This window comes from Tachyglossus aculeatus, chromosome 1 (genome assembly GCF_015852505.1).
Source record: "Tachyglossus aculeatus isolate mTacAcu1 chromosome 1, mTacAcu1.pri, whole genome shotgun sequence".
NCBI classification, from domain to species: Eukaryota; Metazoa; Chordata; class Mammalia; order Monotremata; family Tachyglossidae; genus Tachyglossus; species Tachyglossus aculeatus.
Genome location: NC_052066.1, coordinates 113,251,250 through 113,395,428, shown reverse-complemented (window position 1 = coordinate 113,395,428; position 144,179 = coordinate 113,251,250). Strand labels below are relative to the sequence as shown.

General features: G+C 42.4%; 1 protein-coding gene and 1 non-coding gene across 3 annotated transcripts; one reads left to right on the top strand and one right to left on the bottom strand.

The window, feature by feature from the left end:
* Positions 1-40,865: 40,865 nt before the first annotated feature.
* Positions 40,866-118,039, bottom strand: CYRIA (CYFIP related Rac1 interactor A). Of its 2 annotated transcripts, none has more exons than XM_038746288.1 (12): positions 117,979-118,039; positions 114,010-114,143; positions 76,056-76,135; positions 57,142-57,263; positions 55,761-55,866; positions 52,630-52,766; positions 52,430-52,507; positions 52,178-52,294; positions 52,005-52,084; positions 50,212-50,338; positions 46,456-46,526; positions 40,866-41,717 (listed from the first exon to the last, which is right to left on the bottom strand). In XM_038746288.1, the coding sequence occupies exons 3-12, from the start codon at positions 76,126-76,128 to the stop codon at positions 41,654-41,656; spliced, it is 975 nt and encodes a 324-aa protein (XP_038602216.1). In that variant the 5' UTR covers positions 76,129-76,135; positions 114,010-114,143; positions 117,979-118,039; the 3' UTR covers positions 40,866-41,653. The 2 variants fall into 2 exon arrangements, with proteins under 2 accessions (XP_038602216.1, XP_038602225.1); XM_038746297.1 differs by lacking the exon at positions 76,056-76,135 and adding an exon at positions 76,306-76,385 and having other exon boundaries at positions 41,568-41,717.
* An 11,460-nt stretch (positions 118,040-129,499) lies between these two features.
* On the top strand, positions 129,500-129,638 carry LOC119934186. Its single transcript, XR_005452875.1, has one exon. It is a non-coding gene; the product is annotated as a small nucleolar RNA SNORA7 (small nucleolar RNA).
* Positions 129,639-144,179: the final 14,541 nt, after the last annotated feature.

Genomic DNA, 144,179 nt, shown 5'->3' with positions numbered 1-144,179 from the left:
TTCAGGCTTCAAAGAGGTTATTACAAACAAGGGAAAGTGAAAAATAATATTTAAACCCATTAAAATGTAGTTGGGACCGTCCTTTTATCGGCTCCAGTGTCTAGTGCAATGACAATGAGTTATTATGTTGTTTCTTTAGAGATCACAGAAGTAAATGGCCACCACGGTAGGACCTGCTTCAGAGCTATCTTTCATTTTTATGTGTTGTATCCAGAGAAGGCAATAAAAACGATGCCAAAGAAATACATCCAGCTTATAAGGATGGTGGCACAGTCACAGGAGAAAACCACGGGAGAATTCAGGGAATGGACTCATTTATTAGATTCTCTTTTCTACTCACATTAGAGAAAAAAAATATAGTGTAACTTCACATTGAGACTAGGGATATTTTTGCTTGATTTATACAGGAAGAATTGATTCCATTGGAAATGTGTCTATTCCGTTGACAGAAAGAGCCCTTCAATTGAATTTTAAGTTGGTCATCACATAGCTCATCTTGCATTTCAGAGGGAGTTGTTACATCATAAGCATATAACACGATCCGATCTGAGGTCTCATGCTTCTAATGTCACCCTCCTTCTGAATTCCTCTTTAGTACCTTTGAACGCCTCTCTCCATCAAGACCTCCTTCAGTCATTTTTATAAATGAATTTACTTTCTTTACAATGGATGCCAGACTTTTTAATCCTATAATCTTAGCTTGTAGTGGTTGAGACACCATAACTTCATGCATTTGGCATTTTATATTGATGCATTGAAGTGTCGAGGTGTCAGACAATAACTAATGTGTCCCTGGGTTGTTTGTATCATAGGATGTCTATAAACGGGGGTGTCAAAGCACAAAAGTTATATCTGCAGTTTGCATGTACTATGGAGTAATTGTAACCTGAGATATACCTTTAACAACAACAACGACAACACCTCCTCTGATGATAACATTAATGTCGACGCAGCATGGTCTAGTGGATAGAGCACGGGCTCGGGAGTCAGAAGGACATGGGTTCTAATCCCAGCTCTGCCAATCATCTGTTGTATGACCTTGGGCAAGTCACTTAACTTCTCTGTACCTCAGTTGCCTCATCTGTAAAATGGGGATTAAGAATTGGAAGCCCCATGCGGGACAACCTGATGACCTTGTATTTACCCCGGTGCTTAGAACAGTGCTTGGCACATAGTAAGTGCTTAACAAATACCGTCATTATTATTAGAGAAGCAGTGTGGCTTAGTGGCAATTGCCCATGCTTGGGAGTCAGAGGACATGGGTTCCAATCCCAGCTCCATCACCTACCTGCTGTGTGACCTTGGGCAAGCCACTTCACTACTTTGGGACTCAGTTACCTCATCTGTAAAATGGGGATTAAGACTGTGAGCCCCATGTGGGACAACCTGATTACCTTGTATCAACCCCAGCACTTAGAACAGTGGTTGGCACATAGTAACTGCTTAACAAATACTATTATTATTATTATTATTATTATTATTATTATTATCATCATACTGTCAGATTTTATATTTCAACTCTTTGCCTGTCATCACTGAAAAGTGTAATGCCCATTTTTGGAAAGGTAGAGGAATTTGTAGATACATTCCAGCCCAGAGTTAATTAAAACCTTCTGTTGTGTATGGTTTCCCTGGAGAGGACAGGTTAGACATGGGTTCTAATCCTGACTCTACTTCTTGCCTGCTACATAACCTGAGGCAAATCACTTAACTTCTCTGTGCCTCAGTTTTCTCATCTGTACATTGGGATTCAATACCTATTCTCCCTCCTACTTAGATCGTGAGCCCCATGTAGGACAGAGGACTGTATCCAACCTGATTAACTGATATTCATTCATTCATTCAATTATATTTATTGAGCGCTTACTGTGTGCAGAACACTGTTCTAAGCACTTGGGAAGTACAAATTGGCAGCATATAAAGACGGTCCCTACCCAGATCAACTCCTGAATATCATATTCCGGTACCTCTGTGGTGATTTTGCCCAAATACCTCTAGAATGTCCCTTATTCACCCTCCACATTGGCACAAGTAGTGGTAGTGGTTTTCTTTGGGGCTATCATGCCACTGGAGGTAAGCAAAGACTCCAAATTAGAACACCAGAATCCTGGGTTCTGTCTCTAGTTCAGTCACTTAATGGTTAGAGAAGCAGCAGTAGTAGATGGAGCATGGGCTTGGGAGCCAGAAGGACCTGGATTCTATTTCTGGTTCCACAATTTATCTGCTGTGTGACCTTGCGTAAGTCATTTCATTTCTCTGTGCCTCAGTTACCTCATCAGCAAAATCGGGATTAAGATTGTGAGCCCCATATGCATCCAACCCAATCTGTTTGCATCTTCCCCAGTGGTTAGTACAGTGCCCGGCACAGAGTAAGTACTTAACAAATATATTTATTGTTATTATCATTATTAAGATTTGAGAAATGTCACTTGGAATTTTATTTTTGAACCTCGGTGTTTAACTCTGAAAAACAGAGCAATTTTTGCTCTGTACCTTGCAGGTATTTTGAAACTGGACTCTCCAAGACAAAAAGCACCACATACATTCCAAGCATTATTGTCTTTTCATTTTTGTTCCAGTCAGAGCACTCAACAAAAAAAAAGATGAACAACTCATATTTTTAGTTTCCAGATTTGTCATTTAATGACATTTTTGCTTTAAAAAAATTTTTAACTGTACTTTCTTTACTTTCAGGTCATAAAAAACGCAGAGGATAGGAGACAATCACCAAGAGCAAGGAAGATCAGGCCTCTTTGAGGAGGGGATGGTTTCTTATTCCTTCGTTCGGTACATTCATTGGAGGATTGTAATATTCTTGACAGTTAATTATCCTCAGATTTCTCTGATATGAAATGTTGAAAACTGTAATAATGACTTCCACCAAGCTACCGTGAACGGTAGAATAAAGATGAATTATCCGATCTGATTTGCTAATTTTGACTGAGTCAATTATAATTATTTAATTACAGCTATAAAAGATATTGTCAAAATGGCTACTCTAATGTGACCATAAAAAAGCATTTGGCCACTAGACTCTTTTCTAGTTCATTTAGGATTATAATTCAACAAAATAAATATGATTCTGACATATTAATTTAAATGAATGCAGTATTTACCTCAAAAGTTTAAAATGCATTTGAATAAATTAAGAGTAAGAGTCAATGATGCAAATGTCCAATAAATAGCATTGAAATGAAATATACTAACTAGATGATCTGTCCCTAATGGAGCTACAAAGAAATCAGTAGGAGTTGACTTGAACATAAAGTATATACACATATACATTTTTTCTTTATACCACATCTACTTGCATAATTGCTCCACATCTGGGCATTATCTTTGCAACTCAGATGAGGAGAGGAGCTGGTACAAAGTAAATTAACTCAAGTAATTAGAGGAGCAGGAGACAAAGGAGGACAAAAAAGGAAGAAGAAAGGAGGGGAGCAAGAAGAGAATGGTAAGGAGACATTTCTACAGTACGCTCCCAAGTGCTGCATATGATAGGCATTCAGTGAATTCAATTAATTCCACATCCCTTCTTCTCTTCCATCCCCGCTGCACACGTTATGTCAAAAATGAAAGCATCACTTTTTTTGCCTGTATCCTAGGCATCAATCAATCAATCAATCGTATTTATTGAGTGCTTACTAAGTGCAGAGTGCTGTACCAAGAGCTTGGGAGACTACAATACACCAGAATTAGCAGACACATTCCCTGCCCATAATAAGCTTACAGACTAGAGGGGGAGACAGACATTAATATGAATAAATAACTCATAATATATAATTTAAAGATATTTGCATAAGTGCTGTGGGGTTGGTGGTGGTGGAGAATACCAAGTGTACAAAGGTCACAAATTGAGGTGCATAGATGATACAGAAGGGAGAGGGAGCAGGGGAAAAGAGGGCTTAATCAGGGAAGGCCTCTTGGAGGAGATGGGACCTTAGTAATGTTATGAAGATGGAGAGAGTGGAAGTCTGGTGTATATGGAGAGAGAGGGAGTTCCGGGAAAGGGAGATGATGTGGGAAAAATGTTGGCTGCAAGATAGACAACATCAGGACCCAGTGAGCAAGCTGGAGCTAGAGGAGCAAAGTGTGTGGGCTAGGTTGTAGGAGGAGATTAATGAGGTAAAATAGGGTCAGGCGAGTTGACTAGGTGCTTTAAAATCAATGATAAGGAGTTTCGGTTTGATGCGGAGGGGATGGGTAGCCATTGAAGGATCTTGAGGAGTAATGTAATAATGACATTTGTTAAGCGCTTACTATGTGCAAAGCACTGTTCTAAGCATTGGGGGGGATACAAGGTGATCAGGTTGTCCCACGTGGGGCTCACAGTCTTAATCCCCACTTTACAGATGAGGGAACCGAGGCTCAGAGACGTTAACTAACTTGCCCAAGGTCACACAGCAGACATCTGGCAGAGCCGGGATTCGAACCCATGACCTTTGACTCCCAAGCCCGGGCTCTTTCCACTGAGCCATGCTGCTTCTCTAAATGGGGAGTGGGGAGACGTGAACTGAATGTTTCTGTTGATAAATGATTCATACAGCAGAGTGAAGTATGGAATGGAGTAGGGAGAGACAGGAGGCCGGGAGGTCAGCGAGGAGGCTGATGTAGTAATCAAGGCAGGACAGGATAAATGCTTGCTTGGATCAGCAATTTGGATGAAGAGGAAAGGGAGGATTTTAGCAATCTTGTGAAGGTAGAAACAGCAGGATTTTATGACAGACTGAATATGTAGGTGGAATGAGAGAGATGAGTCGAGGACAATGCTGAGTTTATGGGCTTGTGAGATAAGGAGGATAGTGGTGTTGTCTATAGTGATGGCATCATGACCCTACCTCCTACCTCACTTTAAGCCACTATTATATATATATTTTTTATATATATAATACGTACATGTATACATATATGTATACAGTGATATATAGCCTCTTCATAAGTTTAGGTGGCAAGAATTATGCAGTGGAGTCAAACATGTGAGTAAAGCTATCTAGCAGAGCACTGTACTAAGTACTTGGAAGACTACAATGTAACAGAGTTGGTAGACACGTTCTCTGCTCTCAGTGAGCTCACAGACTAGAGAGGGACACAGACTTTAATATAAAGAAATTACAGATATGTACAGAAGCACTGTGGTGCTGAGGGAAGGGAGAATAATGAATACAAATCCAAGTGCAAAGGGGGAGCAGAAGGGAGTGGGAGAAGAGGAAACGAGGGCTTAGCCAGGGAAGACGACTTGGAGGAGATGTGTTTTTAATAAGGCGGTGAAGTTAGGGAGAGAGACTGTCTATCGGATATGAAAAGGCAAGGTGTTCCAGGAAAGAGGCAGGATATGGGCAAGAGTTCCACAGTCAGATAGATGACATTTAGGCACAGTGAGCAGGTTGGCAATAGAGGAGCAAAGTACTAGTAGCAAATACTGTACTAACAATAATAATAATAATAATAATGGTATTTGTTAAGCACTTACTATGTGACAAGCACAGTACTAAGTGCTGGAGTGTATACAAGCAACTCAGGTTGGACACAGTCCATGTCCCATGTGGGGCTCACAGTCTCAATCCCCATTTTACAGATGAGGTAATTGAGGCACAGAGAAGTGAAACGACTTGCCCAAGGTCACACAGCAGACATTAATGTCTGCCTCTCGCCCTCTAGACTGTAAGCTCGTTGTGGGCAGGGAATGTGTCTGTTTATTGGTATAGTGTACTCTCCCAAGTGCCTAGTACGGTGCTCTGCACACAGTAAATGCTCAATAAGTACTACTAATGGATATCTCTTCCCTGCTCAGCATTGTTTGGTTTTGTTCTCTGTCTCCCCCTTTCAGACTGTGAGCCCACTGTTGGGTAGGGACTGTCTCTATATGTTGCCAACTTGTACTTCCCAAGCGCTTAGTACAGTGCTCTGCACAAAGTAAATGCTCAATAAATACGACTGATTGATTGATTGATTGATTGATTTAGGCTCCTGTAAATATTTGGTTCATTAACAAAAAGAAGTTCTTTTTCAACTACAATTTAAAGCCAAATAAACATGGAAGACTTCCTAACATTATGACAAGGATGGTGAATAATAGGGGAATCAGTTAACCAAAAAAATCAGCGGTGAAAAGGGATCTTTTCCAAGATGATAAATATTGGTGCCCTTGAGGGGATGGTCTATAGCCTCAGCATCAGAATGCTGTGATTCTTTCATAGAGAAGATTGGAATGGAAAATCGGTGAGGCTAGTGGTTTCTGAAGTATTTGGTGTTGTGTTTCACTACAACTGAAAGCCATTTCATTCATTCTGCAACTGGAAAGCTTGTATCACTTACCAGCCCATTGACTCTCATGTGATACGCTTAATTACCGAGAGGGGCCCTGTGGAATTCCTCAGGCTGCATCCTAAAGTTGGGTGAATTGGGTACATATTTTTTTTTTTTGTCTAATGAAAACCTGCCATTCTGCTTTTCCACACTTAAGGAAAGCACTGATGTTCCTCATGACCTTATTCGGGTTTCTGGAATTTCTACTAACCATAGCCATCAAATCAATCACTTCCCATGTTTTCTGTGTATTCTGCTTTCCAGATGGAGACCTACAGCTTTAACAAAAGACAACCATGTGGGAGCAGAATGTAAAGTGGCAGAACCCTTAGCACAGTTTTTACAGGGCTGAGAGAGTTAAAATTCCAACTGTCACCATTTTCAGGAGTAAGGATACTTTGGGCAATTGAATCTTAGTGGATTTTAAGGTGGAATATGTTGTAGTTTCCTCCACTGTATTTGATAATACAATCAACAAAATATAATACAATATTATTTGTTTCCTTCACAGTAGTTGATAAAACAATCAATACAAAATAAATCTACAGCCCCAAATTAGATCTGAATATGGGAAAGTCAAATTAGCTACAGTAAGATTTTCCTGGCCTGATCCATTTGGGAATGAGATCATGGATAGGAAGTTAGATAGATGGATGATAGATGTCAAACAATCAATCAATCAATGGTATTTATTGAGCACTTACTATGTGCAGAGCCCTGTACTAAGTGCTTGGGAGAGTAAAACAGGATTAGCAGACATGAAATAAATAGATAGATGATATATAAACATCCATAATGTATTTATTTTTCTATTTGTGATTTATTTATTTATATTCACATCTATCTCCCCCTCTAGACAGTAAGCTTGTTGCGGGCAGGGAATGTGTCTACCAATTCTGCTACCTGTATTCTCCCAAGCATTTCCAACAATGCTCCACACACAGTAAGCTCTCAATAAATACAGTTGCTAGATAGATAGATAGATAACCTATCTATTAATCTATCTAGTAAGGAAATGGTCCTTCATCTCAAGAAGACACCACTGATCCTGAAATTTGTCTACAATAGAAATAGTATTTATTAAGAGCCTACTGTGTTCAGAGCACTGAACTAAGCATTAGGAGAAAACACACAGGTGGGAATTCAACATGATGTCCCTCTTGGAGCTCTGGAATGGTTAATGTGGGGTCCACAATCCCCGCATTGTGTGCACACATAAAGGCTGTTCACTGTTGTGCTGTTATGTTGTTATTTGCAGCACTGGCACTGTTTGTCTCTGTCTCCTAATCCTTAAAAAGACTTTCTTTGTAAGTAAGCAACCTCTCCTTTTTTGATAGCAGTAAGCTAGGCTGGTCTATCTGGCAATTGACTCCCAGTTTTTAGCAGAGAGGCAGCATTGTTTGAGGTTTTATTCATTCACTCAATCGTATTTATTGAGCGCTTACTGTGTGCAGAGCACTGTGCTAAGCACATGGAAAGTTATGTTATTGTGTTCTTAAATCATCTTCTGGGAAGCAGCGTGGCCTTATGGGAAGAGCATGAGCCTTGGAGTCAGAGAACTGGGATACTAATAATGGCTCTCCCATTTACCTTCTGTGTGACTTTGGACAAGTCATTTAACTTCTCTGTGCCTCAGTTTCCTCAACTGCAAAATGGAGATTCGATATCTGTTCTCTCTCAAGCAGCGTGGCTCAGTGGAAAGGACACGGGCTTTGGAGTCAGAGGTCATGGGTTCGAATCCCGGCTCCACCACGTCTGCTGTGTGACCTTGGTCAAGTCACTTCACTTCTCTGAGCCTCAGTTCCCTCATCTGTAAAATGGGGATTAAGACTGTGAGCCCCACGTGGGACAACCTGATCACCTTGTATTCCCCCCCAGCTCTTAGAACAGTGCTTTGCACATAGTAAGCACTTAATAAATGCCATTATTATTATTATTCTATTATTATTCTATTTAGACTAACCACATGTGGGACCCATATTGTATCACCCCCAACACTTGGTACAGTGCTTAGGATATAGTAATGTCTTAACAAATACCACAATTAATATTTTCTCTTCCCTTCTTGTTTTCAGCTCCTCATACAATAGCTATTAGAGAAATATGGTGCCTAGTGGATAGAGCATAGGCCTGGGATTCAGAAAGAAGTAGGTTCTAATTCTTTCTCTGTTGAGCTGTGTGTGACCTCGGGCAAATCACTTAACTTCTCTATTCCTCAATTACCACACCTGTAAAATGGGGATAAAACTAGGAAGCCCCAAATGGGACATGGACTGTTAGTGGGACTGCAGCGCTAGTCACCATTACTAAAAAAAATTCAACCAAAACAGACCACATTGTGGCTTCAGATGATAACACAGCATGATAGCCAGTAGTAGGACATAGTGGATAGAGCCTGGGCTTGGGAGTCAGAAGGTCATGGGTTCTAATCTCGTGGCTCAGTTGAAAGAGCCCGGGCTTTGGAGGCAGAGGTCATGGGTTTGAATCCCGACTCCACCACATGTCAGCTGTGTGATCTTGGGCAAGTCACTTAACTTCTCTGGGCCTCAGTTACCTCATCTGTAAAATGGGAATTAAGACTGTGAGCCCCACGTGGGACAACCTGATCACCTTGTATCCTCCCCAGCGCTTAGAACAGTGCTTTGCACATAGTAAGCGCTTAACAAATGCCAATTATTTATTTATTTATCTGCTGTGTGACCTTGGGCAAGTTACTTCACTTCTCTGGGCCTCAGTTTCCTCATCTTTAAAATGAGGATTAAGACTGTGAGCCCCACATGAGATGGTGACTGTGTCCAACCTGATTTACTTGTATCCACCCCAGGACTTAGTGCCTGGCATATAGGAAGTGCTTAACAAATGCCATATTATTATTATTATTATTGTTGATGCAAAAAGTGCAGGAAACAGCAACAAGACCTCTAGGCAATTTTCAAATACCACATGAAAGCATTCGAGACAATCAGTAGGGTCTGAGCCCTGGGGATTATGTCAGCAAATGTGGCTGACCTGAAATGTTCATCAAGGTTCTCTACCATTTCATGATGGCATAGCTGGCCGGGTCAGAACTAAGGATGCACTGTCTGATTCATTCCTAAATTTTCACTCCCAAAAGACCATTAAATAGGGGATCAGGCATTCTATGGAACCCCAAATTCTTAGCCTTGTTTTGACCATGAAAATGAATATGAAGGGCTCGCCACTTGGACAAGCACTCGCATTAACATGCTTTAAAGATCCTATGATTTTCCCAGCATTTTACAACTCTTCCCGTTAGCTCTTCAGAATGATCCAAGGAGAGAACATTATTGAATGAAGAAATGAAAAAGCTATGTTACACACCAACAGTCTGTTCTTGAATAGCCCATTGGGTTACTGAGAAATCCCAAGAGACTAGCGCCCGCATAGTCCAAACTAAGAGTCACCTTGGATAGCATTTGGACCCAAACTGCTTCTTACTTGACCTAAGAGCCACTCTAAGTTGCAGTAGTAGGATGAGGAGGAGAAGGAGGAAGAGAAGGAGGAGAAGGAAGAAAGAGGGGATGGAGGAAGGGGAGGAAGAGGAGGGAGAGAAGGTAGAAGAGAAGGAAGAGAAGGAAGGAAGGGAGAAGGAAGAGAAAGAGGAAGAGAAGGAGGGAAAGGAAGAGGGAGAGGGAGGGGCAGGAGAAGAGGAAGAAGGAGGAAAAGAAGGAAGAGGAGAAGGAGGAGGAGGAGGAAGGAGAGAAGGAGGAGTATTTATTGAGGGAAGCAGCGTGGCTCAGTGGAAAGAGCCTGCGCTTGGGAGTCAGAGGTCATGGGTACTAATCCTACCTCTGCAACTGGTCAGCTGTGTGACTTTGGGCATGTCACTTCACTTCTCTGGGCCTCAGTTACCTCATCTGTAAAATGGGGATTAAGACTGTGATCCCCACGTGGACAACCTGATCACCTTATACCCTCCCCAGTGCTTAGAACAGTGCTTTGCACATAGTAAGTGCTTAACAAATGCCATTATTATTATTATTGTTATTGAGACCCCGATTTGGTGCAACACACTGTTCTAAGTGCTTGGGAAATATAAAACAGTGACATATTCCCTGGCCACAGGGAGCTTATCAGAAGGCTGTGTGCAGAAGTGGAGGAGCCTTGCATCTCCACCATTGTCTCCCATGCAATCCTTAAGCAGTCATGTCTCAAGTTCCTCTCCTTCAATTCTCTCCCTGAGCCTCTCCAATCTGGTTTCTCTTCCCTTTGCTCCACAGAAACTGTCTTCTTAAAGGTCACAAATGATCTCTTCTTGAAACATCCAACAGTTTCTATGCCATCCTAATCCTCTTAGACTCCTAATCCTCCTAGACCTCTCAACTGCCTTCAATACTGTAGAATACCCCTTCCCCTGAACCTCATCTTCATTGATACTGTCCTCTCCTTTCATTCATTCATTTAATCGTATTTATTGAGTGCTTACTGTGTGCAGAGCACTGTACTAAGAGCTTGGGAAGTACAAGTTGGCAACATATAGAGGTGGTCCCTACCCAACAGCGGGCTCACAGACTAGAAGGGGGAGACAGACAACAAAACAAAACATGTTAACAAAATAAAATAAATAGAATAAATATGTACAAGTAAAATAAACAAATAAATAGAGTAATAAATATGTACAAACATATATACATATATACAGCTGCTATGGGGAGGGGAAGGAGGTAAGGCAGGGAGGATGGGGAGGGGGAGGAGGGGGAGAGGAAGGAGGGGGCTCAGTCTGGGAAGGCCTCCTGGAGGAGGTGAGCTCTCAGTAGGGCTTGGAAGAGAGCTAGCTTAGTGGATGTGCAGAGGGAGGGCATTCCAGGCCAGGGGGATGACGTGGGCTGGGGGTTGATGGCAGGACAGGTGAGAACGAGGCACAGTGAGGAAATTAGTGGCAGAGGGTGCGGGCTGGGCTGTAGAAGGAGAGAAGGGAGGTGAGGTAGGAGGGGGCAAGGTGATGGAGAGCCTTGAAGCCGAGGGTGAGGAGCCTTTGCCTGATGCCACTGGCAGAGGTCAAAGGTCAAAGGGGTTCTCCTTCTACCTCTCTGGCCGCTCCTTATCAGTTTCTTTCATGGGCTCCTCCTCTGTCTCCCACCCCCTAACTCTAGGCGTCCCTCAAGGTTCAGTTCTGGATCCCTTTTTCTTCCATATACCCCTACTCCCTTAGAGAAAACTCATTCACTCTTACAGTTTCAACGACCACCGCTATGAGGATGATCGTCATCCCTGACCACTCTCCCTCTCTGCAGTCTCACATTTCCTCCTGCCTTCAAGACATCTCTACTTGGATGCACAGCTGTCATATCATACTTAACACATCCAAAACAGAATTCCTTATAGTCCACCCAAACCCTGTTCTCCCTGTGACTTCCCTATCAACATAGACAGCACCACCATACTTCCTGTCTCATAAGCCTGAAACATTGGCATTATCCTTGACTCATCTCCCATTCAACCCACACATTCAATCTATCACTAAATCCTGTTGGTTCAACCTTCACAAAATCTGCACTCTCTGCTCCATACAAACTGCTACCACATTAATTCAATTTCAAGGACTTATCCTATCATGCTTCGATTGCTGTATTACCATCCTTGCTCACTTCCCCACCTCCTATCTCTCCCCATTCTAGTCCATAGTTTGCTTTGCTGCTCAGATCATTTTTCTACAAAAATGTTCAGTCCATGTTTCCCCACTCCTCAAGAAACTCCAGTGGTTGCCCATCAACCTCAACATCAAACAGAAATTCCTAACCATCGGCTTTAAAGCACTCAATCACCTTTCCTTCCCTTCCCCACAGCACCTGTATATATGTATATATGTTTGTACATATTTATTACTTTATTTATTTATTTATTTTACTTGTACATATCTATTCTATTTATTTTTTTTTGTTAATATGTTTGGTTTTGTTCTCTGTCTCCCCCTTCTAGACTGTGAGCCCACTGTTGGGTAGGGACTGTCTCTATATGTTGCCAACTTGTACTTCCCAAGCACTTAGTATAGTGCTCTGCACACAGTAAGCACTCAATAAATATGATTGATTGATCTTCCCCCTTCCTACCTCGATCTTGTTTATCCCATCACCGCCCTTTCACTCAGGGCCTGTATCTGGCCTGAAATGCTCTCTCTTTTCATATCCAACAACAATTACTCCCCCCAACCTTTAAGGCCTCACTGAAGGCACATCTTCTCCAAAAGGCCATCCCTGCCTAAGCCCTCATTTCTTCTTTTCCTGATCCCTTCAGCATAGCTCTGACTTCCTCTCTTTATTTCACTATCCACCCCCAGCCCCACAGCATTTATTTACATATCCCTAATTTATTTATTTATATTGATGTTTGCCTTCCCCTCTAGACTGTAAACTCCTTGAGGGCAGGGACTCTGTCTGTTATATTGTTGTGTTGTACTCTCCCAAGCCCTTAGTTCAGTACCCTGCACACAGTAAGCACTCATTAAATATGAATGATTGATTACTTGATCATTCCGGGATTTCCCATAATAAATATCAGAGCCAGTTCAACGCTGTATGCCCATACCCTTTGGGCCACAATAGCAAAATCCCAAATAAAACTTCAAGGATGATCTGGTACTCAGTCACGAAGCTCCAGTGTCTCTCAACACCATCAGCAATCTCACAGGGATTTCCATGTAAATTCTTTCAGAGGCAACTGATTCCTTGAGAATCAGGATCATTCAAACCATTTCATTGGATTCTACTACCCCAAATACTTGACTGGCTGATTAATTTGATACATTTTACTCAATATTTTAAAAGGAGAGGGCAAAGTAGTGGTTCATCATTCCCAATTTCTTTGCTGCAAACTTTTGTTCCCTCCATATTCCTCTGACAATGTGAGGTTTCAAGAAGCTGGATTCCTTAGATTTCATTATTTCCCAAAGTGGAGTGAACATGACCCACATTTTTCAATCAATCAGCATATTTATTGAGCTAGGGAAGGCTATCCTTTTAGACTGTGAGCCCACTGTTGGGTAGGGACTGTCTCTATATGTTGCCAACTTGTACTTCCCAAGTGCTTAGTACAGTGCTCTGCACACAGTAAGTGCTCAATAAATACGATTGATGATGATGATGATGAAGGCAGACATTAAAATAAATAAACTATGGATATGTACATAAGTGTTGTGGGGCTGAGGGAGAGGTGAATGAAGAGTGAAAACCCAAGTGCAAGGGTGCCGCAGAAGGGAGTGAGAGAAGACGAGATGAGGACTTAGTTGGGAAAGGCCTCTTGGAGGAGATGTGCCTTCAGTAAGGCTTTGAAGGTGGAGAAAGTGATAGAATACAAAGAGGGATGACATTGCAGGTCAGAAACAGGACATGGGCAAGAGGTAGGTGGTGTAATAGATGAGATTGAGGTACAAGAGAGTAGGGTGGCAGCAAAAGAGTGGACTGTGTTGTAGTATGACAGCAGTGAGGTGAGGTAGGAGGAGACAAGGTGACTGAGTGCTTTAAAACAAATGGTAAGGAGTTTCTGTTCGATGTGGAGGTGAATGGGAAACCAGTGGAGGTTCTTGAGGAGAGGGGAAACAAATTGAAAGTTTCTGTAGAAAAATGATCCAGGCAGCAGAGTGAAATATTGACTGGAGTGGAGAAAGACAAGAGGCAAGAAGGTAAGCAAAGAGGCTGATGCAATTGCTAACAATAATAATAATAGTAATGATGATAATGGTATTTGTTAAGCACTTCCTATGTGCAAGGCACTGTACTAAACCCTGGGGTGGATACAAGCAAATCAGGTTGGACACAGTCAGTACCCCACATGGGGCTCACAGTCTCAATCCCCATTTTACAGATGAGGTAACTGAGGCACAGATAAGTGAAGTGACTTGCCCAAGCTCACAAAGCAGACAAGTGATAGAGCCCGGATTAGAACCCATGACCTTCTGACTCCTAGACCTGTGCTCTATCCACTATACCACGCTGTTTCTCAAGCAGGATAGGATAAGTGCTTGGATTAACATTGTAGCAGTTTCAGTGGAGAGGAAAGGGCTGATTTTACCAATGTTGTGAAGGTTGAACAGATAGAATTGGGTGATAGATTGAGTACATGGGTTAAATGAGAGAGATGAATAAAGGACAATGCCCGGGTTACAAGCTTGAAAGACAGGAAGATGGGTGGTGGCTGTCTACAGTGACAGAAAAGTCAGATGGAGGACAGGGTTTGGGTGGGAAGATAAGTTCTGTTTTGGTCATATTAAGTTTGAGGTGTAGGTAGGACAGGCAGGAGGAAATGTGAGACTGCAGAGAAGGAGAGGCATCAGGGCAGGAGATGTAGATTTGAGAGTCATCAGCATAGAAATGGTATTTGAAACCCTGGGACAGAATGAGTTCTCCAATACAGTGGGTGAAGATGAAGAACAGAAGGGGACCCAGAAGTGAGCTTGCTTGTGGTTGGTGGGGGGCAGTGACAGGAAGGGTGTCTTGCATAATAAGATGTTTGTTCAATTTTCATTCTTTTTAATGTGAACTGGAAGCATAACTGTTTTTGGTCCTCTACTTTAGATGTTCTCCCTGTTCAGTACAGTACTTGCTTTGGAAATTTGGAATCGGCATTCTTATCTCATTCCCTTTCCAGGGAAGCATATGTTTGACAACCATTGTCTCAATGATGGTAATATTATCTTCATCATCATCATTATTATTATTTTCATCATTGTCTATAATGATGAGAATAATAATAATGATAGTACCTGTTAAGTACTTACTTTGTGTCAGACACTGTACTAAGCACTTGTGGTAGATACAAGGTAATTGGATTGGACACAGTCCCTGTCCAGTATAGGACTCACTCGAGGCACAGAAAAGTTAAGAGACTTGACCAAGTTCACACAGCAAACAGCAGGGCCTTCTGGCTCCCAGGCCTATGATCTAACCACTAGACCACATTGCTTCTCAACATGCTAGAATGCCTGTCTTCCTGGTTGATGACTGTTAAGGAAGTCATTGACATTCCCAATGTTAATTATATGAAAATATTCTTAATAAAGTCCCTCCCACACACTCCTCTGCCAAAGTTTACATGCACTCACAAAACAGTGAAACACTTAAAAATACAAAATCTACATCACACATACTTCTTGGGGAACCTTAACCATCGTACTTATTGAATGCTTACTCTGTACTCTCCAAAGCACAGATTAATCAGTGTGGCCTAATGGAAAGATCGCAGACCTGGGAACAAGAGGACCTAGTCTATAATCACAACTCTGACAATTGCCTGCTATGTGAACCTAGGCAAGCTACTTAACTTCTCTTTACCTTGGTTTTCTCATCTGTAAAATCGGAATGAAACACCTGTTCGCCCTCCCTCTTAGGCTTTGTTGGTCAGGGACTCTGTCCTATCTGCTTATATTGTTTCTCCCACAGTACTTAGTACACTGCGTGGTACATAAATATATAATATCACAGTCATTACTGAGCCCTTGGGAGAGTACAATAGAGTTTTACAAAGTGTTTACAATCTTGAGTGTCAAAAAGTTTACAGTCTAGTAAATTACACAATAGTAGGTAATAGTCTTTTGAAGATTCCTTTTCATCTACTCCAGTTCTGAGATATGAGAGGAAATATGGTTTCATTCCCAGGGGATTTTGGACACAAATTACCCAGCACTTCAGGAGGAATAGTAAAGAATTGGATCAAAATGACCAGCTTTTCTTTATATGTATTAATAGGGATTTTCAAATTCAATTTGATATCACAGCAATACACTGAAGTGGTTGTAGATATTTAAATTTTCTTTTTTCAGAAGAAAAGAATTAAACAGCATGTCATTTAAATCAGTGTGTCAGAAGGTGTGGATTCTAATCCCACTCTGCTGCTTGCCTGTTTTGTGTCCATAGCCAAGTGACTTTACTTCCCTGTGTCTCAGTTTCCTCATCTGTAAAATGGAGATTCAATACCTTATTTTTAATGGCATTTGTATAGTTCTTACTGTGTGCTAGGCACTGTTTTAGGCACTGGGGTATATACTAGCTAATCAGGTTGGACACAGTCCATGTCCCACATGAGGCTCACAGCCTTAATCCCAATTTTACACATGAGGTAAATGAGGCACAGAGAAGTTAAATGACTTGCCCAAGGTGACACAGCAGGCCAGTGGAAGAGGCAGTATTCGAACCCAGGTCCTTCTGACTCCTGAGCCCATGCTGTATCCACTGGCCATGCCATGCTGCTTCTCATTCCCTGTTCTTCCTCCTACTTAGATTATGAACTCCATGGAACTCCTCCCCCTTTTAGACTGTGAGCCCACTGTTGGGTAGGGACTGTCTCTATATGTTGCCAATTTGTACTTCCCAAGCGCTTAGTACAGTGCTCTGCACATAGTAAGCGCTCAATAAATACGATTGATGATGATGATGATGGGAAGACAGAGACTGTATTTGACCTAACTGTCTTGAAGTTACCCCAGCAATTGGAAAGGTGCTTGACTCAAGGTAAGTGCTAACAGATATCTTAAAATAAAACAAAGCAAACAAAACAAAAGCCCCACATCAGCTTGCTGAGGAGATTACACTGGCAACCACCTGCTGCTCTTTGGGGCTACGGCTCGGCACAACTGTGTCTTTTACATAAAACTTTTCCATGCATTACTTAATACCTGGCCCAGGGCCTCATAAAGGTACCTTTGCCAACTTGTACTTCCCAAGTGCTTAGTACAGTGCTCTGCACACAGTAAGCGCTCAATAAATACGATTGATTGATTGATTGATTTGGGCCCTGACCTAGACTCTGTATTGGAGCTTCCTTCACATGACCTCGGTGACATCTTGACAATGCCAACAGTCAAAGTGGCGGCAGAGATGCAGAGGAGAAGTAAGCCACCTCCACAGCTGAAGTGGGAGGCCTTCAGTCTGGAGCAGTCAGTCAGTCAGTCAATTGTATTTATTGAGCACTTACTGAGAAGCATTGCATTGAGCAATACAGAGAAGCAGCGTGGCTCAGTGTAAAGAGCACAGGCTTTGGAGTCAGAGGTCACGGGTTCAAGTCCCGGCTCCGTCAATTGTCAGCTGTGTGACCTTGGGCAAGTCACTTAACTTCTCTGTGCCTCAGTTACCTCATCTGTACAATGGGGATGAAGACTGTGAGCCCCACGTGGGACAACCTGATCACCTTGTAACCTCCCCAGCATTTAGAACAGTGCTTTGCACAGAGTAAGCACTTAATAAATGCCATCATTATTACTATTATTCCTTCCTCTCCCCCTCGACTCCCTCTCCATCCCCCATCTTACCTCCTTCCCTTCCCCACAGCACCTGTATATATGTATATATGTTTGTACATATTTATTACCCTATTTATTCATTTATTTTACTTGTACATATCTATTCTATTTATTTTATTTTGTTAGTATGTTTGGTTTTGTTCTCTGTCCCCCCCTTTTAGACTGTGAGCCCACTGTTGGGTAGGGACTGTCTCTATATGTTGCCAATTTGTACTTCCCAAGAGCTTAGTACAGTGCTCTGCACATAGTAAGCGCTCAATAAATACGATTGATGATGATGATTATTATTATTACTGTGTACAGACCACTGTACTAAGTGCTTGGGAGAGTTCATTATAGCAATAAACAGATATGTTCCTTCTGCATAACGAGCTTACAGTCTAGCGGGGGAGACAGACATTAATATTAATAAATGAATTATAGATATGTACGTAAGTGCTGTGGGGATGGGATGGGGGATGAATAAAGGGAGCAAGTCAGGACAATGCAGAAGGGAGAGGGAGAAGAGGAAAGTAGGGCTTAGGGAAGGCCTCTTGGAGGAGATGGGCCTTCAATACCCATCTCCAAGTGACTCATCCTACCAAGACATGGACCGACAAGCCAAATTTCGACTAAAACTAGCACCGGATTAATTTGGAGCAAAGGCACAGAAAAAGAAGAGAAAGAACCAGGTGCCCCTTCAGTAAAACTTTGGCACTTTAAGATCAGATCATGTTCTACTTGCAAACTCAGCTGGAACCCAGGGGATGGAGTCAGTGCTAGAGCCTTCTGTAGCTAAAAATACATGACCAAACTCAAACCAAACCAGTCAGACTGGATCAGATCCAGCCTTGCCCAAGTGTGGTTCTGGAAATTGGTGTCCAAGTTCGGTCTCGGTCCAAGTGGGAGAAGGACCAAATTTGGACACCACACCCCAGAACCACATTCGGGCAAGTGGAATCAGACTTGAGGCCTGGATGTTCCCCTTCCACAGTTTCAGTTGGTGGATCAAGTGTTTTCTTGGCCTTGTAGTGTCCCTAGACTTGTCCCTGAACCTGACGATTCTCAGGGAGGTTGTAGCAGGGAACCTGGAGGGTCGAATCAGATCAACTTCAGTCTGGGGAAGACCTAAGTCAGCGTTTGGCTGACTAAGATGCATGTTTCCCACACAACAGCCATTCCAGGGCACTGAGCCAGTGCAGACTGGGACTTTTAGACTCTAAGCCCACTGTTGGGTAGGGACCGTCTCTATATGTTGCCAACTTGTACTTCCCAAGCGCTTAGTACAGTGCTCTGCACACGGGAAGCGCTCAATAAATACGATTAATGAATGAATGAATGAATCGAATCAGGAGGAAGGTGACATCCAAAGTCACGAAGGGGGCTGCTATAGGAGTAATGTTGGGGAATCAAATCTATCTATTTATTCTATTTATTCATAATTAATGCCTCTTCACTTGTTTTGATGTGTATATATGTATAATTCTATTTATTTACATTGATGCCTGTTTACTTATTTTGATGTCTGTCTCCCCCACTTCTAGACTGTAAGCCTGTTGTGGACAGAGATTGCCTCTGTTGCTGAATTGTACTTTCCAAGCACTTAGTACAGTGCTCTACACACAGTAAGCACTCAATAAATAATAATAATAATTTTGGTATTTGTTAAGCTCTTACTATGTGCCAAGCACTGTTCAAAGCACTGGGGGAGATACAAGGTAATTAGGCTGTTCCACATGGGGCTCACAATATTAATCCCCATTTTCCAGATGAGGTAACTGAGGCAAAGAGAAGTTAAGTGACTTGCCCAAAGTCACACAGCTGCTTAGTGGTGGAGCCGGGATTAGAACCCATGACCTATGACTCCCAAGCCCGTGCTCTTGCCACTGAGCCATGCTACAACTGAATGAATGCTACAAATGAATGAATGAATGAAAAATTCCCTTATTTGAGAGAATGATTTGTGGAATCAAAATCAATCATTCATTCATTCATTACTATTTATTAGGCACTTACTGTGTGCACACTGTACTAAATGTTTAAAACTGTACTAAGTACTTAGCACTGTACTAAGTAATCAGTAGTATTTATTACATACTCATAAATGAGAAGCAGCTTGGTGTAATAGGGTATGGGCCTGGGAATCAGAAGGTCATGGGTTCTAATCCCAACTCCACCACTTGTCTGCTCTGTGACCTTGGGCAAGTCACTTAACTTCTCTGTGCCTCAGTTACCTCATCTGTTAAATGGGGTTTGACACTGTAAGTCCCATGCGAGACAGGGACTGTGTGCAACTCAATTTGCTTGTATTCACCCCAGCACTTAGTACAGTGCCTGCCACAAATAATAACCGCTTAACAAAGATCATAATTATCATTATTGCACATCTCTAGTATGCAGAGTTGTCTGTTCCCACCTCTAGACTGTAAGCTCGTTGTGGGCAGGGAACATTTCAACCCACTCTTTTATCTTGTACTCTCCCAAGTCCTTAGTACAGTGCTCTGCACACAGTAAGAACTTAATAAATATGATTGATTGATATGCAGAACACTATACCAAGTACTGGGGAGAGTACAACAGAGTTATAAGACATGAACCCTACCTTCAAGAAGTTTGGGATCTAGCAGGGGAAACAGACACCAAAAGTAATTTATAAATAAGAGAAGCAGCATGGCCTAGTGGGAAGAGCGCGGGCTTGGGAGAGGTCATTAGTTCGAATCCCGGCTCCGCCACTCGTCAGCTGTGTGACCTTGGGCAAGCCATTTAAGTTCTCTGTGCCTCAGATACCACATCTGCAAAATGGGGATTAAGACTGTGAGCCCCTCATGGGACAACCTGATCACCTTGTATATCCCCAGCACTTAGAACAGTGCTTTGCACATAGTAAGTGCTTAACAAAAGCATCAAAAAAAAAAAAAAAGAGGTTGGGCCTGAGAGTCAGAGGGCCTGTGTTCTAATCCCAGATCTCCCAGTTGCTTGCTGTGCTACCTTGGGCAAGTCACTTGACTTCTCTGTGCCTCGGTTCCCTCAACTTTAAAATGGGGATAAAATACCTTGTCTCCCTTCTACATAGACTTGAGCCCCGTGTGGAATATAGACTGTGTCCAACCCGATTAACGTATATCTAACCAAACCCTTAGAATAGTGCTTGATACAAAGTGCTTAACAAATGCCAAAACCCCCCCAAAAAACAGGATGAAGAAGGAAAAGCACATACCTAGAGTTAGTGTTCAAAAAATAAGGTATTTGAGCTATGCACTGAAGCGCTACAAGTGGTTATTAGCATACAAGTGAAAAGCAGACTGTGAGCCCACTGTTGGGTAGGGACTGTCTCTATATGTTGCCAATTTGTACTTCCCAAGCGCTTAGTACAGTGCTCTGCACATAGTAAGCACTCAATAAATACAATTGATGATGATGATGATGAAGCAGCAGGCCTAGTGGATAGAGCACAGACCTACATCTCTGCTGTCCTAACAATACCCTCCCTTGACCCCACGGATCCCTTCAGTTATCACCCCATCTCCCTCCCACTATTCCTCGCCAAACACCTTGAGTGAGCTGTCTACACCTGCTGTCTCAAGTTCCTCTCCTCCAATTCTCTCCTTGACCTCCTCCAATCTGGCTTCTGTCCCCTTCACTCCATAGAAATGACCCTCTCAAAGGTCACCAGTGATCTACTTCTTGTTAAATCCAAAGGCCTCTACTCCATCCTAAACCTCCTCTACCTCTCTCAGCTGCCTTTGACACAGTCGACCACCTCCTTTTCCTGGAAATATTATCCAACCTCGGCTTCACTGATACTGTCCTCTCCTGGTTCTCCTCCTATCTCTCCGGCAACTAATTTTCAGTCTCTTTTGTGGGCTTCTCCTCTGCCTCCCATTCCCTAACTGTGGGTGTCCCTCAAGGTTCAGTTCTGGGTCACCTTCTATTCTCCATCTATACCCACTCCCTTGGAGAACTTATTTTCTTACATGGCCTTAACTACCACCTGTGTGAGGCTGATACCCACATCTACATCCCCGGACCGCTCTTTCTCCCTCTTTGAGGGGTCATATTTCCTCCTGCTTTCAAGACATCTCTACTTTGATGTCCTCCTGTCACCTCAAACTTAATATGACTAAATCCGAACTTCTTATCTTCCCACCCAAACCCTGTCCTCCCGCTCACTTTCCCATCACTGTTAATGGCACCACCATCCTTCGTGTCTCCCAAGTCCAAAACCGTGGCATTATCCTTGAATCCTCTCTGTCATTCAACCCACTTACTGAAGCCATCACTAAATCCTGTCATTTCTACTTTCACAACATGGCTAAAATCTAACCCTCCCCCTCCATCCAAACTGCTACCACATTAACACAAGCCCTTACCCTATCCCACCTTGATTATTGTGTCAGCCTCCGTGCTGAACTCCCTGCCTCTCCCAACTCCAGTCCCTACTCCATTCTGCTCTGGAGATCATTTTCTTTCAAAATCATTTAGATCATGGGTTCCCCTCCAGCAGAAACTCCAGCATTAGCTTATCCAACTCTGCATCAAACAAAAGCTCCTCATTATTGGCTTTGAAGCATTCAATCACCTTGCCCCTTCCTTCCTCACCTCACTACTCTCCTAGTGCAACCCAGCCCACGGGCTTTGTTCCTCTAATGTTAACCTTCTCACTATACCTCGATCTCATCATCTCACCACCTTCCTTTTGCCTATATCCTGCCTTTGGCCTGGAATGCCCTCCCTTCTCATATCAGGCAGAAAATTGCCCTTCCCCACTTCAAAGCCTTATTGAAGGAACATCTCCTCCAAGAAGCCATCCCTGACTAATCCCTCTTTCCTCTCTTCTCCCACTCCCTTCTATTTTGCCCTGACTTGTTCCCTTCATTCATCCTCCCTCCCAGCCCCACAGCACAAATATAAGCATATAGCTGCCAATTTATTTATTTATTTATATTAATGTCTGTCCCCCGCTCCAGACTGTGAGTTCGTTGTGGGAAGGGAATATGCCTGTTTGCTTTTGTATTGTACACTCCCAAGCACTTAGTACAGTGCTTTGCACATAGTAAGCACTCAATAAATTCGATTGAATTAATGAATGAATGAACCTAGGATTGAGAAGGACCTGGGTTTCTAATCCCAGCTCTGCCACTTGTATGCTATGTGACCTTGGGCAAGTTATTTCATTTCTCTGTGATTTAGTGACCTCATCTGTAAAATGGGGATTGAGACTGTGAGCCCCCTGTGGGACAGGGACTGTGTCTGATCTGATGTACTTGTACTTCGCCCCCCAGCACTTAATACAGTGCGTGGTACATAGTAATTGCACGACAAATGTCTTGTTTCATGCTGTCTAGTCATTTCCAACCCATAACAACTCCATGAACACATCTCTCCCAGAACTCCCCACCTCCAGCTGCAACCATTCTGGTAGTGTATCCATAGTTTTCTTAGTAAAAATACAGAAGCGGCTTACGATTGCCTTCTTCCACACAGTAAACTTAAGTCTCCACCCTTGACTCTCTACCTGTGCCGCTGCCACTCAGCACAGGTGAGTTTTGAATTGTAGCAGATTGCCTTTCACTTGGTAGCCACAGCCCAAGATAGGAATGGAATGGGTATCCTCTGCTTCACTCTTCCTCCTGTAGCTGAGACTGGTAGTGTAGTGGAAATTCTCCAGATGTGTTCCAGAGAGAGGGCTTAAACAATACTGCAATCATTATTAATGTTATTATTATTATTTTTACAAATGTGTATCAGGTACAGAAGTACTAAAGTGGTAGTTGAGAGGCTATAACCTGATGAGAACAAAACCAGTTGGGGGAGGCCTCCTGGAAAAAAGGTGATGCCATAAGGGTTTTGAAGAAGGGGAGAGGTTTGGTCTGGCAAATTTGAAGAGGAAGGAAGTTCCAGGTGGAGGGGTGAAGGTACGGGGGCATAAGCAAGGAGTTGGAGTTGGAAGAGCCAGTGACTTGTTCCTGGTTAGAACAAGAAAAACAAAGAATTCATTCATTCATTCAATCATATTTATTGAACGCTTACTGTGTGCAGAGCACTGTACTAAGTGCTTGGGAAGTACAAGTTGGCTACATATAGAGACGGTCCCTACCCAACATATGAGGATTGGGTTTAGTGGGAGAAGAGAGTAGCGGCAGTGGAAAGAACAGAAGCAGCATGGCTTAGCATCAAGAGCCCGGGATTGGGAGTCAGAGGTCATGGGTTCTAATCCCGGCTCCGCCACTTTGCTGTGTGACTTTGGGCAAGTCACTTCACTTCTCTGTGCCTCAGTTCCCTCATCTGTAAAATGGAGAGGAAGGCTGTGAGCCCCACGGAGAACAACCTAATGACCTAGCACTTAGAACAGTGCTTCGCACATAGTAAGCGCTTAACAAATACCATCATCATCAACGGGGGATTGGGAATCAAGAGACTGAGGTTCTAGACCTGGCTTGTCCACTGGCCTGCTACCGTGAACTCCCGAGAGTCAGGAACCTAGTCTAATTAATAATAATAATAAAGTGCAAAGCACTGTTCTAAGCACTGGGGAGGTTATAAGGTGATCAGGTTGTCCCACGGGGGGCTCACAGTTTTAATCCCCATTTTACAGATGAGGTAACTGAGGCCCAGAGAAGTTAAGTGACTTGCCCAAAGTCACACAGCTGACAGTTGGCAGAGCTGGGATTTGAACCCATGACTTCTGACTTCAAAGCCCGTGCTCTTTCCACTGAGCCATGCTGCTTCTCCACCTCTGTATTTTTTATGGTATTTCTTAAGCACTTGCTGTATGCTAGGCACTGTAGTCAGCACTGGGGTAGATATAGGCTAATCAGCTTGGACCCGGACCATGTCCCACATGGGGCTCAAAGTCTTAATTCCCATTTTACAGATGAGGTAACTGAGGCACAGAGAAGTGAAGTAATTTGCCCAAGGTCACCTAGCAGATAAGTGGGAGAGTTGGGATTAGGTTCCAGGTCCTTCTGGCTCCTAGGCCTGTGCTCTATCCATTAGGCAGTGCTGCTTCTCTTATTCTTTCCCAGTGCTTAGTACACTGCCCTGCACATGGTAAGCATTTAATAAATACTATTACTACCACTACCATGGACAAGTCACTGTTTTACCGGGGCCTCAGTTTCCTCATCTGTAAATGGCTGCAAGTCAAAACTCACCCAAGCTGGGCAGCAGTAGCATGGGAGAGAGTCGAAGGCGGAGACTCGAGTTTACTGCGCAGAAGGAGGCAATGGTAAACCACTTCCATATTTTTACCAAGAAAACTCTATGGATACACAACCAGAACAATTGCAGATAGAGAGCAGGGACATTCTGGGAGAGATGCGTCCGTGGAGTCGCTTTGGGTAGGAAATGACTCAAAGGCAAAAGACAAGACAAAATGGGTATGAGGGACTGGGTAGATAACCATGTCTCTACCCCAGTGCATTTAATAAATGTCATATATTAGTAATAATAATGATAAGAGTTATCATGATGACTAGCGGGGAGAAAGTTGACTGAGTATTTCAAAGCCAATGGTCAGGAGATTCTGCTCCTTGCAGGACCAGGGAAGGAGATTTACTGGAGGGGGTTTCATTAGAGAAGCAGTGTGACTCAGTGGAAAGAGCCCGGGTTTTGGAGTCAGAGGTCATGGGTTCAAATCCTGGCTCTTCCAATTGTCGGCTGTGTGACTTTGGGCAAGTCACTTTACTTCTATGGGCCTCAGTTCCCTCATCTGTAAAATGGGGATTAAGACTGTGAGCCCCCCGTGGGACAATCTGATCACCTTGTAACCTCCCCAGCTCTTAGAATAGTGCTTTGCACATAGTAAGCGCTTAATAAATGCCATTATTATTATTCAATTCAATCATTCAATTGTATTTACAGAGCACTTACTGGGTGCAAAGCACGATATTAAGCACTTGGGAGAGAACAATATAACAATAAACAGATCCCGGGAGATAGGCTGTTCACTGTCCTTGCTACTCAGAATAGATGAGAAAGGAGAGAATTTGTGAGAGTCAATTGCCTAAAACAACAGGGAAGTTTATTTAGTTCAAGTGAAGAAAATGTATCACTAAAGTTTAAGAAGAAAGAGCTTTCCCAAGCCTGGGAAAAAGACAACTTGGGAAAGCTCTTTCTTCTTAAACTTTAGTTCACTGTTTACCGTTCACTGTTCACTGAACACTGTTCACTGTTTTCACCCGGGAAAAAGACAATGAAAACAGTGAGAAGTGGAGCAGAAGAAGAGCATACTCCATTACTCAAAGACTCTCCCACTGTTCTGGATATGTACACTGAGGCATATTATCTTAAATTATATTCTTGATGCTATTACATCTCTGGTTACCATATGCCTATTATGAATAAACCTGCTTTACTTTATAATTGCCTCTGTTTCATTTGTTTTCATCTCCTCTCTTTAAGGCTGAGTCCAATGAGGCAGAAGCCTATTTTTACATTATTATCAACACAATTTTCTGCTTTAAACAACGTCTTTCATCTGTAAACTTCACACAACCGAATCCCACACATGAACTCCAGCAACATCCCTGGGAAGAAAATGAGAACAAAGATTGTGCCTCACTTTCAGATGGGAAACTGGAGCAACACAGACTGAGCAGGGACTGAAGTTCTGGTCTCTTAACTCCTGGCCTAGGCCTTTATGCACAAGGCTTTATGTCTCTTATTGCTATGTTCTTTAAAAGGGACGTATTCTGGGTTAATAAGGTAGCTGCATTAGCGAGGGTTGCTTAGTATTAGATCTGGGACATGGCAAGCTCCAGGGCTTGAAATAAAAATGGATTCATTCTGGATCCAGGGGGCAGAGCCAAGACATTGAAAATAGACTTAGAACAGGGCTTGGCACAAAGTAAGTGCTTAACAAATACCATTATTATCATTAATATTGTTATTATTATTATTAAGTGCAGGAGTGAGCAATCAATCAATCAATTGCATTTATTGAGCATTTACTGTGTGCCAAGCACTGTACTGAGTTCTTGGGAAAATATAACAGAGTCTGTAAAAACGTTTCCTGCCCACAGGGAACTTACAGTCTAGAGACAGGTGTTGGGGAGAAGCAAGGCATTGCAAACCTAATTTCCCCTACTTCTTCTTCCTTCTACTGTAACTGTGCCCTTAGATCTGTACCGTTTTAGCCCTCCGTATTTACCCCAACATCAGCCCCACAGCGCTTATGTACATATCCTGATATGCTGTTATTTTTCCTATCTGTAATGTATTTTAAGGTTTGCCTTCTCTTCTAAACTGTAATAATAATAATAATTGTAGTATTTGTTCATTCATTCAATTGTATTAATTGAGAGTTTACTGTGCACAGAGCACTGTACTAAGCATTTGGAAAGTACAATTCAGCAACAGAGAAAATCCCTGCCCACAATGAACTCACAGTCTAGAAAGGGGGAAGCAAACATCAAAACAAGTAAACAGGCATCAATAGCATCAATATAAATAAATAGAATTACAGATCTATATCATCAATCGTATTTATTGAGCACTTACTATGTGCAGAGCACTGTACTAAGTGCTATATTACACACCAAAACAAGTAAACTGATGTTCATATAAATAAATAGAATTAGAGATATGTACATATATACACAAGTGTCATGGGGTGGGGGGGGAGAGTAAAGGGAGCTAGTCGGGCCAATGGGGTGGGGAGGGGGAGCTGAAGAAAATGGGGGGGCTTATGTTGGGAATGTCTTCTGGAGGAGATGTCTTCAATAGGGCTTTGAAGGGGGGGAAGTGTGATTGGCGATGAGAGATTTTACAGATGAGAGAACTGAGGCAGAGAGAAGGGAAGTGACTGGCCCAAGGTCCCACAGCAGACAAGTGGAAGAGGTGAGATTAGAACTCAGGTCCTTCTGACTTGCAGGCCCAAGCTTGACCACTAGACCACGTGGCTTCAGAGATTTGGGGGCCGGGGGGGGGGGGGGCGGGACTCACTGACTCGTGATGTCTCAGCTTGGGGAGCAGTGCACTTTAGGATGCCGCCCTCACCCCAATAGTAGTAATAATGATAGTATTTGTTAAGACCTTACTATGTGCCAAGCATTGTTTTAAGCACTGGGGCAATAATAATAATAATAATAGCATTTATTAAGTGCTTACTATGTGCAAAGCGCTGTTCTAAGCACTGGGGAGGTTACAAGGTGATCAGGTTGTCCCACGGGCAGTTCACAGTCAATCCCCATTTTACAGATGAGGTAACTGAGGCACAGAGAAGTGAAGTGACTTGACCAAAGTCACACAGCTGACAATTGGCAGAGCCGGGATTTGAACCCATGACCTCTGATTCCAAAGCCCATGCTCTTTCCACTGAGCCATGCTGCTTCTCTAAGTGACTTGCCCAAAATCACACAGCTGGCAAGTGGTGGAGCCGGGATTAGAACCCACAGCCTCTGACTCCCAAGCCCGTGCTCTTTCCACTAGCATTTAACAAATACCGTAATCATTATTATAATTTGTCCTCTGGCTTCCTCTCGCCCCTCCCAGGGGTCTCCTCTAGCCCTGGGCCCGCATTTTGCTGGGGGTCCGCCCCCTGCCAGCTGCTCCTCACAGATGAGGAAATTGGGGCACAGAAATGTTGTGACTTGCTTAAAGTCACACAGCAGGAAATTGGCAGAGCTGTGATTAAAACCCAGATCTGCTGAATCGCAGACCCATGTTCTTTCCAGTTGATGTGAAAACACTTCGGAACGGGTGAAGTAGCCAGAGGAGGGGCAAACTAGAAGTAAAATATGATGATACTCTGCTGGCACAAATGGTGAGGAGGCCATGATCTCCAACGTTTTCACAGAAAAGTAGCCCAGCAGGCCTAAAAGCAACTTCAGGTAACTGACATCTTTGCCAGATGTCTTTGGAGTAGAAAGCAGTGTGGCTCAGTGGGAGTCAGAGGTTGTGAGTTCCAATTCCACCTTTGCCACTTATCAGCTGTGTGACTCTGGTCGACTTGTACTTCCCAAGCGCTTAGTACAGTGCTCTGCACACAATAAATACGATTGAATGAATGAAAAGTCACTTAACTTCTCTGTGCCTCAGTTATCTCATCTGTAAAATAGGGATTAAGACTGTGAGCCCCATGTGGGACAACCCAATTGCCATGCATCTACCCCAGCACTTAGAACAGTGCTTGGCACATAGTAAGTGCTTAACAAATAATTATAATAATGATAATGATGGTATTCGTTAAGCGCTTACTATGTGCCAAGCACTGTTATAAGCATTGGGATAGATATGAGGTAACCAAGTTGTCCCGCATGGGGCTCACATTCTTAATCCCCATTTTAAAGATGAGGTAATAGAGGCACAGAGAAGTTAAGTGGCTTGCCCAAAGTCACACAGCTGATCAGCGGTGGAGCCGGAATTAGAACCCCTGACCTCTGACTCTCATGCCTGGGCTCTTTCCATTAAGCCATGCTGTTTCTCTGGAGGTTATTCAAGTGCAGTCATGCTTACAGGTGTCATTGTCAAGTGTGGCCTATGCTGAAACATGTTTCATTGTGAGGTTGAGACCTAGTTCTTCAGTGGTCAATGAGACAGATACAAAAGAAAGATACTAAGGCATGGCTTAGGGGATAAAGTTCAGCCTGGGAATCATAAGGACCTGGGTCCTAATCCCAGCTCTGCCTCTTGTCTGCTGTTTGACTTTGGGCAAGTCACTTAACTTCTCTGGGCCTCGGTTACCTCATCTGTAAACTGGGGATTAAGACCATGAGCCCCATTTGGGACCTGGAACGTGTCCAACCTGATTAGCTTGTGTCTACCACCAAGGCTCAACACAGTGCCTGGAATAGAGTGTTCAAGAAATACCACAAAAAAAGGAAGTTTGGGTTTTAAATTGATTCAGTATCTAGGCAAGTGTTCGATTCAGGAGGCCTCAGATAACTTCCTGTGAAGTGCCTTGGTCCATTAACTTGTCAACCCGTGTTTTGTTTGGCAGCCAGCATCTGAGTAGCGGGTAATCCAAAATCACTGAAACGAATCATGAGAGGGCAAAAACGGAGCCTCAATGGTGGCGGTAGCCATGGAGTGCTGCTAAAATACACTGGTTGGGTAAGTATCCAATCTAGATTCATTTCAGTAAGAAATACCCCAAAATGACCTTCAGGGGAGCCCAGCTGACTCGATCCTTGGGTTTGAACTTGTATACTGTGCCAGATAAAGCCAGACATTGTCCTCATCTTCCCACCAATACCTTCTCCTCCCTGTGACTTTCCCACCACTGTAGACAATAATGAGTATGGTACTTCTTAAGTGTTTACTATGTGCCATGCACTGTACTAAGCACTGGGGTGGATAAAAGATAATCAGGTCAGGCATTGTCCCTGTCCTCATCTTCCCACTCATACCTTCTCTTCCCTGTGACTTTCCCACCACTGTAGACAATAGTGAGTACGGTACTTTTTAAGTGTTTACTATGTGCCATGCACTGTACTAAGCACTGGGGTGGATAAAAGATAATCAGGTCAGACATTGTCCCTGTCCTCATCTTCCCACCCATACCTTCTCCTTCCTGTGACTTTCCCATCACTGTAGACAATAGTGAGTATGGTACTTCTTAAGTGTTTACTATGTGCCACGCACTGTACTAAGCACTGGGGTGGATAAAGGATAATCAGGTCAGACATTGTCCCTGTCCTCATCTTCCCACCCATACCTTCGCCTCCCTGTGACTTTCCCATCACTGTAGACAACAGTGAGTATGGTACTTCTTAAGTGTTTACTATGTGCCATGTACTATAATAATAATAAAAATGATAATAATGACATTTGTTAAGCACTTACTATGTGCGAAGCACTGTTCTAAGCACTGGGGGGGATACGAGGTGATCAGGTTGTCCCATGTGGGGCTCACAGTCTTAATCCCCATTTTACAGATGAGGTAACTGAGGCTCAGAGAAGTTAAGTGACTTGCCCAAGGTCACACAGCAGACATGTGGCAGAGCCGGGATTAGAACCCGTGACCTCTGGCTCCCAAGCCTGTGATCTTGCCGAGAGCCACGCTGCTTCTGAACTAAGCACTGGGGTCGATAGAAGGTAATCAGGTCTGACACTGTCCCTGTCTCACATGGGGCTCACAGTCTAGGTAGAAGGGTGTAAGATTTAATGTCCATTTTACAGATGAGGCATAGAGAATTTAAGTGACTTGCCCAAGGTCATTCAGCAGGCAGGTGGCAGAGCAGGGATTAGAAGCCAGGCCCTTTGACCCCCAGTACCACCTTCCTTGCTTTTCACAAGCCCATAATCTTGGCAACCTTCTTGACTAATCTCTTTCATTCAACTCTCATGGTCAGTCTGTCACCAAATCCCGTTGCTTCCAGTAATAGTAATAGTACTTGTCAAGCACTTACTGTTTAGAAAGTGCTGGGAAAGAGTATACAGGTGGAAATCATACATGGGCCCTGTCCCTTGATGGGTTCACATGAACATAGGTATGATCGGGGAGGGAATGGAGAAAGACACACCAGGAGAAATGAAACGCTACAACATTAGAATAGCATGAGAATAGAACAGCATGAGAAGCAGCGTGGCTCAGTGGAAAGAGCACGGGCTTTGGAGTCAGAGATCATGGGTTCAAATCCCTGCTCTGCCAATTGTCAGCTGTGTGATTTTGGGCACATCGTTTAATCAATCAATCAATCAATCGCATTTATTGAGCGCTTACTGTGTGCAGAGCACTGTACTAAGCGCTTGGGAAGTACAAGTTGGCAACATATAGAGACAGTCCCTACCCAACAGTGGGCTCACAGTCTAGAAGGGGGAGACAGGGAACAAAACCAAACATACTAACAAAATAAAATAAATAGAATAGATAGGTACAAGTAAAATAAATAAATAAATAGGGTAATAAATATGTACAAACATATATACATATACACAGGTGCTGTGGGGAAGGGAAGGAGGTAAGATGTGGTAACTTCTCTGGGTCTCAGTTCCCTCATCTGTAAAATGGGGATTAAGACTGTGAGCCCCCCGTGGGACAAGCTGATCACTTTGTAACCTCCCCAGTGCTTAGAACAGTGCTTTACACAAAGTAAGCACTGAATAAATACCATTATTATTATTATTATTATTATGAGACAAGGACAAGAAGCATGAAACAGTATGGCTTAGTGGAAAGAGCATGGGCGTGGAAGTCATAGGACTTGGGTTCTAATCCCAGCTCTCCCATTTGTCTGCTGTGTGACCTTGGACAAGTCACTTAACTTCCCTGCTCTGCAGTTCCATTCATCCATAAAGTGGAGATTAAGACTGGGAGCCTCACGTGGGATGTGGACTGTGTCCAGCTTGATTAGCTTGTATCTACTCTAGTGCTTGGTACATTGCCTGGCACATAGAAGTGCTTAAAAATCCCATTCAGAATATGCAATACATACATAAAAACAAAAGTTAGTAGGGAGTTGTGAATAGAGGACCTGAATTTCTCCTCGTGATTCAGAGTTCCCAAGAGTGGCTAAGTAGCCACTGGCTTTCACGCAGGTTCTTTGAGAAGCAGCGTGCCACAGTGGAAAGAACACAGGTTTAGGATTCAGAAGGTCATGGGTTCTATTCCCAGCTCTGCCACTTGCCTGCTGGGTGAACTTGGGCAAGCTCCTTCACTTTTCTGTGCCTCAGTTACCTCATCTGTAAAAGGGGGATTGAGACCGTGAGTCCCATCTGGGACAGGAACTGTGTCCAACCCGATTTGCTTGAATCCACTCCAGCACTTAGTACAGTGCCTGGCACATAGTAAGTGCTTAACAACTAACATTATTATTACTATGATGAGGTCTCATGCTGCAGGTGTTATTCTGATTCCAGCCAAGCTGGTGGAAAGCTGGATGGAATGGGGACTTCTAGATAGAAGGGAGGGGAGGTAGTGCCAGCCCTTGATGACGGGTAGGGAAAGCAGTTCACCAAGAAGTCCCGAGAGCACTCACGGAGACAAGTGTGAAAATGCCAGATGTTTTGTTTGGCTCCAGAGGTGAAGAGGGGGCAAGAAGGCATAGCAGCGACTTTTATACCTGGCCGATGCACAAACAGCATGCAGAGTTCCTCAGCCATGGTAATAAGGCGGCCAAGGGCATGCACTATAGTTCTCGAATCCACTCTTTCCTCTCCATCCAAACTGCTACTAGGCGGATACAAACACTTCCCCCTATCCTGCCTTGAATAAGATAGCCTCCTCTCTGATCTGCCTTGCCTCCTGTCTCTCCCCACTCCAGTCCCTATTTCGCTCTGTTGATTGAATCACTTTTGTAAAAACAATGCAGTCTATGCCTCCCACTCCTCGAAAACCTCCATTTGTTGCACTTCCATCTCTACATCCAACAGAAACTCCTTACCATTGACTTCAAGGCATTCAATCATCTCTCCCCTCCTCCATTACCTCACTCATCTCCCATTACAATCCAACCCACAGACTAATTCCTCTAATGTCAACCTATGTAATTTCAATCTTGCCTCACTTCCCAACTACCCCTTGCTCACACCCTTCCTCTAGCCTGGAACTCCCTCTCACATCTGACAGACCATCATTCTCCCCATTTTCAAAGCCCTACTACAATCACATCTTCTCCAGGAAGCCTTACCTAATTAACCTCTCATCCCCACCCTATTTGTCCTCCCTTCTGCATTACCTACACACTAGGATCTGAATCCTTTAAGAATTTTGATTATTTACCCGACTCCCAGTCGCTAGCACTTATGTATATATCCTTATACACAGCCAATTCTCTTACCTGTAATTTATCTTAATATAATAGTAATAATAATGATGACATTTATTAAGCACTTACTATGTGCAAAGTACTGTTCTAAGCGCTGGGGAGGTTACAAGGTGATCAGGGTATCCCACGTGGGGCTCACAGTCTTCATCCCCATTTTACAGATGATGTAACTGAGGCACAGAGAGGTGAAGTGACTTGCCCACAGTCACACAGCTGACAAGTGGTGGAGTCGGGATTTGAACCCATGACCTCTGACTCCAAAGCCCATGATCTTTCCACTGAGCCATGCTGCTTCTCTGCTTTTAATATCTGCCTCCTCCACCAGACTCGAAGGTCCTTGTGGCAGGGATAATGTCTAATGTCTCTATTGTATTGTACTTTCCCAAGCCCTTAATACAGTACTCTGTTCACAGTTAGCTTTCAATAAATACTATTAATTTGCTGATCGATTGCTTCCCCATTGAAAAGGTTGGGGTTCGGGGAGCAAAGTAAAAATGAAATTTTGTCAACGAGAAATAAAGCTGGGGAGAAAAGTCTCCTGTGTGGGTGAAAGGGTAAATAATATAGTGCCAAGACTCATTTTCACCAAAAACATTAACACTTTACATTAAAGGAAACCCAAGACCCAAGAACACACAGTTTAAATGGTAATTGACCCAAATCAGTGCCATGTCATTTGGGGATGCACCTTACCAAGAATAAGTTACCTGGAGTTCGGTGCCTTGAGATGAAGGCAGTCTGTCTTGTGCATAGAGGATATGAAGGATCATATTAAGGACAGAAAAAAGTATTTTAGAACTGCCAATTTTAATCTTGTTTGCGGAACAGCTACACACAAGATTATAATGTGCCACCTTAAAATATTTCCAACTACACAAACTCCAAGTTTATAGAATTTTGAAGCATTTTTGATCATCATTTATCTTGAATCTTGAACCAAGTGTATTATAAAAATGATCTTTTGGGGAGGATTTTTGAAGGAATTAAATCTGAGGATTTCACTTATTATTTCCTCTCTGCCGCTTGTATGAATCAATCAATCCAATTAATGGTATTTATTGAGCACTTTGTAGGGAGACCTTAAAGTTTCCAGTTTTAAAGTCACCTTTTTTGCTTGTCGATAGATACCACTAGCTCAGGTATGAGTAACAAAATATAATCACTAGTTTAAAGTCACTTCAAAGAAATCCTTCACTTAAAATTATCTTCTGAAAGCTCTTTAGAACTTCTGTAGCAATTTTTACAATTCCCAGAGATCACAGACCAAAGGTACTTTTAAAAGCTTAAATAAGAGAATGTGTTAAGCAAGCCACTTAAATAATAGTAAAGTCTTAGAAGCATTTGGACAAACCAAGATAAGTAGGTCAAGTCTAAATTTTTTTAAAAAAGCTAATTTGATCTTCTTGATTAGTAGGATTTTAAGAGTAGCAGATGGTCTCTGTGAAAGAGTGACAAAACCTTTCTTTTTCAATGCCAATGTTGGAGTTAAGGAGACCTCCTTTGACACATTTTGAATTTTCAGCAATCTTCATTTGAGCTTTGAGTAATGCATAACTAAGGATTAAGCTACTCCGGAATAATATCACTTCCCATTTCCATTATTGCTACCTGCATTTTTCAACCAGGTGAATGATTCTGGGTTTTATATCATTCCTTCTACCATACTCAGTGCCCACAGAAAGCACTCAACAAATCCCATTAATTGATTGTATGGAACACTGACACGATATCACCATTATTACCATCTTTGACAAGAAAGACAGCCAATTGCAGAAAACATCTTAGAATCCCACTGCCCTCCACCTTTGGTAAGAATCAAATTAAAGGTCTCTTGGAGATGGTACCATGAACCTAATCTGACTTTATGGACATAGATCCTCCTGTTTGGCAAATTCTCCAAGATTAAGCACTTCAGAAGTGACCTTTACAAACAGACTATTCTCTTTCTCAAAAGCCTAATCAATCAATGCTTATTGAGTGCTTACTGTGTGCAGAACACTGCATTAAGCTGTTGGTAGAATACAATATGACAGAATTGATAGACATGTTCCCTGCCCACAACAAGCTTGCAGTCTAGATAGGGAGACAGACATTAATATGAACAAATAAATTATGGATGCCTACATAAGTGCTGCGGGGTTGAGGGCAGGGTAAATATAAGGTGTAAGGGTGACACAGAAGGGAGTAGGAGAAGAGAAAATAAAGTGTTTTAGGGAAAAGCCTTTTGGAGGAACTGCACTTTCAATAAGGCTTTGATGGTGGGGACAGTGATTGCCTTTCAGATATGAAAAGGGAGGGCATTCCAGACCAGTGCCAGGAGTTGGACAAAGGGTTAGCGGCAAGATAGATGAGATTAAAGTACAATATGAGTAGGCTGGCATTAGAAGAGCAAAATGTGTGGGCTGGATTGTAGTAGGAAATCAGAGGGGTAGGAGAGGGCAAGGGGATGGAGTGCTTTAAAGCTTTTAAGGAGTTTCTATTTAATGTGAAAATGGAAGGGCAATCACTAGAGGTTCTTGAGGAGTGGGAAAACATGGACTGAAGCAGTTTTGTAGAAAAATGATCTGGGCAGCAGAGTGAAGTTTGGGCTGGAGTGGGAAGAATCAGGAAGCAGGGAGATCAGCATTCTTGTGACTCCTATCCAGGTGGGATATGATACATGCTTGGATTAACATAGTAGCAAAGGTTAGACTTCAGCACTGTTAGCAGAGAGGAGGTAGGGTTAGCAGGAAGGGTGGGACTCCCTCACCTGATTTTCTGGTAATTTCCACCATCCACTCATTTGCCCCCAATTTTCCTAGAGCTGAGAGCCTGGGTTCCAGACTGTTCATCTTCCCATAGATGGTCCCCACCATGCTACCAACTAGGCAAGGAACTGTAGTCTTTTTGTGGCGATCCATGAGCCAGCAGGCTAGAAGTTGCCTGTTCCAGTCCTTAGACAAGGGCTGGAGAATGTATTCTCATTCCCCTCCTCCTTGTTTGCAGAGTATTACTGGACTTCCTTCCAAAGGTACTGAAAGTCTGTGGGGTGCTCTCCCTTCCATCTCAAACTCCAGTAAAGTGTCACAGCTCCGATTTCCATCTTACCCCGCCCTCAGGTGTTCCTGATACTTCTTTTTCCCAGAGTTTTTGCTTTTGCTATGGGTAGGACTGAAGCAAGATCCAGTGTATGCTGAGTACCTACCGTGCCCACCTTCCTGCAGTCAAAACCAGAGAGGAGTGCATCTGCAGAGCTGGGAACTCAACCAGCATATCTTCCCACCAATAAGATCTGGCCTAGGTGTGATGAGTATTCATCAGGTGGATTTGCTTATCAATCAGAAACTGCTTAGGGTAACCAGGTGGGGAAGGGAGGGATGGATCCTAAAACAATGCTTTGATTTGAAGACTCTGAACAACAAAGCTTTCCTAGAAGTCTTTCATTTGTAGTTGGAGTTGTAGGCTAGCAAACTACAAACCTATCGGGTACTTTTGGAGACTATACATCGCGTACACCTTCCGATATAAATTCACTGATGAATAAGGATAAGGTCTTGGCTTGTCTTTTTCTGTTGAGTCATCTCCGACCCATGGACACATCTCTCCCGGAACACCCCAACTCCACGTGCAATTGTTCTGGTATTGTATCCATAGAGTTTTCTTGGTAAAAATACGGAATTGATTTACCATTGCCTCCTTCCATGCAGTGAACGCGAGTATTCACCCTTGACTCTCTCCAGTGCTGCTGCCGCTCAGCACAGGTGAGTTTTGACTTGTAGCAGATTGGTTTCCACTCAGTAGCCACTGCCCAAGCTAGAAATGGAATGGGAAGGTCTCCTTCCCATAGTCGAGATTGGCAGAGTACTGGAAAGTCTCCAGGTGCAATCCTGAGAGGGGGATTAATAAGGTACAGGGATGAAAGCAGTGTGGAGAAAGCATGGCTCAGTGGAAAGAGACCGGGCTTGGGAGTCACAGGTCATGGCTTTGAATCCCAGCTCCACCACTTGTCAGCTGTGTGACCTTGGGCAAGCCACTTAACTTCTTTGGGCCTCAGTTCCCTCATCTGTAAAATCTGTGAACCCCCCCGTGGGACAACCTGATCACCTTGTATCCCCCAAGTGCTTAGAACAGCGCTTTGCACAGAGTAAGCGCTTAACAATTACCATTATTATTATTATTATTATGAAAAGCTACCGTGCTACTCAAATCATTTGACAGAGGTTAAACTTTTTTTCCCCAAATTAAACCACTTTAATGTAAAAATAAACCTGCAAAAGCTTGATATATGTACCAAACATTTTATTTTCATCTCACACAAACTTTTGTACAAAAAGTACAGGAAAGCAGGCAAAAATTAAAATGACATCTTCAAACAACATACATACAGCACTTTTTAAACAGCTTTCTGTTTACAAGTGTAGTTTCTTTTCATAAACTTTAGTGGGAAATAACTCATTTTTGGCTCATAAGATAAAATTCCACCGTTTTACAGTTTTCATCATCACTGACAAATTGAAGAAAAATTAGTACTTGCCTAGAGCGAACTCAAAATAAAATCCCTGTATTCTACTACATAAGTAGAACCCCTAAATTTGATCTGCTCAATTGTTAATGGAGTAAAATTATTTAAACTAAAACACTATTTACCTGTTAACTATTACAATTTTTCCTGATGTATTAAAATGACGATTCCAAAAACTCAGTATTTGTTAAGTGCTTACAATGCACCAAGCACTGTACCAAACACTGCAGTAAATACAGGGTATTCGGGTCAGACACAGTCCCTGTCACGCAAAAGGCTCACAGTCTCGGTGGGAATCCCAGGAAGATGAAAGCTGAGGGACTTGTTAGTGAGAGAATGTTGGGTTGGGGAAACAGCGAGAGATGTTGTCCAAGACCACATGTCCTGGTTGGAAAAGTCTGGTGGATAGTATTGCTTTCGGAGCCCTTTAACTCCCAGATCTGGTAAGAACCCATCACTAGTCCTGAATAGACAGTGACTCCAGTCCAACACTTTCTTTCCTGGATTAGAATTCAATGGAATTAGGGGCAGCATCTTGATTTGCTGTCCTTTTTTCTTTTTTAAGAGGTTGGAGAACTCAAAAAGAAGGTGGCAAATTTGGGCCAAAGGTGTTCCCCGAAACATCTTCTAGGAACCACCGAGAGCTGCTGTGCTCACATCCTGGGGTGGTCCATGCTGGGACACATTATTTGGAAAGAGGTGATCCGAGAACAGCAGGGAACTCCAGAGTGGCAGTGGAGAAGCTCATGGGTGGGGTGCCTACACCTCTTATGCACATTAAAATAAACGTCACCAAGGGAAGTCAACATCTTCTCCAAGTGCCTAAATAATGACAGGCTCATTTACATTAGTTCTTCACTACCACTAAAATATGTTCACTCTGAACTGGCTTAAGTACTGGGACGATTTTATCCGCAAAGTTTTGTTACCTGGAAAAAAATGTGCAAAGGGAATGGGTAATTGCAAATGGTATGGCACTTGTATTAGGACTTTTTAAGAGTGTTGAGGATTCAAACAATACCTTTACCCAAATGAAATATACCTTGCTTTTGACCAGAAGGCCATTCCTACAGGAAACACTGACAATCACTGACCTCGAATTACCTAAGGGGGTCACATGTAGTGGACGCTTCGAAAATATTTTTTTAAGGTTACATCCTTGCATTGCTCCAGCCAGGTTAGTTGTGGTCATTGTTTGTTCAGGTTCTGTTTCCAAGTGGCTTTTGTTTTTCCCACTCCACTGCTGGATGACACATCCGCCCCACAGAAGCTCAAGGAGAATAATTTTATATACAAATATAAACCCCGTGACACTTATTTTGGAGTCAAAAGTTCTGAAAGGTGGGTTATTACTGGAGTTTAGGGGACGTAGCTCATAAATTCAGAAGGCAAACTACCATGGTTTATCAAAAAAATGAAATCCATCAGGCAAGAGCTTAGCCCCTGGTTTCATCATCTTATTCTGAACTGACCAGTGTATGTTTCTTTGCTACTAATTAGCACAATAGCCCCTTTTGCTCATGGATTTGCATTTATCAGACTATGGGTTATGCATTAGAATATGGATGTCCAAGTGAAAACATGGGAAAATGCATCAAAGTATTTGAAGCAATCTGATCAATCAATCATATTTATTGAGCACTTACTATGAGTCGAGCACTGTACTAAGTGCTTGGGTGAGTATATTACAGAGTTGTTAGACACATCCCCTGCCCACAGTGACACCTTTATCAATCAATGGCATTTACTGAGCACTTACTATTGGTAGAAGATTGTACTAAGCACTTGGGAGAATGCAATACAGCAGAATTAGCAAAGAGGTTCCCTGCCCATAGTGAGCTCATAGTCTAGACAATGTGTTCATTGTTTCCCATTTCAGATGCTTGAACAATGAATTTGCTTTTCCATGACTAACTGACCTTGGAATCAGGCAAAGTAGATGTTGCTCTTTCTTTCTGCAAGCATGCTTGGGAAATTTGCTGCTATGCTCTATTAAGATACACTGGAGACCAGAGAAGTGTACACCTGTACAGTTTTTCAAACTTGCTTCGTTCCTGGTTGGTAGGGGCTCTCAAGGTGCTCTTATTTCATCCTGAGAGCATATCAAGAAACGATTGGGATGAATGGGAATTCTTTAGTAAGGGAACGGTTAACATAGTATGTATTTTAAGAATTCCCACTAACTTTAATAGTCATCAAGCTGCATCGACCATCTCTTATCAACTGGACAAAGGACAATATTTCTCTCACACACTAGAAAATGAAGGATGTAACAATAAAAAATTGAGATGAAAATGGATTTTAGTAATCAAACAACATAAATCCCTGATGATTCATATGAGCATCAAACGAGCCAAGAGCTAGTACCCTGCTTTCTGTTTTATTCTCCAAACGTGCTTCATTCGATTTCTGTCCCCAGGAAACTGCTGGATCTGGGAACTATGTAACTTACTGAAAAAGTTCTTCTTGGGGCAGTTGTCTTTTTGAAAGTGATATTTTCAGTGAAAAAAAATTTTTTTTGACCCTAATCGAGGCAGAAGAAAATTAACATTTGGTACCAACGAAACGTGTGTAAGAATTATGGGTTACCAGGCAAGGCTAGCACTTCTGGGACCACAAGCCAGCCTCAGAGCTCAACTCTGAAACTAGGATTTCAACATTCGCTGAGCCATCGGGCTGTCTTTCAATTTCTTTCCCCTTTCCCAGCATCCCAAGCCTGGCCCTCTTCCCCCACTCCCTTCCCAGAAGGTGACAGGGAAAACCCCAGGGTCCAGGCAGGCAGATAGGGAGCGACGAGGCAAGCAGGAGACTCAAGCTGGTTTCTGCTATTTTCCCACAAGGGAAACAGAAGTTTAGTTTGTGTGGAGGGCTATATCGTCCAAACAGCACTGATAGTGGAAAAAAAAATCATGAGCCTAGAAGTCAGAGCACATGGGTTCTAATCCCACCTCTGCCACCTGCTTACTGCGTGACTTTGGGCAAGTCACTTCAGTTCTCTGAGTCTCAGTTTCCTTCTACTCAGAATGGGGATTCGATATCTGTTCCCCCTTCTACTTAGACTATGAGCACCAGGTAGAACAGGGACTCTGTCCAATCTGATTAACTTGCATCAAACCCAGCGCTTAGAACAGTGCATGACACATAGTAAGCCCTAAACAAATAGCATAATAATAATAATAAAAAACAGACTCCCACTCTCTCAAGTATCATAGGAGCTTCAACTGTCCAGGAGAGGTACTGAAGAAGTTAAGCAAATGGCAAATCATTACAAATTTTTTTTCGACAGCAGCAACCAGCGGCAAAGAAAACCAGCTAAGCAACACCACTTTGCCAATTAGGCAGATTCCTGGATAAATGAAGACCCTCAACTAGGTACTGGATAATCTCACAAAACAAGGAAGTCTCAGACTGATACTTATCCCTGGAATTCACAGCAAAAAGCAAGAACTGCCATCCCCACTGATGGATTGAAAATGAGTCCATTTCATTTGTGCATCAAAAGACATGGATTTTTCTTTTTTTTTTCTTTTAAAACTAGTGTTGGTATTACTTTATACAAACACAGTAAATTTGTTTCTACAACTCTTTTCCAGAAAGGATGAGCATCTCAAATTAAAATACAAAATGCGAGGAACTTTTCAAGTATGTAGTTAAAGTCCTCAGGCAACAAACCAAAAATTCCCCAGAATCCTTTTATTTGTCTTTTTTTTTTAAACGCCGAAAGTAAGGCTAGCATGTTAAGTTATGTAAAGTCAGTCAGGTTATTCATTAACATTCAAAAATTTCAGTGACAGGAAGGAAATGGTTATGTAAATACAACAGTATTAACATCAATCTGTATTAAATTATGTAAACATATACATCTTCTGAGGTCGGAACCCAGATCCTCTTCTCTTAAGGGCTTTACTGAAGCATTGCCCTAATCTGTTTTGAAGTAGATTCATCATTCAGGTGCTTTGTAGTGAATCTACAGAAAGTGACAAAGAATAAATACGACAGAGTTTTTGTTGACTTGTCTGGCAATGTTTCATGTTCTTCTATTATTTGAGTAATACCTTGAACAACTAAAGACATACTTCTGGTATAGAGCCTTGATACCCTATGTACTTGCATAATTACCAATCAATCAATCAATCAATCAATCGTATTTATTGAGCGCTTACTATGTGCAGAGCACTGTACTAAGCGCTTGGGAAGTACAAATTGGCATCACATAGAGACAGTCCCTACCCAACAGTGGGCTCACAGTCTAAAAGGGGGAGACAGAGAACAGAACCAAACATACCAACAAAATAAAATAAGTAGGATAGAAATGTACAAGTAAAATAAATAAATAAAAAATAAATAGAGTAATAAATATGTACAACCATATATACATATATACAGGTGCTGTGGGGAAGGGAAGGAGGTAAGACGGGGGGATGGAGAGGGGGACGAGGGGAGAGGAAAGAAGGGGCTCAGTCTGGGAAGGCCTCCTGGAGGAGGTGAGCTCTCAGCAGGGCCTTGAAGGGAGGAAGAGAGCTAGCTTGGCGGATGGGCAGAGGGAGGGCATTCCAGGCCCGGGGGATGACGTGGGCCGGGGGTCGATGGCGGGACAGGCAAGAGCGAGGTACAGTGAGGAGATTAGTGGTGGAGGAGCGGAGGGTGCGGGCTGGGCAGTAGGAGAGAAGGGAGGTGAGGTAGGAGGGGGCGAGGTGATGGAGAGCCTTGAAGCCCAGGGTGAGGAGTTTCTGCTTGATGCGCAGATTGATCGGTAGCCATTGGAGGTTTTTGAGGAGGGGAGTAATATGTCCAGAGCGTTTCTGGACAAAGATAATCCGGGCCGCAGCATGAAGTATGGATTGAAGTGGAGAGAGACACGAGGATGGGAGATCAGAGAGAAGGCTAGTGCAGTAGTCCAGACGGGATAGGATGAGAGCTTGAATTAGCAGGGTAGCGGTTTGGATGGAGAGGAAAGGGAGGATCTTGGCAATGTTGCGGAGCTGAGACCGGCAGGTTTTGGTGACGGCTTGGATGTGAGGGGTGAATGAGAGAGCGGAGTCGAGGATGACACCAAGGTTGCGGGCTTGTGAGACGGGAAGGATGGTAGTGCCGTCAACAGAGATGGGAAAGTTAGGGAGAGGACAAGGTTTGGGAGGGAAGACAAGGAGCTCAGTCTTCGACATGTTGAGCTTTAGGTGGCGGGCGGACATCCAGATGGAGATGTCCTGAAGGCAGGAGGAGATGCGAGCCTGGAGGGAGGGGGAGAGAGCAGGGGCAGAGATGTAGATCTGGGTGTCATCAGCGTAGAGATGATAGTTGAAGCCGTGGGAGCGAATGAGGTCACCAAGGGAGTGAGTGTAGATTGAGAACAGAAGGGGACCAAGCACTGAACCTTGGGGAACCCCCACAGTAAGAGGATGGGAGGGGGAGGAGGAGCCTGCAAAAGAGACTGAGAAAGAACGACCGGAGAGATAAGAGGAGAACCAGGAGAGGACGGAGTCAGTGAAGCCAAGGTCAGATAACGTGTTGAGGAGAAGGGGGTGGTCCACAGTGTCAAAGGCAGCTGAGAGGTCGAGGAGGATTAGGACAGAGTATGAGCCGTTGGATTTGGCAAGCAGGAGGTCATTGGTGACCTTTGAGAGCGCAGTTTCCGTGGAATGAAGGGGACGGAAGCCAGACTGGAGGGGGTCGAGGAGAGAGTTGTTGTTGAGGAATTCTAGGCAGCGCGTGTAGACAACTCGTTCAAGGAGTTTGGAAAGGAATGGTAGGAGGGATATGGGACGATAACTAGAAGGTGAGGTGGGGTCAAGAGAGGGTTTTTTTAGGATGGGAGAGACATGGGCATGTTTGAAGGCAGAGGGGAAGGAACCAGTGGAGAGTAATCTGCACAATTTCTGCAACTCCACAACATGAGTGAGGCCATTACATGGGGAATTTTTTATCAGTAAGGAGAACAGAGGGGGAAAAAAAGAGAAGAAAAAGAGAAGGAAAAGAAGTTAGGAGGAAAGAGGGAGAGAGGTAAGTGGACACTTCTATGGTTCTCTTCCAAATGTTGAATACAATAGTCACTCTATGAATTACACCCCATCTGCCTCTACTCTTCCTACCCCATGATTCTGAAAACGAAATGGCTGTGTGAGGGGGCGTTTCTAGCCCACCAACCCCCTCGAGCCACAAACATTTACACCTTGGGTGGAATTTACCAAATAAACATTTTGGAGTTCTCACATGCAGATCTTGGAAATAGCCCTGAAAATAAAAGAAGTCTCAAAAAAAGAAATATGCTGAATGTCAGGCTGACAATATTATTCATGAGTTGGGGGTTCCATGAAGCAGGTAGAAGCATGCCACTTTTCAAAATGGGATGCTAGCTGTAAACGCAGAGTATCTCTGATACTGGATGTTGCGGGTGGGGGAGGGCTCCCTATTAGAAGGCTATCTTTAAAATTATGAGCATATCTTTCAATTAGATATTACAATTCACTTATTAATCTATATTGAAGTCTGTATCCCCGTCCAAACTGTAAGTTCAATATGGGCATTCATTCATTCATTCATTCAATCATAGTTATTGAGCGCTTACTGTGTGCAGAGCACTGTACTAAGCGCTCGGGAAGTACAAGTTGGCAACATATAGAGACGGTCCCTACCCAACAGTGGGCTCACAGTCTAGAAGGGGGAGACAGAGAACAAAACAAAACATATTAACAAAATAAAATAAATAGAATAAATAAGTACAAATAAAATAAATAAATTAATAGAGTAATAAATACATACAAACATATATACATATATACAGGTGCTGTGGGGAGGGGAAGGAGGTAAGGCGGGGGGGATAGAGAAGGGGAGGAGGGGGCTCAGTCTGGGAAGGCCTCCTGGAGGAGATGAGCTCTCAGTAGGGCCTTGAAGGGAGGAAGAGAGCTAGCTTGGCGGATGTGCGGAGGGGATGTGTGGGCAGGGAGCGTGTCTGCTAATTATGTTATATTGTACTCTCCCAAGTGTCTGGTACAATACTCTGCACATAGTAGCGTGCAATAAATACCACTGATTGATTGATTTTCAATATCTGGTCACTGTGCTGCCACTGGCTGACAGGATGCTGCAGAAATGCCATAGAGATAGGATGATTCGCGTTTCCTGCGCTCACTGGAACTAAAAACTAATCTGCAAAGAGGTGAGAGTACCTACAGTACTGCTCTGTGCTTACTACTTATCCACTGCCTAAAGACCAGCTGCGCTACCAGTCTCTTAGTCAATGGAACATTCATAATTGTAATAATTATGGCATTTCTTAGGCACTTACTATGTGCCAGGCACTGTTGTAAGCACTGGGGTGGACACAAGCAAATAGGGTTTAACACATTCCTTGTCCCATGAGAGGCTCACAATCTCAACCCCCATTTTACAGATGAGGGAACTGAGGCACAGAGAAGTGAAGTGCCTTGCCCAACATCACACAGCAGACAAGTGGTGGAACCTGGATTAGAACCCATGACCTTTTGACTCCGAGGACTGTGTTTTATCCACTATGCCATGCTGCTTCTCTAACATTAGCCACCAAGATATCAAATCGGGTTCAGAAATAAATCAGTTCAATCAATCAGTCATATTTATTGAGTGTTTACTGTGTGCAGAGCATTGTACAAAGCGCTTGAGAGAGTACCATAAAACAGAGTTGGTAGAGAACTTCCCTGCCCTCAACGAGCTTGCAGTCTAGAGAGGGAAACACTGAGATAAATACAAATTACGGATACGTACATTAGTGCTGTGGGGTTAAGGGAGGGATGAATAAAGGGTAATTTAATAATAATAATTTAATAATGATAATAACACCGATGGCATTTGTTAAGCACTTACTCTGTTCCAGGCACTGTACTAAGCGCTGAATCTATTCATTTATATTGATATCTGTCTCCCCTCCTAGACCGTGAGCTCACTTTGGGTAGGGAATGTGTCCATTTACAGTTATACTGTCCTCTCCCAAGCGCATAGTACAGTGCTCGGCACACGGTAAGCGTTCAGTAAATACGGCTGAGTGAATGAATGGTGAAAATCCAAGTGCAAAGGTGGATGGCATTTCTTGAGCACTTACGGTGTGCTGAGCAGGATGAATTCTGTGGTCCTGAAAAACCCAAGGTTGGATGCAATTCCAATATCCAACATGCAGAAGGACTCTACAATTAATCAATCAATCAATCAATCGTATTTATTGAGCACTTACTGTGTGCAGAGCACTGTACTAAGCGCTTGGGAAGTACAAGTTGGCAACATATAGAGACAGTCCCTACCCAACAGTGGGTTAGCTCGTAAGGACAGGAGAAGAGAAGCAGGACGACCTTACCTATCAGAGGTCTGATCAATTGGGAATCAATGTCAGCACTTAGAACAGTGCTTGGCACATAGTAAGCACTTAACAAATACCAAAATTATTATTATTATCCCTTTCTCTCGGACTTGTTATTATACCAAAGTCAAGTCAGATGGATGGCAATGAGGTGGCAATATTAGAGTCCATTCTCCCCTCCTGCCACAAGGTTTGAAACAACTGTTCGTGCTTTAGTCAGATTCTTCTCCATAACAAAATTTTATCTAGGGGTCCTGGCCACCTGAATTAAATCGGGATTCTATGGGGGGAAAGCTAGAAGAGCTAAAAAGGGAAATCAAAATCTGGTTCCTGCCATTTTATAAGCGCAGGGGTGGCACACATTGATATGGCATCTTACCTGAGGGCATTCAACAGACCTTCCACACTGTCTGGAGGCTGTTCCTTCAAAACCTTTATGCAACCCTTCATCTATGAAAGAAATAGGAACAATCAAAAACCTTTGCATTGTCATCCCTGTTACATAAAACATTCAATTCTAACAAAAGCGCTCAGAGAATTCCTGAAGCATCTTAAAAGAAACAAGGCAATAGTCCTAGAGGCAGCATGGCTCAGTGGAAAAGAGCGTGGACTTTGGAGTCAGAGGTCATGGGTTCAAATCCCAGCTCTGCCAATTGTCAGCTGTGTGACTTTGGGCAAGTCACTTAACTTCTCTGTGCCTCAGTTACCTCATCTGTAAAATGGAGATTAAGACTGTGAGACCCCTGTGGGACAACCAATCACCTTGTAACCTCCCCAGCGCTTAGAACAGTGCTTTGCACATAGTAAGTGCTTAATAAATGCCACTATTATTATTATTATTACAGTTATGGAGCATTAAAATATACCAAAAGGAGATCTATGGTTGAGATGATTCCCCTGCACTTCTACAACTCCTTGAGAGAACCAGGATGGCCTAGTGTAATGAGGATGGATCTGGCAGACAAAGATCCAGGTTCTAATTCCAGATCCATCACTTGTCTGCTGTGTGACTTTGGGCAGGTCACTTCACTTCCTTGTGCCTCAGTGCTTCACCTGCAAGATGTGGATTCAATCCCTGTTATCCCTCCTGGCCCCATGTGGGACCAGATTATTTTATATATACTCCAGAGCTTAGAACAATGTTGGGGACATAGCGTTTCATAGTGAGGAGAAAAAATCTAATAGAAAACTGAGCTGAAGTTTATGTGGGCCCTTTTAGACTGTGAGCCCACTGTTGGGTAGGGACTGTCTCTATATGTTGCAAACTTGTACTTCCCAAGAGCTTAGTACAGTGCTCTGCACACAGTAAGCGCTCAATAAACACGATTGACGATGATGATGATGACAGACAAGGACATTCTATGTCCGTTTACTTAAACAGCGATTTTTGTTTTTCACTTTTCATATCAACTGTGGCTCAGTGGAAAGAGCACAGGCTTTGGAGTCAGAGGTCACGGGTTCAAATTCCGGCTCTGCCCATTGTCAGCTGTGTGACTTTGGGCAAGTCATTTAACTTCTCTCTGCTTCAGTTATCTCATCTGTAAAATGGGGATTAAGACTGTGAGCCCCCCGTCAGACAACCTGATCCCCTTGTATCTTCCCCAGAGCTTAGAACAGTGCTTTGCACATAGTAAGTGCTTACTAAATGCCATTATTATTATTACTATTATTATTATTTTACCCTCATCATACCTTTGTGAAGCAGATAGAGGCGGATACTTTTCCTCAAATGAGAAAACTAAAGCCCAAGAGCCTAGGGTACCCAGTAGATCAGAGGCGGAGTTGCAATCAGAATTTAAGACTTCCTGACTCTCTGCCCTGTGCTCTTTCCATTGGATTATACTGCTCGCCAGACTGGACCTTCAGGGGCTAACTGGATTGTGCCTGATTTGATTAAATTGTATTAAATTGCACATATTTATTACTCTATTTATTTATTTACTTTACTTGTACATATCTATTCTATTTATTTTGTTAGTATGTTTGGTTTTGTTCTCTGTCTCCCCCTTTTAGACTGTGAGCCCACTGTTGGGTAGGGACTGTCTCTATATGTTGCTAACTTGTACTTCCCAAGTGCTTAGTACAGAGCTCTGCACACAGTAAGCGCTCAATAAATATGATTGATTGATTGATTGATTGATTGATTTCCTTAGGTGCAGAAATGAGATGGATTTGAATGAAAGAACAGGGAGTATCAGGGCCTAGTGGAAAGAACATGCGCCTGGCAGTCAGAGGACCTGAGTTCTAATCCTAGCTTCACCATTTGCCTGCTTGTGTGACCTTGGGTAGGTCACTTCTCAGTGCTCAGCTGCCCCATCTGTAAAACAGGAATTCAATAACTGTTCCCCCTCCACAGCACGTAAGTACACATCCATAAATGATGTATTTATCTTAATGTCTGTCTCCCTCTCTAGACTATAAAACTTGTTGTGGGCAGGGAACACGTCTACCAATTCTGTTCTACTGTACTCTCCCAAGCACTTAATAAAGTGCTCTGCACCCAGTAAGCACTCAATAAATATGATTAATTTACACCAAAAGAAGATTTACACTTGAGATCCCACGTGGGAGATGGATTGTGCCTGATTTGATTAAATTGTATCTATCCAGAGTTTAGCAAATGCTTAAGAAATACCACAGGCATTTATTTATATCTAAGATGGCCACATAGCTACGGAATCCTAGCATGTAGCATTTAATAATAATAATAATGATGGCATTTATTAAGCGCTTACTATGTGCAAAGCACTGTTCTAGTAAATTCACAATTCACTGTTCATTTGTGAATTAACACCCACCAAATATCGGAAGAAAGGAGTGGAACATCCACCACCTTGCTCTTTGGCTCTCTGCGACTTGAAGGCTAATGGCTACCCACCCATATTCCTTGGACTGGACTGAGAGGGAGGAATTAAAGCTATTCCTAGGTTGTGGGCCTCAGTGGTGTTGTCTTCAGGGATTTCAAAGTTAGGTGGTAGAAAGGATTAGGGAGGGAAGGAGCAGTGTGGCGTAGTGGAAAGTGCATGGACTTGCAAGTCAGCGGATTTGAGTTCTAATCTCAACTCCACCGCATGTGTGCTGGGTGACCTTGGGCAAGTCACCTAACTTCTCTGTGACTCAGTGACCTCATCTGGAAAATGAGGATTGGGATTGTGAGCCCCATGTGGGACAAGGCCTGTGTCCAACCTGGTGAGCTTGTATTTACCCTGGTGCTTCGTGCAGTGCCTGGCACATAGTAAGGGTTTAACAAATATCATAAAAAAAAAGACTGATTTATCAATGGTATCTATTGAGTGCTTAAAGAGAGCAGGGTTTACAGAGTATGCTTGGGAGAGCAAACTACTACAGAGTTGATAAATATGTTCCCTGTCCACAATGAGCTTACAGTCTAGAGGGGATTTTAAGGAATAAATATCTATTCTTCTTCCCCTTTACACTGCCAGCCTACTTGGGATAGGAATTGTGCCTTATCTGATAAAACTATATCTAGTCCAGTGCTTAGGAATGGTTTGGTATGTAGTAAATGCTTAATGAATAGCACGTTATTATTATAGTATTATAATAATATCAATAATGACAGAAAAACACTAATGGGGGCTGTGAGAGCACAGATAATAATAATTATATTATAATTTTGGTACTTGTTAAGTGCTCTGTGCCAAGTACTGTTCTAAGCTCTGGGATAGATACAAATTAATCAAGTTTGACACAGTCTCTGTCCCACATGCGGCTCACACTCTTAATCCCCATTTTACAAATGAGGTCATTGAGGCCAGAAAAGTGAAGTGACTTGCCCAAGGTCACAGAGCAGACTTGTAGTGGAGTCGGGATTAGAACCCACATCCTTCTGATAGATGGGGAGGAACAGGTGCTACCTCTCAGTATTTACTTGCTCTTTCTTTTTTCTCTCAAATGGAGGACAGCAAGTGCCTTCCTGAGCCTACCTCTTCCTAGAAATATTTCCAATTAATCAAGATGATGTAGCAGGTGATTGAGGCTTCCAATAAGAGTGCTCAAAAGCAGTTTTCAATGCCATATCCTTTTGCAAATGTTTAATTTGAATTAAGAGCAAGAGAGACCAAAGCAAGAAAAAAAAAACCCTCTTCCCCAGCTTGCCTCATCCATTTTTACTTACATCAATCTTGGATGTCTTACAGAAAGCTCCCACAGGATGCACGTGGTCATAGAGTATAATAACGCCCACCATTACTCTCATGCAGAACATAAGGGTGTCTTCATTGGTGAACCTACTCCTATATTCCCTGAAAGAGAGAAAATCAGATTTTACCCTATCTGCCAATCCCAGCTCTGCCGCTTGTGTCCTGTGTGGCCTTGGGCAAGTCATTTCACTTCTCTGTCTCTATGTAAAATGGGGATTGATCCCTCATCCATAAAATGGGGATTGAGAATGTGAGCCCCACATGGGACAGGGATTGTGTCCATTGCAATTTGCTTATATCTACCCCAGGACTTCCAACAGTGTCTGGCACATTTAACAAATACCACAGTTATTATTATTATTATTACTAAGTGCATGGGTTGTCCATATGAAAGGTCTGATACTTTTTCCCCTTCCAAATCCTGCATGAGGCCATTCCCAAACCTTCCGAGATTTGCACTCTGAAAAACTTATATTGGCAATTTTCCTCGCAGCTATTAACCTGGGAATTCAGCAGAAAGGGAACTAAACTAACGGGCCGTAAATCCTCCTCTCCTTTGCCTTTCAGCGGGGAAGCTGATTATTTTCATGACACAACAACCCACTGATCATGAATATTTCATAATAAGTTCCCTTAAGTTACAGAACATTATAAAAGATAATGGCTCATTATTAAAAAAAAAACTTGACCTCCAGTCTAAGCGTTTTTTAGCTAAACGCATTTTTTCCATTAAAAGGCGAACTACACATTTCATAGGGTTAACAAGGAAAACAAGCCACACAATGTAAATACTAGATTTTAAAAATAGAAGTGTTTCCAAAGTCTGCAATAGGAATCATTTTTAGCTCTGCCAATAACACAGCAAGTCCAGGCCTACTGAACAATCAACCAGAGAAAAGCCCAGCTAGTGATTTAACAGTTTTGGCCTCAATGATCCATATTGCCCACTACACTTTTCCAAACTTCCCTCTTGATTAATCAAAAAGCGGCTGTTCTTCTCTGCAAAGCCATAAAAATTGAATATACACCCTGGATATCGTGAGAATTAATACAATTGAAATTTCAAAGTAATTAAGTACGGTGGCATATACAATACTTCAATTTGCACTACATATATTTATGCTATAAATCCATGTAAACCATATTGTGTAGAAAGTGCCTGGTACTTCAGTATCATATTTTCTTTATGATTCAAAGCCACTTTCTGAAATATCAATTTTAAGGCCCTTGTGGCACATAAAAAATAGAGCAGTACAGTTTTGCATTATACAGTGGACACTTTTCCTCTTCAAACGGCAATTTCCTCACTTAAAACGGCCTTGGAGTGAATGGAATTATTGTCCAAAACTTGGAGGAAGGGATGGCTTTCAGCAATTGCCAAAAACCGAACCCTAAATTTAAAACGCTATAATATCTATTTGTAAAAGAAAGTAAAAATTGTAAATGCGTTTTCAGTTAAGAACAGAGATTGCACTTGGAAGAGAAACCATGATCATTTTTTCCACTAAAATTGACCCCTAAAAGAAAAATGACTGCTTGTACAACTAAGAACAGGGGAAATGAAACCATTTTAGTCCAAGAAGTTGAATACTAAGGTACACAATAAACTTTTTTATACTGCTTTATTTTTTGGGCTGAACTACATTATAAAAGGCTTTGCTGTTAAGAAGTGAGAACAGTAAATAAAACCCAAGGAGTGCTTTGAAAGTTGAACTGTTAAACAGGTTAGCTAGACATGCATTTCCTAGTCATCGATGCTTCGACTTACGGAGTCTCCAACATGACTTTACATACGCTGGTCATGGTACTAAGGCAGTCTGTTGTGTTTTCAATAGGCAGAGTCTTGTTCTAATATGGAAACAAGGTACATCTGTTAATTGCCCAAGCAGCTTTTACACCAGGATTTTAACACTTCCTCCCCAATTTTCAGCTAAAACTCACTTCTGAGACAAAATAGGTTGTGGCGTTGCTAAGCGTCTTCAACATCGGTGTGGCTTCTGCATAAAAAAGGGACATTCTGTTGGCCATTTCGTTATTCACTTCGTTCTCAATGTCTAGCTGATAAGAAAAGAAAGAGAAGATGGTCACATTTCCTCGAGTTCAGTTATGGGCTGCGACCTCCTGTCTTCCCAATAGAAGATGTCAGAACTGCCTTAATGGTATTCGAACAGCCTGAGAAACACAGCAACTTACATGCATATTGTTAATTCGGTTGCGACTTATTGTCCGTCGGTAGTAACTGAAGTCGTTTTGAATTGCTGGGTTCCTCATCTAAAATTCAAACAATGGAGAATGATGTTCTTCAGCAATAATCAAAGTTTGCAAAATGATAGCAGTGCTCTGAGGGACAAAATTTCTGAGGGACAAAATTTCTTTTTAAAAATATGTCAAACCTTCAGTTCATCAAAACGGAGAGTAAAATGTAAAATTTCTGCAAATTCCTTTGCTAAAGCTTGTTCTCGCTCCAGATGTTGAGTCGGCGTGTAGGGTGGGCAGGTGAGGGATTCCAATAAACTCTGTAGAGCTTTCTCTGAAAAATACAGGCAGGAAAATATGTGAGGCAAATTCCCCTTCATAAACACAATTCCACACGACAATGTATTTCTTCCTTGGCACCCAATTCTCAGTGATCATTTCCTCTTCTCTTCCATAGAGGCTTTGTGAATAACTGTACAGGCTGGCAGGCGGGGGAGCATCTTAACTGTCTCAATTGCTAAAGAAAATTCTTGGAGAAAAATGAATGTCTTTCATGTTTGCTTTGCTAGGCGCATCATTCAAACTATCTTAATAGATCACACAGGATACAAATAGTCACCATTTTGGCCATCCCTGCTATTTCTACCAAACAGTATCTAAACATTGAAAGGTTGATTAAATACACTGATAATCAGAAGTGATTTAAAATGTCACTTTCGATTTTTCTGACCTAAAGTTGCCTTCAAGTATCTGTAGTTCTTTATGAACTCTACACACCCTCTCTTAGGAATCATGCTTAGGAATAGTGCTTGGCACATAGTAAGTACTTAACGAATACCATTATTATTATTATTATTATTATGCATTATGCCTTGAACACTTAATGCCATTCATGGTAAGGCTATATCAAGTAAGGTATTAAACTCAAGGTGATTCAAAAGCTGTTGCCTCTAGAAGCTATTCTTGGTGATTTTTAAAATATGTGCAGTACATTAGTTTCTTCAACAGCATTTGTTGAGTGTCTGACGTGAGGTGAGCACTGTACTGGCAAGTTGGAAGACTATAATACAAGTAAAAGATATGGACTCAGGCCTTGGGAAGCTTGCATTAATCTATGCCTTTAATGAAAGCAGTTAAAAATGTACTTGGCCTTTGGTGATATTGGCGAGACAGGTCTACATTTGAGCCAGAAATGCCCTTCTTCATTCTGAGGTTGGAGGAATTGCAATGAGGTTTCTGAAGGGTGTGGATCCCAAGGATAGGGTTTTAAAGGTCTGGGGCTGGAAGGGTGGGGAGAGCGGTGAGAGATGAGAAGTGAGAGAGGTGACTCTGTTGGATGTCAAACCAGAGACGTGTCACCAGAGATGGAGAAACAAAAGAGACAGTCTGGTGGAAACATTCCTGTTACTAATGGTGCTATGGGTGATTCAGAGCTGTGTCTGTGGAAATGAAAATAACAGTCTTGCACCCACAACTGATCCAGCCCAGAATACGCAGCCCTTAAACAGCCTCAGAACTGGTCCCTTCGTGCTGGGCAGAGAGATTCCAATCATTCAATTTCAATTCAATTCAACCATATTTATTGAGCACTTACTGTGTGCAGAGCACCATACTAAGCACTAGGGGGGAGTAGAATATAACAATAAACGGATATACTCCATGACCACAATGAGCTTACACTCTAGAGGGGGAGACAGACAATTAATCTAAATAGACAAATTGCATATATGTACTTAAGTGCAGTAGGGCTGGGAGTGGGGATGAATAAGGGGAGCAAGTCAGGTTGAGGCAGAATGGAGTGGGAGAAGAGGCAAGGCGGGCTGAATCAGGGAAAGCCTCCTGGAGGAGATGTGCCTTCAGTTAGGCTTTGAAGGAGGGGAGAGGAATTATCTGTAGGATTTGAGGAGGGAGGGCATTCCATGCCAGAGGGAGGACGTGGGCCACAGGTCAGCAGTGAGATAGATGAAATCAAGGTACAGTGAGAAGGTTAGCATTAGAGTGAAGAGTGTGGGCTGGGCTGTAGTAGGATAGTAGCGAGGTAATCATACTAGTAATAATGATGGCATTTGTTAAGCACTTATTATGTGCAAAGCACTGTTCTAAGAGCTGGGGAGGATACAAGGGGATCAGGTTGTCCTACGTGGAGCTTACAGTCTTAATCCCCATTTTACAGATGAGGTAACTGAGGCACAGAGAAGTTAAGTGACTTGTCCAAAGTCACACAGCTGACAATTGGCAGAGTCGGGATTTGAACCCATGACTTCTGACTCTTAAGCCCGTGCTCTTTCCATTGAGCCACGCTGCTTCTCTAGCCACGCTGCTTCTTGTAGTGGGTGAGGTGGGAGGGGTCAAGTTGATAACAGATTTGGTGGACACATTTTCTGCCCACAAATGGATTAATATTACCTTTTATGAAGAAAAATAAACCCACTGCCTTGATACACACCCTCAGGAATTCCTTTCTAGATTAATATAATAGTCTTCTTAGCAAGCTCCTTCCCTTTGCCTCTCCCCCTTCAGTCATCCTTCATTCAGTCATGGTTATTACATTATTAAAATGCTTTCTGGAATTCACCAGTCCCTAGCCTCTTGGTTCAGAAATCTCTTAGGACTACCCATTGCTTCTTGTTTGAAGCAAAAATTCCTGACCAATGACTCAAAGCTATCCACCAGCTGTCTCACTCTTTCCTATCGGCTTTCTCACTCACTTCATTATTTTCGCTATTCTCAAGCAAACTTCCTTTTTGTCCTTGAAGTTTCAACTTTTGCACCTCCAACTTATTGCTCACACCTTCTCTTCCTCCTTGGACACCTTTCCCTCGCTTGAAATCCCTTCCTTCCTTCAAAACCCTCCTACAAAGACACCTCCTCCAGAAAGGAATGTCTGATTTCTTCCACCCTCAACTCGCATCAGCTGCCTAGAGTTTTTGTATTTTTTTTATTCATATGAGCCTATTATTTTTCTTTCATCGCCTCACTTTTCATTCTTCTGAATGTTTGCCAGACACCCAGACGAATGATATTCCTCTGCCAATGCCAGGATCATAAATGGCAGCCTACTGTTGTTTCCTTTATTCAGAAAGGGAGGGGTTCACACCTGCTCTGTCTCAGCTCCGAGGTTACATCGGATGGGAGGCAACTCTGGGTGAGGATATCCTTTTCCCCATTTCATTCATTCAATCGTATTTATTGAGCACTTACTGCGTGCAGAGCACTGTACTAAGCGCTTAGCATCTAATTTTGTTCTTGCAATGCATTTTTTTTAATCAAGCCCCAAACAGAACAGGAAGCATGAAATTAGGTATACAGCATGTTTGGAAATGCTTACCTAGCCTTATAGAAAATTCATAAAACCTCTTCAGTCTCACAACCAGTGGACATACGGCATTCCATGCTTTCTCTTGAAGCTGGATATCATTGGGATTTTGTATTGCCTAAAAAGACACCATCTTATGATTTCCTCCTTGAAAATTCAACATCTAAATAATAGGTTTTAAAAGCCTCTAAGATAACACCACTTAAGAAACACAATTATTTATGTAACCTACTAAGGAGAGATTCTCTTTTCACTCAGAGTTATAGCAACATTACCTCAGGTTCTTCTACTACTGCCAACAGCAGACCTATATGTTTTGTGTATCATTAAATCGATCCAATTTATGTCTGGTAACTAAATATTTTTCCTACCAGCAGCTCCGAAGGAGTTATCCATTCGCATTCTCAATTAAGGATTCAAATATGCTGTTTTTACTTTCCTCTGAAAATTATCTCTTTAAGCACATAGGAAAGTGAGAAATTTCCATCGGAGGTAATTTAAATTTAGGAATAAAACCATAAAAGGCTATAATTGGATGTTATGAGTATAAATAAGTGCAAAACCAAAATTTTAAAACATAGATACTTTCAAGGTTTAGTGCTCAGGATACATAAAGGTTTCTCACTGACTAGAAATTCTGAGTTCCAGCTTTTACATTCAAAGGGAAGGATTGTTCCAAATAAAATGAAAGACCTGAAAGCTGGGCTTTCTCTGGCTAAGGAAGGTCTTTGTAGTACTAGTAATGGCTTCCACAAGCTTTAGCTTATGCTGGAAAGAATATCTAATAATTGTGGTATTTGTTAAGGGCTTACTCTGTGCCAAGCAGTGTATTGAGAACTGGAGTAGCTACAAGAAAATTAGGTTGGACACAGTCCCTTGTTGCCCATGGAGCTCACAATCTAGTGGCAGGGGAAACAGGTATTTAACCCCCATTTTGCAGATAAGGAAACAGAGGTATAGATGTACCCAGGGTCATAAAGCAGACAAGTGACAAAGCCAAAATTTGAATCCACTAAATCCACTCCCAGGCCTATGCTGTATCCTCTAAGCCATGATGTTTTTCTATCTTTCACCGAAGGTCCTGAAGTTGGCTTTCCACAGATCTGCTACACATATGTTTTCCCTTAATAAATGTTCCACTGATAAATGACCATTTCAACACACTATTAAACTGTATAAACATTTGAGAGAACTACTGAGTTTTTTACATGATTCACACTCGCATCTGGTCAGATGAATGTGCAAAGTAAAAAGGACCATTCATTCATATGTTTAGATAAACACTGCATTCCCTGGTCTTTGCGGTACCCTAGGAAATCCCACCAACTTTTACTATATCTTTTTCAATTCAAAGAGTGGTTGGGAAGAGTGTGGTGTTGTGTGGATGGCCTACATCTCGAATCTCCTGTCCCGCTCCCTTGTACGCCTGCAAGTCTGTGAGGATGCTCTCAGAATCTTGGAGTACGGCGTTAACCTGATTCCACACTTCTCTCTCGCCATCGGTAGGTTGTGCATCTGAGTAACAGAAAAAGCCAAAACATACGTAACGTTAGGGTTGAGCTGTGTGGAAACATCCATAACTTCCACTTCTTTCTATCACACTGGTTAATCCTTAGCTCATACCTATTGTATTGTGTGCAGTGAGAAGGATTTAAAGACAAATACAAGCCTGATTCACTCACGTGATTTAATGTAATCCTTTTGCCACAGATTCAGTGAAGTCTAAGAGGTTTCAGCATTAATACACATTGACATTCCCAAGCCTATAAATTGACAGATGTTCTATTCACGTACGATAGCCATGATGAAAGCATAAAGATTTGTTAACCTGATTTTACAGGGTGGAAAATATTTTATATCAAAATGCATGTTAAAAGATGGTACAGCAATTTAGCCCGGAACTGTAGTGTTCAATGATAAGAGCGGGCACTGAAGGTAGGTTAATCCTTGTCTTTTAAACCAGGGTTTAACACATAAGATTGAAGTGTGCTAGAGAGAGTGTGGAAAAGAATGGATAAGAAGAGGTCAGAGAGCAGATTATAGGTTTCAGAGCCAATTGCCAAGTTTCTACCTGATACAGATAGGAATGCACAATCTATGTAATGATGATGATGATGACGGTATTTGTTAAGTGCTTACTATGTGCCAAGCACTGTTCTAAGCACTGGGGTAGATACAAAGTAGTCAGGTTGTCCCACATAGGGCTCATAGCCTTAATACCCATGAGATAACTGAGGGACAGAGAAGTAATAATAATAATAATGATGCTTAGTACAGTGCTCTGCACATAGTAAGCGCTCAATAAATACGACTGATGATGATGATGATGGCATTTATTAAGCACTTACTATGTGCAAAGCACTGTTCTAAGCGCTGGGGAAGTTACAAGGTGATCAGGTTGTCCCACGGGGGGCTCACAGTCTTCATCCCCATTTTACAGATGAGGTAACTGCGGCCCAGAGAAGTAATGTGACTTGCCCAAAGTCACACAGCTAAGTGGCACAGCCGGGATTAGAACCCACGACCTCTGATGCCCAAGCTCGTGCTCTTTCCACTAGCCATGCTGCTTCTCATCACCTGGGTCTCCCCTGTGGATTATAAGTCCCTTGAGGGCAGGGAAACTATCTACCAACTCTATTGTACTCTCCCAAGCTTATTTCAGTGGTCTGCATAGAGCAAGCACTCAATAAATACCATTGACTGATTGTCCCTTCTGGCTCCCTCCAATGCTCTAAAGCCATTGCATTCCCTTCTCAGTTCCTTGTAAACATGAGCACTGCTTCTGGGCCATGGAATGAGACAACAGAAGCTGAGGTGGAGGGCACCTGGTGTTTGAAAATGAAAATACTGGACATAAAAGCGTCCGGTACCCGAGGCAGGATAGACCAATCAAAAACAACCATCTGGTATTCAAACAGACAAACAGACTCATTAGGAAATGGACTCCTGGTGTCCCAGAAGGTTGGGGCCTGGAATGCCCTTCCTCTTCACAGCCAACAGACAATCACACTCTCCACCTTCAAAGTCTTATAAAAGGGCATGTCTTATTGAAGAGGTCTTCCCTGACTAGACCCTCATTTCCTCTTCCTTTCTGTATCACTCCAATTTGCTCCCTTTTTACTCCCCTCCCACAGCCCCTGAGCACTTATGTACATAACCATAATTCATTTATATGAATGTCTGTCTCCCCCTCTAGACTGAAAGCTCATTGTGGGCAGGAAATGTGCCTACCTACTCTGTTATATTGTGCTCTGCCAGCTGCTTATTTCAGGGCTCTGCACAGAGGAAGTTCAATAAATAAGGTTGATTGATTGATTCCTCTTCCTCTATCTCATGGGGGCCTGGAGGGAAGACCCCCATTGCAGAAAATCCCTGTGTCCTTTTGGCAGAGAACATTCTGTTTTTTCCTCATCAAAGTTAGGCTAAGAACAGTGACAATGATAAAGGGAGTCAGTACTTCTCAATATTGGAAAATATTAATTTTCAATGGTACTCCAGTTCTCTCCACATCGAACAGAAACTCCAAATCAACAGCCTACCCTCAGCCCCACAGCATTTATGTATATATCCATTTTTTTAATGCTTATGTCTGTCTCCCTCTCCAGACTGTAAACATGTCTACCGACTCTGTTGTATCGTACTCTCCCAAGTGTTTAATTCAGTGCTGTGCACAAAGTAAGCATTTAATAAATACCTCATTTATTGATCAACCGTCAGACCCCCCATTAGCTCTCTCCCTGTTATTTATCCACTCCATTTTCCCACTGCATCCCGACATGCATGTTTTGTTTCTCTCTCAGGTTAACTTATTAATTGTGCCTCATTCTCATCTTTCCTGCACTGGCCTCTTGATCACACCCTCCTACTTGCCTGGTGCTCCCTCCCTCTTCATAGCTGGCAGAATATTGTTCTATCTTCAAAGTCCTTCTGAAATTACATCTCCTACAGGAGGCCTTCCCTTATTAATCTCTCATTTCCCTATGTACTTTATAACACTCTCATGAGCCCCCTTAGGGACAGGGACCACCTCTAATTCCCACTTGTGTGTTTTTTTCCCAGAGCCTTGTATAGTACTCTGCACACAGAAGCCACTTCATACTATTGCTACTCCAAGATAGTCTGGTAAAGCTTATGTTGGCTTCATCCCTTCCCTGTCATTGACCTGCCTTACATGAAAGCACCCTGAACATTAAACCTCACAAAAATAAAGAAGATGAAACCCCAAACCAATCCCTTCTGGTAGACGAAAGAATAATAATAATAATAATAAGATAATGATGGTTTTGTTAATCAATCAATCAATCATATTTATTGAGCGTTTACTGTGTGCAGAGCACTGTACTAAGCGTTTGGAAATTACAAGTTGTTAAGCGCTTACTATGTGCCAAGAACTGTTCTAAGCACTGCGGTAGATACAAGGTTATCAGGTTGTCCCACATGGGACTCACATCATCAATCATCAATCGTATTTATTGAACGCTTACTATGTGCAGAGCACTGTACTAAGCGCTTGGGAAGTACAAATTGGCAACATATAGAGACAGTCCCTACCCAGCAGTGGGCTCACAGTCTAAAAGAGTGGGCTCACAGTCTAAAAGACTCACAGTCAATCACATTTTATAGATAAGGTAACTGAGGCACAGAGAAATTAAGTGACTGGCCCAAAGTCACACAGCAGACAAGTGGCAGAGCCGGGATTAAAACCCAAGACCTCTGATTCCCAAGTCCGTGCTCTTTCCACTCAGCTATGCCGCTTAGAAGAAACAAAGAAGAATACGGAAGAAACAAAGCTAGGACAACAACCCAGGGAATTATTAGAAAAGAACTATTAAAAACCTGGATCTTATATTCAAATATTTCAAAATGTAAAATCTAAATTTTGCCTGAACATAAGAAAATTCAAAATCTTCCCTTTAAAATATGTGGTTTTTTTTCCTCTAACATAGAAATCTATGCCCAAGGTACGATAGGCCAGGAGTGAAGAATACATTCCCTATCCATGTAACCCAGGAGATTCTAAAGGTGAGTTAGGGTCTAAGAAAAGTCAGTTGATGGGTGGGTGTTTCACCTTCAGGACTCCTTGGCTTCTGGGCTCCGGACTGGGGGCAGTTTAAGGCATACAGGTTGCAGGTCAGGTTGAGAAGCAGCGTGGCTCAGTGGAAAGAGCATGGGCTGGAAAGAGCATGGGCTTTGGAGTCATGAGGTCGTGGGTTCAAATCCCGACTCCGCCACTTGTCGGCTGTGTGACTTTGGGCAAGTCACTTAACTTCCCTGGGCCTCAGTTCCCTCAAATGTAAAATGGGGATGAAGACTGTGAGCCCCACGTGGGACAACCTGATTACCTTGTATCTCCCCCAGCGCTTAGAACAGTGCTCTGCACATAGTAAGCGCTTAACAAATACCAACATTACTATTATTATGGGAGACCCAATCAGCTGGAGGCAACACTGGCTTTTCATTCTCACTTATGTTGCAGCAGAAGCTCTCCCACAGGGCCCCCTTAGCAAAGGTGATCACTTGTGCACTTAGGGCTGTCAGTGTCCTTAGGTTCGTCCGTTGTATCCACGAGAGATTTTTACAACTTTTTTTTTAATGAGAGTGTGTGAATCTGACAAAACCAACGTAACTGAAAGCCCCAGCATATAATGAATTTTGAATTTGGCAGCACTGTTGCACTTTGCTTCCCTCAAATGTGTGATCTTTTTAAGGACTGTTCTATGAGAGTCATCTCACTTATGACTGCTATGCGCTGGCTTAACTTGTCTCCTGCTCCCAGTGATTCATAACAATCAACCAAACAATGGTATTTATTAATCTTGTTATTTTGTTACTATGTTTGGTTTTGTTCTCTGTCTCCCCCTTCTAGACTGTGAGCCCACTGTTGGGTAGGGACTGTCTCTATATGTTGCCAACTTGTACTTCCCAAGCGCTTAGTACAGTGCTCTGCACACAGTAAGCGCTCAATAAATGTGATTGATGATGATGATGATGATGATCTCTGAGCACAGAGCACTATACTAAATAGGGACTCAATGTTTTTGTAGAAAAATGATCTGGACAGCAGAATGAAGTATGGACTGGAGCGGAGAGAGACGGGAGGCAGGGAAGTCAGCAAAGAGGCTGATGGAATAATCACGGAGGGATAAGATAAATTCAGTCGATTGATCCCAGTGGATATACTTGATTTCCCCTTTAACTTATTGTGGGAAGAACCATCCCTACCAACTCTGTTATATTGTACTCTCCCAAGCACTTACTATAGTGCTTTGCATAAAGTGCTCAATAAATACAATTGATTGACTGGATTCAGGGGCCAGAGAGGCAGGTATAGACTGATATATAACCTCAGTCTTCTTCAAGCCTTGCATTTATTTGGTACCTTGCAATTTGCCCATTCTTAACAGCGTTTCCTAATCAGCCGCATGTCCCCATGCACTTTGCCTGCTTCTTGGGCACAGTAATAACAGATGAGATGAGAGAAAAATGGAGATAATAAGGTTTGAGGAATTACTAATCACAGCCATAACAAGGCTCTCCACTGTTTTGGCAGGTACAGAAATGACACATTTGCCTACTTTAAAAATGAAACAAAACCCAAATGTCTTCCAACATTTTTTAATTGTTTTCCCCCGCCAAAAAGGTAGGGCAAAAGAATTATTAGATATATGGAAAAAGCCAGATGTGGTGGAATAGGTAATGTTCTGATCCCCACCTGTCAGGAGAGGGGATGGGAATGTGACTCATTCCCAGCTAGACTGTAAATCACCTGAGCACAGGGATTGTGTTTTACTAAAATCTACCCTTTTCTGTCCATCCAAACTTTTACCACGTTAATCCAAGTATTTATCCTATCCTGTCTTAATTACTGCATCAGCCTCCTTGCTGTCCTCCCTGCCTCCTGTATCTCCCCACTCCAGTCCATACTTCACTCTCCTGAATGGATCATTTTCCTAAAAAAATATTCAGTTCATGTCTTCCCATTCCTCAAGAACCTGCAGTAGTTACCATCCACTGCTGCATCGAACAGAAACTCCTTACTATTGGCTTTAAATCACTCAATCAGCTCACATCCTCCTACCTCACCTCACGTATATCCTGCTACAGTCCAACCTGCACACTTTGCTCCTCTAACAGTAGATAACTCAATGTGCCCCAGTCTTGTCTACATCACTGCCGAACCCTTTCCCACATCCTCTCCCTGGCCTGGAACTCCCTCCCCCTCTACATATGCCAGGCCACAACTCTCTCCACCTTCAAAGCATTATTAAGGTCACATCTCCTCCAAGAGGCCCTCCCTGAAAAAGCCCTCCTTTCATCACCATCAATCGTATTTATTGAGCGCTTACTGTGTGCACAGCACTGTACTAAGCACTTGGGAAGTACAAGTACAAGCTCCTTTCCCCAGCTCCCTCTCCCTTCTGTGTCACCTATGCACTTGGAACTGTGACTTTTGGGCATTTGATATTTTCCCCACCTGAAGCTCGCAGCACTTATGTATGTATCTTTAAATTATATGTTATAAATTATTTATTTATATTAATGCCTGTGTCTGTAAGCTCGTTAATAATAACAATAATAATGGCATTTGTTAAGCACTTCATATATGCAAAGCACTGTTCTAAGCGCTCGGTAGAATACAAGGTGATCAGGTTGTTCCACGGGGGGCTCACAGTCTTAATCCTCATTTTACAGATGAGGTAACTGAGGCACAGAGAAGTTAACTGACTTGCCCAAAGTCACACAGCTGACAAGCGGGGAGCCAGGATTTGAACCCATGAACTCTGGCTCCCAAGCCCGGGCTCTTTCCACTGAGTCACACTCGTTGTGGGCAGGGAACGTATCTACCAACTCTGTTGTATTGTACTCTCCCAAGCGCTTAGTACAGTGGTCTGCACATAGTATGCGCTCAATAAATGCCACTGATGATGATGGAAGCTTTATTGGACTTTCTCAAGTGCTTAGTACAGTGCTCTGCAAACAGGAAGTTTGCAATAAATAGCACTGACTAATCAATCAATCACTTTACTAGCACTTGAAAGAGCACAACAGAGTTGGTTGGGATCTCAGCCTTCAAATTTTGCTCCTCTAGCAACAGTGTTCTCCTGATCTCTGTTTTTATTTTGTCTTTTATGTTGTTTTTGTGCTTTCTCAATTCACCTCTCCTGTGTGTCTGTTGCCAGTCCCATCTCCTCCCTTATATAATGATTATGAGCCTTTAAAGGCCCAGGGGCCAGGTTTAATTTCAACCAATGCAGGGCTTAGCACAGTGCTCTGCATACAGTAAGTGCTTAGTAACAGTAGTAATAATAATGGTATTTTTTAAGCTCTTCATTCATTCATTCAATCATATTTATTGAGCGCTTCCTGTGTGCAGAGCTCTTACTAGGTGCCGAGCACTGTTCTAAGTACTGGGATGGATATGAGGTTATCAGATTGTCCTATGTGGGGCTCACAGTCTTAATCCCCATTTTACAGATTCGGTAACTAAGGCACAGAGAAGTGACTTGCTCAAAGTCACACAGCGGACAAGTGGCAGAGCCAGGATTAGAACCCACGACCTCAGACTCCCAAGCCCATGCTCTTTCCACTAGCCTCGCTGCTTCTAGTACTACTATTTCTACTCCTTCAACTACTACTACTGAAAGTACGCTGGTTGTGGGCAAGGAACAAGTCTACCAACTCTGTTGTATGCTCTCAAGTCTTAGTACAGTGCTCTGCACCCAAGAAATGCTCAATAATTACCACTGGTTGATTGACTGATAGGCCAAACTGCTGTTAATAATAATAATTAATAATCATGGTATTTGTTAAGTGCTTACTGTGAGCCAGGCACTGTACTAAGCGCTGGGGTAGATACAAGTTAATCAGATTGGACACAGTTCCTGCCCCACACGGGGCTCACAGTCTCAATCCCCATCTTACAGATGAGGGAACTGAGGCACAGAGAACTAAAGTGACTTGCCCAAGGTCATACAACAGACAAGTGGCAGAGTTGGGATTAGAACCCAATACCTTCTGACTCTCAGGGCCATGCTCTATCTATTATGCCATGCTGAGCAGAATGCTAGCTGGCACTCTCGGTCCAGTAAAAACTCCATTCATCCAGCCATTATTTGCATCATTGTCACCTGCGTAGCCTGTAACCCCCGATTCATTTTCACCTCCTTCAACTGTTCCTTGTTTCACAGGAACAGAAAGTATAAACATCTGGCTGGAGACACTCAGTTCCCTCAAAAACACAAACTATCCAGCCTAATAACTAAAAAAAAGCCATTCAAAGCAAAGGCAGCCACGACACCATTGGAAACTAAGATCATCCTAGATTTAAACATAGACTCCCTGTAATCCAGGGTTTCAAAAGAGGAGTACGATTGTATCTAGTATCTACCAAAACTATCCATGCAGAGCACAGATTTAGGAAAGAAAATGACATAGACATAAAAAAAATGGGCAGGAAGGCCGACAGGCAGCCTTCCAAAGTCAATGAGCCTTCCTTTTGCAGAACAGCTGAAAGGGGAACAAAGTCAGGACAGAAAAACCACAACGGATGGCAGCTGTGGCATGTAATTGATAAAGACAGGCCCAAGACCGATGCAGGTCCTTATCCTGCAGTTGCTACAGTCAAGTATGTTGCTGTATTAAAGAACAAGACATGGAAACCACCGTGATAATAATAATTATAACAATAATGGCATTTGGTAAGCGCTTACTATGTGCCAAGCACTGTTCTAAGTGCTGGAGTAGATACAAGGTAATCAGGTGGTCCCACGTGGGGCTCACAGTCTCAATCCCCATTTTACAGATGAGGGAACTGAGGCACAGAGAAGTTGAGTGACTTGCTCAAAGTCACACAACTGATGGTACTTGTTAAGTGCTTACTATATTCCAAGCACTGGGGTAGATACAAGCTAATCAGATTGGATTCACAGTCCCTGTCCCACACTGGGCTCACACTCAATCCCCATTTTTTACAGATGAGTTACATGAGGCCCACAGAAGTTAAATGACTTGCTCAAGGACATACAACAGACAAGTGGTAGCGCCGGAATTAGAACCCATGACCTTCTGACTTCCAGGCTTATGCTCTATTCACTATACCATGGTACTTCTCATGGAGTAAGTGAGCCCATTGTTGGGTAGGGACCGTCTCTATACGTTGCCAATTTGTACTTCCCAAGTGCTTAGTACAGTGCTCTGCACACAGTAAGTGCTCAATAAATACGATTGAATGAATGAATGCCTACTGGAGTCAGCTGGGCTTTCTGCTAAAGTAAAACAAAACATGCAGATCCATCATGGTAAAGTACCTGGGTTTCATCTCCCAGGGTCAAGCCCCAAGCAGCGTGGTTTAGTGGAAAGAGCCCAGGCTTAAGAGTCAGAGGTCGTGGGTTCTAATCCCGCCTCCGCCACTTGTCAGCTGTGTGACTTTGGGCAAGTTACTTAACTTCTCGGTGCCTCAGTTACCTCATCTGTAAAATGGGGATTGAGACTGTGAGCCCCACGTGGGACACCCTGATTACCCTGTATCTACCCCAGCACTTAGAACAGTGCTCGGCACATAGTAGGTGCTTAACAATCAATTAATCGTATTTATTGAGCGCTTACTATGTGCAGAGCACGGTACTAAGTGCTTGGGAAGTACAAGTTGGCAACATATAGAGACGGTCCCTACCCAACAGTGGGCTCACAGTCTAGAAGTGGGCTCACAGTCTAGAAATATCAACATTATTATTCTAAGCCCAAGGGTGCACACTCAAAGGAGGGAGAGAGAAATTGCCATCCCACCCACCCACTGAAGTCCAAACATCCTCTTTACTGCATTCCAGGTACTGTACTAAATGCTGAGGTAGATACAGGCTAATTGGGTTGGACAGAGTCCATGTCCCACATGGGGCTCACAGTCTTCAACCCCATTTTGCAGAGGAGGTAACTGAGGCACACAGAGGTTGAGTGGCTTGCCTGGGGTCGCACGGCTCGCATGTGGCGGGGCCAGGATTGGAACCTAGGTCCTCCGCCTCCTAGGCCCACGCTTTAACCACTAGACCATGCTGCTTCCTATTGCCAATCAATCAATCAATCAATATTTACTGACCACTTACTGTACGCAGAGCACTGGATTAAGAACTTGATCTGTAGAAAGTGCCTACAATTTCACCAACCACAGGAAGTGTTCTTTCTTAATTCTTTAAACAGTGGGGCTCTTCCTAAGTGCTTATTTCAGAGTTCCTTACGTGCTAAGTACTCAATGAGTCCCACTGATTCATTGTTCATCAACTCAGCAGCCAAAAATTCGTGAAGCGTTCCATATTTTTTTATTTTGTTTATATGTTTTGTTGTCTGTCTCCCCCTTCTAGACTGAGAGCCCGCTGTTGGGTAGGGACCATCTCTATATGTTGCCAACTTGTACTTCCCATGCGCTTAGTACAGTGCTCTGCACACAGTAAGCACTCAATACATACAATTGAATGAATGAATTCCCCCCACCTTATATCCTCAGTATCGGCATAGCTTCTGACACATCCCTCACACCGAGCAAGAGACAGTAACTGAAGGGCCACCCCACTCATTACTCACATCAACACACCTCAACAAATCTCTTAATAGTGCTGCATCCTTCTTCCTCCCCTTTCACCGATGCTATTCTGCAGTTCTCCCTCTCCCTGTCCCACTCCTTTTCCCTGCCTGATAGAAAGCGGTAGCAGCCGCAGCAGAAGCGAGAAGTTCACTCGCTCCAATGCCTCCCAAGAAACCTGTGCTGCTGCTGCTAACTGCAGACTTTTCCTATCACGCCTGAATTACTGTATCAGCCTCCTTGTTGATGTTTCAGCCTCCCATCTCTCTGCACTCCAGTCCACAGTTCACTTTGCTGCCCAGATCATTTTTCCATAAAAACATTCAAGGACATGTTTCCCTATTTCTCAACAAACTCCAGTGGTTGTCCAACCACCTCCGCAACAAACAAAAACTCTTCACCATCGGCTTTAAAGCCCTCTCCTACCTCACCCTGCTACTTTCTTACTACAACCCAATCCGCACATTTCGCTCCTCTAATACTAACGTTCTCACTGAACCTCAATCTCGTCTGTCTCACTGCCGACCACTTTGCCCATGTCCTCCCTCTGGCCTGGAATGCCTCACTCCTCAAATCCGACAATGATTCTCCCCACCTACAAAGCCTTATTCAAGACACATCTCCTCCAAGAGGCCTTCCCTGACTAAGCCCTCCTTTCCTCTTCTCCCACTCCTTTCTGTGCTGCCTTGATTTGCTCACTTCATTTATCCCCTAGTCCCAGCCCCACGTAATGTATGCACATATATGAAATGTATTTCTATTAATGTCTGTCTCCTCCTCTAGACTGTAAGCTCGTTGTGGGCAGGGAATGTGTCTGTTCATTGTTATATTGTGTTTTTTCAACTGCTTAGTGCAGTGCTCTGCAAACAGTAAGTGCTCAATAAATATGATTGATTGAATAAATGAATGAGTGAATGAATGGAAAACTGTCCCTTGGGGTCAGGGCTGGATGGTAGACTGTGAGCCCACTGTTGGGTAGGGACTGTCTCTATGTGATGCCAATTTGTACTTCCCAAGCGCTTAGTACAGTGCTCTGCACATAGTAAGCACTCAATAAATACGATTGATTGATTGATTGACAAAGGAATTCCTGAGAGCCAAGCTGGAGATCCTGATTTTACAGGCACCGTTTGGGAAATAAAGTAAAGTGTTTGCTTAGGAGAAAGGTAGGGCTCAGGGCTAACTGTGTGCTCAAATACCTTTGATGTGGAAATTGCAATAATTAAGTTATGATACAGAAGAATGAGGAAATAGCATAGCTATTTCCAGTCTCAGATTGGTAAATTTAGCTATTTTCCCTCTGGAAGGAAGTCTTGTTTAAATCCCAATACATAACATGGAATAATTAGAGTAATCATTATTGACTCTAACTACAGTTCAACTATTTGCCAAGGGACCAAATCTCAATATCACTTGACCAACACCTTCATCTTCACCTTGTCCTCTGACTAATAAGAACACACATAAAGACAAAGTTACTCCATCATTGTATATGACAAAGGTGAAATGTTGGAATATTTCTAGCTTTACATTAAGAGAACCAGAGGAAGTTTTTTTTCTTTCTTGCAGAGCAAAATAAACAGTATTTTTCCACAATTCTGATAATCCTAGATATAATGTCTTCCCCAGTTTTGGAGAAATTCTCTTCCTTTTACAAAGTGGGATGCCTGTAATTCTGTATTCTGAGAATTTGTTAAAAGCTGTAATTGTATCTGGTTATGAAGAATGACTGTCAATTAGGGTTCTGACATTTCTATGGTAATATTAAACAATAATGAGATGAGTTTGATATCTGGATTCAACATGTGGAGAGGAAATGTTGATAAGAAAGGTCATCTATGGCTTCAGAGAGACTGAATGCATTCGAGGCATTTGCCTTTTATGACTTTGCACAAAAACTCTCATGGAAATGGTTCAACCAAAGCCTGATAGAAACCTTTGTATGACTCTATCATGAAATAAAGGATGCAGTTTACCCATAAATAAGCTGTTCAGCTATGCTTTTCATCTTAAAATTTTCACTGCCTATCATATTGCTCTAGATTCATCCTAACTCTTCTATTTAACCTGTGTTTGTATATAAAATTATTTATTTTCCCACTTGAGTTTAGCTCAGGGTGTCCTAAGGCTTCAGGCATAGACACCATTATTAAGTTACTTCACTCACTCTATGCCAATCCCTAACTGTTTACTATCAGTTTTATTATTGTACTTGTTAAGCACTTACTATGTGTCAAGCACTGTTCTAAGTGCTGGGGAAGATACAAGGCAATCAAGTCCTGCAAGGAGCTCAAAATATATTAGGTCAATGATAATACTTTTACATTCAATCATGAAAAATATAGTACAGAATTTAACTTCCGATTTTCTAAATGTACGGTTAACTTTATTGGTGTGCATTAATTATGATTTTGATTATAATAGCCTTCTCTTGTGAAATTTAATGTCTATATGCAAAAGAACCAATAATTTCCAAGGTCCTCCTTGAGATTACTGAAAATTGTTTCACATACAGGAAACATTTTCTCCAACAGTATAGTAGCTAACAATCACTGTGATTTACACTAGCAATTTTGGAAACCATTACTTTCAGAAGTATAAGGACAACTCTGTACAGTCCATTACACTTTAAGTGATTTAAAAGTCCACTCTGGGCAGACAATAATGAGAAGCACTGAATCGTATCACGCTTATTATAATTTTTCAGATATATATTTACGAAGAACTCATTAATTCATGGTACCTGGCTCTTTTAATATAATGCATGTCAGTTTGCTGATGTATAAATATTCTTTGCAGATAAATCTGATCTATTTTAAAGCATGATGATAAATAACATCTGTCAACATTTTCATTTGATCTCATTTGTATTTTAAACATTTTGTATTTTCATAGTGTAATCTTATTTTTTTTCTGATTAGAGCAGAATAACCATAATTTCATAGTTTCAGTAGGGAAATTTATTGTGCTTTAATTCTGCAAAATGGCTAGGGTGACATCTTATGCAACACAGAATTGAAAAACAAAAAAAACTCTAAACACTCACTCAAAGTACTTTATTTTGAGGTTTCTCTTGCCCTTTGAAAACACTTCAAGGTTTCACCAAGTTATATGTCCTTTTCAGGGACCAAAATCTTCTTTATAAGCTTGTTTAAACCAGGAGTAGAAAGATATGATTCTCTTTGCGTGTCCCATGAAAATAGAAACAATCTATTGCATATTTTATTTTTCAGGTTAAAGTGAGAAACATGGAATATTTTTGTTCCATTTGCCAATGGCAGTAATAGTAGTTTTCTAATATGACTACACACTGAGAAAACAGAAAAAACTGGGGACACCCAACTAAGATCAATTAGGTTTCTTATTGGCAATGAGGAAGAAAAGGTATATCAGGACTGAAAAGCTACAGTGTATATGGGTGCTTTCTGTTGTCTACATTCTAGGATATAGCCCTTTATGATGCACCCTTACAGCAAACTAAGTTTGTTTTCTTCTTTTCTGCTATGATTAGAAAGTGCTAGAAAGACAGGTCAGGTGAAGATAAAGGGAAGGTATTATTACTGTTCTTCCCACAATTTTTTTACCTAACAGTCTCATTTGATTGTGGTGAGGGTAAAAGACAGAATCATGACCTTATCCGACCTCATCCCCTCTCATCTTATCAAAACACTTGCTCCCTCCTTCTTCTCTCCCCGACCACCATCTTCAATTGTTCACTCTCCAGTGGCTCCTTTCCCACTGCCTTCAAACATGTTCATGTCTCCCCTATCCTAAAAAACAAAAACCTCCCTTGATCTCATGGTTCCCTCCACCCATCGTCCCATCTCCCTCCTATCATTCCTCTCCAAACTCCTTGAGTGGGTTGTCTATGCCCTCTGTCTCAAGTTCCCCACTTCTGTTTCTCTTCTTGAGCTCCTCCAATCTGACTTCCATCCCCTTCACTTCACAGACCTCTCACTGGTTACTACTAATCTCCTTGCGAAATCCAATGACCTCTACACCTCTCTAAGCCTCCTCAACCTCTGAGATACCTCCGACATTGTTGACCCCTGTCGACCACCCCCTTCTCCTGGAAACATTACTCAACTTCGGCTTCACTGACACAGTCCTCTCCTGGTTCTTCTCCTCCTCTCTGACCACTCATTTTCAGTCTCTTCCATGGGATCCTTCTTTGCTCCCACACCCTAACTGTAATCATCGCTCAAAATTCAGTTCTCAGCCCCATTCTATTCTCCATTTACACCCACTCCCTTGGAGAACTCATTTGTTCACATGACTTCAACTACCACCTCTATGTGGATGATTCCCAAATCCACATCTCCAGCCTTTATCTCTCTGCCTCTCTGCAGTCTCGCACTTCCTCCTGCCTTCAAGACATCTCCACTTGAATGTCCTGCCATTATCTCAAACTTAACATGTCCAAAACAGAACTCCTTATCTTCCCACATAAACCTTATCCCCCCTCTGTCTTTCCCATTACAGTAGACAGCACCACTATCTTTCCTGTCTCACAAACCCTAACCTTGGTGTTATCCTTGAGTCCTCTCTCTCATTCAACCCACATACTCAATATATCACTAAGTCCTATTGGTTCAACCTTCAAAACATGGCTAAAATGTGTCCTTTCCTCTCCATCCAAATTGATACCAAATTAATCCAAACATTTATCCTATGCCACCTTGATTACTGTATCAGCTTCCTTGCTGACCTCCCTGCCTTCTGTCTCTTCCCACTCCAGTCCATACCTCACTCTGCTCCCTGGATCATTTTTCCACAAGAATGTTTAGGCCATGTTTCCCCACTCCTCAAGAACCTTTAGTGGTTGCCCATCCACCTCAACATCAAACAGAAATTCCTTACCATCAACTTTAAAGCACTCAATCACCTTGCCCCCTCTTACATCAGCTTGCTACTCTGATTCTACAACCCAGCCCACACACGTCTAGTGCCAACTTACTCACCATACCTCGATCTTGTCTAACTCGCCGCCGACCTCTCACCCACGTCCTGTCTCTGCCCCGCAATGCCCTCTTTCTTCATATCTGACAGACAGTCTCCCCACCTTCAAAGCCTTATGGAAGGCACATCTCCTCCAAGAGTCCTTCCCTGAATAAGCCTTCAATTCCTCTTTTCCCACTCCCTTCTGCATCACCCTGACATGCTCCTTTTATTTATCACCTTTTATTCACCACCCCTGTCCCCCAGGCCCACAGCACTTTCCCAAATGCTTAGTACAGTGCCCTGTACACAGTCCTTCTGACTCCCAGGACCATGCTCTGTCCACTAGACCACACTGCTACTTGAATATCCTGCTGACCCCTCAAGCTTAACATATCCAAAACAGAACTCCTAGGCTTCCCACCCAAACCCTCTCCTCCATCGAACTTTCCCATCACTGTAGACCACCATATTTCCTGTCTCCCAAGCCCTTAGCATCATCCTTGACTCATCTCTTTCATCCAACCCACTAATTCAGCCACTTATCAAATCCTGTCAATTCTCTTCACATCCCCAGAACCTGCCCCTTTCTCTCTGTCTAAACTGCCACCATGCTAGTCTCAGCACTTGTCATATCCTGCCTCGACTACTGCGTCAGCCCCCCCACTGACTTCCCTGACTCCAGGTTCCCCCTTCGATAGATCATACTTCCTCCGATCACATGTACCATTTTTCCAAAAGAATCGTTCTGCACATATTTTCCACTCCTTAAAGATCTCAAATGCTTGCCTATCTAATGAACAGAAACTCATCAGCTTCAAAGCACTCAATCAACACTCCCCCTCCAACCTAACATCACTCCTCTTCCACTTAGCTCCTCTAATGTCAACCTACTTCCTGTGCCGCAATCTCACCCTCTCATCATTGATGTCTTGCTCACGCCTTCCATCCTGCTTTGAAGTCCTTCTACCTTTGGATCCAAGAGATCACCATTCTCCCCATCTTCAAAGCCATACTAAAATTATATTTCCTCCACAAATTCATCTAATATCCCATCCCCCACCCTCTTTTCCTTCCATTCTATGTCATCTATGCAGTTAAGTCTGTACCCCCTTAGCACTTCACTGTTCACCCCCCACCATCCCCACAACACTTCTGTGTACATCCTTATACTTTGCTGCTTTCCCATCTATTATTCATTTTAATATCTGTCTCCCCGGCTACGCTGTAAACTCCTTGAGGGCAGAGATGGTATCTCTCTATTATACTCAACCAAGTGCTTAGAACAGTGCTCTGTACACGGTAAATGCTCAATAAATACCACTGATTGACTGATCTAAGTTATTGCCGCTCAAGTAGCAACAGCAGAACTCCCAGTGCTTCCACAAAAGAGAAATAAAATATTGGACAAAGAAACAGATCTAGAAATATTTAGTGACAGAAAACAAACAGGAAAAAAAGTGATTATGCATATATATCAATCAATAAATGATGTTTACTGATTGTTTACTATCCACAGAGCACTCTAAGTGCTAGGGAGAGTACAACATAACAGAATTAGCAGACATGTTCCCTTTCCATAACGAGCTTATAGAAAACACCTTTCAAAGTCCAAAGAATAATTTCAAGCAGATGCACGCAACTCAGAATTCTAGACATTGACATCTTAAATAGCTTAATATTCTTGAAACTCAGTACAATTATATTTCATCTTTGACAAAATATTAAAAGGGATGTTAAAAACAGAAATATATTCTGGGATGTCAAATTTATTTAAATTGATAGACACTTGTCAAAGATAGTATCAACTTCCAAAATTGGGACAGGCAGACAATTCTCCAATCTTGCACTGTGCTTGAGTTTATAAGGAAAAAATTTTCTATGCCTTCAGTAATCTTTAGAGCTTGTAAGTAATCTGTCTCAGGGATAGTCCATTTTCAGTTAAAAAAAACCCAACAAAAAACAAAGGAAGATTGTTTAATGCTTCCCTACTACCAGACCAGCTGTTTCCTTCCAATTCTAGAGTTTGGGTTCCAACCCAAGGAGCACTTTCCTTTTATTTTTTAATGGAAGGAGCCATGGATTCATATGGAGAAACAGCGTGGCTCAATGGAAAGAGCCCGGGCTTTGGAGTCGGATGCCATGGGTTCGAATCCCGACTCCACCACTTGACTGCTGTGTGACCTTGGGCAAGTCACTTAACTTCTCTGAGCCTCAGTTACCTCATCTGTAAAATGGGGATTAAGATTGTGAGCCCTACATGGGGCAACTTGATCACCTTGTATCCCCCCAGCACTTAGAACAGTGCTCTGCACATAGTAAGCACTTAACAAATGCCATCATTATTATATGGTCCTTTGTAGTGAGGCAGTCAGAAACCCTAGAGCTTGACTAAATTATCCTCATGCACTAGATTACTAGATGCACTGTAGTACTGTTGGAGATAATAATAATAATAATAATGACATTTATTAAGTGCTTACTACGTGCAAAGCACTGTTGGTTTTGATATCCACAGTCTTGGATGAAGTAGAATTCAAAATGATTGAAGTCATGTGCACTGGCTCTGGGCTTCAAAGACTTGCCTTTTTCTTTGCCAATCTCCACCCCAAAACACATACACACGAAGAAACACTGACACATAAAACCCACGATTGAATACATAATAAGCAATCCAAACAGCTTCAACATGCTCTCTGAGAGGCAGCAATTAAAACCTATGTTGGGGGCGGGGGGAAGCTCACATTTACAGGCTTACAAATATTGGTCACGTACAAATAGTGGATTAAGGCCATAGGAAATACACTCCACTTTGCACTAGAATCAAAATTAAATAGTCTAGGTATGTAGGTGTGCAGGTGCATTTGTGAGTGTTCACCATCACTTAAGAAGTATTTTTCAAAATGCAATGAAAATAGGCCATATTACACTTCCATGAAGTAAGGCAAGAAAAATGTAGGCCTTAATAGGAATGCCATAAATTGGGTTAAATGTAAGCCTTCAGTGTGTATAATTGGGAAAGAAAACTTATATCAGAATACACAAGTCTGACCCAAACCCCTTTCTCCTGGCATCTACTTTAAGTACCTTAGGAAATATTGCCAAGAGACATACCACAATGAAAGAATTTGGATTTTTTTTTGAGGGGGGGGGAGGGAAGGGCATGTTTTCTGTGAGAGATTAGAACAACCTAAAATGTGCCCACAAACCATTTTGCCCCAAAGAATATTTAATCCATAAGAAAAAAAATAAAGTCAAATAAATGTGTTTTAAAAACCAGTTATAAAATCAGTGCATGTTAGATTTGAAAATTAGATTTGAAAATTGTGCAGGCAAATAATTAGAGATTATGCAATCAATTATATGCATATTTAGTTTCTGTTGCTATTTTGGAATTAAACAAAAAAATCCAAGTAGTATAATAGTGAGATGAAGTACGAATTGAATTGAAAAATGCAGTTTGTATTTAAACAATTTCAGCCAATAAAACAGAATAAAAAGTGTTTACTCATCCATAATTCTTAAGCAAATCTTTTTGAAAACAGTCAAACCCATTCATGAGAAGTTGCTAAGTGTCTCCTCTTAGGATAACAAATTCCTTTATAAATCAAATCAGTAGCACAGTTGACCACTGTATTATCTCTTCTTTCCCACAAAAATCTACAGAAAAACATGATTCATCAGAATGGTTGAAATTTTGCCATTGTTATCCCCATTGAAATAAGACGCATCCATGCATGAGCTATATTAGGAAAATAAAGAAGCGGGTTGAAGCCAGACCAACAAACTTTGCTCACTTTCAAAGTCAAGGAAAAAGTCTGGCCCCTGATCAAGGTCTGTGCAAGTGAGAACTTTTAAAAGATTTCCCATTGGAATCCTGAAAGATAGAAAAGGAAGAAAGAAACCATCCTGAGTCAACATTCACTGAGAAATCCGCCCCAACAGTTGGGTTCTGCAGACATCTTGCAAGTTTAAAACTTCTTTGTCAACCAGCTGTAAAGTCACAGGAAAATGTTCTAGCATTGTCTTGTAATTCTTTGAACTTACTTTCAAAATCCAGGAAAAAATGTGGATAGTTTTCAATTTCCCTGGTAAGGACCTTAAGAAGATTACCCATCCCAGCAAACCTAGTGGATGTAACACAAAATTATAGACAGTTATAAATGCAAAAATGGACCATTAAAAGGGTTTGACACATCAACAATGAACATTAATAATATTTGAAAGTCTCCATATAAAAACTCCTTTCCTGAGTAGACAGAAAATTACTTCGAGGTTCTATGAAGTAGAAGAATTTTACCAATATCACACCTACCTGATATGAAATTTGGGGCTTCTAGAAAAATACTGACTATTTCTCTAGTGTGTAAATGGTCATACTAGTTTTCTTCCTTAAGAAAATCAAATAAAATAAGAAACAAATCCAAGAATTTAGAAACTAGGTTATGTACAAGGGATGAGTGTCCCTGTATGTTCTAACAACTCTTCTTTTCTGCATCTACCCCTTTAATGCTTAGGAATAATAGCTTTGTTTTGTCCGAGTGACTAAGAAAACAATAATCAAAATAATAAAAATCAAAAACCTAATTTGAGAAGTTTGTCCTTTCCTAAAATATAGAAGAGTAGGAACTGAACTGGGCATCAGGCAGCCATTCAGTAAACAATGTAAGCTGGGAAAATATCGGCCAGTCTCATAAACAACTCCACTCTCTCATTCTCTGACTTCTCTCCTCAAAAGCTCAAAAAATAGATAATTCTCTGTTTTGGATAGTTACTGAATCACCTTCCTGGAGGCAGGGAGGCTGGCTTCTCTTGATATCTCGTCCCACTTTATTCTTCTACACAATATTTTCCTTTGCTGTCACTTCCAGCTCTATTTCACCCTATAACTTTTTTACACTTCTTTTTCTTGAAATCAAAGTTCAGGAGGAGAAACGAATTTCTCTAGGGTCTGCTATCCGAAGGAGCAAATTTCAATGAGCCATGCTAGAAAAATGAGAATTGTAACATTATAAAGGAACCTCTTACACAATTCCAATATTTAATAGCAGCCCCAACTTTCACAGAAAACTTGAAAAGAAGTAAAACACCCTCAGCATCATTTTCTTTATGCAAACTATAAATCATAAGAGCCATTAATGCTTTGGGGTCCCACAGTGATCTACATTATTTGACTACTGGAACACAGGATATATGTCAAGGCTTTGAAAATTTGTAATGTCCTGCAAAGAAGATATACAAGAATATATTATAAGATGACTTTTGAACATTAGCTTTTCTAAATGGTTTCTAGCTTACTTACAGAGATTGATATATATTAGGCTTCTGAGCAAGGTAATGTCAAGATTGTGCTGATTTAACCACACTACCACGCTGTATAAAATCTTATGCACTTACCTATCACTTGGAGAAGTTGAAATGATTGTACATGTAAATGCACAAATGAACAATGAATGAATTACAAACGCCATTACTGCCAACAATATCGTGTTGCATCAGGAGGTAACAAAGAGCTTTAAAACTTTTAGAAATAGTGCTGCTTAAATAAGATGATTAAATGTTTAATTAATAGGACCTTCATTACACTTCAAGTTCATTTCTCATCCCTCCTTCCTGCTTTCCTACACTTTTATTCCTATCTGTTCTATACCTCTTATTGTGACGAAAAAGAATATATAGAGAAGCAGCGTGGCTCAGTGGAAAGAGCACGGGCTTTGGAGTCGGAGGTCATGGGTTCAAGTCCCGGCTCCACTAACAGTCAGCTGTGTGACTTTGGGCTAGTCACTTCACTTTGCTGGGCCTCAGTTCCCTCATCTGTAAAATGGGGATTAAGACTGTGAGCCCCCATGGGACAACCTGATCACCTTGCAACCTTCTCAGTGCTTAGAACAGTGCTTTGCACATAGTAAGTGCTTAATAAATGCCATTATTATTATTATAGAGCAATAGAACTGCAATTCTCAACACTCCACCCAAAAATCCAAAAGCCACACAGCCGATTTTCAAAGCCTAAAATAATAATTTCATTCACCACGTCAGTCATCTAGCTGATCTTACAGACTGTTGATCCATGAGTATGCTCCTTCAATCAATCAATAGTGTTTCTTGAGCACTTACTCTGTGCAGAGCACTGTACTGAGAGCTTGAAAGAGTACAATATAAAAGAGTTGGTAGAAATGTTCCCTGCCCCAAAGAAGCTGACAGTCTAGATGGGGAGAGAGACTTATAGAAAATTATGGGTAGGCACATAAGTGCTGTGGGACTGGGGATGGGGAGAATAAAGGGTATAAATCCACGGACAAGGGTGAGGTTCATTTCATGCAGAAACCACATTTCTCTTCTAGGAGTGTACCTCATTTGCTGTTTGGAGTTAAAAAGATGAGAGGACTAGCTGTGTGGTTCAACATTTTCCACCTCATTCTCCAACTTGGTATGAGTCATTAAGGAATGAGGCAGCACAGCACTGGCTTTCCAGCGCAGAATCAAGCAAGACACAGATGGCTATTCATTCATTCATTCAATTGTATTTATTGAGCACTTACTGTGTGCACAGCACTGTACTAAGCGCTTGGGAAGTACAAGTTGATCCCAGGCTGGATGCTGCAAAAGTGGAACCTAAAAATTCCTGGTTTTACATCTACTGTTTTACGGTAGTGTGACAATTGAGATTTCAAAATCCTCAAACCAAGAACGAAGAGTATGGTAATAAATCGCTAAAACGACCAGTAGTACCAGGAATAGTGGATAAAGCATGGGCTCAGGAGTCAGAAGGTCATGGGTTCTAAACCCAGTTCTGTCACTTGTCTGCTGTGTGACCTTGGGCAAGTCACTTCACTTCTCCGCAACTCAGTTACCGCATCTATAAAATGGGGATTGAGTCTGTGAGTCGCATGTTGGCCAAAGGCTGTGTCTAACCCATTTTTCTCGTATCCATCCCAGTGCTTAGTACAGAGCCTGGTACATAGTAAGTGCTTATTAAATACCCCAATTATTATTATTATTACTTATTTATTCAAACTTCCAAGTCCATTTTTGGGTTGGAAATTGAAGGGAATAAAGTAAAAACTGAGGGGAAAAAATGATAAGACTGCCATGAGTGGAAAGCAAGTCACAACACAGGACCGAACGGAAACAAATAATTTTTTCAAAAATGGAGACAATGGATCTTGCTTAACTCTTCTCTGGATCAACTTTTTTCTATTCATTCATTCAACTGTATTTATTGAGCACTTACTGTGTGCAGAACAATGTACTAAGCGCTTACTTCCAGACAAACATTATTCTAATACTGGTTGTAATTTTAGGTTCCTTACATTCCTAAGATAAGAGGGAAATCAAAGGATGAAAATGTGTTTCTTAGGTTTAGAAATTATATTAATGTCTGTCTTGCCCTCTAGACTATATTTTCATTGTGGGCAGGGAACATGTCTACCAACTCACTTGTAGTGTACTCTCCTGAGCACTTAGTAGAGTGCTGTGCAGACAGTAAGTGCTCAAAAAATATCACTGATTGAGGAATTAAGTTTCGAACAGTGTCTTCCAAATGTGGAATGGTGGACCTATTCATTTGCAAAATGTCAAGAGTCAAGGAACCAACTTTAGAATACAAGACTCTGCTTTCCATTTCCCCATTAGGTACTGGTTCCCCTGTCATCTCTAATTTTTGAGCCCCTACCTGGAGAGTTTCCAGTACTCTACCAGTCTTGGCTTTGGGAGGAAGAGTCAAGCAGAGGCCTACACTTCCATTTGTAGCTTGGGCAGTGGCTAGTGAGTGGAAGGCAATCTACTATAAGTCAAAACTCACTCATGCTGGGCAGCAGTGGCACGGGAGAGAGTCAAGGGCAGAGACTCGACTTTACTGCACAGAAGGTGGCAATAGTAAACCACATCCACATTTTTACCAAGAAAACTCTATGGATACACTACCAGAACACCTGCAGATGGAGAGTGGGGTGTTCCGGGAGAGATGTGTCCATAGTTGGAAATGACTCGACCACATAAGACAAGATTGGCTCCCCTCCCCATCCCATTCCCTACACGCAAACCACCACTCAGGACTTCTTGTAATATTTGAAAAAAATCAATTGTCCACATCAGTCCTATAACCGCAGAGCTACCCCAAGAAAAAGGACAGATCAAGGCCCTGCTGAGAGCTCACCTCCTCCAGGAGGCCTTCCCAGACTGAGCCCCTTCCTTCCTCTCCCCCTCGTCCCCCTCGTCCCCCTCTCCATCCCCCCATCTTACCTCCTTCCCTTCCCCACAGCACCTGTATATATGTATATATGTTTGTACATATTTATTACTCTATTTATTTATTTTATTTGTACATATCTATTCTATTTATTTTATTTTGTTAGTATGTTTGGTTTTGTTCTCTGTCTCCCCCTTTTAGACTGTGAGCCCACTGTTGGGTAGGGACTGCCTCTATATGTTGCCAATTTGTACTTCCCAAGCGCTTAGTACAGTGCTCTGCACATAGTAAGTGCTCAATAAATACGATTGATGATGATGATGACAGGAATAATGGCCTTGTCCTGAGCACAGAGCTATAGAGTTGGGGGAAGGAGATGGAAATATTATTGGCCTCCTCACCTTCAACACATCTTGCCACATAAGACCACAAAGCTGGGCAGAGAGGAGGAGACAGATGTGGGAGAATATGGTCACCCTGTATCCCCCCCAATGCTTAGAACAGTGCTTTGCACATAGTAAGCACTTAACAAATGCCATTATTATTATTATTATGATTATTATTGTACGGACGATTGTCTTCCTCCAAATGGGAGAGGTGGGAAATCCTGAAGCACTCTGGGGAAAATAACACTACTACAGAAGTGAATGGATACACTAGTAGACAGAGCATGGGCATGGGAGTAGGTAGGATCTGAGTTCTAATCCCGGATCAATCGTGTGTCTGCAGTGTGATTTTGGGCAAGTTACTTAACTTCTCTGTGCCTCAGTTTCCTCATCTGTAAAATGGGGATTAAGACTGTGAGTCCTGTGTTGGAAATAGACTATTTCCAACCTGATTACCTTGCATCTACCTCAGCACTTAGTACACTGCTTGATGCACTGTAATTGATAAGCAAGTACCACCCAAAAAAATACTAAGTAAATGTATACCAAAAGGTAAAAGAGATCCTGTAAGTCTTAATTACCAAATATTGCAATTCCCCCAAACTTCTAAAGGATTGGGATACTGATCTCTTTTGCAATGTTGTTCCTACAGTAAATTTTTTATTATATGAAAGCTATGAATTGAACAGACTTTGCTTCTCCCTGTCCTTTTGTCTTTTGGTCATTTTATTCCTCAATGGGAACATGTCTATTGACTCTGTATTACTATACTCTCCCAAGGGCTTAGTAAAGTGTTCTGCACAGAGTAAGTGCTCAATAAACATGACTGGTTGATAGATTCCTAGAGATAATAGGCAGAAAAAAATTAAATGCCCACACTTCAGAGTTAACTCTCCTTCTTAACAATAATAATAATGATAATATATTAGTCTACAGTGGTAGAAATAGAAACTACAGTAAGAAGTGTTGCTGTTCAGCACGTTTAGAATAGAGGAGTCGGTTGATTAAATATCAGTGGGGTATCTAAGAGGCAGGCTGACCAATAGGAATTAGAGAAGCAGCGTGGCTCAGTGGAAAGAGCCTGGGCTTTGGAGTCAGAGGTCGTGGGTTCAAATCCTGGCTCCTCCAACTGTCAGCTGTGTGACTTTGGGCAAGTCACTTAACTTCTCTGGGCCTCAGTTCCCTCATCTGTAAAATGGGGATGAAGACTGTGAGCCCCCCATGGGACAACCTGATCACCTTGTAATCCCCCAGCGCTTAGAACAGTGCTTTGCACATAGTAAGTGCTTAATAAATGCTATCAAAAAAACATAGGAAGCTTTCTTAATCAACCAGCGATCTGGGGGAGACCACACAGTGACTCCTGGGTGCTTACATTCAGAGCACTGTGTTTGCCAATCAGATTAGGAGACAACCCACAATGAGGCAACTGTGAGTTATTAGGACTGTTTGCTAACTACAATAGCAGAAAACAGCTCTCTATTAAGTAGGGTTTGGAAAGCACAGGCATCCTAAAGCTGTAGGAACAGGCAACAGCAGAGAGAAGAAAATAACTAAAAATGCATGAGCCAAAGCTATTTGAATAAACTATTCGCTTCTCTGATTAGCAAACGTTCCCATGGAGAACCAGTGATAAACTGAAAGCCCACTAGATCATAAAATTGCATGAAGACAGGGATAGACTCTAACTTATTGTACTCTTCCAATCATTTAGCACAGTGCTCTTAACATTGTAAGTGGTCAATAAATGCCACTGATTGAAGATCCCAGGATTGCTCTTCTGTAGGAGATACCCTATTTCCAGCTGTTAAAGTCCTATTTAGCAGCCTAGTCTATGCAGAACACACTAGGCACCTGGGAACATCCCATAGAAGTAAAATTAACTGCACAAGGGTTTAGGAGAGTACAACAGAAGCACAAGACATATTCCCTGCCCATGAGGAGCTTACAGTCTAAAGACAGGAGTATTTATAAGCAGTGATACCAGAATAAAGATGAATGTCCAGTCAGACATGTACATACAAGTACATGCACAGTCAGGGCTGGAAGTCAGGAGAGTTGTTTTCTAGTATGGACTCTGTCATTGTCCCGCTTAATGACCTTGAGTAAATCACTTATCCTCCTGGGGCCTCTATTTTCTCAGCTATTTTTTAAAAAAGTTAATTAGCTTCCTGTGGGCAAATGTGTATACCAACTATGTTATAGCATACTCTCCCTAGCACTTAGTACATTGCTCTGCGTTAAGTGCTCAGTGAATATGACTGATTGATAATACCTGCCTTATGCTACCTCACAGGGATATTATAAGATTGAACAGGAGAGAGCTGATGTCAATCAATCAATCAAAAATTGTCAAGCAAAAACTTCTCACTATTGGCTTCTAAGCTCTCCATCACCTTGCCCCCTCCTATCATCATTAATCGTATTTATTGAGCGCTTACTGTGTGCAGAGCACTGTACTAAATGCTTGGGAAGTATCCTCCTACAACCCTGCCCGCACACTCCGTTCCTCTGGTGCTAACTTTCTCACTGTGCTGCATTCTCACCTGTCCCGCCATCAACCCCTGGCCCACATCCTACCTCTGGCCTGAAATGCCCTCCCTCCTCACATCTGCCAAACTAGCACACTCCCCCCTTCAAAGCCCTACTGAAAGCTCACTTCCTCCAGGAGGCCTTCCCAGACTAAGCCTCCTTTTCCTCTGCTCCCCCTCCCTTCCCCATGGCCCCAACTCACTCCCTTGGCTCTACTCCCCACCCCGCCCCACAACACCTGTGCAGATATGTACATATTTATAATTATAATTCCATTCATTTTTATTAATGAGGTGTATTCATCTATAATTCTATTTATTTATAATGATGCTACTGATTCCCGTGCACATGTTTTGATGTCTGTCTCCCGCCTTCTAGACTGTGAGCCCGTTGTGGGCAGGGATTGTCTCTCTTTGTTGCTGAAATGCTTTCCAAGCACTTAGTACAGTGCTCTGCACACAGTAAGCACTCAGTAAATACGACTAAATTGAATTGAATCAATGGTACTTCCTGAGTGCTTATAGTGGGCGAATACTGTACTAAGTACTTGGGAGAGTACAATATAACAGAGCTGGTAAACACGTTCTCTGCTCATAATGAGATTACAGTCTAGAAGAGGAGACAGGCATTAATATGAGTATATGATTTACATATATGTACATAGGTGTTGTGAGGCTGAGGGTGGGCAGAACACCGATATCCAAAAGGGTATAGATCCAGATGACTCAGAAGGGAGAGGGAGTTGGGGAAAAGAGGCCGTAACTGGGGAAGTGAAAGCACTTTGGGAAAAAAAATGTTAAAAGGGCTGTATGAAAAACAAAGTGTTATTATTATAATGGAGGTGGGTTCCAAGTGACATGACAATCAATCAGTGGTATTTACTGAGTGCTTACTATGTGCACGGCACTATTAGCACTTGAGAGAGTTCAACACAGAGTTGATAATAATAATAATGATAATTATGACACTTGTTAAGGGCTTACTATGTTCCAAACACTGGGGTAGACACAAGTTAATCAAGTTGGACACAATTCCTATCCCATTTGGGGCTCACAGTCTTAATCCCCATTTTACAGATGATATAACTGAGGCCCAGAGAAGTGAAATGACTTGCCCAAGGTCACAGAGCAAACATATGAGGGAGTCCGGATTAGAACCCAGATCCTTCTGGCTCCCAGGCCTGTGTTCTATCCACAAAGCCAGGCTGCTTCTTGGTAGACTCCTTCCCTTCCTGCTCGGAGCTTCTGGTCAAGTTTGGGGGGACGGATATTTACATAAATGACAAATACGTACATAAGGGCTGTGGGGCTAAGTGTGGGATGAATGTCAAGTACATAAAGGGTATAGATCCAGGAAAATGATCCAGGTAAGAATGTAGAATAAGGATTAAGGTACGGACCTTGGAATCAGGGAAATCATCGAGGAGACCAAGCCAGTCCAATAGTCGATTCGTGATTATAATAATAATAATAATGGTAGTTGTTAAGCGCTTACTATGTGCAAAGCACTGTTCTAAGCGCTGGGGAGGTTACAAGGTGATCAGGTTGTCCCACGGGGGGCTCACAGTTATAATCCTCATTTTACGGATGAGGTAACTGAGGCCCAGAGAAGTAAGTGACTTGTCCAAAGTCACACATCTGACAGTTGGCAGAGCTGGGATTTGAACCCATGACCTCTGACTCCAAAGCCTGGGCTCTTTCCACTGAGCCACGCTGCTTCTCAATATGACAAGGGTTTCAATTGAGGCAAGTGGAAGTATACCTGGAAAGGAAGGGACTGACTTGCCACATGTTTCAGAGGAAACGTTCTGCTCTCTCAGCCCCTCAGCTGCTAAATCTGGCTAACTTTTTCCTCTGGAAAAGTTAGCCAGATTTAGCAGCTGAGGGGCTGAGAGAGCAGAATGATGGTGAGCAGACTTGGGTAACAGGACAATGGTGGTGCTGTCAAAGGAGAGAAGCACCTAGAACAATGCTCGGCACACTGAAAGCGCTCAACAAATTCCACTGGTTGACAGGAGATGGAGAGATGGGGAGGAAGAAAGGGCTCAGGAGAGAATTCTAATTTGGAAAAGAGGAAAGTAAAGCAGAGAGAGGTTAATTCACTTGCCCATGGTCACACTGCAAAATGCATACTCTCTGCCCTTGAGGAGTTAAATAGATAATAATAATAATGATGATGTTGATGACAATTTTTGTTAAGCGCTTACTATGTGCCAAGCACTTTTCTAAGTGCTGGGGTAGATACAAGCTTATCAGGTTGTCCCACGTGGGGCTCATAGTCTTAATCCCCATTTTACAGATGAGGTAACAGACACAGAGACTTGCCCAAAGTCACATAGCTGACAACTGGTGGAGCCGGGATTAGAACCCATGACCTCTGACTCCCAAGCCCGTGCCCTAATAACAATAATAATAATGATTTTGGTATTTGTTAAGCACTTACTGTGTGCCAGGCACTGTACTAAGCACTGGGGTGGATACAAGCAAATCAGGTTGGACACAGTCCCTGTCCCACATAGGGCTCACAGTCTCAATCCCCATTTTATAGATGAGGAAACTGAGGCACAGAGACTTGCCCAAAGTCACATAGCAGACAAGTGGTGGAGCCAGGATTAGAACCCACGACCTCTGACTCCCAAGCCCATGCCCTAATAACAATAATAATAATGATTCTGGTATTTGTTAAGCACTTGCTGTGTGCCAGGCACTGTACTAAGCACTGGGGTGGATACAAGCAAATCGGGTTGGACACAGTGTCTGTCTCACGTAGAGCTCACAGTCTCAATCTCCATTTTATAGATGAGGAAACTGAAGCACAGAGAGTGAAGTATCTTGCCCAAGGTCAAACAGCAGACAAGTGGAAGAGCTGGGATTAGAACCCACAACCTTCTGATTCCCAGGCCCTTGCTCTATTCACTACACCATGTTTGGATTCATGCGTGCTCTCTTTGCACCCCCTTCCCATCCCCCTGCCTTTATTAACAAAGATAATAAAAAGTTCACCTTATGCAGTAAAGTCTCTGGATGGGTATCCAATTTTTTTTTTATGAAAAATACGGTTTCCCACTTACATGAATGTGCCACACAGTCCTAGTTAAAACACCACTGCAAGCTGAGAAACCACTACCAACTCGGAAAGGAAAACGAATGATTTTACCGGCATTATAAATAGGCCAGAGGGTCCTTTTCGCCAAGGTGCAGTTACGATGGAACATTTCATCAGGAGAGGTCTGGATCAATGTTAAACAAACCATTACAACTTGAGTCGCAACCATATTCCCCACCCAGGACTAACCTGGCAGCGTTCCTGGTCTGGCACTGCCTTGACTCAGAAAGAGGCCGTGGGCCTTTAAACTTGCTTAACATCAAGAGTCGCATCTGACCGGTAGTTTCTCCTGCTTGCAAAAGCGCTGAGATCCAAAGATCAAAAATTCACCAGCAACGGAAACCTGCAGCTCCAAGCCTCCTGCTCCACTCCTAGATTTGTTAAGGGCTTATACTATGTGCCAAGCGCTGTACTATGCGCTGGGGTGGAGACAAGCAAATCAAGGTGGACACAGTCCCTGTCCCATGTGGGGCTCACAGTCTCAATCCCCATTTTACAACTGAGATAAGCGACGCACAGAGAAGAGAAGTGACGCACCCAAGGACACACAGCAGACAATGTGTGCTGGCTCAGCCTCCATCTCAGGCCAACCACCCATCCTCTCGCAGGGAGAGAGGCCCTATGCTGCAGCCAGACATTTCCGCTTCACCCCTCTCTTCCAGAACTACTTTCAGCTCCAAGTCTGCACCCTTAATTAGACCCCACTGGTTTGCGTAGTACGATAAACCTTTAAGAGTTAGGGGAACCAGGCAAGAAATACCGCAAAAGAAGACGGAAGAGAGACAAGCAAAGAAGAGCAAAAGGGAAGACACACACAATAGTACTCAGCACATAGGTCTTAATACACAGCTCAGGTGCAATTGTCAGCTGGATGACTTTGAGCAGGTCACTTCACTTCTCTGGGCCTCAGTTACCTCATCTGTAAAATGGGGATTGAGACTGTGAGCCCCCCCGTGGGACAACCTGATCACCTTGTAACCTCCCCAGAGCTTAGAACAGTGCTGGGCACATAGTAAGCGCTTAATAAATGTCATCATTTTTATTATTGTACCCAATTAATAAAAAGATTTCCTAATCAGGCAGGAGCAGCAGGGAAGTGCTTCCTAATCCAAATGCCACAAAAATTGTAAATACACTGCTCGGTTATGAGCTCTGCAGATCTGCCCTTCCCCTTCTTCCCACCCTAACTGCCATCTTCAATTGCCTTTCCCCCTTCTAGACTGTGAGCCCATTGTTGGGTAGCGACCATCTCTATATGTTGCCCATTTGTACTTCCCAAGTGCTTAGTACAGTGCTCTGCACACAGTAATCACTCAATAAATATGATTGAATGAATGAATGAATGAATGAATCTGCAACTTCCTCTCTGTCATTCAACCCACATATTCAATCCATCACTAAATCCTGTCGGTCCCACCTTCACAACATAGCTAAAATCTGCCCTTTCCTCTCCATCCAAACTGCTACCATATTAATACAATCACTCATCCTATCCTGTCTGGTTTACTGAATTAGCCTCCTTGCTGACCTCCCAGCCTCCTGTCTCGCCCCACCCCAGTCCATACTTCACATTGATGCCCGGATCATTTTTCTACAAAAACATTCAGGATGTGTCTCCCCACTCCGCAAGAAACTCCAGTGGTTGTCTATCCATCTCCACATCAGACAAAAACTCTTCACTATTGGCTTTGAAGCACTCCATCATCTTAACCCCTCTTACGTCACCTCACTACTCTCTTATTACAACCCAAACCACACATTTCCCTCCTCCGCTGCTAACCTTCTCATTGTACCTCAAACTCGTCTATCTCGCTGCCAACCCCTCACCCATGTCCTTCCTCTGGCCTGGAACACCCACCCCCCTCAAATCCAACAGACAATTACTCTCCCCATCTTCAAAGCCTTAATGAAAGTACATCCCCTCCAAGAGGCCTTCCCAAACTAAGCCCCACCTTCCTTCATCTCCCACTCCCTTCTGCCTTGCTCCCTTTGCTCTTCCCTTCTCCCTGCCCCACTGCGCTTATGGGAATATCTGTCATTCATTTATGTATATTAATGCCTGTCTCCCCACCTGTAGACTGTAAGCTCATTGTGGGCAGGGGATGTGTCTGTTTATTGTTATACTCTCCCAAGCACTTAGTACAGTACTAAGCACTGGGCAGGGGATGTGTCTGCTTATTGTTGTACTCTCCCAAGCACTTAGTACAGTACTAAGCACACAATAAGCGCTCAATAAATATGATTGCGTAAATGAATGAATAATACTATATGTGTGTGTACGTATATATACAGAGGTTATACAGCAAGATTTTTAAAATTCAGTAGAATTATGAGTTGATTATTAATGACACTGTTAATACTAATAATGATAATCAATCAATCAATCAATCAATTGTATTTATTGAGCACTTACTGTGTGCAGAGCACTGTACTAAGCGCTTGGGAAGTACAAGTTGGCAACATATAGAGATGGTCCCTACCCAACAGTGGGCTCACAGTCTAGAAGGGGGAGACAGAGAACAAAACAAAACATATTAACAAAATAAAATAAATAGAATAAATATGTACAAGTAAAATAAATAGAGTAATAAATATGTACAAATGTATATACATATATACAGGTGCCGTGGGGAAGGGAACGAGGTAAGATGGGGGGCATGGAGAGGGGGACGAGGGGGAGAGGAAGGAGGGGGCTCAGTCTGGGAAGGCCTCCTGGAGGAGGTGAGCTCTCAGTAGGGCCTTGAAGGGAGGAAGAGAGCTAGCTTGGCGGATGGGCAGAGGGAGGCCATTCCAGGCCAGGGGGATGACGTGGGCCGGGGGTCGACGGCGGGACGGGTGAGAACGAGGCACGGTGAGGAGATTAGCGGCAGAGGAGTGGAGGGTGCGGGCTGGGCTGGAGAAGGAGAGAAGGGAGGTGAGGTAGGAAGGGGCGAGGTGATGGAGAGCTTTGAAGCTGAGGGTGAGGAGTTTCTGCCTGATGCATAGGTTGATTGGTAGCCACTGGAGATTTTTGAGGAGGGGAGTAACATGCCCAGAGCGTTTCTGGACAAAGACAATCTGGGCAGCAGCATGAAGTATGGATTGAAGTGGAGAGAGACACGAGGATGGGAGATCCGAGAGAAGGCTGATGCAGTAGTCCAGATGGGATAGGATGAGAGCTTGAACGAGCAGGGTAGCGGTTTGGATGGAGGGGAAAGGGCGGATCTTGGCAATGTTGCGGAGCTGAGACCGGCAGGTTTTGATGACGGCTAGGATGTGAGGGGTGAACGAGAGAGCGGAGTCGAGGATGACACCAAGGTTGTGGGCTTGTGAGACGGGAAGGATGGTACTGCCGTCAACAGTGATGGGAAAGTCAGGGAGAGGGCAGGGTTTGGTAGGGAAGACAAGGAGTTCAGTCTTCGACATGTTGAGCTTTAGGTGGCGGGCAGACATCCAGATGGAGATGTCCTAAAGGCAGGGGGAGATGCGAGCCTGGAGAGAGGGGGAGAGAGCAGGGTCAGAGATGTAGATTTGGGTTTCATCAGTGTAGAGATGATAGTTGAAGCCATGGGAGTGAATGAGGTCACCAAGGGTGTGCGTGTAGATCGAGAACAGAAGGGGCCCAAGAACTGAACCCTGGGGAACCCCCACAGTAAGAGGATGGGAGGGGGAGGAGGAGCCTGCAAAAGAGACTGAGAATGAATGACCGGAGAGATGAGGAGAACCAGGAGAGGACGGAGTCTGTGAAGCCAAGGTTGGATAGCGTGTTGAGGAGAAGGGGGTCGTCCACAGTGTCGAAGGCAGCTGAGAGGTCGAGGAGGATTAGGATATTTGGATTTAGGATTAGGACATTAGGATTTAGGATGTTTGTACATATTTATTACTCTATTTTATTAATGATGTGTGTATGTCTATAATTCTATTTATTTTGATGGTATTAACACCTGTCTACTTGTTTTGTTTTGCTGTCTCCCCCTTCTAGACTGTGAGTCTGTTGTTGGGTAGGGACTGTCTCTATATGTTGCTGAATTGCACTTTCCAAGTGTTTAGTACACTGTCTGCACACAGTAAGTGCTCAATAAATATGATTGAATGAATGAATGGATGAATGAATGAATAAGACATTTAGACATCACTTGTCATAACAGAAATAAATGGTCCAGGGTACAGGGGGACTCAGTTCTCTAAGACTAGGTTAAATCAAGAAATCAGTTCAATTTACTGAGCACTAAGCACTAGGCACTCGGAACTAGCTAGAGGTTCGGAAGGGTTCACCAGAAGTGAAACAATCTATGGCAACAAAAATTCCACGTGAAGTAAAAGTTAGGCTTTCAAAAGGAAGACATCAGAAAGTTTTCCCCAATATATAATCCTTATTTTTTCAAAAAGCTTTACAATGGTTTTATTTTGATATCATTTTGGCATATATTAGAAAGGACTGTTTAATGACAAACTTACTCTTTCCCTCTACCTGCTCTTCCTTTTGCTTTGTCTAGGCACTTGGATCTGCATCCTTAGAGCATCTTATATTCAACTCACTCTTAGTCCCACAACATATCCCTAACTTCTGTATTTATTTATTTATATTAATGTCTGCCTCCACATCTAAGTTGTAAACTCATTGTGAGCAGGACCATGACTATCAACTCTGTTGTACTGGACTCCCCCAAGTGCACACAGTAAACACTAAATAAACATGACTGATTGATGAATAGTTTTCTTTTGCAAAAGAATTTGTGCAATTCATCAACAGATTGATATTTTAATGGGTCTCAAGCATATCTTTCAAAATGTTTAGGTGACAACTAAAAAAACATTAAGAAACTATATTTGAAACACCACAAAAACGTTTCCTATCCCTTATCAGTTCATTTGATGGGAACAAAGCCATGTTTGGTAGAATAGGAATAACTTGAATTTGCATATTACTTTTAACTTATTCAGAGCTTTCGTATTAGTGATCTCATTTTACCTTCACAATATCTTATGAGGTAGGGAGAAGCAGGCACTATTATTCTCATTTTACAAATGAGGAAATTTTGAGGCCCAGGTAGAGGAAGTTATTTAATAATAATAATAATAATAATGGTATATGTCAAGCACTTACTATATGCAAAGCACTGTTCTAAGCGCTGGGGTGGATACAAGGTGATCAGGTTGTCCCACATGAGGCTCACAGTGTTAATCCCCATTTTACAGATGAGGTAACTGAGGCAGAGAAGTTAATGACTTGCCCAAAGTCACAGAGCTGACAAGCAGTGGAGTCTGGATTCGAACCCATGACCTCTGACTCTCAAGCCCAGGATCTTTCCACTGAGCCAAGCTGCTGCCCCGGATCACACAACAGAAATGTTGTTTCCAGAATATTTCAAGCCTTACTATCATGAGGCAAAACCTGCAAATGGGACAAGACAAATAAAGCCATTTGCCAAATGAAAAATGCAGCACAATGCTAAAGGAATTTGTCCTATTAATATCAAAGTTGACACAGCCAAAAGAGACTGTTTATAAAGCCCTCCCTGTTGTGGTTTTAAATACCATATTTCTGTTTAGAAATGAACCTGAAAGTAAAAAAAAAAAGAGGTAGAATCAGCTGCCACAGGGCGAGCCACTGTGGTCATGCAATCCATGGCTGAAAACAAAAATAACAATTGAGGAGGCTTATAGCAATGGCTGCTTGCATTTCCTGAGGCAAGCTGGGGTGAGAGGTAAGTAGTGTGTCAGCCAGGAAACTATTAATGTTAACTCAAGTGGAAAGAGATTCCTAAAGCTATTAGATCTAGGAGCAGAGAAAGAGACATTGCAGTATACTAACTTATGGAATACCTTAGCCAACTGGATCATTCAAATATCAGATAATTCATCAAAACAGGAAACTGGAAATTCCATGAAAACCAACTGGCTCACAAGGTATATGGGCACAAAATTCATCTGACAATGCAATCTATTTTTTTTTAATGAACAAGTGGGAAGGACTTTTTTTAATGGAATTTATTAAGCCCTTACTATGTGCAAAGCACTGTTCTAAGTGCTGGGGAGGTTACAAGGTGATCAGGTTGTTCCACGGGGAGCTCAGAGTCTTAATCCCCATTTTTACAGATGAGGTAACTGAGGCCCAGAGAAGTTAAGTGACTTGCCCAAAGTCACACAGCCAACAATTGGCAGAGTGAGGATTTCAAAGTCTGGTCCCAGAAGGGTGAAAGCCACTTAAACTTTCCAACAAAACAAACCAAGTTAACCTTCATTGAGCACAAAAATTTATATACTTTGGACTAAGGGAAGAAAAGCATGGACTCACATATGGGAAACAACTTTAAAAGAACATTTTGAATGAGGTTGCTGATTTTTCAAGTCATCAATCATGTAACAAAACCATTTTTGATAAACGTGGGCTACTCCGTATTACAAAACGCTCCTGAACACAAGAGGTCTCTCATACAAAGAAAACGGGGTATTGTTCACTGATGTGGGCAAAGCTAAACACATGCACAAAAGTGAACATTGTGCAGTTGTTTTGACAACCCTGCAATGCTACTCAGTGGATTTCCTGTGAAGGAGACATTTAAAACTCACAGACTAGTCTATAGACATTTGCTCATTCTGTTTGCCTTCGTGTACACGGAATAAAACAGGTTTGGGAAAACTGACTATATAGTGCCCTCTGCTGCTCCATACAAATCCCGATCATCAGTGAAAACTACTAAATTGGTAGGGGGGAGGATTTTCCTATTTTTCCAAAATACTTCATTATTTGAGAGTTTGAAATGAGGCTGGTGTGGGTGGGAGAAGAGACAGTGAGGGAGGAAAATCTGCCAAAATGCCAAGTAAGGATGTACACAGCAGTACTAATAGCATTAATAATTTTCAAAATAATTTCGGTATTTGTTAAGCGCTTACTATGTGCCAAGCACTGTTCTAAGTGCTGGGGGAGATACAAGGTAATCAGGTTGTCCCACATGGGGCTCACAGTCTTAGTCCCCATTTTCCAGATGAGGTAACTGAGGCACAGAGAAGTGAAGTGACTTTCTCAAAGCCACGCAGCTGAGAAGTGGCAGAGCCGGGATTAGAACCCATGACCTCTGACTCCCAAGCCCGGGCTCTTTCCATTGAGCCACGCTTCTTCTCTAGTTATAGTATTTATTAAGCACTTACGGTATGCAGAGCACTGTATTAAGCACTTACAGTATGCAGAGCACTGTATTAAGCACTTATGGTATGCAGAGCACTGTATTAAGCACTTACGGTATGCAGAGCACTGCATTAAGCACTGGGAGAGAATACGCAAGTGGGAATTTGAAACAGTCCCTGCTTCTCAGCGCACTTACAAAAAATTTAATATCAGTTAAATTGCCCAGGACCTAGCTTTCAAGACTGTGACGTGGATGGAATCAAACGCATGCATGGTTTTGGGTAAGACTGAGATTGTGTTATAAAATGTCTATTTTCTATAGGAGTTTCTAAACTAAAATGGGTTGATCAGCCCTGGATTATAGTGCTGCAGAATCAAGTATTCCCAAACAAAATGTTTACCTGAAGTAATGTGAATTGAGGCCATTTCCAATGTCCAATATCCAGGCTCAAAGTAAGGACCAATAAAGACCTGTTCACCTTATTAACAAACTTGCTTAAAATGAGCTGCTAACTGATGAATGTTTTGGTGTACCAAACCCTCTCAGAGACTATTAATTATCTCTATCATCCTTCCTTAAAACTTTCCAGATCTCAAATGTCTTTTACCATTAGCATCACAATTATTATTGATAATAAAAAATCATCATCATACTTGTTAAGCGCTTACTATGTGTCAAGCGCTTACTATGTGTCAAGCACTGAACTAAGCACAGGGATGGAAATAAGTTAATCAAGTTGGATACAGTCCCTGTCCAAAATGGGGCTCACAGTCTAATTAAGAGGGAGTAAGATTTCATCCCTTTTTTTACCTATGAGGTAACTGAGGCATCGAGAAGTTAAGGGAGTTTTTCGAGGTAACACAGCAGTCATGTAGCATAGATGTTCAGGCCCTTGCTCTTTCGGCTATGCTGCTTAAAAACAATAGTGTTAATAATATTAATTGCCATAAAACCAATACACTGGATGCTCAACTGGGGCAAGGAGAAAGAAACCCAAACCATTAAAAATTAATTCCTTCAGTCGTATTTATTGAGAGCTTACTGTGTGCAAAACGCTGTACTAGGCACTTGGGAAAGTGTGATATAACAATAAACAGACACATTCCCTGCCCAAAACAAGCTTAAATGAGTGTTTCACTAAGATGTCATTAGCAGAGACAATATGCCTTTCTAGTGGGATCTCTCAACATCACACCCTGATACACGTGCAACCACTAAAATCTATGGCCCTTTCTAAAGGTATGCAAGTTTCAGTAGAGACCGATTTAAACCAGTTGATGACGAAAATTGCCACTGCCAGTAAAAGCATTTGTTGAGCTCCCACTTGGTGCAGTGCACATGGGAAGTTAGAGAATGAAGAGGTGATATGCTCCTTAAAAAAAAGACATTGGTGCAGATTGTAAATACTTTTTAAACCATTTGTCCAACATCAATTTTATTTATTTATATTTATGTCTGTTTCCCCCTCTAGACTGTAAGCTCGTTGAAGGCAGGGGATGTGTCTGTTATAATAATAACAATAATGATGATGGCATTTATTAAGTGCTTACTATATGCAAAGCACTGTTCTAAGTGCTGGGGAGGTTACAAGGTGATCAGGTTGTCCCACGGGGGGCTCACAGTCTTCATCCCCATTTTACAGATGAGGTAACTGAGGCCCAGAGAAGTTAAGTGACTTGCCCAAAGTCACACAACTGACAATTGGTGGAGTCGGGATTTGAACCCATGACCTCTGACTCCAAAGCCCGTGCTCTTTCCACTGAGCCATGCTGCTTCTCATTATATCATACTCTCCCAAGTGCTTAGTGCAGTGCAGGCCTTCCTTCCTTCCTCACAATATTTGCATGTTGGGTTTAAAAGGTAAAGCAAGCTTCACTCGATTTCTAGCATATTTGATTTTCATTAGGTATGGATCTGACTAGTTTATGGCCCGAGGCACAACAGTCTGAATGTATCTTCGCAGCGGCTAGAAATCCCCATTTTTCTACTGAGTTTCCCTGATACACTGAGTAGCTGAATCTTCATAGGATATCATGACATTTTATCCTTGGGTGTGATTTGTTTTCCCGTTTGTAATGGGCTTTGAAATCCACTTGAAAGAATAACATTATGAGTGAATCTCATTTTAATCATCAGGAAGCCCAGTTTACTGCCCTCCTCCCCTCTGATGCTGGTGACCCTAGTAAAGAGTGCAAATGGCATGGGTCATTAAACCAGTCACTTCGCCTTCCTGTGATGTATTTTTCTCATTTAAAAAATGGCAACAACAAAGCTTACCTCCTTGCTTGAGTGAAAAGCACATTAAGATGAGCCTCAGGTACACACACACACACACACACAACACACATCTGCATCAGAGAGAAACCTCTACTTGTAATAACGATAATAATAGTGGTATAAATTAAGAGTTTTCTATGAGTCAAGTGCTGTCCAAGGCTCTGGGGTAGATGAAAATGTAACACATTGGATATTCATTCAATCGTATTTATTGGGAGCTTACTATGTGCAGAGCACTGTACTAAGCTGTCCCATATGGGGCTCATTGTCTAAGCAGGAGGGAGAACAGGCATTGAGTACCCATTTTAAAGTTGAGGAAACTGAGGTACAGAGAAGTTAAGTGACTTGCCCAATGTCACACAGAAGGCAATTGGCAGGGTCAGAATAAGAACCCAGGTTCTTTGACTTTCAGGCCAATATTCTTTCTATTAGGACATGTTGCTTCCTTCCTTTCATACTTTTTGAAGGGGATGGGCTTCAAAAAATAATCATGTCTTTCAAAAACTCATCAAACAGAAATGATTTCCCCTTAAGTTTTCCCCGTCATGAAACATTTTTCCATGCATTTTGGATAGCATGGGATGACAGAATTAGGGGATGCTTTTCCATCAGAGTGAGTGTCTGGACAGACTGTGAAGCCCTTGTCTGACCAAAAAAAATTGCCCGCATGGGCCCAAGATCAGTCAAGGGAAGCATGTTAGAACAAGAGATATGTATTAGAACATAAAGCTTTTCAAGAACATAACCCCTACATTACAGGAGATGTGACTATTTTTCAAGTTAGGGGAATGTGTACTTACAACTCAAGATAACACGTATTTTAATGAACCCAGTAAAAAGAAAACTTTCCAAGCAGCGCTCCGAAACTAGGGATGTTTACAGGTAAGTAGGGAAGGCCAAAGGATATCAGAACTGGAGTGAAGATCTGGAGGTCTTCAGGTCCTTCCTAAATCTTTGCCCTTTCTACCCCCCATGCCCAGATAGACATTTTCCATTCTAATTCACATTCTTCTCCACTTGCTGAGAGTCTTCCCCCATGCAATTTCTCCTATATTCCTTTCCCTGCTTGCTTCCTTCCTGCCCTGGCCCCTCACTTTCTGCTGCAGACTTCTGAAAAATATCCTTATATTCTACTGCTGGCCCTCTCTGAAATTTACTTTAATGCATTTAATAATAATAACGGTATTTGTTAAGTGCTTATTATGTGCCAAGCACTGTTCTAAGCACTGGGATAGATACAAGGTAATCAGGGTGTCCCATGTGGGGCTCAAAGTCTTAATTCCCATTTTTCAGGTTGGGTAACTGAGGCAAAGAGAATTTAAGTGGCTTCCCTAAGGTCGCACAGCAGACTACTGGTGGAGCTGGGATTAGAAACCCATGTTCTCTGACTCCTAAACCCTTGCTCTCTCCACTAAGCCATGCTGCATTTCTTCCCTGTAGACTGTAAGCTCCTTGTGGGCAGGTACTGCACCTAACCATCTCTATTGCATTGTACTTTCCCAAGTGCTCAGTACAGTGCTCAGCACACAGTCAGAGCTTAACAAATATAGTGACTTATTGCCTAATTGGAGGTGTCCGTGCACAGAAATTGTTCCTCTAGACTGTTCCCTGTGGGCAGAAAATGAGGCTACCAATTCTGTTGTAGTGCAATCAATCAATCAATCAATCAATCGTATTTATTGAGCGCTTACTATGTGCAGAGCACTGTACTAAGCGCTTGGGAAGTACAAATTGGCATCACATAGAGACAGTCCCTACCCAACAGTGGGCTCACAGTCTAAAAGGGGGAGACAGAGAACAGAACCAAACATACCAACAAAATAAAATAAGTAGGATAGAATAAAATTTCGCAGTACAGTGCTCTGCACACAATAAGTGCTCAATAAGTACCACTGACTGACTGACTTGGCATGCAAACTGCAAAATTTGCTTGCCTTCTCTGCGTATCTCTGTTCTTTATAATGCAAGTCTTTTATTTGTCAATGTTAACATAGTGAAAGTGATTATTTGGTCATTTATTAATACAAGTGCATCTGCTTAGCTTTTTGGCCACAAGCATAACCCTCCTGCTCCAAGTACTCCAATAATCATAATCATAATCATAATCATGATAACATTTATTAAATGCTTACTATGCATCACACACTGTATGATACGCTGGAATAGATATATGATAATCGTGCTGGACCCAGGACCTGTCTGACAGGGGCTCAAAGTCTACGTAGGAGGGAGAACAGGTATTGAATCACTATTTTACAGGATAAGGCAACTGAGGCACAGAAAGTTTAAGTGACTTGCCCAAGGTCACACAGCAACCATGTTGTGGAGTCAGATTTAGTACCCAAATCTTAGGCCTTCCAGGCCCAACCTCTGTCTCATTTTCTCTTCCCTTTATATTCCTGCTCGGAACACTAATTTAGAATGAAAGCTCACTGTGGGCTGGGAATGTGTCCATTACATTGTTGTATTGGACCCTCCCAAGTGCTTAGTACAGTGATCTGCACACAGTAAGTGCTCAATAAATATAATGGACTGACTGAGAGAACATTTTACAGTGCTTTGTCCAGGGTAGGAACTCGATAAATCCTTTTAATACAGATGACAATATAGATTCAGTTGCTATATATATTTGTTTTCATATTACCTTGTAGACAGACACCTACAGATGAAAATTCAATATCTTGCAGCTACACGTTAAGTGAGGCCCCCAGAAATTCAACCATTTTAAGGCTAAAAGACTCCTCCTCTTCATGCATACCACAGTAAAATCAGTGTTTACAAAACCATCTGATAAAAACTCATTGTTAATGATGTGCACATAGCTTTAATTCTATTTGTTCTGATGATTTTGACACCTGTCTGCACGTTTTGCTTTGTTGTCTGTCTCCCCCTTCTAGACTGTGAGCCCGTTGTTGGGTAGGGACCGTCTCTATATGTTGCTGACTTGTAGTTCCCAAGTGCTTAGTACAGTGCTCTGCACACAGTAAGCACTCAATAAATATGATTGAATGAATGAATGGGTTCTAATCCTGGCTCTGCCACTTGTCTGCTGTGTGACCTCGGGCAAGTCACTTCACTTCTCTGGGCCTCAGTTACCTCATCTATAAAATAGGGATTAAGATTGTGAGCCTCATGTGGGACAACCTGATTACCTTGTATCTACCCCAGAGCTTAGAACAGTGATTGGCACATATAAAGCACTTAACAAGTACCACTATTATTATTAGGAAAACAATTTGGAGGATCAGGAAATGTTAACCAATGACTCATTTTTTTTTCCGAAGGAAAAGGATGGCTTAGATGTTTTACCGTTCAAGTTAAATATGTAGTTTATGAACTAGTTACAACCTAGATATTTAAATAAAAAACAAAACCCCTGGTCAGTATGAGAGAAAAATGATACAAAAGATGTATTACAGAAAATAGAGCAGATGAGCTGACCTGTTTCTGCACAACTACAGCAAATGATTAAGAAAACAGTTTGGAGAATCCGGAAATGAAAACCAATGACTCATTTTTTTCTTTTTTTTTTTTTCCCCAAGGAAAAGGATGTGTGAGGCCTTAGCTTAAAAGCCTCAGTTTGGCCTCTGGCTATATGTAACTGTAAAAATTAGTCCAGAAAGGCAGATGAGTGGTGTTATGCCTTGTAACCAAATCTTTCCTCTTGGAAAGAAGTAACAACAGTTTCCTAGGCTTTCTTTAAACCATGTGGAGTGTGAATGCTCAGGAATCTATTTCAGGGAATTATTTCTGTCTTTTTTGAGTATCAAAACTGTCACAATTTTCAATCGTGCCCTACGCGTATGTTGCATTACAAATTGTGCAGTACAGAAGTAGAATTTTTTTTTTGGTCAGTCTATAAATGCCACACTGGATGAGAGAACAGATAATCCTAATATTCTAAAACTGGGATAGATTTCATGTGATCTCCTTGTTTTTTTTCCTGCCTCCATGGATGAGTCCACACCTAAATCTTATAAGTGCACTGTTTCCTCAGCCTATGACTCTCCACTAACAAAGATTCCCTTTGTTGTAAATTCCTATATTTTATTCCAAGGAACCAATGTATTCTGTATCTCTAGACAAAAATTTTTGCTGCAATTTAAATCTATTTCTTTAGGTCTTTCCTCTCCAGAATGGAAGATCTGTTGGTCAGTGACTTTTTTGTAATATATTCCAGATTTTAGTAAATTTAGTATATTCCACCCAAAGCACTTTTTTTGTACATTCCCTATTAAACACTGGCAGGTTCATTGTTCTCTATTAATGTTTACTACACGCCTCCCTCTAGATTGTAAACTCATTTTGGGCAGTGAATGTATCTGTTTATTGGTATATTGTACTCTTCTTGGCATTTAGAACAGTGCTCTGCACAGAGTAGGTGCTCAATAAATACGACTGACTGAAGTTTTATTCCTATCTGTAAATTAGGGTCTGTCTCCTGCTCAAAGCTAAACTTCCTGAGAGCAGGGATCATGTCTGCTACTTAGAGTAATCTCTCAAGATTTTAGTACAGTGCTCTACCCACACTGAGCACTCAATAAATACTAACGTGTGTACTTATACACTACTGAATTTACACACTACGTACATTTTTTCTTGATATACTGCTGGAAGATGTAGAAGCAACATGAAGGTGTGGCTTTATTTAAATGAAATGGAGTCACAGAATCCCTAGACAGTAAAGTCGCTGTGGGCAAGGGACGTGTCTACCAACTCTGTTGTAGTGTACTCTCCCAAGCACCTAGTACAGTGCTCTGCATAGAGTACGCACTCAATACATACCACTGAATGACTGATGCAATGAGGGTGCATCAAGAGGGACTCTGCAAAACTTGGGCTGACAACAACCCTGGCCCTTTGCCTAGGGTTTTTCTTCTTACCCGTTCCCACTGCTACACTTCAAACACATCAATTTAGCATAGTATTTCTGGTGGGGAGAGCAGGGGTGTGCATTTTGCTATGAGAGAGTGGGAAGGGAAAGGTACATCCCTGAAAGTAGTGGACGGATAAGGGTTGCATCCTAGAGAATGGGGAAGATAGCAAGGCAGGTGGATTGTGTGGCAATTCTGGGGGGTTGTGTGGCGTGTTCACATGCTGATCAGATTAGCAGGTGAGAGGTGACCCATTTTCCTACCCAAGGGAAAGCCAAACCATTCTGCTCATGTCAGCAAAGCCTTACAATGCCAGCTCACAGCCCATCTGTAGTCTGTGTTGATTCCCAGGTCATTGGTTTGCTTTATCTGTCTAGTACGTTATCTTCTAACATGAGGGGTGGGGGGATTATGTTCCCAAAGACCCTGTTACAGAAAACCTGCCTTGTATTGCTCATGCAAGGTATGGTGCCGTACTCAGATGCACAAGTATCTCTTCCAACCCCTCATCACGTAGCGTTGAGAGAATATTCTCAATTCCCCAGTGGCATTCTAACCAAAATGCAAAATGAAAACATGTGCTCCAGCAGAACGGACTGTACTGGTGTAATTCTTAGCGATTTATAAAAGTTCCACTTATCTATATAACTGGACCATATATCCTGTATTGGGCATCTTATTCACTGTTTTGGGGGTTCTTGTCTCGCCACGCACAAGGGGACTCTCACTTTTGGCTGGAGTGGGGATGGGGTGGGGTGTAGTGCAGTGGCACCATCTCAGAAAGGAGGAGGAGAGGGGAGACTGCCTAGTCTCGTCCTCTTTTTAAGTTTTTTTTTCCCAGTGCTCAGTACAGTGCTCTGCACACAGTAAGTGCTTAACAAATCCATCACTACTCTTCCTCTTCAAAGGATGTTTCAGCCAGTACTACAGCTAACCTGACCCTACTCAGGCCGCTTCTGGACTCTCCAGCCCAATTGGTAAGATGCATTTATGGGTGCCGCCAACAAACGGCCTGACTCTTCATCATGGCGTCAAGTCAGTTGTATCAGTGGGGAAGCCAGACAGGGGCTCATTACATGGAATCATAAATACCACTACTGACTTTCCATGCATATTTTAAGTCCCTTGATTCATTTTACGTTGAGCCTGAATTTATACACCCTCTTTTGGATCTCCAAGTGTTCTCCTGCCAATTCCTTTCTACTGATCCACTCCCCGTCACGCTCCCTGACCTCAGATATTTTTTATTTCAGTCGCTTTACTTCTGGTCTCCAAAATCACCCCACGGACACTACAAGGGCTAACGCTGAGATGACTTGCCCATGTGAAGACCATATTCTGCAAGTCTTTTTTTGGCCGAACAGACTTTAAGATGAGTTTTTCATGCTGCAAAAGAAAATGCAGTTATGGAGGCTATCCACTAAGTGGCACGATCAACTCACGATAAGCTGGAGAAAGACAGAGCAAAAACATTTCCTGGAAACCGGAGCTGGGCGAAACCTGGACAAGCAGGCCCATTGGCTTTATTTGCCCCAAAGATTTTAAGCACTTCATTACTCCAATTCAACAGTGCAGGGTTCCAATTGAGCAGTGCTTTCCTGCTTATTTGCCTCAATAAACTCGCCACAACTGAGTCATGAGAGTGGAAAGGATGAGTCAATGGAGGCATCCATCTGGCCTCAAAAAAAAAAAACCTCCCTCAATTCTTAAATCAATGTTTATCACTAAAGGAAACAGCTGTCTTTGTGAATAATTAACTCAATTGTTGTGTCCCAATGTGAACAACAGGGCATGGTGAAATAATTTTACCACTTACCAAAATGAATTTCCTGGTCTCATTCAGATGGAGCACTTAATTCTAGGAATATTCCTCTAAAAATGTATGTTTTCCAAGATTACATATGACTACGTTTTTTTCAAGATGCAATATCAGTACTCAGTACACCAAACTCTAAGTTTACAAATAGACTAGCAGATGTCCAGTCTGGTGAATTTTTAACAGGAAGCCTCAAAATATACACATGAAAACTGGATAAAACTGCCCGGTTAAACTTTTTAAGCCGGAAATATAAGTTTTTAAAAAGACAGTCTACCTGCAAATCTCTATCTGCGAAAACCTGCGCTGTGACAGTACCTAATGATATCCTAAGTTAAAATTTGAACTTTCATATGGAGTTTAAGCAGCTGCCAAGAAATGTTCCTAATAGGGTTGTGTCATGAGGCACTCTTCCATGATTCAGTGACCGTACTTTGCGCTAATAAAATTAATTGATTTTTACAACACATATTTACAGTGGGAAATAGCCAAATCAACATCTGCGAAGTTTCTATTTTATCCTGATAATTGCTCTTTAACAGGTTTATTATATAAAGTATTGAAACAACTAATGTAACTCTACAGTGTTTTGGAGTTAGTTTGTACAAAATTGGTTTGCAACAGACCTCCTAAATGTTGAAGTGTATTATCTGCCCATGGTTTTCAAAGGAATTTATGTGTATATCAATACATCAATCTTTGGTATTTACAGAGTGCTTACGTAGTTCAGAGCACTGTACTAAGCACTTGAGAATCAAATATAGTAAAACTTCAGAGAAGCAGCATGGCTCAGTGGAAAGATCACAGTCTTGGGATTCAGAGGTCATGGGTTCTAATCCTGGCTCCACCACTTGTCTGCTGTGTGACTTTGGGCAAGTCACTTAACTTCTCTGTGCTTCAGTTCCCACATCTGTAAAATGGGGATTAAGATTGTGAGCCCCACGTGGGGCTATTTATTTATTCTATTCTATTATTCTATTCTATTATTCTATTCTATTTATTCTATTTATTTTATTTTGTTAGTATGTTTGGTTTTGTTCTCTGTCTCCCCCTTTTAGACTGTGAGCCCACTGTTGGGTAGGGACTGTCTCTATATGTTGCCAACTTGTACTTCCCAAGCGCTTAGTACAGTGCTCTGCACACAGTAAGTGCTCAATAAATACGATTGATTGATTGATTGACAACCTGATTACCTTGTATCCCCCCCAGTGCTTAGAACAGTGCTTGGCACATAGTAAGTGCTTAATAAATACCATCATCATTATTATTATTATTATTAAATATACCCAATCACTTATTCAACTACTGCATTCTTACACTGCTCCTTGTTATATTGTTGTTCTTTCTCCTACTAATTTTAAATTATTTATGTCCATCAACATTCCCCTTTATACTGTAAACTTAAGGCCACTGATTGTGTCTTTTGCTTCTAGTGTACTCTGCTAAGTAATAATGATGGTATTTGTTAAGCACCTTCTATGTGCCAGGCACTTTTCTAAGTGCTGAGACACTGTTTAAAGTGCTGGCACTGTTCTCAGCACACACACACACACACACACACACACACACACACACACACATTTATACATGTGTATATGTTTATAGACATATACATAACTATATAGATATATACCAATAAATCATATTCATTAAACACTCACTGTGTGCCGAGCATTGGTGTGCTCTCCTGGTTCTCCTCTTATCTCGCTGGCCACTCATTCTCAGTCTTCTTCTTGGGCTCCTCCTCTGCCTCCCAGCCCCTAACTGTGGGGACCCTCAAGGTTCAGTTCCGGGGTCCCTTCTATTCTCCAACTGCATTCATTACCTTGGAGAACTCATTCCCTCCAAGGTTTCAACTACCAATCAACCTGCGCATCAGGCAGAAACTCCTCACCCCGGGCTTCAAGGCTGTCCATCACCTCGCCCCCTCCTACCTCACCTCCAGTCTCTCCTTCTACAGCCCAGCCCGCACCCTCCGCTCCTCTGCCGCTAATCTCCTCACCGTGCCTCGTTCTCCCCTGTCCCGTCATCAACCCCCGGCCCACGTCATCCCGCTGGCCTGGAATGCCCTCCCTCTGCCCATCTGCCAAGCTAGCTCTCTTCCTCCCTTCAAGGCCCCACTGAGAGCTCACCTCCTCCAGGAGGCCTTCCCAGACTGAGCCGCCTCCTTCTTGTCCCCCTCTTCCCCCTCTCCATCCCCCCCGCCTTACCTCCTTCCCTTCCCCACAGCACCTGTATATATGCTTATTACTCTATTTATTTATTTTACTAGTACATATTTATTCTATTTATTTTATTCTGTTAATATGTTTTGTTTTGTTCTCTGTCTCCCCCTTCTAGACAGTGAGCCCACTGTTGGGTGGGGACCGTCTCTATATGTGGCCAACTTGTACTTCCCAAAGTGCTTAGTACAGTGCTCTGCACACAGTAAGCGCTCAATAAATACGATTGAATGAATGAATGAGTGAATGAATGTCTATGCAGATGTTACCCAAATCTACATCACCTCCTGTGTTCTCTCCCCCTCCCTCCAGGCTCGTATCTCCTCCTGCCTTCAGGACATCTCTACTTTGATGTCCTCTCCTCAAACTTAACATGTCCAAAACAGAGCTCCTCATCTTCCCACCCAAACCCTCTTCTCTTTCTGACTTTCCCATCACTGTAGACGGCACTACCATCCTTCCCATCTCACAAGTCTGTAACCTTGGCAATATCCTTGATTCCTCTCTCTCATTCAACCCACATATTCAATCTGTCATCAAATCATCTAGTCCTGCCCTCACGGCATTGCTAAAACCCACTCTTTTCTCTCCATCTAAACTTCTACCGTGTTAATACAATCACTCATTCTATCCCATCTAGATTACTGCATCAGCCTCCTTGCTGACCTCTCAACCTCATCTCTCCCTACTCTAGTCCATACTTCACTCCACTACCTAGATCATCTTTCTACAGAAACATTCATTGCATGTCACCCCCCTCATCAAAAATCAACCGTGGTTGCCTATCCACTTCTGTATCAAACAAAAACTCCTCACCATTGGCTTTGAAGCTGTCCATCACGTTGCCCCCTCCTACCTCACCTTGCTTCTCTCCTTCTACAACTCAGCCCACAAACTTCACTCCTCTGGTGCTAACCTTCTCACTGTGCCTTGATATCACCTGTCTCGCCACCGACCTCTGGCCCATGTCCTGCCTCTGGCCTGGAACGCCTTCCCTCCTCAAATCCACCAGACAATTACTCTCCCCGCCTCCAAAGCCTTCTTGAAGATACATCTCCTCCAAGGAGCCTTTCCTGACAAAGCCTCACTTTCTTCATCTCCCTTCCCTTCTATATTTCCCTGACTCGCTCCCTTTGCTCTTTTCCACCCCCTCGCAGCCCCACAATATTTATGCATATATCTGTAATTTTACTTATTTGTACTGATGTCTATTTGTATTGATGTCTGTCTCCCCCCCCTCTAAACTGTGAGCTCATTGTGGGCAGGGATTGTCACTGCTTACTGTTGTATTATACTTTCCCAAGTGCTCAGTGCAGTACTCTGCACACAGTAAGTGCTTAATATGATTCAATGAATCAATGAATTTGGGAGAGTACAGTATAACACTATAACAGAATAGGTAAACACATTCCCAGCTCACAATGAGCTTACAGTCTAGAGGGGGAAACAGATAATGATATAAATAAATTACAGATATGTATGTACTTAAGTGCCATATAAACACCCCCCTTATATATACACATATATATCTGTATATATATATACATGTGCATATGAATATATAGCCAAACTAGCTCTCTTCCTCCCTTCAAAGCCCTACTGAGAGCTCACCTCCTCCAGGAGGCCTTCCCAGACTGAGCCCCCTTTTTCCTTTCCTCCTCCCCATTGCCACTCCCCCACCCTACCTCCTTCCCCTCCCCATAGCACTTGTATATATTTGTACAGATTTATTACTCTATTTATTTACTTGTACATATTTACTCTCTATTTTGTTAATGCTGTGCATATAGTTATAATTCTATTTATTCTGACGGTTTTGGCACCTGTTTACATGTTTTGTCTTGTTGTCTGTCTCCCCCTTCTAGACTGTGAACCTGTTGTTGGGTAGGGACTGTCTATATGTTGCTGACTTGTACTTCCCAAGTGCTTAGTTCAGTGCTCTGCACACAGTAAGCACTCAATAAATACAATTGAATGAATGAATGAATGAATATGCATGTGTGTGAATGTATATACATATACACAAATACACATATAAATGTGTGTATGCACACAAACACACACACACATATATAAAAGTCTCTGTTCCTTGAGGGGAGGGAACACGTCATACTGTACTCTCCCAAGAACTTAATATACCACTCTGCACAGAGTGCTCAATAATTACCATTTGATTGAATTTTACTTAGTCATTTTTGAATGACCTGTTCTGTGTGCCAATTACTCAATTCAGAAAAAAAACCCCAAAACCACACCCTTGGTAAACTACAGTTTAGACGCTGAAAAACTTTGGGTCTCTCAGAACTCCTGAAGGAGATCTTACTTGTCATTTGAAAACCCACCAACCTTTTTTTAAGACCAGGGTAATTTGCATTGATAATCGTCCGAACAGAGAAAATAAACAAGAAAACCAGACTTGCACAGGTAGTTCTCAACTCTTAATTTCCTGAGGGCCATATCTGGGGCATCTGAAATAGGAAGGACCACAGAAACATATCTCATTCATCATCATCAATCGTATTTATTGAGCGCTTACTATGTGCAGAGCACTGTACTAAGCGCTTGGGAAATACAAGTTGGCAACATATAGAGACAGTCCCTATCCAACAGTGGGCTCACAGTCTCACTGATATGGCCTACTGGAGATTCTCAGATACGTTTCATTCTAAATTATGTCATTTGTAGATTTATCATCTCTTTATTGCTTCTCATGTAGCCATTATCAATGACCCAGAGTCCCACTATCAGTTTCGTCAATCACGAATGAGACAGTCCAATAATAATAATAATAATAATAATTATTGTGGTTTTTATAAAAGCACTTACTATGTGCCACGCTGTGCTACGCCTAGGGGTAGATACAAGATAATCAGGTCTCACAAGGGGCCAACATTTTAAGTTGGCAGGAGAACAGGTATTGAATCCCCATTTTGCAGATGAGGAAATTGAGGCTCAGAGAAGTTAAGTGACTTGCCCAAGATCACGCAGCAGGTAAGTAGTGGAGATGGAATTAGAACCCAGGTCCTCGACTGCCAGGCCTATGCTCTTTCCCCTAGGCCAAGCTGCTTCATTCATTCATTCATTCAATCACATTTATTGAGCGCTTACTGTGTGCAGAGCACTGTACTAAGTGCTTAGAAAGTACAATTCAGCAACAAAGAGAGACAATCCTCTTTCAGAAGCAGAGACAGAAGCAGCGTGGCTCAGTGGAAAGAGCACGGGCTTTGGAGTCAGAGGTCATGGGTTCGAATCCCGGCTCTGTCACATGTCTGCTGTGTGACCTTGGGCAAGTCACTTAACTTCTCGGAGCCTCAGTTACCTCATCTGTAAAATGGGGATGATGACTGTGAGCCCCACGCGGGACAGTCTGATCACCTTGTATCCCCCCAGCGCTTAGAATGGTGCTTTCCACAAAGTAAGCGCTTAACAAATGCTATTATTATTATTATTATTATTATTATTATTATTATTATTATTATTATTATTATTATTATTAATCCCTGCCCACAATGGGCACACAGTCTAGCATTGGGGAGACAGACATCAATAGAAGTAAACAGGCACCAATAACATCAATATAAATAAATAGAATAATAGCTATATACACATCAAAACAAGTAAAGAGGCATTAATATAAATAAATAGAATTACAGATATGTACATATATACACCAGTGCTGTGGGGTGGGGAGGGGGTCAGAGCAAAGGGAAGGAGTCGGGGTGATGGGGAGGGGAGGATAAGGGGGGCTTAGTCTGGGAAGGCCTCCTGAAGGAGGTGAGCCTTCAGTAGGTCTTTGAAGGGGGGAAATATGATTGTTTGGCCTTGTCAGTAAAGCTAGTGGGGGAACAAAAGGGGCTTTGATGGATCAAACTCTCTGCCAGACCACAAATGAACTGTGGGTCACTACTTGGTGAACACTGGTTATCCTTTCTACTCTCCCATGTGCTTAGTGTAGTACTCTGCACCAAGTACTCAGTAATACCACTGACTATCAGTCTTTATGCCTATATGTACACAAAGAAAATTAGTTGTGGGGAGAATTAGAAGAAAACCAAGTTGTACATCTCAGCAGGCCAGAGGATCTTTCTTGGTTTTATCTTTTCATGATTTTTTTTGATGATTTGCTTACCAAATCTTTCCAAAAAAATTTCCTATTCTAATTTGGAACTCATAGCAAAAGAGAGAAAAAAAATCAGAGACCCTCACCTCTGCAAATTTCATTAAAATTCCACACTACTGCTACATGTAAAGAGCAAACTCTTTTTTCCACTATAAGAGAGCACCAGCTAACAGATGAAGACAAAGACAACATTTATGCAGAACTTACCAAACTAGACAATGTCTCCTTTAAAATGGATTCACTTTCCAAGTTTTTCTGCAAGAGCTATTTTGTTCTTGCTTTCAATATTTAACAGCTTCTACATAAGATATGTTCACATGTGCTAAATCACAAACCAACTTGATTTATTCTTGAAGAGTGAAAATGCCCCCACATGCAGTACTGGCTTTCAGGAATAAGGGTGGCTTTTAAGAATCTAGTGTACTGAAAGAGCCACAGCATTAGCCAAACACTGCAACATCAAAATAATTCCTCACATTGAAAATGTACCATAATGTAGACGGTGGATATTTGAGGCTGGGGGGGAATATCAAAAGGAGAAGAAAAGAGAAGCAGCATAGCCTAGCAGATAAAGCATGGGCCTGAGAGACGGAAGGACCTGGGTTTTAATCCCAGCTCCGCCACTTGTCTGCTGTGTGACCTTGGGCAAGTCACTTCACTTCTCTGTGCCTCAATTACCTCAACTGTAAAATGGAGATTAAGACTGTGAGCCCCATGTGGGACATGGACTGTGTCCAACCCGATTATGTTGTAACTACCATAGAGCTTATAACAGTGCTTGGCACATAACAAGTGCCTAACAAATACCCTAAAAAAAAGGGCCATGGAAGATCTATTTGGAAGGAAGAGCAATATTAATCAATTCCTTCATTCGTATTTATTGAGCACCTACTATGTGCAGAGCACTGCACTAAGTACTTGGGAGAGTAGAATGCAACAATAAACAGACACCGTCCCTGCCCATAGTGAGCTTACGATCTATTTGGAAGGAAGAGCAATATTAATCAATTCATTCATTTGTATTTATTGAGCACCTATGTGCAGAGCACTGTACTAAGTACTTGGGAGAGTAGAATGCAACAATAAACAGGCACAGTCCCTGCCCACAGTGAGCTTACAGTCTAGAAGGGGGAGACAGTCTAGAGGGGAGATTGGTTTTATGGGTGCCACTTCCCTGCACTGGTCTCTGAGCCTTTTGGAAACTCTACGGTTATTTGAATAATTGACTCATAAGAAAGAGGTTCAACAGTGGTTCAAATCAAGAACTGGTCAGGAGAGTCCATTGACCTGGAAACCATGCCACAATTCCATATGCCTACAAACATACACATTACTATCTTTTGTATGGGAAGTAGACACTACTTACTGAGCTTTACTCAAATATGTTCACGTGCTAGAAAGACATAAGTGGGAATTACTCTCCATTTGTCTCCGTGTGTTGATCACCTTGCCATCTGAAGTATTTGCCACAGCTTTTGAATCTGTCCTCTGGCATTCTGAGCTTCTTCAACACTGCTCAAGTAGGGTGGGCAGTGAGAACAAAAATAAATGGACCCCAGGATCAACCTTGACATCACATGCATCACCCAGCACTGAGAGTCATTGCATTTCCTTCCTTGGTTCCTCTGAACATGGGCACCGGTTCCAGGCTACGTAAACTGGTGTCAGTAGGTGAGGGAGGCTGGTCGCTGAAAACTTGAATACCGAATATAAAGGTGTCCAGTTGCAAGTCTGTACCAGACAACAAACTACCCGAAAACCAGACTGGCTTTCTGGGTTTCAGACAAATGGCCATCCAACTTCTTAAAGAGCAACAATCCCTGCTGATCTGTCTGCTGCCGCTACCTCCCAACAACCTGCTGTGACACTACTCTGTCTCAGATTAGGCTTTACTATGGACTCTAAAATATTTGTTCTGGCCCATCTTGACTTCCATATGCTTTGGATTTACCATAAACAATTTGCCTGGGATGCTGCTAATGTTTATTCTTTGCAGATATTCTATCCAATAAAATTGGGATGGGGTGAATACCCAGGATCTCATTGTTAATGACCCCGGTTTACCACTGGATATTTATTATTGCTTCCTGGAGAAACTAATGAAACTATTCAAGAACACATAGGCACCTCCTGGGTAGACTTCAGAATAGAGTCAAATAGAAGGCCAGCAAGTGGGTCAGTTATTCAGATCTCAGATGAGTATGAAGCTTGACTCTCCAAATCACCAAACTGCCAATCTCAAAAAGGACATGTTGGCTTTCTTAACTGAGTTTTCTACTTTTTTATGCAGGACCTGATAGCGTTTTGCCCTGGTACTGGATATTACACCTTTTTTTAATGGTATTTGCTAAGCACTTACTATATGTTAAACACTAAGTGCTGAGATAGGTACAAGTTTATTAGGTCAGTTTGTGAACCTGTCCCACATGGGGCTCCCAATCTAAGTAGGAGGAAGACCAGGTATCAAATCCCTATTTTACAGTTGAGGAAACAGAGGCACAGAGAAGTGAAGTGCCTTGACCAAGGTCACAGAGCAAGTAAATGGCAGAGGAATTAGCAAAGCCAGGATTAGAATCCAGGTCCTCTGACTCCCAGGCATGTTCTCTTTCCACTAGGCCATGCTACTTCTCTTTCTCAGGAAAGTCAGTCTGCCATGCTACTTCTCTTTCTTTGGAATGTCAGTCTACAGTGAATTCAACTTGTAAGAGTTGTTGAAAAATAGTGAGGAATATTGAGCTCAGTCCTGGTTTTTTAATCTGACATCAACAGTAACAAATCTCATCTCTTAACTCCTCGAAAGAACAGGGGTTTATAGCCATGTGACTTGGCTAATGCTCACATGAGATAAGAGAGAGTTGGTACTCTATGGTAAGGGGAATAAAAAATAAATATGAAGAGCATAACAAGCATAATTAATAGATAGCATGTTGGTCTTAAATTAAGGTTCCCAACCCCTAGGATCACAGTCTAGGCTATTTTAGTAATTATGCCTTCCATCCCTAAAAGGCAACTGCTATAGCTATGAAACCTTTCGACTTCTCCACAGGATTCAGTGGAGTGTGTTTCTGAGTTAATGTGAAAGAAGAACAACACCATCTCTCAGGGGAAACCTCGGGATAACTCAAAGCAGCCAGACCTCTTCTACTCTTAGTGGACTGACAGGTTACACGGCTCCCAGAATTGAGTCTGGCAGCAGTGGGAAAGGAGGGCTACTAGCAGTTCACTTTCATTCCCAGCTCTTAGTTTTGGTATTTTCTCTCAAGCCTGGCCAACTCCAAATCACATCAGGCCTGTAGAAGATATAGAGAAAGTCAACAAGACTGTAAGCTCCTTGTGGGCAGGGAACACGTCCACCAACTCTGTTATATTGCACTCTCCCAACCACTTAGCAAAGTGCTCTGCACACAGTAAGTGTTCAATAAATACCACTTATTGATTGATCAGGGGAATGGAGTTGTTTCATCTCCTTTTAGTACAGTCAAGCGCTTAGTACAGTGCTTTGCACACAGTAAGTGCTCCATAACTACTACTGAATGAATGAATCTGAGGTGACCCTAAAACGATTAGAAATATTCTGGATGGAAAGGTGAAGCTGAGAGGTGACATCAATGAAATCTTCAAAATCATGACGGGTATGAACACAAAATCCCTAAATCCCAAAATGGAAGGACAAAGAAGCACCCATTACAGGTTGCAGGTGATTGGTTCAAAGCAAAAGGACCACTTCTCTACAATGCAGACAAATATACAGTGTATGTCAGCCCAGGAATACGCGTGGGCTGGAATATCAGCAGGTTCAAGAGAAGTTTGGATAAATTCAAGGACAAGCAATCCAAAATGGGTTAGTATAATCTCTTTCAATGCCAGGATGAAGGATACAATCCTTTGGGTAGTATTAACTTTCCCTAGGTCTCAATCCTACTTGCTTAATTTTCCCACTTCTCTTTTTGTCTTTTTTTAATTATTGGACACTTTAAAATATTGATGCCCAGAGATCAGAATAGTGGGTAAACCAAACAGATATAGAAAATTCCTATTTTCAATAGCTACTTGTGGGTAAGACATGTTGCCTACCAACTCTGTTGCACTGTACTCTCCCAGATGCTTAATAACACTGCTCTGCATACACTATGTAGCCAGTGAATACCATCGATTAATAGATTGATTGAATAACATTGAATAAAATGTTGATAAGGAGAGTTCTGTAGCTGTAGGGAAGACAAAATACCAGAAAGCAAAGAAAATCAAAGATATAATAAACAAATAAAACTAGTTTAGAGAATGTGGGAGGGAGAGAAGGAATATGGAAAAATAAAACTATAAGATCCAACTGTCTACAATGGGTATTCCTGCCTAAGTATTTCTCATTTTCCCCATTAACCTTTAAGTCATTAGAATGGAGGGATCAAATAATTTTTATCTGGCTGTCCACTTAACTTTTAAAACAGTATTCTCCACTTAGTAGGAGTTCAACACATACCCTTGATGATAACTGCTGATTAATCTACCTTATTTTGGCTCTCAAAGTTACTATCATAAACTAATGCAATTAGCATAATAAAAGGCCTCAGTGTTTATTTCCACATAAGCCTATACCCAGAAATCATTTAAAATACAAAACGGTGGCTTTATTTAAGTCAATACCTAAACAATACACATTTTTAAAGGTGACAACAAAAAGAGAGTTGAAGTTTATTTCCAGATTTTATACACATTTCTGCAAGCTTAAATATCAATTATTTTGAATTTTAACTTTCAATATCCAAAATTATAAGCCACAGTAACATTTACTTTTAAAGTATAATACTATTTTTTATAAATGCTGAATATAGTGGGAAATACTTTTAGTTCAAAATCAAAATAAGTTTTGAAAATACATGCAAGTTCACACCACTTCAATTCTGAATTATGGGTTAATAAAAAAGGCAATAGGGAAGAGTTAATCAGAGTTACCTCAGTAATATCAAATTAAAGACAATCCTTCTTAATTCACAGAAGCCTAGGAATGTGTTATTTACATAAGACAGTACCTTCATGGATATAAGGATGCATCTGGAACTTTAAAAGAGAATTGTTTAATATATGCTCTATTTACACAGCACTTAGGAAAGTTTTTTACCTGGAAATTCAATTTCTCTGATGCGGGTTTACTAATCCAGGCTTATGAGGTAAAATCTCTTTACAGTTGTCAGTCACGAGGAGAGTAAGTTTTGCCACGTCTGAGTTCTCTGGTTTTACAGATGATACTTCCAGCTAAAATGAAACACAAACTGGATTATGCCAAGAAAATAAAAACCTTATCTAAGAAATCTGTAAAAGTTTATTATGAAAAGGCTTGACAGTTTCATAGCAGTTATAAGATTAGATTGAATTTTAATTCAAAACTGAAATGTTTAATTGGAAAGTTTTTTTGTGTGTTATATCAGGTCAGTCCAAAAGAACAAGGATTTTTCCCCAACCTTCACCCTCCTTGCCTTGTAAATAAATTACGGCTAAAGTTCCCTCAATTCCATGAAAAAGAGTCATAAAATGAAACAAAATACTTATGGCATATTTTGATTATAACTCAGCGCTTTTGGAAAAAATTATCCAACAATTCATTAGAATGCTCATACTGTCAAGTTTAGTCAAACTAAAGCAAATCCACAATAAAAATACAGCTTTACTCTATGAATCATTAATCACAGTGTGGAGTACTAAATTCTCAAGAGTGTACAAAAGAACCAAGACACACCTTTGCTGCCTGAAGACGTTTACAAACTAATGAGAAGCAGAGTAAGTGTTTGCAAACAGCGGAAGGAAAAAACATGGCCAGAGCAGGTATTATTATTATCAAACATTATCAAGTCATTTCCAATTCATGACTCTATGGATATATTTCTCCAAGAGCACCTTATCTTCTGCCATAATCCGTAACCTTGCTAATGGTTATTCCATTATTGTTATTATGATTTCTAGCCATCTGCTTGCTGGTCCGCCTCTGCCTCTCCTATCAATCAATGCCTTATTGTGGCAGGAGAGTTTGCGTAAGCCAAAGAAGCCAAAGAAGTTTAGTTATGCCATTGGAGAGATACTCTCTCGCTAGGGTTATCCGTAATGGAAAAGTCTAGGCTGAAGCAGCAGCAGTATAGGAAAGAGTGAAAGTTGGATGCTAGACCAAACAAAATGTTGATCAAAGACAGCAGAGACTCAAGTTTTCATTGTGCAGAAGAAGGCAATGGTAAACCACTTCCGTATTTTTACCGAGAAAATTCTATGGATACACATACCAGAACGACTTACAGAGCAGAAAGTCTACAAAAAATACAAAATAGAAAACATATTCATTCATTCAATCGTATTTATTGAGTGCTTACTGTGTGCAGAGCACTGTACTAAGCACTTGGGAAGTACAAGTTGGCAACATATAGAGACGGTCCCTACCCAACAGCAGGCTCAGTCTAGAACATATGTCAGGAGACAATGCCTGAGAAAATAATTAAATGCACAATTGACAATGTTTTGAGGATAGGGATAAAATGTAATATGTGCTAAGGGTGACTGTTGGATTGGTATGTATTGGGATGCTGTGAATTAATTGGGGAAGGCTTCTTGGATGAGGTGGAATTTTAGGAGTTTGAAATTAAAGAGACCCGTGCTCTGCAGATTTGTAGAGGGAGGTTAAGGCTGCGGAAACAGATTACGGCTGTGATGAAATGTGTGAAACTTAAGAGTGGGGTGCAATTAGAAAACGAATGCAGAAGGAATGAAAAGTGACAGCAGAGGAGTGTAATAGTGCATGAAATGAGCCTACATTTAGAACTGGGGAACCTGATGGAGTTTCCTGAAGCAACTGAAAAGGGTTTTGGCTTGATGAGCAGGAAAACAGGAAGCCAGGAGCAGAAAGTTGTGTGCTGAGCACACTTCAAAAAGATGATCCAAACAGCAGGAGACCACATTCAGAAGGCTGATATATTAGTCCAACCAAGACATTATAGTAATAGTAATACTACTATTGATACTACTACTACTAATAAGTCGTATTTGTAAAGTAAGCTCTTCCCATGTGCCAAGTAATGGAGTTGATACAATATAAGCAGATCGGACACAGTCCCTATCCCATAGTGTAAGAGGGCAGGAGAACAGGTATTACAAATGAAGTAGTCGAGGCAAAGAGAAGTTAAGTGACTTGCTCAAGTTCACACAACAGGCAAGTGAAAGAGCTGGGATTAGGACCCAGTTCCTCTAACTCCCAGGCCCAAACTTCTCCACTAGGCATAAGCCGAGTTTAAGCCAGAACAATAGCAGTTGGGGTGGAGAGGGAGGAAGGGGTAAATTCTGGAAATCGTGTGGAAGAAGCACCAGCAAGATTTAGCAGTTTCCCTGTATGACTCATATCATCGCTCTAATGACAATTTTTTGGGAACTCAGACACGTTTTTTAAAGCACTATGTCACAGAGTCGTTTTACACATGTTGGTAGAATCCAGCAGCCCACCCACATAAAAAAACCTCTTCTGCTTGTTAGACTTTTAACAGAGTTCCTCTCTTGGCATTAACAGAAAATGCACCTGTCCCTGCTTTCAAGATGGTAAAAAAATATATAATCTTTGAGAAGAATAATGCTTCTTCCATATCGTTCATTCAAAATCCCTAGACTTGCACAGTAGTGGTATAAGTGGTGATTCTCTGTACGATCAAAAAAAATAATAATAATCATAGCATTTATTAAGCGCTTACTATGGGCAAAGCACTGTTATAAGCGCTGGGGAGGTTACAAGGTGATGAGGTTGTCCCATGGGGGGCTCACAGTCTTCATCCCTATTTTACAGATGGGGTAACTGAGGCCCAGAGAAGTTAAGTGACTTGCCCGAAGTCACACAGCTGACAATTGGCGGAGCGGGATTTGAACCCATGACCTCTGACTCCAAAGCCCATGCTCTTTCCACTGAGCCATGCTGCTTCTCCTAGAAGCACTCCTAAAAAAGTGCCATCTCTCACCTACTTAGCAAATTGATCCAATGCAAGAATCCCATTTTTCCAATGTTTCTTCCCTTGTTCTCCCAAAAACATCCTCCCCATGCCGAGAGCCAAAGAAGCTGATTTAAATGTGGCACTTGCCCAGAGAAATGGGTGCGGTCGAGGGTTGTCAGGCGTGGATGTGGCAGAGGATGTGCCAGGCTTTAAGGCTCAGAAAAGGGCTTCTAGATTTCCTGAGATTTTAATTTAAATGGCATTCGTTTCCTCTGAAAAACAAATTTGCCTCATGGGTAGGGTTTAATCTGTAGTTCTAAAGACACTAATTCCTTAATAGTTCTTTTACCTCTGTCAGAGAAGCCAACTGTTCTCCAGCAAACTTCAAAAATTCATCTTCCACGTCTGCTGTACTGTTCAGGCCTTCCTTCTGCCTGAAACTCCTTCCCCACACCACCAAGACCACCAGGCCACAGCTCTTCCAACCTTCAAAGCCCCCCTGAAATCCTACCTCAACCAAACTTTCCCCAATAATTTTCACCAATTCATGTTTCAGGTGCCATCTGTAACACTGTGTATATTGATCGATGTGCACTCGTTAATTCACCTTTCGATACTCTTACGTCCCAGTTGCATCCTTCCTTTTCCTCCTGCTCCCACTATTTGGAAATACTTTCTGTCTGCCTGTCTTTTGCTTTAAGCTACTTATGGGAAGGGAGTGTGCCTACCAACTCTGTACCCAGTAAGCACTCTATAAATATGACCAATTAAGATCTTTCAAGCTGAGACCGAGCATTTGACATCTATTGTACTCTCCCAAGCCTTAGGACAGTTCTCTTCAAGGTGCAGGTGTTGGATAAGAATGATTACTTGACTGATTAGCCCATGACTGTGAAATGAGGTGCAAGACCCTCATTGCTATGTGTTACAACAGTGCATGAAATTTAAATTACTTCTTCATGACACATACTATGCCCAGCATAGTGTGGCACTGTGGTACTGAGGGTGTTGTGATGATAAAACAAGAAGGGGATATGAGGGGAAAGGAGAGGTGTTCACCAAGCAATGATTTTTTTAAAAATCAGAAACAGACATACTTCCAAAACAGGATTCTTAATAGTGTCCCCTTCCCTTACCTCCTCCCAGTTTGACAGCTGCTTCAGCATCAACTGGACACTTCCACAAAGGACTCAGTTCTGTAAATTAGAAATAGAAAATGATGAAACAAGAGAATCTGAAGTCACTAGCGGGAGTAACATTTCATAAGAGTTATCCTACTGCAAAATAACTGTCCACAGTGGAAGTCGTATAGTGAGTCAGAGCCCTGTTCATCGTGAAACCATAAAAGGAGATTAGGTTTATGCTTACTGAAGTCTTCAGGGCTTAGAGGTTTTTGCACAAAGACACTTCAATTTCTCAAAAACCTCCAGATTTCAAGTACTTAGGCTATGAGCTGGGTCAACCAACAGTGCTTTACAAGCCCCAGATTCTCAAATTGAGAGTTCAGGCACACCTCCGTCCAGTGGAAGGATTTCACCAGTTTCCCCTATGGCTGTTTCGTGGGTTGTTTTTTCCCCATGGCATTTGTTAAGCGTTTACTATGTGCCAGGCACTGTACAAAGAGCTGGGGTAGATACAAACTAATTAAGTGGCACACAGTCCATGTGCTCACAGTCTTAATCCCCACTTTAAAGATGAGGAAACTATGGCACAGAGAAGTTACATCAGTCAATCATATTTATTAAGCACGTACGGTAGGCAGAGAAGTTAGTGAGTTTTCCAAGGTCACACAGCAGACAAATGGTAAAGACAAGATTAGAACCCAGGACTGTGCTCTACCCACTAGGATACACTGCTCCTTAACCAAGAGAGATGAGCCATGGAGGTCGGATCAAGTAGAGGCAGGGAGGACTCTCAGTAGGAAGACTTCCCTATTAAAAACGTGATCATTTTTAAAATGCAGCACAAGTCTTTGACCGGAACCAAGCTTTTCTGACTTGAACGACGGTGACTGTCTGTTTGAATCCAACACAGACTGAGTATTCATTACGGAGAACTGAATTCCAAGTAGAAATCGACAAGTATACTCGTGAAGAAAACCATCACCCGCAAAAAATAACACTCAGAAACACAAGCACAGACTCAAAAACTGACAGATGTATGCCAATGCCACTGAAGCATTGGCTGGCATTCAGGTGGACACACTGAATCGTTTAAATGCTAGAGAGAGCCCATATTTTCCTCCATGCAGCTGAAAGATGAGGGCAGGGGATCGGAATTCAGGATCCAGGCTCAGGCAGCCGGGAAGTAGATTTCAGAAATTGCTATCAAGTGCAAGGGACTTCAGAAAGCCCTGTCAGGGTGGAAGCATTTGCCCACTGCATTTTAACCTGTAGACAGAGAAAAAGAGGTATAAAGAGGCTCAAGGGAGGGGACCTCCGAAGGAAAACCACAGAAAAATAAAATGGATATATTAGCATCTGGCAATATCTACTGGTGTAAGCGCCATAATTAAATCCCACCCCCACTCAAAATGAAATGATCCATCCCTAAAAATCAACCTTAAGAATCAGCTTTTTAAGAGAAGCAGCATGGCCTAGTGGATACAGCATGAGCCTGGGAGTGGAAGGACCTGGGTTTTATTCTATTCACGGCTCTGCCTCTAGTCTGCTGTGTGACCTTGGACAAGTCACTTTACTTATCTGTGCCTCAGTTACCTCATCTGTAAAATGGGGATTAAGATGGTGAGCCCCATATGGGACATGGACTGCGTTCAATTGGATTACCTTGTATCTACCCCGGCTCTTAGTTCAGTGCCTGACACCCATTTAGCACTTAAATACCATAAAAAACTGCAAATACATGAATGGCAGGTCAAGGATCAAATTAGGCAAAAATAACAGGTCTGTATTCTTGTCAGATCTGACAGGGTGGGCAGCAATGCAAATAAAAATTATAAATGGCATTTGAAGGGCAGTGCTATCTCTTTCCCACTGCCACAATTACATAGAGGAATGAAGCAAGGATGGTCAGAAGGGCACTTTAATGAAAGTTGCAGAGTGATTAGTAAAGGATGCCTCTTGATAAGCATAAAGTAGGGAGGCCTTCCAGCCAATTTTATGCCCAACATTCCAGTTTTCGGCTGGTCATTACCCTGATCAGGAAGAAGATTACATCAGACACCTTTATGTCTGGTATTTTAAAATTATGTCTGCTGCCTCACTCCATCTTGGTTCTTGGCTCTGAATTCCCTAAATCTGAAATGACTGCTGTGTTCTCAAGAGCCAGGGAGAGGAACACAATCGCTTTGGAGCAAAGTTGGTGGCATCAGAGGTTTCCCAGAAACATGGGGTGAACAAAAAAAAAATTTAAAATGTTCCAGATGATGTTGCAGGACCTGGATTCTAATCCCAGCTTCATCTCGTGCCTGCCTTTTGACTTTTGATAAGTCATGTAACTTCTCTGTGCCTCAGTTTCCTCAGTTATAAAATGGGGATAAAATAACCACCCTCCCTCATTCTTAGACTGTGAATACCATGTGAGGCAGGGACTGCATCCTACTTGATTATCTAGCATCAACTTCAGCTTTTGGTAATGTTTGGCATGTAGCAGGGGACTTAAAGACAGCAAATAAAATACTATGTCATTATGTTACATAGAAAGCCCTACGTATGTGTCAAAAGCATCTGGGTGCTAACATAAACCACCCTAAAGGAGTGTGGAGTAGCAAAATGCATTAGGATTACTAAAGAAAATTGCTACACAAAGGAAATAGAGTATTGACTGAATGAAAACGTCTTCTTGGTATTCAACTGTATTCATTGAGCACTTCCTGTGTGTGAGAGCACAAGAGAGTTGTATTAAAATCACATCTCTTCCAGGAGGCCTTACCTGATTAAGCCCTCTCTTTTCCTACTCCCTCTCCCTTCTGTGTCACCTACGTACTTTGATCTGGTAACTACTTGATATTCATCACATTCTCAGCCCCAGAGCCCTTATGTTCATTTTCCTAATTCATTTATATTGTTTGTCTCCCCTCTAAACTATGAGCTCGCTGTAGGCAGGGAACGTGACTACCAACTCTGTTGTATTATTCTCTCCCAAGTGCATTTTTGTACATATTTGTAATTTGTTGATTTATATTAACGTCTGTCTGCCCCTCTAGATTGTAAATTTGTTGTGGGCCGGGACTGTGTCTCTAATATTGTCAAATCTACATCTCTGCCCCTGCTCTCTCCCCCTCCCTCCAGGCTCGCATCTCCTCCTGCCTTCAGGACATCTCCATCTGGATGTCTGCCCGCCATCTAAAACTCAACATGACCAAGACTAAACTCCTTATCTTCCCTCCCAAACCCTGCCCTCTCCCTGACTTTCCCATCACTGTTGATGACAATTCCATCCTTCCCGTCTCACAAGCCCACAACATTGGTGTCATCCTCGACTCTGCTCTCTCGTTCACCCCTCACATCCAAGCCGTCACCAAAACCTGCCGGTCTCAGCTCCGCAACGTTGCCAAGATCCTCCCTTTCCTCTCCATCCAAACCGCTACCCTGCTCGTTCAAGCTCTCATCCTATCCTGTCTGGACTACTGTATCAGCCTCCTCTCCGATCTCCCATTCTCTTGTCTCTCCCCACTTCAATCCATACTTCACGCCACTGCCCTGATCGTCTTTGTGCAGAAACGCTCTGGGCATGTTACTCCCCTCCTCAAAAATCTCCAGTGGCTACCAATCAACCTACGCATCAGGCCAAAACTCCTCACCCTGGGCTTCAAGGCTGTCCATCACCTCACCCCCTCCTACTCACCTCCCTTCTCTCCTTCTCCAGTCCAGCCCGCACCCTCCGCTCCTCTGCCACTAATCTCCTCACCGTGCCTCGTTCTCGCCTGTCCCGCCGTCGACCCCCAGCCCATGTCCTCCCCCTGGCCTGGAATGCCCTCCCTCCACACATCTAAGTGAGCTCTCTTCCTCCCTTCAAAGCCCTACTGAGAGTTCACCTCCTCCAGGAGGCCTTCCCAGACTGAGCCCCCTCCTTCCTCTCCCCCACCTCTCCCTCCCCATCCTTCCCGCCTTACCTCCTTCCCCTCCCCACAGAACCTGTATATATGTATATATGTTTGTACGTATTTATTACTCTATTTATTTTATTTGTACATATTTATTCTATTTATTTTCTTTTGTTAATATGTTTTGTTTTGTTGTCTGTCTCCCCCTTCTAGACTGTGAGCCTGCTGTTGGGTAGGGACCGTCTCTATATGTTGCTAACTTGAACTTCCCAGGTGCTTAGTACAGTGCTCTGCACACAGTAAGTGCTCAATAAATACGATTGAATGAATGAATGAATATTGTACTCTCCCAAGTGCTTAGTACAGTAGTGCTTAGTGCAGTTAAGTGCTCAAGAAATACGACTGCTTGATTAGTACAGTGCTCTGCAGACTGTAAGTGCTCATTCATTCATTCATATTTATTGAGCGCTTACTGTGTGCACAGCACTGTACTAAGCGCTTGGGAAGTACAAGTTGGCAACATATAGAGACGGTCCCTACCCAACAGCGGGCTCACAGCCTAGAAGGGGGAGACAAACAACAAAACAAAACATATTAACAAAAAATAAATAGAATAGTAAATATGTATAAGTAAAATAGAGGAATAAATCTGTACAAACATATATACAGGTGCTGTGGGGAGGGGAAGGAGGTAGGGTGGGGGGATGGGGAGGGGGAGAGGAAGGAGGAGGCTCAGTCTGGGAAGGCCTCCTGGAGGAGGTGAGCTCTCAGTAGGGCTTTGAAGGGAGGAAGAGAGCTAGTTTGGCGGATGTGTGGAGGGAGGGCATTCCAGGCCAGGAGGAGGACATGGGCCGTCGACGGCTGGACAGGCGAGAATGAGGCATGGTGAGGAGGTTAGCGGCAGAGGAGCTGAGGGTGCATGCTGGGCTGTAGAAGGAAAGAAGGAATGTGAGGTAGGAGGGGGCGAGGGGATGGACTGCGCCACTTGTCTGCTATGTTACCTTGGGGAAGTCGTTTCACTTCTCTGGGCCTCAGTTACCTCAGCTATAAAATGGGGTTTGAGACTGAGCCCTACATGGCACAGGGACTATGTCCAACCCGATTTGCTTGTATCCACCCCAAAGCTTATTACAATGCTTGGCAACTAATAAGCACGATGGCAAATTTCATTATCATGATCATAATACTTAAGCACAAAATAGGAGGCCACAGATACTGCTGTGAGACAGAAGTTCCATACCTCTGTAACTATGGGAAGAGACTCAGTAGCCTGGGGGATGGAAGGTTTAGGGTGAGTTCAGCACCCAGTTTACTCTCGCCCTCAAATCCCTTCCACCCACATTGCTCTGCTACAACTGGAGGCCACAGCAATGGGAGCAGCACAAGCACATAAATTCTGGCTCGTCTCCCAGGACTAAATGAGGCATTTGCTCTATCTGTGCAATGGAAGAGCGGTGAGCTGTCAGTTCTGGTACGAATTAAAGTGCGTAGACTAGAAAGTTTGAACAATACACAGAACACTCATCCTCAGCTTTGAGCATTTCCAATAAACTCCTCTCCCTTTAATTTTCCCCACGAGTAAGACAAAGCCTATGCCACGGCACTACCTATCTTTTAGCTTGATTTTTAAGATAAACCCACTTTCCCAAAATTTCAAGAAAGCGAAATACATCTTGGTTTTCATTCCCAGAACACATGAGCCTATTACTGCCTGCAAGATACAGAGCAAAAATAAAATGTCTTTACGGAGGATGAAAAAGAACACAAAAACCTGTGTTCTTATGAACAACTTGGGAATTCTGTCTAATTTACACTCCACAGCTTGAAACTGGCTATTAGCTGATGCTTTCAAAGTTCCCAGCTGTGAAATGTCACAAATTCTGTACGAGCGATACTCTGCAAACAATGGACAGAAAATTGAATTCTACTTTCATGCAGGGTCAATATTATATTGTTGAGGTATCTGAACAAAGAATTTGCAAGATAACAAAATTAATGGGAATAAATCATTGATTTATTGAGTGTACTGTGTAGTACAAACACTGTGTGTAGAACACTACACTAAGCACTTGGATAACAAATATGATATGTAATTCCCCAACACTTTCTTAATCCTTTCACATTATAAAAATAAGCTGCTTCCTAATTTGGATTCTGATACAAAAGTTGAGTCTCAATCAATCGTATTTATTGAGTGCTTACTGAGCACTATGCTAAGCACCTGAACTATACTAAGTGCTTAAGGACGAAAATCAAATAATTAAAATAGCAATAAATGCTCAACAAAAAATTGGGCTGCCTGGGTGCACCTACCGCCCCAAATTCATTCAAAGACATTCATTGCCATTAGTTCTTCACCTACATAAATAACAATAAATAATTGTGGTATTTGTTAAGTGCTTACTATATGCCAGGCACTGTACTAAGCACTAGAGTAGATACAAGATAATCAGAATGGGCAAAGTCCCTGTCCCACACAGGGCTCACAGTCTTAATCCTCAGTTTATAGATGAGGTAACTGAGGCACAGAGAAGTGAAGTGACTTGCCCAAGGCCACACAGCAGACAAGTGGCAAAGCAGGATTATTAATTTATCTACATCCAAAAGAAGAGTCATCTCTGGCTCACAAATATCACTTTCACTCTGTGATCAGGTTATCAGAGAATTTCCTAGAGGTGTATGTAAATCATCATCATCATCATGTGGTATTCCTTAAGTGGTTCTGTGCAGAGCACTGTACTAAGCACTTGGAACAGTACAATACAACAGATTTGGCAGATATGTTCCCTTCCCCTCATGAGCTTAAAGTCTGTGGGGGAGGTAGATGTTAATATGAATAAATGATTTATACTATATAGTTTAAAGTGATATACATAAGGGCTGTGGGGTTGAGGGTGGAAAGATGGATTTGTGAAGGGGAGGGGCTCATCCTCGCCAGTGGGGAAGGGGTCTGCTCAGTCAATCAATCAATCGTATTTATTGAGCGCTTACTGTGTGCAGAGCACTGTACTAAGCGCTTGGGAAGTACAAGCTGGCAACATATAGAGACAGTCCCTACCCAACAGTGGGCTCACAGTCTAAAAGGGGGAGACAGAGAACAAAACCAAACACACTAACAAAATAAAATAAATAGAATAGGTATGTACAAGTAAAATAAATAGAGTAATAAATACGTACAAACATATATACATATATACAGGTGCTGTGGGGAAGGGAAGGAGGTAAGATGAGGGGGATGGAGAGGGGGACGAGGGGGAGAGGAAGGAAGGGGCTCAGTCAGGGAAGGCCTCCTGGAGGAGATGAGCTCTCAGTAGGGTCTTGAAGGGAGGAAGAGAGCTAGCTTGGCGGATGTTGGGAGGGAGGGCATTCCAGGCCCGGGGGGATGACGTGGGCCGGGGGTTGGTGGCAGGACAGGCGAGAAAGAGGCATGGTGAGGAGATTAGCGGCAGAGGAGCGGAGGGTGCGGGGTGGGCTGGAGAAGGAGAGAAGGGAGGTGAGGTAGGAGGGGGCGAGGTGATGGACAGTCTTGAAGCCCAGGGTGAGGAGTTTCTGCCTGATGCGCAGATTGATTGGTAGCCACTGGAGATTTCTAAGGAGGGAAGTAACATGCCCAGACCGTTTCTGGACAAAGACAATCCGGGCAGCAGCATGAAGTATGGATTGAAGTGAGGAGAGACATGAGGATGGGAGATCAGAGAGTAGGCTGATACAGTAGTCCAGACGGGATGGGATGAGAGCTTGAATGAGCTCCTGACTTGTCTGTCCCACCCTTGTCCTCAGAAAAATAGATAGCATCAGTTGTGGCGCACATGCACACATAAACACAATATTGTTAATCATAATGGTCCTAACAGCCGCACCATCATCATAAAAATTCCAATAAAGACTCATCAGTAGTGACATCTGACACCAAAGGACAGACAGGGGTGGGGGTTGGGTGGGGGGCAAAGGGGTTAGTCTGTCCTGTACTGTCCAATAGAGAAGCAGCGTGGCTCAGTGGAAAAAGCACGGGCTTTGGGGTCAGAGGTCATGGGTTCTAATCCCAGCTCTGCCATTTGTCAACTGTGTGACCTTGGGCAAGTCACAACTTCTCTGGGCCTCAGTTCCCTCATCTGTAAAATGGTGATTAAGACTCTAAGGCCCCACATGGGACAACCTGATCACCTTGTAAGTGCCCCAGTGCTTAGAACAGTGCTTTGCACATAGTCAGTGCTTAATAAATGCCATTATTATTATTATTATTATTATTGTTATTATTGTTATTATTATTATTATTATTATACTAAAGGGAGTGTGATGTTAACCTTTGCAGCCAGGCCTTACACTCTGATTGTCATAAAGCTTCAAACATAGTGACCCCAGTTGTTCAGCTTTAGCCATTTTTGATCAGATACATGCTAGCAAAACCACACCATTCCCATCACATTCTCAGGATATTCCCAGGAGGCTGCACCCACAAAGCGCTGCTTCATAAATGACCTTAATGAGGTCCAAATCTCTAAATTTAGTTTTTATAATTGTATTTGTTAAGTGTTTACTACGCCTCAAGCACTGTTCTAAGTTCTAGGGTAGATGCAAGCTAATCAGATTTGATACAGTCCCTGTTCTGGCTCAAATCTAAGTGAAAGGGAGGAGGATTTAATCTAGATTTAATAATAATGATGGTATTTGTTAAGCGCTTACTATGTGCAAAGCACTGTTCTAAGCACTGGGGAGGTTACAAGGGTGATCAGGTTGTCTCATGGGGGGCTCACAATCTTCATCCCCATTTTACAGATGAGGTAACTGAGGCACAGAGAAGTTAAGTGACTTGCCCAAAGTCACACAGCTGACAATTGGTGGAGCAGGGATTTGAACCCATGACCTCTGACTCCAAAGCCCCGCCTCTTGCCACTGAGCCACTGCTAATACCCATTTTACAGATGTGGTAACAGAGGCACTGAGAAGTGAAGTGACTTCCCTAAAGTCACACAGCAGATAAGTGGCAGAGCCGGGATGAGAACCCAGGTTCTCTGACTCCTGGCCTGTGCTCTTTCCACTAAGCCAAGCTGCTTCTCTTACCTGAGAGCACCTGGGGACTTGACCTTACCTCAATAAGAGGCTACTTGCTGAGGGCAACAAAGTCCTAGAAGGAGGAAATCTGGCTTTTCCATTCCCTGGGTTCTCCCTGGAGTTTGTATTCCCCATAACCTCTCATATTATTAAGCGCTTACTGTGTGCCGAGCACTGTATTAAGTGCTTGGGAGAGTTCAATATACAGAGTCAGAAGACAGAGTAGAGAAGAAACAAGTTTTGGAGGGTTTTTGTTTTGTTTTTTTTTAATGGTAACTTTTTAAGCGCCTACTATGCTCCAGACACTGTACTAAGCCCTGTAATAATTATGGTATTTGTTAAGTGCTTACTATGTGCCAAGCACTGTTCTAAGTGCTGGGGTAGATAGAGGGTAATCAGGTTGTCCCACATGGGGCTCACAGTTTTAATCCCCATTTTACAGATGAGGTAACTGAAGCACAGAGTAGTTAAGTGGCTTGCCCAAGGTCACACAGCAGACAAGTGGCAGAGTCAGGATTAGAACCCACATCCTCTGACTCTCAGGCCCATTCTTCTTCCACTAGCCCACGCTGCTTCTCATATTTCAGCCCGACTGTAGAGATGTGCTCTGATCATTTCTGCTTCTTCACCATGCCTCCATGTTTCACTGATCTCTCAGAAGTTGTTTTTTTCTTTAATTTCCAATTCACCGCTGCCTCCCCCATGCACACAAGCATATGTATCTCTATATATAATCTTGGTTTCTTGTGTCACATAAGGTAGTAGGGTCAATGTCCCTGGATGGGAGAAAAACAGATGCTATATAGGAAACTAGTTTTCCTGTCCTTCCTGCAGGAAGTCATCCCTCTGCAAAGATGACAGATAATATTCTCCAGTGTGTCTTGGAAGTTTTTCAGATCATGACTCTCTTTGCAATTGAATACTGTTATTTATATGTTTTCCACTACCGGCAAGAATATGTTTGGAATTCTTTGGGACAGGCCACTGGGAATGGATGGATGGTGTTTGCTGTCAGAAAGAAGCAATAAGCCTCGATGGGAGGCTTCAGGACTGAGAACCTGCCCAGAAGATTATAGTGCTAGTGGCTGAAACAGTGCCACTTGCATTAATTCATGCAGGTTACGTTCCATCCATCCAGGGTATTTATTGAGCGTTACTGTAAGCAGAGTAAGCAATCAACTGTATTTATTGAGCACTTGCTGTGTGTAGAGCACTATACTAAATACTTGGGAGAATTCAATGTAATAGAGGTGATAAACACGTTCCTTTCCTGCAATGAACTTCCACTCTAGCGGGGGAGACAGACATTAATATGAATGAATTACAGATATGTAAAAAAGTGCTATGGGGATGGTAAACAGATTCTGTTCGCTGCAGAGGTGGATAAGCAACCAAAAGGGGTTCTTGAGGAATGGGGAAACATGAGATTGAACTTTAGAAAAAATGATCTGGGCAGCAGAGTGAAGTATGGACTAGAGCTGGGGGAGACTGGAGGCAGAGAGGTTAGCAAGGAGGCTGATGCAGTAATCAATGCAGGATAAGATAAATGCTTGAATTAATGTGGTAGTAATAAATAAATAATGTTGGTATTTGTTAAGCGCTTACTATGTGCAAAGCACTGTTCTAAGCGCTGGGGTAGATGCAAGGTAATCAGGTTGTCCCACGTGGGGCTCACAGTCTTCATCCCTATTTTACAGATGAGGTCACCGAGGCCCAGAGAAGTGAAGTGACTTGCCCAAAGTCACACAGCTGACAAGTGGCGGAGCTGGGATTTGAACCCATGACCTCTGACTCCAAAGCCCGTGCTCTTTCCACTGAGCCACGCTGCTTCTCTAGTAGTAGTAGTAGTAGTAAGAGGAGGTAGGAGTAGGAGTAGTAGGTAGTAGTTTGGAAGGAGAGCGATGTTGTGAAGGCTGAACTGACAGGATTTGATGGCAGAATGAAATCCTCTGCACTCAGTACGCGCTAAATAAATATGCCTGAATGAATGGATATGGGGTAGGTTGATTGAGCAAAATTAGTCGAGGATAACGCCAAGTTTAGGGGTGGTGCTGTATTCAATGAGAGAAAAGTCATTGGGAGAACAGTGTTTGGTTGGGAAGATAAAGAATTCTGTTTTGGACATATTAAGCCTGAGGTGTCAGAGGAACATCCTAGAGGAGATATCCTGAAGGAGGGAGGAAATGCGAGAACTACGAATTGGAGAAGAGAAAGTGGAGACGGAGGGTGTAGACAACTCTTAGACAACTTTTTAGACTGTGAGCCCACTGTTGGGTAGGGACTGTCTCTATATGTTGCCAACTTGTACTTCCCAAGCGCTTAGTACAGTGCTCTGCACACAGTAAGCGCTCAATATGATTGATGATGATGATGATGAACTCACTTTAGGAGTTTGGAGAGGAATGGTAGGAGGGAGATGGGGTGATTGATACCTGGAGGGAGCCGTGGAGTCAAGGGAGGATTTTTTTTAGGATAGGGGAGACATAAGCATGTTTGAAAGCAGTGGGGAATTAGGCAATGGAGAGTGAATACTTGAATATGATGGTCAGGGAGGGACGAAGGTCGGGGGAAGTGCTGTGCTGAGGTATGAAGGTAAGGGACCCCTCTCAGGATTGCACCTGGAGAGTTTCCCGTACTCTACCAGTCTTGGCTACCGGAGGGAGAGTCAAGCAGAGGCATACCCACTCCATTCCTAGCTTGAGAAGTGGCTAGAGAGTGGGAAGGCAATTTGCTACAAGTCAAAACTCACCTGTGCTGGGCAGCAGTGGTATGGGAAAGAGTCAAGGGCAGACACTCAAGTTTATTGCACGGAAGAAGGCAATGGTAAGACATTTCCTTATTTTTCCAAGAAAACTCTACGGATCCATTACCAGAACGACTGCAGATGGAGGTGGGACATTCTAGGAGAAATGTGTCCTTGGAGTTGGGTCAGAGGTGACTCGACCGCCTAAGACAAGACCAGAAGGGAAGGGGGATGCTCTTTGATAAGTTGAGACACTTCATTCGTTCATTCATTCAATCAATCGTATTTATTGTACTTAGTGCTTGGGAGAGTACAATACAACAACAGATACATTCCTGCCCACAACAAGCCCACGGTGTAGAGAGGAAGACAGACATTAATATAAATGAATAAATAAATGGACAAATAAATAAATTACAGATATATACAGATACATACATATGTGCTGGGGAGATGTGAAGCAGCGTGGCTCAGTGGAAAGAGCCCGGGCTTTGGAGTCAGAGGTCATGGGTTCGAATCCCGGCTCCGCCACATGTCTGCTGTGTGATCTTGGGCAAGTCACTTAACTTCTCTGAGCCTCAGTTACCTCATCTGTAAAATGGGGATGAAGACTGTGAGCCCCACGTGGGACAACCTGATCACCCTGTATCCCCCCCAGCATTTAGAACAGTGCTTTGCATATAGTAAGCGCTTAACAAATGCCTATTATTATTATGTGAGGGAGGATGAATGAAGGAGAAAGTAAGAGCAGAGCAGAAGAGACTGTGAAAAGAGGAGAGGAGGGCTTAGTCAGGAAAGACTTCTTAGAGATGTGCCTTCAATAAGGTTTTGGGGTGGGAGAGAGCACCTGACTAATTTCATTCATTCAATCACATTTATCGAGTGCTTACTGTGTGCAAAGCACTGTACTAAGCACCTAGGAGAGTACAGTATAACAGCAGACACATTCCCTGCCCACAACAGGCTCACATTTGTGTCTGCCCCAGTGCTTGTAAGTGCTTAGTACATAGTAAGTGCTTAAATAATGATAATAATAGTAATAATGATAATGATGATGATGAAGATGATGATTAGGCAGGTTAGAGGGATAAGCTAGAAGATGGGCATTATGGTCCCTTGTCTACGTTAACGAGCTAATGCAGAACCGGGATCAATATCCAGCTCTTCTGATTCACAGAGCATGGCTCTTTCCAAAGGACCCACGGCAGACCTACTACAGATTATAGTCAACTCCACATTACCTGATCCAAAGGTGGCTTCAGAACAAAGTGTAACACAGCAGATGTGATCCTCCAACAAGCTTTCCATGACAACGTCCGAACACCCCAAGTTAACCCATCTTCAGCACTCGTGCCTATTTGGTTTTGCCATTGTATCACTGTTTCAGATTCCACTATTGGCAATTATTCTCATGCTTTTCTTAAGTCTGTCTCTCCCACACTGCTTGGAGAAGCTATAATAATAATAATAATAATAATAATAATGGTATTTGTTAAGCGCTTACTATGTGCAAAGCACTGTTCTAAGCGCTGGGGGATACAAGGTGATCAGGTTGTCCCACGTGGGGCTCACAATCTTAATCCCCATTTTACAGAAGAGGTAACAGACACAGAGAAGTTAAGTGACTTGCCCAAAGTCGCACAGCTGATAAGTGGCGGAGCCGGAATTAGAACCCATGACCTCTGACTCCCAAGCCTCTGACTCTTTCCACTGAGCCACGCAGCTTCTCTAATAATTGGTGTACTTGTTAAAAGCTCAATATGTGCCAATCACTGTACTAAGCACTGGGTAGATAGATTTCTGGTCAACTGAGCTTTCATTCAATTTCATTCAATTGTATTTATTGAGCACTTACTGTGTGTAAAGCACGTACTAAGAGTTTTGTACCTTGTTTCAGTTTGCGAGAAGCAAACTATGGGCCTAATGGAAAGAGCACAGGCCTATGAGGCAGAGGACCTGAGTTCTATTATCACTTATCTGCTGTGTGACCTTGGGCAACTCACTTAACTTCACTGTGCCTCAGTTCCCTCATCTGCAAAAATGGGGACTCAATACTTGTTCTCCCTTCTATTTAGACTGTGAGCCCCATGTGGAACCTAATAATCTTGTATCTACCCCAGTGTTTGACACATAGTAAGCACTTAAATACCACTATAGTATAGGTTTTTGTGTTTTTGTTGCACTGTCCTTAGCAGTTAGTATATTGCATTACACTGAGTGAATAGGCAAAAAATATGATGACTTCTTTTAGACGGTATTTTCAGTCTACTAATGGAAAAATGGCAGGAAGCTATGCCAAAACTTCTATACAGTTTTCTTAATGAATCAATGGTATTTACTGAGTGCCTCAGTGCAAAGCACAGTATGAAGTGCTTGACAGTACCAATATATCAATCACTCAATTATATTTACTGAGCACTTACTGTGTCCAGAGCACTTGTCTTATTTTGTCTTATGCTGTTGAGTCGTCTCTGACCTGTAGCGACTCCATGGACACATCTCTCCCAGAACGTCCCGCCTCCATCTGCAATTGTTCTGGTCGTTTTCTTAATGAATCAATGGTATTTACTGAGTGCCTCAGTGCAAAGCACAGTATTAAGTGCTTGAGAGTACCAATATATCAACCACTCAATTATATTTACTGAGCACTTACTGTGTCCAGAGCACTTGTCTTATTTTGTCTTATGCTGCTGAGTCGTCTCTGACCTGTAGCGACTCCATGGACACATCTCTCCCAGAACATCCCGCCTCCATCTGCAATTGTTCTGGTCGTGTATCCATAGGGTTTTTTTTTTGTAAAAATAGAGAAGTAAACGAGTCTCTGCCCTCAACTCCCTGCTGTGCCACCACTGCCCAGCACAAGTGAGTTTTGACTTGTAGCAGATTGCCTTCCACTCGCTAGCCACTGGCCAAGTTAGGAATGGAATGGGTATGCCTCTGCTTGACTCTCTTTCCCGTAACTGAGACTGGTAGAGTAAAGTCCTTGGGAGAGTACAATATAACAGAGTTAACAGACACTTTCCCTGCCCACAGTGAGTTTATAGCTTAGAGGGGGTATCTTAATCCCCATTTTACAGACAAGGTAACGGAGGCCCAGGGAAGTTAAGTGGCTTCCCCAAGGTCACACAGCAGATAAGTGGTGGTGGAGCCCGAATAAGAACCCAGGCCCAGTGAATCCCTTGCCCCATGATCTCGCTCCACAAAAATTTTACAATTTGTAAGCTCAACCTTCCAAATGATCAATTATTTTGATTGGAGGCAGAAGTGCTCAAGTAGTAGAAATGTAATAATGAAGTTGATCATTCCCTCACACCCCTGGAGTGAAGCTGGGCTGAGAGATAGGTCCTGTCCTGTTTAACCTATTCTGTGCTGCCAGCTCTTAGTACAGAGCTTTTGCATACAGTAAATGCTTAATAAATGCAACTGAATGAAAACCTGAAAGTACAGGGCACCTAGATACTGAAGGAAGCATTCTTCTAATCCTAAGAAACTTGCAACATCAAGGGTCTTTATTCTAGTTACCTGGGACTGTTGAATGCTGTGACTCTCATCTTGAGGCTTTTCCCAAGAAATTCAGACAGTGATTATGAATCGCTGTACAGGGCTGGCGCAGCACAATAAAGCTCGGGTGACCCAGCCAACAAGCGAGATACCCTAGATAACTCCAAAGATTTTCATTGGCAACACATAACCTAATCCCATACCAAATTCTGCTACTTAGACAGCACTCGGCACAAGGCTATAGCTAGACAAACTAACAGAAAACAGAATTTTAAAACCAAGAAAATTTTAGAGACGTGCCAAGGCCAAGTGGAAAGAGCACAGTCCTGTTAGTCAAGAGAACCTGTGTTCTAATCTATTCGCTGCCACTTGCCTGCTATGTGAGTTTGGGTAAGTCAACTTCTCTGTGCCTCCATTTCCTCATCTGTCTTCTAGACTGTGAGCCCTTTGTTGGGTAGGGCCCGTCTCTATATATTGCCAACTTGTACTTCCAAAGCGCTTAGTACAGTGCTATGCACACAGTAAGTGCTCAATAAATACGACTGAATGAATGAATGACTCAATAAAGTTCTCCTTCCTCTTCAAAATGTGAGCCCCTTGGGGAACAGCGACAATGTCCGGTCTGGTTATTGTGTATCTACCCCAGCACTTCGAACAGTTCTTGGCAAATAGTAAGTGCTTAACAAATATCATTATTATACTTATAAAAGGTGATCAGATTTCATGTCAAGCTGAACAGTCTGTAAACTGCAGTAATGCCAAACTTGCATATCTGGACTTATTCCAGAAGATTGATCCACTTTTTACAGCTATTTCACCGGCATCCCCAATGAATCATTCTCCACATCAAATAGCAGATTACCTTTAACGAGGTCAGTGCAAAAGCACTGACACAATGCTGTTTCACATAATGCCATTGGGTGACAGACATATGAATGGTGAGGCGATTTCAAAAGCAACTGGTGTATAATGAACTGAAAGGGGACACACAGAAGCAGAGAGTGGAAAAATAAAAAGTTTTTCAAGACACAAAGAAGCACAGCCCCAAACTAAGTGATGTAACAACGAACGGTTAGGGGAGCACTGCACCAGGAAAACGAGTCTTATAGGCAGCAGTACAATTAGTCCAACAATGGTATGTATTGAGCACTGTACTACGCACTTGAGAGAGTACGATGCAAGAGTTAGCAGAAGTGTTCCCTGCCCACAGTGAGGTTACAGTCTACGTAAGTGTAGGCTTTGTGGAGATTGTGACCCTGTGAGCCTACTTAGACTGTGAGCCCTATGTGGGATAGAGACTATATCCAATCTGATTGTGTGGTAATAATAATAATAATAACAATGGCATTTATTAAGTGCTTACTCTGTGCAAAGCACTGTTCTAAGTGCTGGGGAGGTTACAAGGAGATCAGGTTGTCCCACGAGGGGCTCACAGTCTTAATCCCCATTTTACAGATGAGGGAACTGAGGCCCAGAGAAGTGAAGTGACTTGCCCAAAGTCACACAGCTGGCAGTTGGCAGAGCTGGGATTCGAACCCCTGACCCCTGACTCCAAAGCCCGTGCTCTTTCCACTGAGCCACGCTGCTTCTCCGAGCAGTGTGGTATCCACCCCTACGCTTAGCACAGTGTTCGGCACACAGTAAGCACTTAACAAATGTTACAATTCATTCATTCATTCATTCATTCAATCATAGTTATTGAGCGCTAACTGTGTGCAGAGCACTGTACTAAGCGCTTGGGAAGTACTTATTATTGTGGCCTCAGGAGGCAGCCTAGAAAACTGAGAGGTGGGGAATGGCACAAAGGTATCAGTTAGGCAAGGTATTATTTTATGAAAAATGTGGACTAGAGTTTCAGTGGGGCACCAATAATAATAATTATTATTATATTTGTTAAGTGCTGACTATGTGCCAGGCACTGTTCTAAGCACTGGGATAGATACAAGGTAATCAGGTTGGACACAGTCCCTGTCTCACATGGGGCTCACAGCCTCAATCCCCATTTTACAGATGAGGGAACTGAGGCCCAGAGAAGTGAAGTGACTACCCCTAGGTCACACAACAGACAAGTGGCAGAGTGGGATTAGAACCCATGACCTTACTCCCAGGCCCGTGCTCTATCCACTACATCATGTAGCTATTAGATTCCACAGTATCTACTTGTGTATCTATCTGTAATAGTATCTATCACAATATTTGCTCTACCCTCCCTCCCCACAGCACTTGTGTATATATGTACATATCTATCATTGTATTTAGTCATATTAATGTCTGTTTCCTTATTTTGTTGTGTACATATATCTTTAAGTCTATTTATAGTGATGCTATTGATGCCTGTTTACTTGTTTTGATGTCTGTCTTCCCCCTTCTACACTGTGAGCCCATTGTGGGCAGATATTGTATCTCTTTGTTGCTGAACTATACTTTCCAAGTGCTCAGTACAGTGCTCTGAACACAGTAAGCGCTCGATAAATACGACTGAATGAATGAACGAATTGAATGAACAGTACACCCAGTTCCCCTATAGTGCTGGTTTACATTCTTGCAAAATCCAAACGAAGGAAAATTAGCCTAATACACTTTACAAAGCTATAAGAATCCAAAGGGTTTCTTTCAATGCAGGGATCGTGGTGTAACCCAGCAAGTACCTGCTGTCAGACAAAAATAAATAAATAAAAATTACAAATTCCCTGTCAACATTTCAGTGAAATATATACGGAAAACATGCGTTATGACAAAACTGTGTGTATACACTGTCAGCTTCAAAAATGAAGAACTGCAGTAAATGTTTACATCTCTGCACGTTCTCCCACTGCAGAAAGGAGTAGGCTCCTTATTCAAGCACTTAGTACAGTGCTCTGCACACAGTAAGTGCTCAATAAATATGATTGAATGAATGTATACATATATATGTATATATGTTTGTACATATTACTCTATTTTACTTGTACATATTTATTCTATTTATTTTATTATACTTTCCAAGTGCTTAGTACAGTGCTCTGCACACAGTAAGCGCTCAATAAATACGATTGAATGAATGAATGAATAATCCTATAGAGCACGACTTCAGTGTCTGCCCTGAAAATTATTGACCTGCAAGAAGTCAAGTTGCCAAATTTATATAGATTAGAAAAAAATATTCATAATTGGAGCTTGGAACCTCTCCAAAGCACCTTTAACCCCTTTCTCCTTAGTTAACTATGCTTTCCAGACCTTTTCAAAGGCTCACACCCTGTTTGTCATAAAGCTGCATTCACCCTTCCCCATCATTTTATTTCCTTTTATGCACCACTGATGTCGGCTTTAGATTGCTAACCCCCAGAGGGCAGTGGCTGTGTCTTTTCATCTGCTTTGTCTAGGATGTAATAATATACCATATAATGAACGTGTGGGTTGCTTAATGAATATGAATTAACGAGAATGAAGATTTCTTAAAGAAGGTGGGGATCAATTAGAGACTCTGGTACATGACTAGCTCTTAAAAGGCTACAAGATGAAGGTTATCAACTGGGAAGGTCATGTATGTCTGTGGAAGCTGTATTTACAGACCTACGTGTCACAGCAATTGAAGTGACCAACCTACTCTATCACCCGGTCTTTACCACAAACCCACCTTTCAGAACACCTGGGTTTAGAGGCCCTGGTTCTAATCCCGCTCCGTCACTAGTCTGCTCGGTGACCTGCGCAAGTCACCTCATGTCTCTGGAAAATGGAGATTCAATCCTACTCCCTCCGATTCAGGCTGGGAGCCCTGTATGAGACAGGGATTGTGTCTGACCAAATTAATTTGTACCTGCCCCAGAACTTAGTACAGTGCTTGGCACATAGTAAGTGCTTAAACACCATAATTAACACTTCCATCTATACCAATTAGGTGGCAAAAGGCAGGCCAGTATCACAAACAATGAGGGATATAGTCAATCCACCCACTGAAGAAATCACAGTACCATAATCGGAATCAATCAATCGTATTTATTGAGCGCTTACTGTGTGCAGAGCACTGTACTAAGCAGTGCACTAAGCAGTGTACTAATCAGAAGCAGTGTGGCCTAGTGGATAGAGCACACGCTTGGGAGTCTGGAGGACCTAAATTCTAAACCCGGCTCCACCTCTTGACTTCTGGGTCTTGGGCAAATCACTTAACTTTTCTGCACCTCAGTTATCTGTAAAATGGGGATTAAGACTGTGTGAGCCCCATGTGGGATGGGGACTGAATTCAGATTGATTAGCCTGTATCTAATCCAGCACTTAGGGCACATAGTAAATGCTTAAAAAAAAATAGCATTTAGAAAAAAGAACCTCACTGGGTGGGACACACGAGAAGAACGGATATACAAACAGCTGCTGCTTGGTGAGATGAAAGAAGGAAGTCATAGGAAAGAACAGAAGAAACATTTGAAAGACACAAGAGTAATGAAGCAAAGCCTCAACTGCTGATGCAGGCCCTTCAGCACTTCGATACTCGGCCACAGCACCTATGTCCATATCTTTCAACTCTGCTGTTTCCCCTATCTGTAAATCATCTAAATAGCTGTCTCTCTCACTAGACTGCAAGCTTCTTGAGGGCAGGGATCATGTCTACCAACTCTACTGCGCAGTATAATAGAGCTGTACAGGAGCAGTGTTGCCTAGTAGTAGGAGCACAGGCTTGGGAATCAGCAGACATGGATTCCAATTCCGGCTCTGCCACTTGCCTGCTGTGTGACACCAGGCAAGCCACTTATCTTCTCTGTGCCTCAGTGTCCTCGTCTGTAGAATGGGGGTTCAATACCTGCTCTTCCCCTACGTAGACTGCAAACACCAGGTGGGACAGGGACTGTGTCCAACTTGATTATCTTACATCCTCCCCAGCACTTAGAAAAGTGCTCAACGCATAATGTGTGCTTAGCAAATACCATAATCATTATTATTACTCTCCCAAGTGCTTGGTGCAGTGCTCTGCAAACAGTAAATATCATCGATTGACTGATTGAACAGCTGGGTGATGTCAGCAGATAATCAACCAGCCCGGTGAACTGGAATTAGAAAAGGGAAATATCGCACAAAGTGCTTCTAGGAGATTGGAGACAAAAGGAAGGAGAACAACTTGACCCCTGGCCCTCTTCATGAAAGTGATGTAGCAGGGATTTTTGTTGAACAGTGGTGTCACCAGACACATTCACATACACTAACAATAATAATAATTGTGGTTTTTGTTATGCAATTCCTATGTACTAAGAGCTGGGGTGGATACAACTGTATTGGGTTGGGCACAGTTCCTGTCCCTGATGGGGCTCACAGTCTTAATTCCCATTTTAGAGATGAGGTAAATAAGGCACAGAAAAGTAAAGTGACTTGCCCAAGGCCACGCAGCAGACAAGTGGCAGAGATGGGATTAGAACCCATGACCTTCAGACTCCCAGGACTGTGCTCTATCCACTGCTCCATGCTGCTTCTCACTCTTGACAACCCTAGTGACACCTTCAACCTCAGAAGAAAACTATGTTAAATGTCAGAAATGAAAGGAAGTCCATTTTGGCAAGACCTCCTTGGTTCAGCAGTAGGAAAATATGGTTATGATGGAATCATATTTTTTGAAAACATTTACACCCATGTAATAAACACCTTTGTCTCTTTAACTGAACACAAAATAAACTGCATGGCTAACATGACTTCCTTCTGCTGTAAAGACATTTGACAATTTTGAAAAACAAACCTATCCATCAGTGACTGTTCAACTCTTTGAACTCAGAGCATTCTTTGGCAGCCTCTGTAAGAATTTACTGAAGTCATTTCACACAAGTCACCTACAAAATTTTGGCCCAATGACATTTCTTTGAATAACGTCCCTTGAAAACCTCAATGAAAAGTAATTTGCACGTGCAGAGCTATAATACCATCTTAATTCACTTCCTAATTTGGTCAGTCAGTCAACCATATCTACTGAGTGCTTACTGTGTGACGAGCACTGTATTAAGTGCCTGGGAGAGTAAAAAAGAATGAAAAACTGTTGTACTATATTACCCGAAGGAATTTTCTCTTCAACATCATCACTGAAAATTTGCTGAGCCCCAAGGGGGGCTACACTGTGATACCAGGGTATGTGTGCATGTTTGTGTGTTTATTTGGGTGTGCACGTGTGTTTTTGTGTGTATGCGTGAATATAAGCATCCGCCTTTGTTTTCAAAGATGATACTACCGGCAGTGAGATAAAATTAATATGAGCAGGATTGGGAAGAGAAGAGTAAATGAGGGACCAATCTGTGGCTGACAATCCAAACCCAAACACCACGGAGAGATTAAGGCTCTGGTGCACCCGTTTCACACTCGAGAAGAGAGTTTTTAAGGCACCTCTTCTAGATCTTGCCAATCTTCCGGTTCATCAATGAATGGTACTTATTCATTTGATTATTGAGTGCTTACTGTGTGCAGAGCACTGTATTTGAGAAGCAGTGTGGCCTAGTGAGAAGCAATGTGTCCTAGTGGAAAGAGCACAGGTTTAGGAGTGAGAGGACCTGGGTTCTAATCCCAGTTCTGCCACCACTCTGCTGTGTGACCTTGGGCAAGTCACTTCTTTTCTTTGTCCCTTGGTTGCCTCATCTGTAAAAGGGGGATTAAGACTGTGAGCCCCATGTGGCACAGGGACTATGTCCAACCTGATTAATAATAATAATAATAATGACAGCATTTATTAAGCGCTTACTATGTGCAAAGCACTGTTCTAAGCACTGGGGAGGTTACAAGGTGATCAGGCTGTCCCACGGGGGGCTCACAGTCTTAATCCCCATTTTACAGATGAGGTAACTGAGGCCCAGAGAAGTTAAGTGACTTGCCCAAAGTCACACAGCTGACAATTGGCGGAGCTGGGATTATTACCTTGTAACTACCCCAGTGCTTAGAACAGTGCCTGGCACATGGTAAGTGCTTAACAAATACAATTAAGTGCTTGGAAGAGTATAATACAAAAGCGTTTGTTGACACGTTCCTTGCCCACAGCAAGCCCATAGTCTACAGCGCTTAGTAGGTGCAGAGCATGGAAGAGAACAATGCAACAGAGTTGGCAGGCATGTCCCTGCCCACAAAGAGCTCCAAATTTAAGCTAAGCAGGACTACAAAAATTACATAAGACCAGAGCAATAGTCAAAACAAAACAGTAGGGTACTACTGCTAATTAATGTTAGGAAAAAAATTAATGTTAGGAAGAGTTGCTTTGAAGAGCCTGGGAAAAGTCATGAAATGTGCTGATGTAACAACTGCCACAAAAATACAAATTGTCAACTCTATGGTGTTTCCAGTGACAGTGTACAGATATGAAAGCTGGGCAGTGAAAAACAGGGTAGAAAGAACATCAATTCTTTTGAAATGAAGTGTTGGAGAAGGTTTTTGTGAATACTGTGGACTGCCCGAAAAACAAAAAAATGGATTTTGGAGCAAATTCAACCAAAGTGATCTTTGGAAGGCCAAATGACTCGACTTAGATTAGCATATTTTGGACACATAATCAAGAGGACTGATTCTCTAGAGAAGACACTAATGCTAGGAAAAGCCCAGGGAAAAAGTGGAAGAGGCAGACCAGCAGGTAGATGGATAGAGAGCATAACAACGATAATGGAAGAACCATTAGAAAGGTTGCGGATTACGGAAGAGGACAGGACGTTCTGGAGACGGTATATCCTTGGAGTCTCTATGAATTGGAAACAACTAGACGGAACTAAATAAGAGTAATACTATTGCTAAAGGAGTGGATGTCTAGAGAGGTGTAACCCACCACAACTGCTGGAAAACAACTGGTTCATTCGGGAAAGCTTGAGACTTCTAAGCTTAGTTTCAAGTCAGATCACTCTCTCCCAGTCAGTCAGTCATATTTCTTGAGCACTTACTGTGTGCAGAGCACTGTACTAAGTGCTTGGGAAAGTACAATATACCAATATAGAGACACATTCCCTTCCCTGCTACATCTCTTACATACATATTGTTATACTCTACTGCTGCCTGTAGATTTTAGTGTTTGTCTATTTAGTTAGATTGCAAGATCAATGAGGGTAGGGATCATGTTTACCCCCTCTAGTGTACTCTCCCAAGCTTTAAAGTACAGTGCTCTGCATATAGAAGGTGTTTAATACCACTGGATGATTGTAGGCTAAGCTTTACCCTTCCCTAAACAGAAGAATCTGTAAACAGACCTTTAGGCATTGTTTGATTCAATCTGTGGAAAGCTTGATAGATAATGATAGCATTTATTAAGTGCTTACTATGTGCAAAGCATAAGTGCTGGGGAGGTTACAAGGTGATCAGTTTGTCCCACTGGGGACTCACAGTCTTCATCCCCATTTCACAGATGAGGTAACTGAGGCCCAGAGAAGTTAAGTGACTTGCCCAAAGTCACAAAGCTGACAAGTGGTGGAGCCAGGATTTGAACATATTTGTTACTCTATTTATTTATTTATTTATTTATTTTACTTGTAAATATCTATTCTATTTATTTTATTTTGTTAGTATGTTTGGTTTTGTTCTCTGTCTCCCCCTTTTAGACTGTGAGCCCACTGTTGGGTAGGGACTGTCTCTATATGTTGCCAACTTGTACTTCCCAAGCGCTTAGTACACTGCTCTGCACACAGTAAGCGCTCAATAAATACGATTGATGATGATGATGATGACCTCTGACTCCAAAGCCCGGGCTCTTTCCACTGAACCACGCTGCTTCTCCACGTTGAGATGACAGTGTGGTTTAGTGGAAGGAGCACAGGATTGGGCGTCAGAGGACGTGGGTTCTAATCCCGGCTTCACCACTTGCCTGCTGTGTGACCTTGGGCAAGCCACTTCACTTCTCTGTGCCTCAGTTCCCTTCTCTGTAAAATGGGGATTAAGACTGAGCCCCACATGGGACAACCTGACTACCTTGAATCTACCCCAGCACTTAGAACAGTGCTTGGCACATAGTAAGTGCTTAACAAATACCATGATAATAATAATTATTATTATTATTTGCCCCATTATATGTAAGATCCTCAAGGGGAGGAACTTGTATTATTTTTTTTGAGGGTATGCACTAAGGGCTTACTATGTGCCAAGAACTGTACTAAGCACTGGAGAAGAAACAAGGTAACCAAGTTGGACACAGTCCCTGTCCCACATGGGGCTGAGAGTCTAGAGAAGCAGCATGGCCTGGTGGCATGCTTCTACAGCTCAGCCCGCACCCTCCGCTCCTCTGCCGCTAATCTCCTCACCGTGCCTCGTTCTCGCCTGTCCCGCCATCGACCCCCGGCCCACGTCCTCCCCCGGGTCTGGAATGCCCTCCCTCTGCCCATCCGCCAAGCTAGCTCTCTTCCTCCCTTCAAGGCCCCACTGAGAGCTCACCTCCTCCAGGAGGCCTTCCCAGACTGAGCCCCTTCCTTCCTCTCCCCCTCGTCCCCCTCCCCATCCCCCCGTCTTACCTCCTTCCCTTCCCCATAGCACCTGTATATATGTATATCTGTTTGTACACATTTATTACTCTATTTATTTATTTTACTTGTATTTTATTTTACTTTGTTAATATGTTTGGTTTTGTTCTCTGTCTCCCCCTTCTAGACTGTGAGCCCACTGTTGGGTAGGGACTGTCTCTATATGTTGCCAACTTGTACTTCCCAAGCGCTTAGTACAGTGCTCTGCACACAGTAAGCACTCAATAAATACGACTGATTGATTGACTGATTTCTTCTGACGACTTGACACCTGTCCACATGTTTTGTTTGGTTGTCTGTCTCCCCCTTCTAGACTGTGAGTCCACTGTTGGGTAGGGACCGTCTCTGTATGTTGCCAACTTGTACTTCCCAAGTGCTTAGTTCAGTGTTCTGCGCACATTAAGCACTCAATAAATATGGCTGAATGAATAAATGAAGAGCAGGGGCTTGGGAGTCAGAGGTCAGGGGTTCTAATTCCAGCTCTGCCAAGTGTCTGCTTGGGAAAGTGACCTTGGGTACGTCCCTTAACTTCTCTGTGCCTCAGTTACCTCATCTTTAAAATGGGGATTGAGACTGTGAGCCCTGTGTGGGATGGGGACTGTATCCAATCTGATTACCTTATATTTACCCCAGAGCTTAGAACAGTGCTTGGCACATAGTAAGCACTTAATAATTATGATAATAATTATGGCATTTGTTATGTGGGAGGAAGTCCGATTTAATCCCCATTTTACAGATGAGCTAAGGCACAGAGAATTTAAGTGACTTGCCCAAGGTCACCCAGCAGACAAGCGACGGAGCCAGAATAAAAACCCAGATCCTCTGACGCCCAGCCCCGTGCTCTTTCCACTAGACCACGCTGCTTCTCAATCTTTCTACTGCGTCTTCCCAACAGCCCAAGACAGTTCTTGGTACATGGTAATCGCTCAGTTAAAAGCTACTGACTGGTGAATAAACACATATAGCCCAAAAGAGAGCAATGAATGCTGAGAACATCAAAGGGGCTTGCCTAACTCAGAGTGGGGTGACTGTCCATACATCACACAGAGAAGAACACAGTCAACAGCTACAGTTTGAAAAGTCAAGCTATTAGAGTTCACATCAATTGAATATTCCTTCATCATCACCATCAATCGTATTTATTGAGCGCTTACTGTGTGCAGAGCACTGTGCTAAGCGCTTGGGAAGTACAAGTTGGCAACATATAGAGACAGTCCCTACCCAACAGTGGGCTCACAGTCTAAAAGGGGCTCACAGTAGATTTGTGAATCCATTGTCCAGAAAAAATCCCAGTGTCTCTGCCTCAGTTTCCTCTTCTGTAAAATAGGGCTAATGATATATTTACCATAAATTACGGCCTGCCAAACAGAGATTTGTTAAAACCAGTTATCACTGTAAACTAATCTTCTAACAAATGCTGTTTACCAAATATCTGCCTCTGCTAGGGTTGAAGATTAGTTTTTCCCAAATGCATTATCTGTATTTTTCCAAGTTGAATCTCAGTTTCTTATTTCCTGCCCATATTTCTAAACTCTCGGAGCCTCTCTATATTTCTTCTCTGTCCTCCCGGCTATTAGTAACACTTCCCTATTTAGTGTCATCGTCAGACAT

Coding starts and splice junctions, on each gene's coding strand:
- CYRIA (XM_038746288.1), bottom strand. CDS start 76,128: ATGGGAAATCTTTTAAAAGTTCTCACTTGCACAGACCTTGATCAGGGG. Junction 55,867..57,141: donor CGGGACAGGAGATTCGAGAT/GTAGGCCATCCA, acceptor GTGTCTTTTTAG/GCAATACAAAATCCCAATGA. Junction 52,085..52,177: donor CAACCTATTTTGTCTCAGAA/GTGAGTTTTAGC, acceptor TTTCCATATTAG/AACAAGACTCTGCCTATTGA.